General features: G+C 39.8%; 5 protein-coding genes and 2 non-coding genes across 11 annotated transcripts in view; 5 read left to right on the top strand and 2 right to left on the bottom strand.

The window, feature by feature from the left end:
- Positions 1-21,220, top strand: part of plekhg5b (pleckstrin homology domain containing, family G (with RhoGef domain) member 5b) — a 78,405-nt gene extending 57,185 nt beyond the window's left edge. For all 4 annotated transcript variants that reach the window (XM_077514079.1, XM_077514081.1, XM_077514080.1 and 1 more), the window contains 13 exons: positions 8,950-9,144; positions 11,126-11,299; positions 12,359-12,454; positions 13,995-14,195; positions 15,119-15,229; positions 15,305-15,454; positions 15,542-15,679; positions 15,846-15,965; positions 16,051-16,183; positions 16,396-16,511; positions 16,582-16,739; positions 18,455-19,291; positions 19,986-21,220. In XM_077514079.1, coding sequence (XP_077370205.1) covers positions 8,950-9,144; positions 11,126-11,299; positions 12,359-12,454; positions 13,995-14,195; positions 15,119-15,229; positions 15,305-15,454; positions 15,542-15,679; positions 15,846-15,965; positions 16,051-16,183; positions 16,396-16,511; positions 16,582-16,739; positions 18,455-19,291; positions 19,986-19,995 — 2,439 coding nt within the window. In that variant the 3' untranslated portion in view covers positions 19,996-21,220. The remainder of the gene's footprint in view (positions 1-8,949; positions 9,145-11,125; positions 11,300-12,358; positions 12,455-13,994; positions 14,196-15,118; positions 15,230-15,304; positions 15,455-15,541; positions 15,680-15,845; positions 15,966-16,050; positions 16,184-16,395; positions 16,512-16,581; positions 16,740-18,454; positions 19,292-19,985) is intronic.
- Positions 21,221-27,957: 6,737 nt separating this feature from the next.
- Positions 27,958-51,897, top strand: LOC144014334 (uncharacterized). The gene is made up of 11 exons (XM_077514104.1): positions 27,958-28,321; positions 35,211-35,272; positions 36,943-37,167; positions 39,651-39,707; positions 40,477-40,578; positions 41,424-41,435; positions 43,136-43,138; positions 47,279-47,365; positions 49,011-49,083; positions 50,184-50,279; positions 50,363-51,897. The coding sequence occupies exons 1-11, from the start codon at positions 28,189-28,191 to the stop codon at positions 50,536-50,538; spliced, it is 1,026 nt and encodes a 341-aa protein (XP_077370230.1). The 5' UTR covers positions 27,958-28,188; the 3' UTR covers positions 50,539-51,897.
- trnam-cau (transfer RNA methionine (anticodon CAU)) lies at positions 33,868-33,939 on the top strand. Its single transcript has one exon. It is a non-coding gene; the product is annotated as a tRNA-Met (tRNA).
- A 9,264-nt stretch (positions 51,898-61,161) lies between the features above and the next one.
- irx7 (iroquois homeobox 7) lies at positions 61,162-64,208 on the top strand. The gene is made up of 2 exons (XM_077515366.1): positions 61,162-61,444; positions 63,293-64,208. The coding sequence occupies exons 1-2, from the start codon at positions 61,241-61,243 to the stop codon at positions 63,977-63,979; spliced, it is 891 nt and encodes a 296-aa protein (XP_077371492.1). The 5' UTR covers positions 61,162-61,240; the 3' UTR covers positions 63,980-64,208.
- Positions 64,209-66,301: 2,093 nt separating this feature from the next.
- On the bottom strand, positions 66,302-70,855 carry cd40 (CD40 molecule, TNF receptor superfamily member 5). Its single transcript, XM_077515367.1, has 9 exons — positions 70,720-70,855; positions 70,295-70,376; positions 69,853-69,975; positions 69,627-69,773; positions 69,465-69,558; positions 69,270-69,328; positions 68,325-68,423; positions 67,773-67,798; positions 66,302-66,984 (listed from the first exon to the last, which is right to left on the bottom strand). Exons 1-9 carry the CDS (start codon positions 70,762-70,764, stop codon positions 66,685-66,687), a joined length of 975 nt encoding a protein of 324 aa, XP_077371493.1. The 5' UTR covers positions 70,765-70,855; the 3' UTR covers positions 66,302-66,684.
- On the bottom strand, positions 68,053-68,125 carry trnam-cau (transfer RNA methionine (anticodon CAU)). The gene has a single exon. It is a non-coding gene; the product is annotated as a tRNA-Met (tRNA).
- A 115-nt stretch (positions 70,856-70,970) lies between the features above and the next one.
- On the top strand, positions 70,971-111,101 carry LOC144014333 (uncharacterized). 2 transcript variants are annotated; one of them, XM_077514102.1, is made up of 18 exons: positions 70,971-71,113; positions 74,450-74,695; positions 75,958-76,080; positions 76,730-76,804; positions 76,998-77,171; positions 77,266-77,423; positions 78,365-78,553; positions 78,745-79,237; positions 80,259-80,421; positions 86,406-86,517; positions 96,177-96,267; positions 97,454-97,540; positions 102,381-102,533; positions 104,493-104,622; positions 104,700-104,732; positions 104,815-104,912; positions 107,181-107,264; positions 110,662-111,101. In XM_077514102.1, exons 2-18 carry the CDS (start codon positions 74,624-74,626, stop codon positions 110,761-110,763), a joined length of 2,337 nt encoding a protein of 778 aa, XP_077370228.1. In that variant the 5' UTR covers positions 70,971-71,113; positions 74,450-74,623; the 3' UTR covers positions 110,764-111,101. The 2 variants fall into 2 exon arrangements, with proteins under 2 accessions (XP_077370228.1, XP_077370229.1); XM_077514103.1 differs by having other exon boundaries at positions 70,996-71,113; positions 74,567-74,695.
- Positions 111,102-114,720: the final 3,619 nt, after the last annotated feature.

Here is a 114,720-nt window from a genome sequence, read left to right on the forward strand (position 1 = left end):
TGCAGAGGTGTACATAGGTGCTGATGTCAGTGTTGAGTTGGGAGAGGAAAAACGGTAGAATGTTTCTGTGACATCTGTCTGGAAGTGAGCAAGTCTGGAAAGTTAGTCAGCAAATGTGCACACACATACGTATAAACATCGTGGTTGCTAAGGAGTGGACGTCTGTCTGATCTATGATGTACCATGGGATGTGTCATTGTCTTTGTCTGTAAACTCTTGGGTAATCATTATTTGACAATGAATTGTCCAGTCAAGAGTTATTTTAACATAGAAATGTGAAAAAGTTTGTTTTTGAAATGAACCTCTTACCTGCAAATACACAGAGTATACTGTAATATGCCACGTCAGTAGTTGGCAGTGTCACAGAAACACTACACACGCATACTTTTTTGTCCAGTCCAGGTCTCCATACAAAACCATCATTTGAATCTCCTTTGCTCACATACAGTGCTCAGCATAAATGAGTCTAATCCAACAGGATGTAAGAACACTTTTAGTTTCCTTTGAGAATCAAGATTTTCTATGGGATACTACACTACAAAATACCCCCACAAATGTGGGCTCTTGATTGCAAACAAGATTTGATAATTAGCACACACACAAAAAGTGGTTTTGTTAACTAATTTATTAAATAACATTTTCCACAAATAAGTAGACCCCCAGAAAAAGATTGACAACTTGTTAATTCCAGGCCTAGCAGACACTTTGCTATCCATAAAAGTCACGGAGGCCATAGAAAATACGAAATGATGTTGTTTTTGTTGTGGGATGACTTTTTTTTTTTTGCATTAGCTAATTTGATTAAATTGAATATTTTGTAATCTATGCATTATATTATCAACCTTACTTTCATGTTGTGAGTTAAGTGCATATTCTACAGAAAACATTTTGTCAAAATGTTGGAAATTGTTCTTATGTTCATCAAGATATTGAATACATTTTAATAAAATTTGTAAATTTTTTGAAGGGGGTGTATCCTATGCTGACCGCGTATGTGCCAATAGAGTGCAGCGTAAATTCAATTAAAGCGTAAATTAGACATAACCCTTCTATGCGAGCTTGACATCATCGAAATACAGAGCACAGACAAAAACAGACAAAACAAATAGTGTTGTGCCGATACTGATACCAGTTTCGGTAGGGGACCTGATACTGCATTAAAACAATGGCAACGGTATCGGAGAGTACTAACAAATAATGGGCCGATGCTATTTACCTATACCAGTGTAGAAATTTGAAAGCAAGGCACACTCCCAGGAAGCACATGAGGGTTTCTTCTTCTTTTAACTGAATTGGTATGTGTGCAAGGGTCAAGCACCATAAATAATAAGGTAAAAGCTACATTGCTCCAAGTGTAACCTCTAATGTTATTAAAGTTTAGGGAAATTGTTTGTTTTTGTAACACTGTGGACTCTGCCTGTACAATATTTTTTTTTTTCAAATGCAGCAAAAGTAGGCCCTGCAATAGAGTATTAGACTGTTTTGCATAACCTGTCTATCCAGAATAAGATAATCATCCCTTAATTATGCCTCCAACTACGTTAAGCACCATTTAAAATCTTAACACACTACCATTGTAATCAGGAAAGATTATGCTCTATTAAAATGTTAATACCCATTATTTAAATCCCGACATTGCACCCAGCCATCTTAGCTTCGAGATCCAATAAACATTAGTTCAACCTAATGACTTTGTCTTGAAACTCACACAAGCGTGGCTAACATTCCAAATGCTGCTAAACCAAGTCTGCCAAAACATGACCTTAATGAATGCTAATTTTGCTGCCGCTAAATTAGCATCTATAAGATGACTAGTGAATGCCATGCGGGTGCATGTGTATCTTTGGGAACTCACAAGTAACTTTTATTAGCCCATTCTATGCTTTCTAATACACAAAATAAACATAGACTTCTCTTGAATTCTGGCAGTTTTTCAGTGTTCTACAAGGGAGAATTGTATTTCCATTTAATGACGCTTGCTTGCACGGTTAATTGCAACTATGCTGTCACATATTTACATTGAATGATAGCGCACCCGTCTCACATTGCTGACTTGACTTCTATAAGTACACTTTTGATTCGCGTAATCCCCCCAAAACCCCTCACACAAATTTGGCAGGCAAATGTTGATTAAAAAAAAAAAAAAAAAAAAAAAGCCTTTTTAATTAAGCAATTAATAAAAATTCTAAGATGTGATTAATCTGATTTAAAATATTAATCATTTCACAGCTCTAATTACAATCTATAAAGTTAGCGAGTAGGCAATTCTCCAGGGAACAGCCAGAACATAGAGGCATACTGAGAGGAAAACTTTTATTTCTTTTTTTCCCGAAAAGTGTATAGTTTCTGTAATTGTTTCAAAGCAAAAAAAAAAATCTGTTTAACCCATTAAGCGCCTGCGCGCTTTAGACCTTAATGTGTTAAATTGATTCAGGCTCTGAAAAACTTCTGTAATGTAAATTAATTTTCAAAAATGTGCATTTCCTGTTTCCAATTAAAAACTGCTGTAGCTTTACTGTACTGGCATTGGAGATGAATACCATTATCTCATAAAGATGTCTGTCTGTATTGTGAAAATATTATGACAAAGAAGCCCCAAAAGCCTTCATGACTGTGTAAAGTTCACCAGAGTCATAAGACTGGACGGGTGTGGCAAACAACAGAAAATATTAATGTATTCTGTGTGCGGCCATATTGTATTCATTCTTTTCTTTCTCTTTGTGTGTAAAGCTGTTGTATTCAGTGACTTCCTCTTTTCCAAACTGTGCAGTTAACTCTTGAATCCGCTTCATGTTGTCTCTCTTGAACTCGACAGCCACTACCAGAACTGTCTGATGGCTCACAGTGGGAGGGGCGTTGCATGTTGGCTAGTGCGAGGTGGTTTTGCATGTCAATGGCTGACTGAGTGGCGGTCACGTGTAATCTTGGCTGCGTTTGATCTGATTTGCGCTCCAATGAGATGCTGTCTGCAGTCAATATAGTTTAATAGAGCGACAAGCATCAGTGAGTGGATTGATAAGACTTAAAATATTACTACCTTGCAACTCAGTTTCCATGCTAAGGGCTATGGTAAAAATTCATTCATATAAATCGTGTATGTTTCAAATATTTTTAAGCATTTTATAACATTTTTTTAAGTAAAGTTTGTCACAAATGCTGTTCTAATGTACAACCAATAAAACACTTCTTTGTGTACATTTACTGCTAATGTAGTCATGACTTTTGTGACATTTGTCACATTTTAAACATAGATGAAGTCTGCAGGATCATTTTGTCAGTGTTACCGCCCGGTGCATTAAATGATTTAAAAACACAACTAAGAGACATTTCCTCTTTTCACTAGGTCATTGTTTGGCAAACATACCATTAGCTTAGAGATCCCACAACTATGTTAATTAAATTTTCTTTTGGAAAGAAATGTATAAAACAAATGGATGTATCATGTTTTATGTTTTTGAGTGGGGAAAAAAAAAGTCTTTGTCAACCAGTCCCAGGAAACTTTTCAGTTGCATTGTAAAAGGACTTTCACCTTTCTCTTTAGTTGAACCGGCGAAGATCTAGTGTAATTTAATAAACTGACTGTGTTGTGGGTGGAGCAGCAGAAGAGTGTGTGTGTGTGTTTGGTGGTGTTTTGTGTGTGCTGTAGGACAAAAGAGATCTCCTGACGCCCTTATAGGTGGAGATGAGTGCGTGTGTGACCTTCGACCTGTAGCCTTGCTTGCGTATCTGCAGGATCAAGTCGCGTAAAGACAGGTGGCCAGCTCCAGTTTCCGTTTTGAACCGCTGCTACTATTCTGAGCCCCGTCCCTCCGGGGAAATTATTTGTATATTTTCTTTACTTGATTAAATGATGCGCTTTGGACGCCTGTCGTCATGGCACAGCTGGGACCTTCTTCAAGTGGAGATCCCAGAGTCACTGCCGCCGGAAGTTAACCACGCAACTGAATGTCAGGTGAGAGGCACTGAGCCTTGCTCAGCTGTCGTTTAAAGATTCAATTAGGTGGGTTTACATCAGACAATCAAGGGAAATGATTTTTATTTAGTTGCCTTTTTGAGACGTTGAATCTGACGTCAAATCTTGCCCACACAGACCTACTGTCATGTGCGCTTCCCTGGCAAAACATGATCAAGCTTATTATCATGACCTGCACATATGCAACAGAGTGAGGTTTTAAGAATACCATTTTTAAAAATGTGCATCACCAAAAACACTGTTGACATAAGACATTTTTCCCTTTGCTTAACTCTTGTCAACGTTTTCTGTATCGCCACTTGTGTGTTACAAAATCCACAACCAGCAGCATTCACTGTTTGTTTTGTTGTATTTATTATGGTTATTGTAATCCTTCAAGCGAAAATTGACTTGCACTCTGCTGTGTTGATGTCATAATAAAGGGGCGTGCAAACTACTGCACCTCTTACGCGGGTGCGTGTGTGTGTGTGTTTGTGTTTGTCGGGGGGGGGATTGGAACTGCCTCCGTAGTTATATTATCCATGTTTTAGAGAGAATACAAATTATTGTTTGAAGTGTCTCCTGCCCCTTACGGTCTCTTAGTATTGACCTTTGACTGGTTGACAAGTTACATTGCGGACCTCCAATTACAAATAAATGGCATGCACACTATCCCTGCGTCCTCTCGTGTCTTCTTTGGTCGCAGAGCCTAATAACTATGTAGCTAGTGGCAAACTCAGCATGTTGAAAATGTGTAAAGTTGTAGTTATGTACATTTGGTAGACAGAAATCCCGTGTTTGTTGTGGGGTGTTAAATTCTAACTTAAGCTTGCAATCGAGAATCTGTGAATAGTGACCCACAAATTAATGGTATTGTCCAGATATATTTTACAGTTTTATGCATACACATCGTCATCATCACCATCAAACAATAAAGTATATGAATGTGAGGTGCAGCTTTTATTTTGGTCCCAATACACTCTACACCTTTGTTACTATGACTGTGAATGTGTACATGATGTTAAAAGGTGGGTCTGCTCTGTTCAGTGATGTGGAAATTGACATGTACGGACATACTGTTGGCGTGCTATTTCCTGGTTTAGAAGATTAGCCACTGCGGTACAGTGATGGTGACAAATGAGGATTCCAACAAGTGTGCTCAGTGTGCTTTTGATTCCAACTTACCATTTGTTTTCTCAAGCAATTGAAAGAGCATCAGCAGCAGGTATATCACGTTATGGATTGCAATTTGTTCTAGCTAGTGTCAGTAGGCTATATTTAATTAGAAATCAATGCTTGCTTTACCAGAGATGTGCAGTTGAGTAACTGCAACGTATGTATTGAACTGTATAATATTGAAAACATCTGACATGCAGTTGCACTTGCGTTACCGTCCACTTTAGGTCTGTTAACAAATTGCATGCATGTGATCTGTTTTGTCGTTACAGTACGAAGATGATCTTCCTGGTCTACCAGCTTATTGTAGTCCACTTTTAGTCTGAACTTGTGGAATCAGTTTTGTTCTTTATTAGGTGTTTAGGTGGTGAAATAAATGCAGTTCTAAACACACTATCCAAATAGATAACTCAAGGACGTTTTTGCCTGTATCTTTTTAAAGTCCAGTTTCAGTCAAGCTATTTTTTTTTTTTAATATCTTGTAAACAGTTTGTGTCACCTCTGTGAGTCATGTGTTTAACGCAGGGGATTTGTTGTCACATCCATTTCCTGGTTGTGCATGTGACGTTTTTGTGCAAGCTAGTGTCTAGTGCGTGTTTTGAAACTTTCAGGAAGGTCGCGGTGTTTTCCCATCGTTAATCAAACTTGCCTGATCAAGAAGAATTCTTATCAGTGGGGTTGAGGGGATGCTTCTCCCTTTGCTCATTACCATACAGTCCTATCCCATGTATAGATTTTCCCGTTTCTCGTCCAAGGTTACTGCCACAAATGGCCATGATAAGATAAGGCTGAGAGCTAGGTTTAATATCATTAACCTGGAAGGTCCCCCCGGCTCTCCTCCTCTAAATGGAGGCTTTGTGACTGTGTGTCACTGACCTGCGTCAGACCTGTCCGGTTCACAATAAACACTCTTACTGTAGTTATGCTTGAATATACAGTTAGCCGAGTGGCGGAAATCTGGGAGTTGTGGATTGGCCACATCCTATATTTTGAATCAAATGGAAAGAAGTAATGAAAATGGAACTAATCTGCTCCCTGGTCGCACTTTTGTCCTCATAATAATGTGCAGGAAATGTTTGAAGTATTAGTAACATTTGTTGAGAAAACATTACCAAAAAAAGCCATTGTTTGTACAATAGCACTACAAGCTGTTGCCTTGAAGCTCTGCCTCCAAATATTCAAATCAGACTCTTCACTTGGGTGGGAGGTGAGGGGGCAGCGGCCTGCTGCCTTCCGTCCTCTTTCCTGGCCAACACAATGAGGCAGGATCCTCATGGTTGCTATGACTTCATGCCAGTGTCCGCATGATATGCAAGCAGCCAGGAGCTTCGCAACACTGCCTGGGCAACGTCCCCGTTTTCAGGAAAAAAATACTCCTCTGAGGAACGCCATTACCCTGCGGCCACTCCAACCGGGGTCCGGGACCTTAACCCTCCAGGTAGACAATTCTGACGAGTGGACTAGATGCAGGACAGGGTGTAAAAAGAGAAAAGGGAAAACGAATGGAAGCTGGTTCCAGAATGGGCTGCGACCTATGAGTCCTTTTTTTGAGGGATCAGAATGGTTTTTGTTACTTTTGACATGCCTCTAGCTTCAATGGTGAGTGGAGAATGAAGCTCATCACAACTTTCTCAATGTCACATCATTGTTTGCATCATCTTCAAGTGTGAACCTTGAACCCTATGCAAATCAATAGGTTGTATTTAGTTAAACTGTCAGGTGAGGAAAGCAGTAGCTGATTGACCAAAAGCAAAATTATAACATTTTGCCAGGCAGTCTTTATTTTATTTTATCTTGTTTTATTTAAAATATTTTTATGACAGGAAGTGTGTTAAATTAGCTTAGGTTTTTGACATGGCAAGGTTGTCTGCACTTGGTTTATTCAAACAAATCATGATGAGTGCTTCTGTTGTACTGAAGGTTTTTACTCTGCCGCCAAACAAAGTGGAGGAAGTGGTGTTGGTGATGGTTTAGACAGCTTTTGTAGAGATTTTCATTCTTTCTTTGTTAGTCCCTAAAACCTTCTTATTCCCACACTTATTTGCGGGCATGGCCTGTTGGCCCAGATATCCCCTCAAAAAGAAAATCCCAATTTACTTCTTGTATTAGTTCCTTCTCTTTTATTTCTTGTCTTTCATTCAGAGGGTTATGTGCTCTTTGTTGCCATTTGGTGAATGGAATGGAATCCAGTGTTTTCTAGTGATGAAATCGTACCATAAATTGTATGGTCATTTACAATATGCATGATGCCACTGTTTATTGACTCTGGTTTTTGATAATGTCAGAGGAACCAGCCAATAGTAAAAAACAAACAAACAATTATTGTTCTCTGAATTTCATGAGAATGACATTTTTAAAAAGCATCTTTGAATACTATTTGTTGCTAAGATCGTGAATGATTGCTTACTTTGATAAGTAATTGTTTTGGCAAGTTTTTGGTTAGTGATTGAACACTTAACAGACACTTTATTGTTTCAGTTTTCACTGATGACACTTTTTAGTATTCTGACTGAACAGTATATCATTTTTCATCATTCTCCATTTAACAAGTGTCTTGTGTAAAGGTAGAACCAAGCGGTATTGGTCATGGTCTTGAAACTGAAGTGGTTCAAGCACAGAGCCCATCCTGCCTCTGAGCATAATCCTTCACCCAATCAGCTTTCAGCACAAACACGTCGCTGGTGTTTGTTTGTGTCTGCAAAGGAATTCGTTTGGAATTGTCAGCGTGTTCCTTTGCTGTTGTCAACGTTGTGGAATGTGAGTTCCTTGGAATTATATTTGAAGGTGGGAGGAATTCTCTCGCTAACCCCCAGATTCTTCATCACTGACAGTGAGGCGGTAAAAAAAACAAAAAAAACAAAAAACAAGTGCTTCCTCTGATACGGCTGCATCCCCCTGTTTGTTTGCTCTGTTGTTGCTCGTAAAGTGAAGGGTGCGCAGAGGGCCATGCTGACAGGGTAACAATAGTGGGGTTGGAGGGGGGTGTCAATGGTCAGTCTTGGAATGGAGCAACGTTTCTGTGATGCAATGAGCATTCCCTACAAGGAAGTGGCTGTCCTTCCCTCTCCTGTTTGTGTCCGACTGTTTTAATGGCCCTGCTGATGTCATCGCTAACGCCAAATTCCCCTGACAACTTCCTGTTTGTGTCCCCCCCTTTTGTGTATTTCCCTCTTTCCATTCATTCATCTGGAACGTTTGTTTTCCCAGGAGGTGGAGACAATACTGATACATCTTTGATTTTTGTTTATCATGTTTAATTATCAGATAATCATCCAGGTACTGTTCCTGGATTGAATTAACACTAGAAAAGTAAATGTTTCTTTCCAATATGATAGTGTATGGTTAATGTCTTCAAATGTTCAAGTAGAATTGAATGTATGCATGTTTTTTTTTTTCTTTTCTTCAAACAATGGCATTTTATAGTGAACTAATACTTTGAAGTAGCGGCGGGTGGTAGCACAAGGTAAAACATTTACATTGAAAACAAATGAATAGCCACCTGATTTTGAGCTGTGAACAACTAGGCACACACTTTTTTTTATTGTCAGTGCCTACTCCAAGCATTTTATCCAAGGTTATCATCACTTGGTTCATTAAAACAAAGTAACAGACTGGCTCTCGTTGAGACCGTGTTGTCGTTGGTCTTTCTCCCAAAATTGTGAGTTTCTCTTTATCCTAAGTAAATGTTTGATCGACACTTCTAGTCGGATAGTAGGACAATATAATTGGTAGTTTTTACATGGCATAGATTTAATGTTAAAAAGTCTACATTATAAAGCAAGAGACATTCTTCCTAAATTCTGTCTTTTCAACTCCTTCAGGGTCAGTCCCGGCGGAGGAAGAACATGACCGAATTTCTGGGGGAGACGAACATTCCCACACCAGATACGCTCGGGCAGATGGGTGGCTCGTTGCCCGGCGTCGGCTCCGGTCCTGACAGCTGGAAGAACCGAGCCGCCAGCCGCTTCAGTGGCTTTTTCAGCTCCAACGCCACAGCAGCAGCTTCCTTCGGCAAGGTAAGCCCGTCATGGCTTCTTCTTCGACCAATAGCAGCATCCTGTTGGCCATAAAAAAAAAAACAAAAACAAAAAAACAATACACCAAGGTAACCATGTGACGACTTCCTGTTACGCTTTAGTGGCTTGTTGGCTAGACATACTGAAGAGAGAACATTACAACAAAACAGTAGTAAGGCAACAGTGGGAGGAGGTCAAAGGTGCAAGGGATGAGATCATTTCCCTCCAAATCTTGTTGGCTCAGATATTTTCCTGCCAGCACTTCTGGAAATTAGTTGTCAGAGGAAATGTTCTGCACTGCTTGTCCCTCACGTTAAAAATGAAATCATTGTGTAAATGATTTGGTTATTTTCTCTATCACAATGATTTTGTTTTTTGTTGTATCTTAATATTTATAATATGTAGTTTTATTTTAACAGTAGAAGGCCGGTTTTACACTCATTAAAATGCATTACTTATGATGCACAGTAGTAGGAGAACTATTAACTCATTCACTTCCAGCCAGTTTCATTGAAGCAATCCCCTTCACTCGCGGCTGTTTTACTGTATTTTGACTGGTTTTGCAAGGCCACAGAATATTGTGTTCTGTTGCTATAAAAACCAAAAGAAAGATTAGAGTCTCTTCTTTCATCAGGAAAAGTGTATTTCTATATGTTTCCATTTTGCAGCAATTAACATTAGAATATTGCTAAGTTGTATTATTATTCACAAATCTAATTAGAACTGTGAGTAAATGAGCTTTTTTTCAACATGGCCCTGGTTGATCTCTTTTGTTCTGCTGCCACCTGTTGGCTGTTTGTGTAATAATTACCGTTTCTTCAACCGTTCTTTGTAGTTGAGAGGCTGCATCAAAGCCTTCTGTATGCTCTAGCATTAAAAAAAACAAACATCAAAAACATATAACTACATCTTTGGGTCACTTAAATCATTTAAAATAGAACATATTTATACGTTTTTGCAGCCCCATCTGATTGGGTACTGCACTACTTGTCTAATGGCTAATGCAAGTGAACTGTAGCAAAAAAAAAAAGTGGAATTTTTATTAATGTGTTTATTTACAACATGTGATTAAAATAATTAATTTCATGCTTGCCAGCAATCAAAAAAAATATCCCGATAATTGTTTGGAGTGTCTCACTACAGGAACAAAACAAAAACATATTTCAAGGATAGAACGAGTATTTTATGAGAATAAAGTTGTCATATTATGAGCAGAGACATACCTTTGGATGTTGACTGTTTAAGAGGTAACATTTTTGTATAAAATCCAGAAGTAATTAAGTTAATGTTTGACAAATCAGCACCCTTGTGTGATTTAACAGTTTGATGTGATTGTGTCTCCACCTGAGAAAGATTTCAACAAACTGAAACACATACTCCGTGTTCTTGGCACATTGCTTGAGATGAGATGTTTTTGTTTTGTTTTTTTCTTCCTGTTATGGCCCTCAAACTCATTTATTATTATCCCGTCTCTTGTTGGTGTGGGAATAAATAACCTTTAAAAATGTTAACATTTTCAGAATTTAGTATCAACATCTTAACAGGTTTGAAAATGGAAGATTTTGACAGCCCGAAAGAGTAATAAACCTTTATTGCAACAAAGCCCACATAACAACATTGTGTTACCCCTTTGTGAGTTCACATCCCACACAGTGACAGATGTCAGATAGGGACACTATCTGTCAGTCACCTGTCAGGGGTGGACTCGTGTCTATTCACTCTGTCCAGCCCCTTTAACCTCCCCAAAGTCTGAGATCCTCCAGTGGGACCTGGACCTTTCTCACCTCTAAATTTACCCCCAGCCACACACAAACAGCCCTTTGACCAAGCGTGTTTGTGACCCCTACCCCTCGTCCTGCTTCCATTTGACATCCCTTCCTTGAAACCCTTTGTGCACACACAACGTATTTTCATAATTACATAAAGGGACCTGCGTCGTTATGTTCCATCCTAACGGTGTCAAACTAAATGTGCCCAACAGGAAGTGGACCGACTGGAGCAGCTCCACAGCAAGCTGCACTCGTACACGTTGTTTGGGCTGCCCAAGGTGCCGCGGCAGCTCTCCTTCCACCAGGACTCCTGGGAGGAGGAGGACGAGCAGGAGCCCGACCTGGTCCTGGAGGACAGCTGGCAGATGTTGCTGGACAACGCTGAGGTAATCCAAACAAATCTGACTCGGCCAGCATTGTTTTAATTAGTGCCCATTTGTTTGTTTCTTTTGGAAAATCCCATTTACAACCTCCCCCCCAACCGTGGTTCTTACCGGTTGGTATTCCTTTTCATTTTGGTGACAATACACACGATGACATCAGCAAAATCAATCCATCGGTCCATTTTCTTTATATTCACAAACAAATATTCACACTCAATTTACGCTTATGGGTCATTTCGAGTATTGTTAAGCGAATATGGATGGTTAGGGAATGTGGTAGGAAGCTGGAGCACGTGAAGAAAACCCACGAAAGCACAAGCCGAACATGGAAATTCCATTTGATTGCCGAAGACCAGACTCACGTCCAGGACCTCTCAACTGCCATTATGCTATACCGTACTGCTGCCAACTCACCTCAAGTTTAAGATAAAAATAAAAATAGTCATAATTCCAAAAATGAACATTTGTGTTTTTGATAGTGTGTTGTTTTCCAACCTCGTTCTGCCTTCATCATTTTAACAGTATATATGCAAACATCCACTAATTTTTTGTAAAACCACAGTAGAGTGGACCCCCACCAAAGAGCGGGTCACCCAAAAGGTCATTATTGCCTAATACTATTAATTTTTCATTACTGCATTGTTGTATAAGCTACTACTAATTGTTTAACCGTAAACAAACCACAAACTATTATCCCAAAACATGCTTTGTACAAGTTTGTAGTAATTAAAATACTTATAAACAGAGCCATAAAAACAACAAAAATAGCAAACTGTGCTTCCTGGTTTGTGCTACTTTCTTATCATTTACCTTCTCTGATTTCCCAGAAGGATGGTTATCAAGCCGTGATTGCACTTCTGTTAATAGCGAGCGCAAGTGCATGACTCACCAAGATAGTCAGCCAAACAAGCATTTTTATGGCTTTGGTGATATGCCTTTTATGAAGTGATTACATAACATACAGTAAATTTACATAGCCTGATGTGTGTTCTCTCCTCATGCTGAGACCGCTTTGACTCACATGTATGTGTGTGTAATTTTTTGGTTTGTTTGTGTTTTTAGACTTTAACAAGGAGACAGTTCCACCAACAGGAGGCAATATGGGAGCTGCTGCACACTGAGGCCTCCTACATTAAAAAACTCAGAGTCATCACTGACGTGAGTCCGACATAACAACCACTGTACACCCACACAAAGGTTACACAATGATGGACATACTGCTGGAAGTCATAAAAGATAAAGTGGCCGGTGTACAGGAGTATTCCCTGAAGCATTAGCCAGTCAACTTGATGTAGATGGTTTGATTTTGAATTAACATGCAGCACTTTTCTGCTCTTTGCGATAATTAACATAATGCATGTGCATAGACTAATCCCGTGCATGGCAATTCCTTCAGGATTTGACATTAATCACTGCCTTTAACAAGTATAGTTGTCAATTACATTTTTTAGAGCGCGGTTGGATGGAGGGAGAATCCGATTATGCTCCACTGTAAATGTCAAACTTGGAAACAACTTTACTGATGCCCAACCACCGGTAGATGACGTCATTGCCCCATTTTATACGAAATAAACACAGTTTCAAAGTCGATGAGAGAAATGGCTGTATTTTGGCAAACCTACATTTTTCTACTGTCAATTATAAAAGAACGGGACGAGGCAAAAAGTAGGGAGTCTATTCTGTCATTTGGTAAATTCGGTTTATATATAATTACTGAATGTAATATCACGTGGCTATTGAAAATTTTGAAATTCTCCATAATGGCTGGCATGGAGCGAGAGATCGACAGGCGGATCGGTGCAGCGTCTGCAGTAATGCGGACTCTGTATCGGTCCGTCGTGGTGAAGAAGGAGCTGAGCCAAAAGGCAAAGCTCTCGATTTACCGGTCGATCTACGGTCCTACCCTCACCTATGGTCGCAAGCTGTGGGTCGTGACCGAAAGAACGAGATCCCGGATACAAGCGGCCGAAATGAGTTTCCTCCGCAGGGTGTCCGGGCTCTCCTTTAGAGATAGGGTGAGAAGCTCAGTCATCCGGGAGGGACTCAGAGTAGAGCCGCTGCTCCTCCGTGTTGAGAGGAGCCAGCTGAGGTGGCTCGGGCATCTGGTTCGGATGCCTCCTAGACGCCTCCCTGGGGAGGTGTTCGGGGCATGTCCCACCGGCGGGAGGCCCCGGGGTCGACCCAGGACACGCTGGAGAGACTATGTCTCTTGGCTGGCCTGGGAACGCCTTGGGATCCCGCCGGAGGAGCTGGTTGAAGTGGCTGGGGAGAGGGAAGTCTGGGTTTCCTTCCTAAAGCTGCTGCCCCCGCGACCCGACCTCGGATAAGCGGAAGAAGATGGATGGATGGCTGGCAGTGAATGAGTAACATTGGCCTGCGGCCAGTACGCCACTGTGTTGGATGCTGGCCCGACCAGGCCAGTCCAAATTTATTTAAGTTATAGGCTAGCCACCGAAAATGGTCCAAAAGTGCTTTTTTTTTTCTTTCAAACCAATAGTCTCTTATCACTGAAACAACCCTGACTGTTAAAGGATTGTCAGACTCTGTCCATATGAATTAACTTGAAAAAAAAACCCAAAAGTTATTATTTAATTCAAAAGTAATTATTTGGCGTGAAAATCAACACCTTTTGTTGGAATGCGAAATAAAAGTAGCTGAATTCAATTCAACGGTGTTAATTTAATTCCTGTCTTTGCAGCTGTTCCTGTGCGGCCTGCTCAACCTGCAGGAGAGCGGCCTGCTCACCGAGGTGGAACCCCCGCGGCTCTTCAGCAACATCCAGGAGATTGTACGTCTGCACACGGCCCTCTGGAACCAGGTCATGCTCCCCCTCTTAGACAAGGCCAGGCAGGCGCGGGCTCTGCTTGACCCCACCGACCTTCAGCACGGATTCAGGACGGTAGGTAGCAGCTGGGAACCGGCCCCAGGGCCGAATGCACCGCTGCTGCACCTTCAGTCACACTGACATGTTTATATATATATATATATATATATATACATTTGTATTTAATTTTTGAATTATAAATTTTATATCCGTTTTTATTTTCACTTTGTCAATTATTTATTTATTTATTTATTTATTTATTTATTTAGTCATTTATTTAGTTATTTAGTTATTGATTTTTTATTTTGGCAGTTTTGGTCAATACTGCCATGTCGAAATGTTATTCAAATGAGGGGGCGGTCCGATCTGCTCACTAGACCAATGACAGGCAGTCTGCAATGGCGGTGTCCAACCCAAAACACGCTTAGGACCGCCCCGTCATTTGAATCACATTTCGACTTGGCAGTATGGGTCAAAACTGCAAAAATTAAAAATAAATAAATTACTAAATAAATAAATAAACAATTTACTAAATAAATGAATAAACAAGTAAATGACTAAAAGTGAGAATACAAATACGTTTTAAAAAATCTAAATATAATTTTAGAATTAAACAAAATTAATTAATTTTCCGGGGGGGGGGTAATTTTTTAATTATTATTTTTTTATATATATTTTTATTTACACTTTTAGTCATTTATTTAATCATGTATTTATTTTGAAATTTGGCAGTTTTGGTCCTTCATAGTAAAGATGGGTGGGTGTATTAAGATTCATTGAGGCTATGCTGCAAATATGTAAAATTTGAAATTGAAATGGACCAAGCAGTATTTACACTGCCTGTCGTGTTCAGCGAAAAAATCAGAAAAAATCAGGAAGAAGCAAATCACAGCGAGCGCACTTCAACCAACAATTGAGCAACGCTCCCATACATAAACACAAGTGATAGTGGTAGCCTCACTAAACTAACTGGAGCCTAATGTTGCGTATGTCTTCAGTTTGCCTCCAGATTCAAGCCGTACATCCGTTACTGTATGGAGGAGGAAAGTTGCATGGAGAACATGCGAGCGCTTCTCAGGGACAATGAACTCTTCAGGACCTATGTGACTGTGAGTCAATATGACAACCTCCAATATTTTGCTCTCCTGTGTGTTGCTTCTAACAAGTTTCTTGTCTATTGATAGTGGGCGGAGACGCACAAACAGTGCAATCGTCTGAAGTTGGCAGACATGTTGGCAAAACCTCACCAGCGGCTGACCAAATATCCCCTCCTGCTGAAGAGCGTGCTCAAGAAGACGGATGAGCCACCCGCTCGAGATGTCATCGGCAGCATGGTAAGGGGCACTTTGGTCACACGGGTATCGCACATTTATCATTGAAGCAAGCCCACGGCATTCCTAACGATCACGCTTGACTTCTAGGTGGCCTCGGTGGAGGGCTTCATCGACAGTGTCAACTCACACATGCGTCAGCGTCAGGAGAAGCAGAGGCTGGCCACCGTTTCTGCACGCATCGACTCCTATGAGGCAGTAGAGGGCAGTAGCGAGGAGGTGGAGAAGGTGAGGACTAAAATGGTAGATCCAGCACAGCTCACTTTAAGTGGCTTAGCCTACAAACAGAGCAACTTGCACATATGTAAACAACATTAAACAAGACATACGGTACATAACTTCTCGGCTGTAGCATTTGGTGACAATAAACGGCAATAAATGTGTTCCCATTCAGATCCTCAAGGAGTTCAACCACTTTGACCTCATGGCTCCCATGAGAGGAACATCTGCAGAAGAGACCCGGCAGCTTCACCTGGAGGGCGCTCTGAGGATGAAAGAAGGCAAAGACAGCCGGGTACAGCCAATTTTCTACTCATTTTAATCTTTTTGCCCTGTTTTTTTCCCTTTTAATTGCTATTGACTGACTATCTTCACTCTAGATGGACGTCTACTGCTTCCTTTTCACCGATCTGCTGCTCATCACAAAGCCTGTGAAGAGAGTAGAGAAAGTCAAAATCATCCGGCAGCCTCTGCTCATCCACAACGTCGTCTGCAAGGAGCTGAAAGACACAGGTGAGATGCGAGCGACAAGCGGGAATGATCGTCCACGTTGTGTGCTGATGATAATCCGACAGATGCCTTCACCATTGAAATGAAACAAAAACAAGAGTTGAATTTGTGAAATCTTGCTGTTATGGACATATATTTAATAAAATACAGGGACACAGTCGTCCCTCAATAATACTCCACTCATGAAACGTTTTGCCCTGTCTCCTCTCTGAAAGGCTCCTTCATCCTCATCTACCTCAATGAGTTCAGGAGCGCTGTGGCCGCCTACACGTTCCAAGCCAACAGCGCCCCCCAGGGTCGAAGCTGGATTGAGGCAATCTGCAACGTCCAGGTTTGCTCTCTCTTGGCACGTGCAACGGCGAGGTGACTTTGTCTAACTCGACCGTCCTTTGATACGACAGAACCAACTCCAGAGGCTCCGCACCGAGGAAGTGATCCGACTGCAGAATTCTCTAACGAGTTGCACAGAGGGCGAAGAAGAGCGGGATGAGGAAGACGAGAGCAGCAACTCCAACGCGAGTTCACCATGTTTGAGGCACAAAGACCAGCATAACTTAAGGTACTTAGAGGAAATATGGATGGAATATTCTTACATCAGTGTTAATGTCTCAGATTGGACCAAAGTCGGAACTCATTCAGGCTTTAACAAGCTTATCTTTTTTGTTGGCAGTGAAGAGTACATTGTCTTTAATGAACCAATGTTTTGTAAACATTAAATACACATTAGTCCAATGTACAGGGATGAACCTAACAAGTGTTTCTATAAAGTTAGGGAACAATTTTGTCTTCAATGCACCAAAACATATAGTCTTAACAAACCTAACCGATCGGTGTATGTAAACATCAGAGCTTTTCAACAAATGTATTTGTTACCAATGGAAAATATAATATAGTCTTCAGTGAACCTAATGTACTTGTTTTTAAGAGGATTTAATCTTCAATGAATCTAAAGTCAGTTTTTGCGTATATTGAACAATTTGAATGTACTAAACGTTTAGCATTGAAGAGTTAAGATTATACAATGTTTTTGTAAACATTAGAGACCATATGTTGTTGGGGTTTTTTTTGTTAAAGAATGGAATAGATTAGAAGAACAGTCTTCAATGAACCGAAGCATACCCTTTCTGTTTTGTAGTAGGAATGTGTAAATACCGATATCGCTATCTGTGCCGTTGCCAGCCTTATTTTAAGATAATGGGTACCCGTGGAGGCTGCCGATACCAGTATTAGCTACTCTTTTTGTGGCTGTCTTACGATTGGGAACTAAAGGTATACATGTCTGACAGATGACCATTAAAACCCCTTAACTTGCCGATAGTCTCGGTGGGCAGACACTTAAAAAAAAAAATATATATATATATATATATATATATATATATATACATATATATATATATATATATACTATGCCGATAATCCAAATGGTTCAGGAACAACTTCAAACTTACTTTGGATGCACCTTGTTTTAAGGCATTTTCAGCAAAATTGCCCGTATCATAAGGATGCGCTTTCTGTAAATATATGTACAGAAATAAAGAAAGATCATTTAAACTTGCCACTAATTGTATGCAGTTTTTTTTTTTTTAGAGAAAAAAAATGCTATAATGGCATATATAGGTCTTTGTTTAAAATGATCTGTCATTGTTTTTTGGGGGGAGATTTTATGTATCAAAAGTACTAGTGGTGTTTGTATTCGGTATTGATGACTACTCGAGTTGAGTACTGTTACCGATCCGAAAAAAAAAGTGGTATCGAACATTCCCAACAAATTATTCATTAGGGCCTCTACAAGTATTTCTTTTTTTTTTGTAAACATCGAAGATAAGAGTCTAAGATACACACATGAATTTATAAACATTGGCGAAGATTTAGTCCAGGGTTCACCAATTCCGGTCCTTGAGATCCGGAGTCCTGCAGGTTTTGATGTTACCGCCCATTAGCACACCTGATTCATATAATCAGCTCATCAGCAGCCTGATAACGATCCTGATCTTTAGTATCAGGTATGTTGGTAGGCGGAAACATCTCAAACCTGCAGGACTCCGGACCTCGAGGACTGGAATTGGTCAACCCTGATTTAAGTATTTAATGGACTTAAATGTTGTGGTGCTTGTGAACATCCAAGACAATTTGCTGCTTTTGTTTTATTTATTTATTTATGCTATATTTTACCTATTTCGCAATGTAAAGCACTTTGGTCAACTCTGTCACTTTTTAAATGTAGTTTATCAACAAATTTGAATTTCAAATGAAGTTTCTTCTGTTGATTTTCAGTCAGTCAGATGGTTCCACTGAGACGTTGTCAGTGATGGAAGTCGATGATCCGGCTGAGTCGCAAGCGCCTTCCGCCGCCATCGCTAGCCCAGAGGGCCACGCCGACACAACCGATGGCGTCTCCGCCCTGTCGGAAGTTGAGCGTCTCCACAGGACCTCCTCCAGCCTTTACTCGGAGATGACTCAGGAGGCGGATCCCGAGGGCGCCGAGCTGGACCCTCAGTGCCGCTCTCTGTCCATGGACAGCGCCTACGGTACGCTCTCCCCGGAGTCGCTCCTCCGAGAACTTCAACCGCCACAAAGTGAAGAAGAGGGCGCCGAGGAGGCAGAGGAGGAACAAGATGAAGAGGAAGAGGAAGAGGAGGATTCTGCCTCGCTTGGCTCGCAGTTGTCAGTGGTCCAGCCGTGCAAACCTCGACGGCGGCCTCACGTACAGTCAAGAGTCCACTGCCTCCAGAAGATGTCCACTCTGGTCTTATCGCGCTCCGAGGACAACCTCCTGCAGCGCCTCCACGCCAAAATGCCGCCCTCGCACAACCGCGCCAACCCACCGCACGCGGATGCGTCCTCACTGCCGCACAGCAAGAGCCTGTCGGAGCTCGGGAGCAACGGCGCCGACTTGCCCGTCGAACTCCGCCGGGACGTCGACGAACAGGGAGGTCCTTGCGTCGCCGACATGGAAGCTAAGAGGAAGTCCGATCCGACCGCCGGCGGCGACTTGGGAGAAACGTCTGCCCGAGCGAGGACGTCGGCGGCGCAGCAGCACAAGAAATTGACACTAGCACAGCTCTATCGAATACGCACCACACTGGTCCTCAACTCGACACTCACCGCATCGTAAGTGTCTGCATTTACACAGAGATGCTACTCACAAAACAAGTGAAGGATTTTTGGACTTGTGGGTGAAATTCCTGAATAAAGGCTCGATCGTGAACTCACACAGTAAATTCTGTAGAGTAAATTTGACTATTTATAGTGAGACCAAATAGACTCAGTTGTACAGTAATATTTACACTTGGAAGAGAGTAAAATAAAAATTAAAATTAAAGTCACTCAAGGGTTGAGGAACGAACTACTTACTTAGTCATGCAGCTCCTCCTGTGTCAGCTGGAATCTTCCTAACTCCAAGAGACTAAAGACATTGTTTTCAAGTCAACAGTAGGAGGGGCATAGCTCAGGTGGTAGTTTTGCAGTCTCCCAAGCTGAAGGTCCTGAGTGACTTTTTATTTTTTTCCAATTCTTTATTTTACTCTAGTCTCTTCCACGTGTAAATATTAGCGTACTCTGAGCCTATTTGGTCCCTTTCTAAATAATCAAGTTTACTCTAGAGTCAAATTTACTTTAGATATTATATGTACAATTATAATACTGTGCACATAATTGCACATTGGTATTTACACAATTCAAATTGAAATTTTCGTTTTATGCTTTACCCAAAATGTCCTTACATTTTTGTATGATTGATTGATTGATTGATTGATTGATTGATCGATTGTAGGAGATTTGAATTACTCTGTTTTGACTTCAACAGGGAGGTGTAACCACCAACAAAGACGAGTTCTTCCTGGAGACACCACTGCACTCTTTTTTTTTTTTTTTTTCTTTCCCCCCCCCTCTCTCTTCTCTTTTTCTCTGTCTCAACGCCGCCCCCACCACACCAGGCACCCGTTGCACGCTCGTCATGCCTTGCTCATCAACGAAGGAGCACGGCTTCGAGCGTCCCCCGTCCCTACGAGCCGGCGGCCCAGAGACTTTCACTGCTTGCACTTTGCAGAGGACGTAGCACCACAGGGGGGCGCCACTGACCTTCCTTTCACTCGAGGAGGCGTGTGGCGTCCCCAATCCTTGAACAAGACCCAGAGTGGATGTTGTTGTTGTTGTGAGTTTTTGATTTGCTTCAACAAGAGGAAAGGCAATTGCACATTTGTTTTGGAGAACAAGAAGAATCACTAAGGAGTGAAACTAAATTTACAGTCCCATAAGGAGTTTGTGTGAGTGTTTTTGTTTGAATGATCAATGACCAAAAGTGGACAACACAACCAAAGACGAGTCGTCAGGTTCTCATTTCGATTTTTGGTTGGTGAGCGACTCTGAGGGCTTTGCTGCACTACGACATATCGAAACACACAACAGTAGTCTCTTGCCTGCGCTTGTTTTTGGTTTTTGTAGCAAATTGATTTGGAAGAGGATGTCAAATATTCTGAGTGCGCCAGTTCTTCCCAGGAGAGAGAAAACACTTTAACACTTAGCTTTCCAAACCAAATAGATTTTGTCTGTTTACTTTTTCGTTTTGTTAATGTCTCATATTTATTTTGTACAAGGGAGTACTGTATTCATGTCTTTGTGAGGAGAAAAAAAATAATGCTGTTCTGCAAGAATGAAGTTACAAGATTGCAGTTGTTATGCTATGAGAAAAAATATTGGGTGAAGTTGTAATATTTCAAAATGAATCTATCAGAAATCAGGAGAATCATTATGAGCATTAAGTAATGAATTTACAAGGATATGCTTACAAAAGTAGTCACATCACAGGAATAATATTTTCCAGTGAGTTGATCCAAGGTCTCGAAAGAGATTTGCACGTTTTCGTTCACAAGTCCAGGTTGGGACTTTCCCCTTGTTTCTTTGGGAATATGTTCACATAATATTGCAATTTCATTCTCTCATCATTGTGACATTTTTTTCCCCTCGCCAATATGGTCCAAATGCTCCTTTGTTATTATGCCTGGTATGTTGTATGTATAAATATAAATAAGATGCTAACGATATTGTTGTACTTCCAACGTTTGTACATTCTTTTTGTTGACGTAGTTGTAAAATGACTTTCCTCGTCGGCCACCAATGTGCTGCCAACTGAAGTCATGTGTTTCCTGAGTTAAAAAAAAAGTCTTACGGAATAAAAAAAAAAAAAAGATTGCAAAAGTGCGTTACAATCCCTGCTTTAATGGTTTAATCCACCCTAATGGAAGCATCATGCATTAAAACCTTTTGGGGCTCAGACAACAGGTGGTGAAAGAACATTCTTTTTTTTTTCTCTTTTTTTTCTTTCTTTTTTTTTTTTTTTGTGCGAAACGTCGCTGTCTGTAACTCAGCAAAGCAGCTGGATGCAGGCTACAATGGCGCCTCAGTTGATTGGCTGAGGCATCCTTCGATGAGTTTGGTGTGAGAGGGCAAACCTGTCAACAAATTATTCTTGCAGACACAATACAAAATGTTGTACAGTCTTCCCAGAAAATATTACAGCTACAAAGAGGGGAGGAGGACGACGGGCAGTATCCCCACGTTTCCATCACTTCCTGTAGGCGGAACATGTCCCAAGACTTTTGACCCGACGACTGAGAGGAGGCTGATATGTAAACAACCTTCACCCGGTCACTTGTGTGAATCGGTCTCGACGGCAAAGGTGGGCTGAGGCATCGTGGCTGACCTTGCTGTATTTACAGCTCATTATATCAGCTAATCTCCAGATTACAGCATGTTGAGTCCACACGAGCCAGTAAGCCGCGGAGGGGAAACTGCAGCGACGTTCCCGCCTGTGGGATTTGTCCCTTAATCTGGACCCCAGAATCCCACCCACCCATCATCATTTTCACATCTGGACCGTGCAGGATTTACTGTTGTAATCCTTCACTTTAGAACTATTTTATTATACCTCGCCAGGCTTTTAATTATGAAAATGCAGCTTTGGTGTGGAAGTAATTACAGATCCTTGTACTATTAGCCTCTGCTAAGTAATTAATCAGGGTGGAACATATTCCGCTTTCAGTCTTCAGTGGTACATGGAACACTTTTGGTAGGCACTTCAAAAAGCATGACTTAAAATTGGCACATCTTTCTAAGAATGATGTTCACGTACATGCAGCTGGTAAGGAAAGGGCAAAGAGGTTAACACCACTTGCTGTGGCAGATGTCACAAAGCATGCTGTAAAAAATGTCCGATTAACACAAAGGGGGCACTTTGACAAATCCCGATTATGGGAGCACTTTCCTTTATTAAACTCGGCCTCAGTCCTGCACTCTTTGTGAGGGCGGATTAAAAGCAGGTAGACACCATTGTCTGTCCAAACAATCCCCATCTAACCCCCCCCCCCCCCCTTCTCAACGCTGGCTTATGAGCCGCTGGTAACGGTTCCCAATCTTCATCATCATCATCCTCTCAGTCGGGATGCTGATTGGATTTAGGACACTTCCAGTCCAGTGAGGACAGAACCAGAGCATGTTTACAAGTGTGACACTGGTGGATGAGTTGGGCGGCATATGGAGCGACCGTGACATCTGGCCTCCATCAGGACCGTGCGCTGAACCCGCTTTTGACCTTCGCATTGACAACATCTGGACTGACTCTCATACGTTTTTGAAGTACAGTTGTGATCAGAGGTTGGAGGTGTGTCAGAAAGGTTCCCGAGGTTTTCCCTCGACAACCAACCAACACGTCTACGAAGAGATCCTCATGGTGTCATTCGGTGCACGGGAAGAGACGAGAATGTGACAGGGCAATGTGCTTGCAATTCCCTGAGCATTTGACAGTTCCTGGCCAAGAACATCATCAGGTTGACCATGACAATGTAGGCTAGAAAACATGTAGTTTGGCTTTTAAATATCTTGTGACACCAGTCCTCATATATCGAATAATATATTAACTCATTCACTCCCAGCTGTTTTACTGCATTTTGACTGATTTTGCAAGGCCCACAGAATATTGTGTTCTATTTGTTATAAAAACATGGAACCTACCAAAAGAAGATTTAGCATCTCTTCTTTCATTAGGAAAAAAAAAGTATATTTTTATGTTTCCGTTTTGCAGCAATTAGCATTGGAATGTAGCTAAGTTTAACCATTATTCACGAATCTGTTTAATACAGTGGGGAAAAGAGTTTTTTGCAACACGGCCCCGGTTGATCTCTTATACTCTGCTGCCACCTGCTGGCCGTTTTTGTAATAACTACCTTTGATTCAAGCATTCTTTTCAGTTCAGAGACTGCATCAAAGCCTTCTATATGCTCTAGCACAAAAAAAAAAACTATAAACAAAAAACGCATAAATACGTCTTTGGGAGCAAATGAGTTAATATGGGGCTTTTAATCATCGTATTTGAAGCAGGTTGGAATAATTACACATCATCAGTGAGTTTTAAGAATTTCAGAAAAGCATTAAAATGGTTTGACACAGTGGTAATACACTTCCAATCTCTTCCTTCCTTCCCGTCTCCAAATGCATGTGCATTAAAGTTCAAGTTTTTATATTGACACGGCCTGTCTAAAGCCCTCCATCATTCTCCTTCATCTTCAAATCAACTCACTCACTCGCAGCCATTTTCACTGAAGCAACCCCCTTCGCTCCCGGCTGTTTACTGAATTTTGACTGATTTTGCAATGCCCACACAATATTGTGTCCTTTTGCTATAAAAACATGGAACCAACCAAAATAAAGATTAGCATCTCTTCTTTTATCAGGAAAAAAAAAGTATATTTCTATCTGTTTCCGTTTTGCAGCAATTAGCATAACAATATAGCTAAGTTCTATCATTGTTCAAAAATCTGTTTGGAATTGTGGGGAAATCAGCTTGTTGCAACATGACCCTGGTTGATCTCTTATACTCTGCTGCCACCTGCTGGCCGTTTTTGCCATTACTACAATTTTTCACCCGTTCACTGCAGCTGAGAGGCTGCATCAAAGCCTTCTGTATGCTCTAGCATAAAAAAAATAAAAAATAAAAAAACATTTAAAAAAAAAAAAAAAGTATAACTACCGTCTTTTGGGACACTGATGGCGCTTTTCCACCGTTACCGGTTCCACACCGAAGCGGCAATTTTTGTCCCCAGATGTTAGTGTCTCCACGGTAGAGGTAAGATCTTTAGCCCGAGCCCGACCCGGTCCGGCCGGAAATTCGGGTTGGGTCGGGCCTAAAATGTCAATCATTACGTTCGGGTCGGGTTGGGCCAGGCTTCTCTCTCGCTGACTTTTTTTCAAATAAATATATGTTTATAAAAATGTATACTAAAACGATGTGTGGATACTAAACCAAGGAATACTTGTAAATAAATAATTTGGATAAAACAGAGAAGGCGGCGCTGCAGTATTTCTCCGCATAATTAAGCGAGTGCGCATCAAGAGTTCTCTTTCACTCTCTTTGTCTGGCCTCTTATTCTGTGTTCCAGCGTTATTTCGTTGTGCAAATGTATTTATCATGATCATAAAAATATGTAGATTATTTTAACCTTAAAAAATCTTGCGTTTTTTTCTGTCAAAAATACTATGGGATAAATTGTAATTTCGGGTTTGCTTCGGGCTTGGGCCTGCAAATCAAGTTAATTGCTTGGGCTCGGGCTGAGTCGGGCTTTAATGCCCGCGGGCCTGGGTCGGGTCGGGCTGGATTTTTTAGGTTCGATCTTAGCTCTACTCCACGGGACTTTTTCGGGGCTGAGCCGTTCCGTTGCAACCGCTGTTTAGAACCCTTTCGACAACGGTTCTGCAGTGCGGCGGTAGTCGGGCCACTAGCGGGGTCGTGACGTCACCTGTCGTCTGATTGGCCGACAGCAATTTCCTTGTTTTAAGTGAGAGAGGCAGAGGCGCCCGCCGGTCTTCAGAAGTCATAAAAATACAGTATATACAATAATATAATAATGTTTTACAACAACGCGGAACTATGTAATTTAAAAGGTACTTGTGGATGGATTTGTAATGTTTGTGGTTTTAATAAAACATCGAGAGGCTGATGGTGTGTTCCTATCACTTGAATGAGAGCTCCAGCGGCAGACCTCTCCATTCAGATATAGCTTTGCGAGCCGGTCGTGAATCGCAATATTTCATCCATGGTGGTCTATATTAAATTGTAAATATGGTTCAATGTTGGCACGACTTGCCAGTCGGGAAATGTTATCTCAGATCCGCACGCAATGCGGGAGTGCAAGCTTGGCTTGGACGTTTCAAATGTTGCCGCCCCCTTCTCGCCGTACGCCAGTTGTAATGGAAAACCGCCGGTTGCGGTCTAGTGTGGTTGCGTGAGGTGTGGTGTGGTGTGGTACCCGGCCGTGCGGGTACGATGGAAAAGCGGCATTACATTTAAAATAGAACGTATTTATACGTTTTTGGGAGAAAATGAGTTTTTAATGTTTTCTTCAGAGTTCATCTTACTGCTTCCATCACCATGTGTTTCATAGAGTGAAGAAGCCAAATCGTTACCTCCACAGATGAGCTTCTCCATTTGGAATCAGGAGTGAAGGTTCGTCTTTGTCCCAACATTGTTCAGCTCTGTCTCTGGACAGTACGTGTAAGCAACTTCCAGCCAGGACTTTGTCTTCTTCTTTCTAGTGTTTGCTCTCTGAGTGCTTGCAGTATCTTCTAAATAGCATGTGTCCCTTTGTTTGTGTTTATGACTTGGACAGGCCTAAAATTTATATTGGTATATATCGTACAATGATATAAACTTATGTAGTGGCAGTGTTTCTGAGTTGTTTATAAAATGCTTTTGCAGAGCTCAATTCATAAAACAAATAAAACAGCTGCAAAACATTTCATGTGTATACATGCAATATAGCATGTTGAACTTCTGACACACCTTACTCAAGATTGCTAATATGATAAACATTTTGAATGACTTGTCCATTTTCTTCTGTTCTCTCTTTTCATACTGTGTAACTACGATGTACCAAACTCGATTTGGTTGTTCATGTCCAAATCTCCATCCATCCGCCAAATTTACACCGTCTGCTGCATACTGTGTCCCCATATTCATGACCTTCACTATGACCTTCTGGAGGTTGTTACTGTCACAAACGACATTGTTTTAAGGTCTTCTTCAGGATATTCACTATCTGTTATTAGCACATTGCAACAGTGTTTTTGAAATTCTTCATGAAATGGCAAATGTTTGACTGATTGATTTTCTACCTCTCAGTTTCACAATTGCTCACCAATGTTGGCATTGACTCAGCTTGCTGTGCCCCCACAATGCCTTGCGACAGCAGCAAGGTGCTCAACATGTGGCCAGCTGCTCTCTGGTATGAATAGAGTGCACAAAGGCGCGGCATATGCTAATGGATCAAATATCGTTATCCTCATGAAAGTTGTGTTGTTCTGAAATTGAAAGAGCATAAGGTCCCACTTTTTCATGCCATCGTGTCAAGTGCTCACCTCAACAATCGTATCAGTCGTAAGAAGCTTACTGTAATTACAATATTGTCCTGTCCTCAAACATGGACGGACAAATCACTCATCAAATTAAACGGAACTCGTTCAAAGAGAAGCCATGGCGGGATTAATGTGTAAGTGTCCTGCAGTTAATATTTACAGCGCAGCCGCACAATTAATCTGACCATGTGTTTTGTCTAATACTTGCGGCTAGCAGCGGTGCGCAGACACGACTACAAATTGTGACCCAAATTGTATCCAGAGGCTATGGTATTTGCTATATTATTATTATTATTATTATTATTATTATTATGGTGAAACTATCATACCACATTCCAAACTTGTGACTTAGGAATTAAGAAACTACAGTAGTATTAATTAATGACTCTGTCCTGGCTGCTCAGTACTTTATGAGCGACAATAAAAACAAGAGGTACAGAAATACTGGAAGAGTCACAGAAAGGCATAAAAGTGGACGTTCCTCGAAATAACTCAAAGAAAATGGTTGTGAAGTTTGCCATTCATCTCCTTGGTAGAGGACAGCATGTTGTGCAAAAGTACTAAAACAATGAACACATGGACATTTAAAAGGACAAATGAAGACTATCAGGGCGGCACGGTAGTCGAGTGGTTAGCACGTCCGCTTCCCAGTTCTGAGGTCTCCGGTTCGAGTCCAGGCTCGGACCTTCCTGGGTGGAGTTTGCATGTTCTCCCCGTGCTCGCATGGGTCTTCTCCGGGTACTCCGGTCTCCTCCCACATTCCAAAGACATGCATGGCAGGTTAATTGGGCGCTCCGAATTGTCCCTAGGTGTGCTTGTGAGTGTGGATGGTTGTTCATCTCTGTGTGCCCTGCAATTGGTTGGCAACCAGTCCAGGGTGTCCCCCGCCTACTGCCCAGAGCCAGCTGAGATAGGCGCCAGCACCCCCCGCGACCCTTGTGAGGAATAAGCGGTCAAGAAAATGGATGGATGGATGGATGAAGACTATCATGCTCATCCTGGAATATCTTCCAAAAGCCCAATATCATTCCCCACCCCCGTAGTACATGCAGGAGTCAAAACTGTACGTCTTTACGTATTTAGAATTTAAACCAAATCCCTAGAAGTAGCCAACTGTACAGGGTTTTATGTAGGCCAATAGTAATTAAATACAGTGCCTGTATAAACGGTTTATAATCTTTTCATAGATAACGCACGTTCATTGTCAGCTCATCTTTACATTTCCAATACAACATTGGATTAATGCATCTATATCATTTCATTGAATGCACAAAAGTTTACATTCAGAACCGGATGTACTATTTTGTCTTTCTGTCAGAGACGTTCATGGCCACTGTCAGAAAATCGGCCAAACTAGTATTGTCGCGTAACGGAGGGAAGAAGGGGTTAAAATGAAGTGTAGGAGGCGCAGCGCCGCGGCGGCCAATTCGCTAGCTTGGGTGGAGTGAAATGTTGACATGAAGAGCCGCAAATTAGCCCAGAAGACGACTCCGGGGACAGCTGCGTGGGGAAAATAAGGCACACTTAAAAGGAGCGTCTAAAGTAGCCGCAGCGTCCAAAGTGTCCAAAATTCGACATATATAGTGATAAGCGCCACAGCTAACATGAGCGATGTGAGTGAGGACTCGCTGCTGGATTACTTCTACTCTACTGCGGGCAGCTCTGGCAAAGTGAGAAATGCAGACATACTGAAGACTTTTAAGCCTTTTATTGGCCACAGTGACGTGCAGTTGCGTGGTAAGTAGCAGGTCTTATTAAGTTAGCAAAACAAGGCACGACAGAGTTCATACTGTATCAGCTGTCTGTGTGAAAAACAGTTGACGTATGTGTTCTGTTCAGTTTGTGTTTATGTTGAAAACACTTCTCATGCTGTGTTCCCTCTGTCCCCTATTTTCATTTTCTAAGCCAAAAAAAAAAAAAAAAAACTTCCACGGAGATGCAGTTGGATTGTGTCATATCCTCCTCATGTGGGGTACTTGAACCCCTCCTTTCTTTCCGAGTCGCTCATGAGGGCTCCTTCATGACGTCATCTCCTGGATCCATGGATCAAATAATATTGTCAGTGGTGGTGGGTTCCAGGTGGGGGAGTGGAACCGTCACTTGCCTTTGTTGCCGGTTGGCGTGGGTTCGATCCTACGCCTGGGAGAGGCCCATGTATGTGGTCTACAAGAAGTAGGCCACGTGTGTGAGTGGGTATAAAAATTTTTTTTTTTAAATTGTCAGTGGTGGTAAAAGTACAGAGATGTTTGTTTAAAACAGGCTGTTAAAAGTAGTACCAATTCCTCTCCTTTACCTAAGCATAAAAAGTACAGACTGTTGTCTTTCTTTTCCCTCCCATATCTTATCACTAACATCCAATATTTGTTTTGATAACTGGGCATAAGCGGGAAAAATCCTAGTTTTGCTAACGTAGGGTGACCAGATTACTAAAAAACAAAACAAATAAAAAAAACGACAACAAAAAACAAACAACTTGTGGTTTATATGGTGCAACGCCAAGCACGTTTTGTTAATATTTTCAGTTTTAGCCAACGGTAGTCAATCACTTTCTGCCACTTCGAAGTACCCTGACTGACTATTGTTTACAAACACTTCACATTATTGAATTGTCCCATGTAGAGTGATTTGGTTTGCAGCTCATCACACATACAGTAAAAGAGTCACATAAACCCAAAATGATAACAATACGATCAAATATGTCAAGTGCACAGACATATTACAAGGATCTCATGAACAGTAGTAAGTAAAGGTTTGTGGCAGCACTGCGAGAAACTGTGCTAAGCTAGCATTAATGACTAGAACTTGCTATAAACAGTTTCCTAATATTAGCATTCAAGTTTGCTTGAAAAAGTTGCTGAAATTTTGATATGATATAGATGCTAGATTATAAATAGACGTTTTAGCTAGAATTATAGCTCGACAAGAGTACATGTACAGTAACTCTTACAGTTTAGAATATAAATAAGATTGAGTGTTTAAATTAACTTATTTATTTATTATTTTTGCCCTACATAACCGTTTGTGTGAATTAGTGTTTATATGCTCACAGCAATAGTTGTCCAACACTGTTTCACAATTCCCTTTCCCTTTCATTTATTATTATTTTTTTTTCCATTTTTATCTCAATCTGTGACTGAAAGGCCAACATGTTAATCTTGCCAAACAAATGTTGATCCAGTGTGACCTTGCACTGCTTCCACATGTTGTCCAGATGTGACGTCAGCGGCATCTGATGTGGCCGTTGGGTGATTTAGAGAAGTGCTTCCCACCACATAGTGACATGTCTGCTCGAGCATGTGGTCGCTGTTCATCGTGTTGTAAATGTGATGATCGCATTTAATCACAATTAAGTCCACACGCATGATGGATTTAGACCTCTAACAAGAGTGGGGGGGATTTTAGATCAGAGATGAAAAGTGGGGCATGTTGTAATATGAAAGAATTCTGGGGAGGGATGCATGGGAATTGAGTTTTCGGTCAATAGATAACTTACTGGGCATTGGTACTTGCTGCCCTAAGTATGTATGTAATATCTGTGTGAAGCACGTGAGCTGCTACTTCCTGTTTTTGTGGCACACCACCAGTGAGTATCCTTTGTGTCCACACCACGAAGAGGAAACTCCTTGATTGTCATGTAGGAATGCATGCATATACATATGCGATATGGCCAAAAAATAAAATCTCATTTTTTTTTCCTGTCATTGTGGACGATTATGATTTTAATTTGTTTTAATCAAATGTGAAAAAAACACATTTAAACAAGGTTTGATTTATTCAAAAATAAATCTTGTGCAAAATGTACAGACAATAACGTACACAGATTTTGAATCAGTTTTAACATAAATAGCTTGTGCAAAAAAAAAAGCTACTCATAACATTTGCAAAACATAAATGCCACATACATAGCTTGTGAAAAAAAGCTACTCATAGCTTTTGCATAACTTAAATGCCACAATTAAGTCGTTCGTAACTATTGGAAATAGGTATTGTAAACCACACATCCAGTATTCTACCACTTGTGCAAAAATACAACTCACAATAACATCTGTTTATAACAGAGCTTCAAGAACAACAGCTTAATAATCAGCACCACCTTTGATTGATTGCAATTAAACTATTAAAACCCCTTAAAATTTGGATGGGTCTCTGGCGGGCAAACATTCTTAAAAAAAATATATAAACTATGCCGTTACTCTAAATGGTTCAGGAACAGCTTCAAACGTACTGTACTTTGAATGCAACTTTTTTTTTAAAGCATTTTCGGCAAAATTGCTCGTATGATAAGGGGTTAAATTCCTTGCAACAAAAACTCTGATTGTGTCTCATTGTACAGTCCTGTAGGGCTTTGCAATTAATCGAAATTCAATTCCGATTTTGATTATTACCCTCCACGATTACAAAATTGGCATAATCGTACAAAAACGATTATTAATACTAGGGCTGAAACGACATTTCTGCCTCGAATAGCCTCTGAGATAGTCGTAGTCAAGCTAACGGCAGTATGCATGACAATACACGGGGCTGTGAGAAACCAAATTTCAAATTAAACCTTACTTTACCTAGTAGTATATGTAGATCAATGTATTGTAACACTTTTATTTTGAAGTTGTTACCGGAAGTGTGTCATCGCTTGATACTAGGGGCTGAAGACGTGCTCCTCTATTTGGAGTTTGTGCACAACGGCAGTATAAATGCACCAAACTGTTGGGTCAGATGTCAGTAACGCAACTTAGTCCTGAAGTCGCGTTCAAGCTCCAGGTAACAGCGCTAAGACATAATTATGCTGACGTTGTATTTTACGGCGCCTGTTGCCAGGGGTTTAGCGGTGACTGCTAGCTAACAGCGAGCTAACAGCAGCAAGCTAACCACGCTAGCTAACAGGGGTAAAGTGCTCCACCCGTCTGATTACTTTTCAAAGACGTAAATACTACAGCCCGTAGACAGCTGGGGTAGGTTCCAGCATGTCCGCGACCCTCGTGAGGATTGGTGGTTCAGAAAATCGATTGATGGATTGTGCTCACTTTGATGCTGACAGTCTGACTAATTTGCCGTTCCTACAGATCACTTATTAAACATGCCACTATAATCGTCTTTTGACAAAAATAACCATTAACACACAGGTCTGCCCAGTGACATTATTAATTTTAGCTAAGAATATTCTACAAGGCGTGATCAGATGGCTTTTGTTGTGGACGCAAGGCAATTGCCATTTGTTTCCATTCATACACATACCGGGCGAAAGTGGGACAATTTTATTCAGAATTGTGCGTTCGACAGTTTGACAATTTTGTGGGAATTGACTGAGGTCAAAAATCCTAGGGCTGGAGGTGTTATTAACAAACCAGGCTTACACAAATGTGCTAATTACTTAGCCGACAAAAATCGCTATTGTGGGTCTGACTTCACTTTAGTTCCATTAAATAAAATCTATGGGGAGAGATAGAGAAATAGTTTGCAAGTTTGACAAGCTTGTTGATTATCCAAAAATGAAAGCCAGTTGGTTGTTATTGTTAATTATTACATGCAAATGTGTTTTTTTTTGTCATCTGTATTTATACTTGTTCTTTAACCAAGAAAGTAAGCTATATACTGTACAGGTATGTTTTTATTTCTATCCAAATACCCGATTATTCGCTACAATTTTCAGTAGGATATCCGAATATCAATATATTTGATAGCTGCAACCCTAATAATATTAATTTTGAGTTGTTTTGAGGCACGCCCACACGAGTTCTTTCATCAACCTCCCCTGTCAAAACTAGCTTGCACCCCACAAGCCATACTGCACACACTGCACCCCAACTTCAAATTTTTGCTAACATGAGTAATATATATTATTATTCATTCTGTTTGGCCCAAAATGAGCTTATATATTATTTATTTATTTGTCTTAATATTTTCAAATGTTTAAACATGTTCTTGTTTTGAACAAAAAAATAACTAATTGTTTTGAATAATCGTGATTTCAATTATTACTAAAATAATCGTGATTATTATGTTTTCCATAATCGAGCAGCCTTACAGAGCACAACCTCCGCAAAAATATTTACGACTCGGCGGCTGGTGTTTTGGATCCCATACTTTCAGCATGTGGAGAAAGCCAGGCTTCTCGACTGTGTAAATACATACAATATCCATCCCTATATGAACAACTACGGCATGAGTCATCTGCTTCCATCACGTTCCACTTCTCTCGTAAGGCACCACACTAGAAAAAGAGGCGGCTAAAGTTTGTTGTTTCACAGTGTACTTGCACTTATCCTTGCTAGCGCTAATCACGCTGCGCTCCCGAAGATGCGAGCATTCCTCCCATTCATTCAAATTAAACTTTATTTATAAAGTACCTTTCATGCATTCAAATGCAACTCAAATTTTTGGATGCCTTTGGTGCAAGTGCTGGAAGAGGTTAGTTGTGCTGCTACTCTTTGTTTTAACAGCTGTTCGGCAAACCTTGCACACACTTGTAGTTTATTCTAAGTCGCTCTTCCGGACCACTTCCATAAAATAGACGTAACATGAGTCCCTTTTCTTGGTATCAAGTCGTCGTTTTCAGCAGCAGACATAATGTACAGTGTAGCCTTTGGCCAAAGGAGCAAACAGACGGTGGTGATGTGTGAACTTTTTTTTTTTTTTTTTTTTAAACCATTCACGGATTATTATTATTATTATTATTTTCACTCACTCACTCACTCACAGAAGCTTACATATGTGAATGAGTGAGTGAAGAAAAAAAAAATCCGTGCGCGTTTTCAAATTGCCGTGGGAGTAACGTCACCCAGCCGACACGTTCGCCCGACCCCGTTTGCGACGCGCCACTCCCCGCTCTGCAATTGGCTGGAGGGGTGTAAACACTGTCTTTCCACAGAAACGTCCCGCTGGGGGTTTAGGACGAAATCACCACCAAAGATTAACATAAACACAGATGTATAGACTGAGAGAAAGTTAAAGTGTGTACATCCTGGATTGAAAAAGTGCATTTTCCCGAGTGAATCCGGCAGACTGCGCCTTTAATCAAGCGCCTTTGACTGCTCAGCCACATTACTTGTTTCACGCTGTCAAGGAATAGGAGTTTGTTGGCACATTTAAGAATTTTTGGAGGGAGGACCTTGGATTATAAATATTAGTTTTCCACAACAACAACCTCCAGGTTCGTGGTGTCCAACTGAGCTTTGTGTGTAACGGGATAAAGCCTGCCCGGATCTCTGGCAAAAATGTCAGAACTGTCCAATTGTGGATCTAATTCTTATTACATGACAAGAGAATACAAAGGACTGTGTTTCAGCAGCAGAGTGGCGCAGTGGAAGCGTGCTGGGCCCATAACCCAGAGGTCGATGGATCGAAACCATCCTCTGCTATCTGGACCTAGCAACTAATTAGTGCAACCCTCAGTCAGGGTTCTTGCAGAATTCCTTCCAAGCGAATCTTGTGAAAATTAATCCTGTGAAGTTAAGAAATGGCAGTGCTGTTTCCAAGGTGAAGTGGTGTTTTACGCAATTCACTTACTTCACATGAGCATAATGTGCCATCTTTCTCTTAGTCTCATTCTGATTCTACAGTTATGTTTCTGATTAGTACCCTGTCATGCTTAGCGGAAAAAGTGAAGATACTGAGATTTTTGGACAAATTTCGGTGGGTCCTATGATTTTATGGCAGCATGAGGACAAAATGCAGCCAAACATCTGGACTTTGTGGCAAAGACATCTGAAAGTCAGAACTTTATAGAGGTACTGACAAAGCTTGGGAGACAGCTTACATGACCTGATTAGATTAGAGAAATTAATAGCAGTGGCGGGATATGAACCCACGGCTCCTGAGAGACTGGAGCCTTAATCCAGCACCTTTGACCGCTCGGCCACACTACCTGTCAACCACACTCTTGGAATAGGAGTTTGTTGCCACATTTAAGAATTTTTGAAAGGAGGTTCTTGGATTATAAATATCACTTTTCCACAACAACAACCTCCAGGTTCGTGGTGTCCAACTGAGCTTTGTGCATAACGGGATAAAGCCTGCCCGGATCCCTGGCAAAAATGTATTATTATTATTATTATTATTATTATTATTATTATTATTCCTTTCCCTATTTAAGTAAGGAAGTCCTGCTTATGTTACTGTTTTAACAGCGTTTGCTACATCTACCTTGATAAATGGGTAAATAACTATTTATTTATGTTCCTCATACTAGTTCAAATAAACACAGTGTGATCTTATAAGCGCATTAGTTGTAATTTCAATTTTTGGTCAAATACATTACAAATACAAACATTGATGATGGAGGGAATAATGCACTATTTTAGATTGATGCACTCATATGGGTAAAATTATACAAATTATTCAAAATGTTGTGAACTAAAGCGGGCTGGGTCTGATCCATGAAAGTCCAGGGCTGAAAATAAGTCCCTGGTTACCTAGTATAGTAGTATATCATTAGCAGAATGTCTTCATCAAAGTTTTTTTCCTTCATTATTATTGTTTTTTTTTTTTTTTGCTGCACCTTCTTTCTTCCTCCAGCTTTGCCTAGTACTTGTGGGAATGCTGAAATTCTTATATAAAGTTATTATATAACATTGTGGGTTGTGGATACACTCAAGTTAGCCACTGAAGCTTTTCATCTCCTTTCTTGCAGCTAAATACAGAGAAGAATTCAAGCTTATTATTGACAGAATTGCTGTCGTCAAGTCCGAAAACGTGAGTATTCTTGTTATAACTAATTGTTCGTTTCACTTTCAACATTATTTCCAATTGAAAATAGCACCAAAAAAAATGCACAAACCTAAACTGATTATGATCCACTTCCTGATTTGGTGTAGGCCTATACATGTCAACATTGTTGTATTCCCATGTTAGGGTAGCTGTTTGCAAATCTTATTTGGTCCATCTACTTTGATAGAGGACTACAAAAATATGAGACTATTTAGGTGTTTAGAGGTTGGAATTCCAAGCATTCAAGAAGTTAAAAAAGATTTTGCAACGATTAATCAATTATCTAAATCAGGGGTGTCAAACTCATGTTAGCTCAGGGGTCGCATGGAGGAAAATATATTACCAAGTGGGCCGCTTCGGTAAAATAACGGTATATGACTTAAAAACGATTGCCGTCAATTATACGCAGATTTTCGCTATTTGTGTGCCAGCCCTAAATTACGGAGTTCAACTGTAATCATATTGTTCCAAAAAATAATATTAATGCAAATGGAATGCGGCAACACTGAGTCCTGGACGTGTTTAATCTACCTGTTTTGCATATATATATTGTTCCCAGAATGCATTGCGTGGCGCAGTTAATGACATTATAAGGACGCTAATCCTTGTCATATCTACCGTATTTGTGTTACCAGTAATTGAATTTGTGTCGTATTTAACACGTTTGTCAGTCTATGATAAAAAAAGAAAAGAAAAAAAAAGAATAATAATTAAAAAAAAACGTAACTTTAAGTTGTGTGTAAAATAATGACATCCAGGACGATTCCCCCGTACAAGTTGCATTGCTCATCTGAGGACTGCTTGTGAAGTTACAAATTTTATACATTTTAATTGTGGCTGACTGATTAATTAGTATTATTACAAAATCATCTCGTGGGCTAGATTCAACCCCTTTGCGGGCCTGATCCGGCCCGCGGGCCTCATGTTTGACACCACTGATCTAAATGATTGATTTAATTTGATAAGTGATTAGTTGTTGATTTGATTGTTGCACCTCAACTGAAGTATTTTTAAATACCTACAATGTACTGTATAATTTGCTGTTATCATTCTCATGACTTTTAGGGCTGAGTCTAAAATACTGATATATCAATATCGAATCAATATTCCTTTTTATTGCCCAATATCGATTCATAACACTAATATATATATATATATATATATTCCATACTAGAATAAAGTGTAATATATATAATTTCCATACTAGAATAAAGTGTAGTACCGTCACTTGCCTTTGGTGTAGGTGGCGTGGGTTCGCTTCCCCTCCTGGGAGACCATGTTTGTTTGTTTGTGCGCATGTATGTGTGAGTGGTTGGGAAAAAAAAAAATAAAAAAAAAATAGAATAAAGTGCAATTGCACATCTACTACAGTAGGTGGCAGTGGAGTGCACAAGGCACATTACCTCCTCTCGAGTGGTATTCTTGCAACAATTTTATAGAAAAATGATACTAAATATAATGGCGGTGGAGATTTGTGTGGCACAAAAAGGAAGTGAGAAGTACTGTGAATTTGGGTCAGGTTGCCAGCGTAGAACTATACGAGGAACCACTGTATGTTGCAGTGTTGTGTAACCACACTGCGTGTTTCTACTATTCTAACCCTCTCATGTGCCTAAATGAGATGAAACATGGCCTCTGTTGTTTTTCTGCTGCAGGGTGAGAAGTATCTTTTCCTCAAGAAGAAATACAGACAGCTGCTGCAAGAGCGAGACAAAGACAAAATTCACGTGCCTGATGGGGACGGGCAGAGACGTTTGAGTCCCACTGCAGTGTCAGCAACAGCACAGTGGGAAGCAACGGATGCCTCCGCTCGTGCCCCCCAGCAGAGGGAATGTCGGGATGAGCTGATGACATGCGGCGAGCCAGACAGTGCTCCCGAGGTGAATAGAAAATGTATTCTCTTCTATTCTACACTTTCTGAAACTGCAAATGTAGTTTAACTCTGGTCAGGTAACGGTTTTCATTATGTCAGACCTTGTTGGAGTGGACGTGGCCACCTCCAAATTAGAGCCTTGCAACATAAAGTACTACTCCTGTTTCTTGACTGTTTTAAATGCTAACAGTACCTCTGTCATCTACTAGGGGGCGTCAAATTAATTGGCTGCTTTCTTGAAGTCGCAGAGACCTGAATGAGTGAGTTGGAATCTGCATTTAAATTAAGACCATTATTATGCTAAGCAGCAACACGTTGGACCTCATTAGAAAGATAATAATCATTTGTGCCTATTAATTATTTAAAGTCTTAAAAAAAAAACCCAAAAAAACCCAAAAAAAACATTGCAGTATACACTTAGCACATTAGTCAATCATCGGGTATAAATCCAACTAAAAGTGATGCAGAGCAAATGTGGTCAACTATTAAAGAATAATTATTTGATATTTGAATTTTAGATGACAGAAAGTACTGTAGAAAGTGTATTTTTTCCCAAAATGAGATCTTTACTCTGAATAATATATATATATATATATATATATATATATATATATATATATATATATATATATATATATATATATATATATATATCTCAATCAATCAATCAAAATGTTTTTATCTTGTCACTTTCTACCTATTGTCATTTGCCATTTACAGCAAACAAACAATAATGGCGGAGTGAACTTGTTTTATGGTCAACAGCTTACCATACTTGTTCCACATAGCTGCCACCAGATGGCAGACTGAGTAACAATATACAGAAGTGACTCATGATAAATGGTCAACATTTATTATTTTGCAGTACAAAATGAAATCTAACAGTTAATGAATATTAATTTTTTTTTAAAAGTTGGGTGACTGCAAATAAACAAAGAATACTACTACTTTGGGAAAGAATTATCTAACTACAATAAATCCGTAATTATTAATGGCTATTTAAAAAAAAAGGTAACCTCAAGGCATGTTGAGTACTGCGTATACACAAGGCTTGAAATAAGTGATTTTGCATAGCAGCTTGTGAATGTAAAGGTGTATTTTGCGCCTCATCAACACGGCCCCAAAATCATTGCTGTGCTGCTAACGTAACCTACAAGCCGTGTAGTCGGCAGGTTGAGGCGTACGGAGGACCAAAAAGGCCAAAATAAATACAGAAATAAATGAAAGTGAAAATAAAAACAGATATAGAAATATAATTCAAAAATAAAATACAAACAAATATAAACGTTAAAAACAACAAATTATATGCTTGTCTGTGTGAAAGTGTGTTGACTTACTAACTTCACTAGCCTGGTGAACCTCACACCAATTACTGGAAACCACACTGTGTTACATACAGACAATATAGTCATGTTTAGAACTATTTCAAAATTGGCTTTTTTTTTCTGCCTACAGCCAACAATTTACAATAATTAATTTTACCTTCTTCAGGTAACAACTTGCGTGAAATAATTTTACCTTCTGGCTGCTAAGTTGATGTCACACTGCAAGGGTCCACTTCACAACGCAGGTTCAACAAACTCTGAGACTAAACCTGAACAGCGAGTTGACCTACCCTGAGATAGGAAACTGCGTTTCGATTCCAGGTCGGCTGATTTGAGTTCGTTTGATCAATGCAGAGTAGTTTCACCTGGAGTTACCATCACACAATTCTCTTTTTAGAGGGCATCTTCATCAACAGGATCATTTGTCAAAAGGACATGCCATGTTTGTGGAAAAAAAAGTGGACTTTTAATGTGGGCCTATTTACTGTTTTTTTTTTGTGTGTTTTTTTTTTAATAACATATCGCCAAAACTCACCATCTGACTGAATAAATGAGGAAAGTAAGTGTCGTGTGTGGCTGAAAGGAAGCGGAGACAGCGAGAACCTGGAGGTTCATTGTGATAAACCTGCTACCGACCAGATTATGTTCATAGACTCTGTTACTACGGTAACTAACCGAGAATTTAAGTTACGGTACCTCTTTTTATGAAACAGGCTAAATGAAGTTAACTCTTTACCTCCCTTTCTGCAGAAAACGCAGAGTTTCCCGCATTTCAGGGTGAAATGAACAGAATCAGGGTTTTCACTCAACCTGCTTTGTGAAATGGACCCCAGGTTTACACGTGACTACAACCCAAGTGACACTTTAACACCGGAGGTGTTCATATTTTTTTTTTTTTTTTTTTTTTTTTTTTTTTTTAAGTGTTACACACGTGTCTTGTTTAGTATTAATTGTTAAGTAGATTGTCATTCATTACACCTCATGTGTGAAACATGTCTCACTTCACTGTCTTGTTAGCTTGCTCTGTCTGACACCCTTTTGTTCAGCAGCAGGATGACTTCAAGCCAACATGACACACTCACGCCTGTGTGTGTTTGTGCACTTTTTTTGTTACGACTGATTGTGTCATACTTTTAGTCATCTTTGACTTTTGTCTGGCTTTCAGTGGGAGTCTGAGCAGGACGAGGAGTCGACGGGCAGCATGGGTTCCGCTGCAGTCGCAGTAAGTTCATTGTCTCAACATTTTCTCATTCTCATAGTTGATGCGGTCAGGTTGTCATTCTGCTAAAATAAAACTTTTGTCTAAAATGTGACACTGTAGTCATTTAACCTATTTTGTATATTCTTTGTCAGACTGTGTTAGCTTGGTTATGTGGTCACGTGAAGCAGAATAAGCTTTAACTTAACTCATTCGCTCCCAGCCACTTTCACAGAAGCAATCCCGTTCGCTCCCGGCTGTTTTACTGGATTTTGACTGATTTTGCAAGGCTCACAGAATATTGTGTTCCATTGCTATAAAAACATGGAAGCTATCAAACGAAAGATTAAAGTCCCATCTTTCATCAGGAAAAAAAGTATATTTCTATCTGTTTCCGTTTTGCAGCAATTAGCATTAGAATATAGCTAATTTTAATCAATTTTCATAAATCTGTTTAGAATTGTGAGTAATTGAGCTCTATTTCAACATAGCCCTGGTTGAGCTCCTTTGCTCTGCTGCCACCTGCTGGCCGTTTGTGTAATAACTACCATTTCTGCAAACGTTCTTTGCAGTTGAGAGGCTGCATCAAAGCCTCCTATATGGTCTAGCATAAAAAATAATAATAATAATAATAAAAAAAAATATATATATATAAATTAAAAAAAGGTATAAATACGTCTTTGGGACACTTAAAACATAAAAAAAAACATTTATATGTTATTGGGAGCAAATGAGTTAAAAAAAAGAAAAGAAAAAACCTCTACATAAGAGTCATTTTCTCTCTCCATGCCAGCTAGACCCTTTAGAAAAAGAGTGGATCTACTTTGCAGCTGGCGCTCGAGTTCCTGACCTCTCTCAACTGCTTCGACAGGACCCATCACTTGCCAACAAAAAGGTAGAATCGTTCATAGCTCACTAAAAAAGTTAACTATTTGAGTACAACTGACTGTATTGCAGAAATAAATTGTACTAGCCAGAAGAAAATACGTTTCAAACTGACATTCATGTTACTTTGGTGGAGAAAATTTGCATATAACAATAACAAAATTAATATAAAGATTATATTGTGGATCACACCAGGAGAAATCCAACAACCTGGAAAGCAACTTCAAGTGCTAAAGGAACATGCAGTTTAGCATTTACTATTTAGAATTTTAGTAAATCAGGCACTTTATTTTTGTCTTTTCAGACTATAAGTTGCTTTGGAATATAAGTCATAATAATAATTTTAAAAAAAACAATTATACAAGTTGCACATTACTGTTAGTCGTATTTTGGGAGGATATGTATTTTATAAAACCGGAGACAAAAACAGGAGAGCTTGAGCTTGCATCCAAAATCCCCATTATCCAATCGTGTTGACGACAGCAAATGAGTTCTGGTTGGATTTGAAACTTCTGTTTCAAACTACGACAAAGTTTCTTTTTAATTTAAAATGGCTTACCTGAACAAAGGTAGAATCCTGGTTGGTTATTTCACCTTTTGGTGTCGTATATAATAAATCCTTGTTGTGTCGGATGTGGCATGCTAAAGAAGATGACAGAACTGCTTCAAAAGTATTTGCCAACCACCAAACGACAGTAGAGACAAAAAATATAAATAAAACAAGAAGGTGAGGTAGTCACATGAACTAATGTGGAACCGTCTCCCCAGCTTGCTTGCTAGTTTAGTCTGTGTTTAAATCTAATGTTGCGTCAAGACTTTGCTAACATGTTATCTTCTGTTTTGTGTCCAAACCAGGACTTCACATCGGTGAGTAATTCCTCCATCCAACTAATAATATTCTATCTTTTTAATTTTGTGATATATCTATTTTGCTCTTTTATTTTTTGACATTAACAGAGAATTGTGAAAAGGTTTATAGTCAGGGGTGCAAATCAGCAGCAGTGTGCTTGAGCGCAAAAAATATTCATATGCGCGTCACATTCGACTACGTCGGAGCATGTTCGTGTACTACCAGCATAATACAACTCGGTCAGATTTGCAAATCATTGTACTTTGATTTTATTTACATTGTACACAATGTCCACCTTCATTGAAATTCGGATTTGTTTTTTAAACTTTTTTTCTGCACATTCTTTTGTAATGTTTAATTGTAATGTTTAAATGACAAAGCTTTTACCACTTTAACTCGTTTATTTCACTTATTTGAGTGCTTTTTAAAACATGTTTAACTGCAGCATAGAGTTGCTACTAATTCAAGCTTATTATGCATCCTTTCAACACACGTTTAACCTAAATATGTGAATTACTATGACATAGCCTAACACCTGCTCCTTATCCATTTTCTATTTTATCAAAACAAGATGCATGGCTGCCAAATTGTGGGAAGTATGAAATATTACAATGTACTGATGTACTAAAAACGTGAAAGCTAGTGGGGGAGTAAGACTTTTGCAATTTGTCATATGATGATTTGAATTCTTCCTGTCTGTTTTCTTGTCCTCATGTCCGCGATTATCACTGTATTCATCAGGGGGTAAGTTTCATTCCTCCTGAACTATTTACGCCTTTCAAGTGCTTCTTCTTTTTTTTTTCTCTCTCTTTTTTTAATCCGAAATACTATCGGGAACGCGATGCTTGCCTGCCCTCGGACTTGCGATCTGCTTGTGTAACTTTCATATGGTCATTCTGAGATTTTTGATCCCCTCTTAATGGAATTCCGAGAAGGCTGTGTTAAAACATCCAGATCATGCATTTCAAAGGTCCACTATCAAAAGGATTATGAAAGATAGCTTTTTAGCTCCTGTGCCCCCCCTTGACAACCCAAATCCTTTTATTTGTCTCCCTGTGCGCTTAAGAGATTTGAGCTCATGTTTGTTGTCCCTCCTCAGTGTCACAGTTCTCACACTGTCCTGCAGTCACTGCGGACCACCTTCTAAGCCACCCCAGTACCCACCCGGACAAGATAGTGTGTCCGTCATTGAAGTGCACGGAGATGAGAGGGGGGCTCATGGATTAAGGAGAGTCTTAATTCCCCACAAAGACTTCACCTACTTAAAGATAATCTGAAAGTAATAGAGCAGGCTGGGATTAATTGTAGAACAATGTCGCTTGTGTCCCTGGGAAGGTGCTAAGTCGCCTTTGGTGCACTTTGATCTTCCCGTTTCGCTTCCTGCTCATGTACAGGAAGATGCTTTTCCACACTTACACCTTACACAGTGGCAAAAGAGCTCACATGACTCATAAGAGCCAGATCAGAATCACAGTTTTGTCCTTTTAAAAAAAAAAAAAAAAAAAAAAAAAAAAAAGTTTCACTAGGACTGAAGAAGGGATTACTCTCGTTAAGAATTGAGTTTCCTGTTTCTGACCAAATATTTATTTTAGGATTGGTTAATTTTAAGGTAAACTTGTTTGAAAACACCCTCATGTCATGTGTCTGTGTCTCTGCTCACATCATGACGTGGACCTCGCACCCTGCTGGGACCTGCTCTTCCTCCCGGGCCACACAGTTTGTAAGTACATCATCTGCTCATCACTCCTCTTCGTCTTCCTCCAGACGGGTGGGGTGTGGGATTTTCAGGAACCCAAAACGAGGGACGCAGGAAGGGGAGATGCTGTATCCTGTTCGGACTCGTCAGTCACTCTTTCCCACTAGGAGACTCCTGACAAACGGCGCTTTGGCCAATCAATCTTGTGTTGTGACAGCAGGATGACAATAGAGACGGAGATACTAGATCCAGACTACTTCTATTGTGATCTGTCTCCTTAAAATCCCCAAAAGCAGCACAGAGGGAGCAAACCTGGGACGGTGGGGCTTGCTTTGTAGAATGGTGGTTACCTGTTTGACATCTATTAAACACGACACAAAAAGGATAGAAGACACTCGGTTCAAGGCTCGCGAGGAGAGAGGAGAGGAACTGACTGATACAATTCACTCCTGCACTCTCTGAAGATTCCTCTCCTCACCCTTTCTTTTTTTTTTTTTTTTGGTTTTCCACTCCCCTAGTTACATCGGTGTTCCAAACCTAAAAATGCAAATACAAGGCATAGTTGGAACACAATGTACTTGTTTGTCTGTGTTGTGCATGTGAGTGGAAGATTGCTGAGTACATGTGTGGTCAAGTTTGCAATCATTTCTTAACAGAAACCAGGCGGCCTCAACAGACTGGCTTGAACCATTCTGCTGCGTTAGATGTTGTGGTTCTTCAGCTTTTTGAGTCATTTTCAAATAGCCAGGATATGTGAATGTGAGTGGGAACAGAGAAAAGCAATTCTTCATTGCAAGCAGAAGCAATTCTTCATTGCAGCAAATGTATGATAACATATTATTTACAATTATTCCTACAGTGGTCCTTCAACTCTGAAATTGTCCCTTCTGACCATGTCGAGTTTTTCTTGAACAAGTCACTGATTGCCCGTTCGCTCCTGGTCATTGGCGTGTCAATGAGCTTTTACTTTCCTAGTTTCCTAACATGATTATATATTCCATTAATCATTGTTACAAGTGAAACCCATTTCCCTCTAGCAAGACCAAACTGTTGGCAAAAGGGGTACTAGAATAGCACTCAATTGGGTACGTTTACAAGTTTCAACTGTTAACATATGGCAAAGCTCTGATCTGTTTATTGTGTGACCATGATGTGGTGAGCGCTCCTTTCACATATGTAAAGAAATAATGTATGTGGAAGGATTACATGATTCGTGTCCCGCTATGGGCATATGTCAAAATGGCAACACATTATTGTCAAGTGTTCTGAATTGTACAATTTAGTAAACCATCTTGAACAACTGTCATTTCAGTAGTTTTATGATTAAAGGGATACTTGACTCATTGAATCATCTTCAGCAGTAAAAAGTCAATATTTTGTCTATAATTAATGTGGTACCTTCATTTTTCATGTACAATTAATACATTTAAAAAGTTTTTTTTTTTTTTTTTTTTTTTTTTTTTTACTTGCTGTCAACTGGTGATGACATCACCTATGCTGAGGAAGTAGGTAACAAACAATCATGGCTCAGTTTAATAATTTAATTATTAATGAATTCTGTTAGTTAATTAATTAATTATTAATAATTTAATAATGCAGTTATCAAAGTAATTCTGAACAAAATATGAACTTTTAACTGCTGAAAATTGTTCAATGAGTCAAGTATCTCTTTAATATCACTTATTACAAGCATGTTGGTCATCTTCCTCTTAGCCTGCTTGACTGTTTCCTGCTCCATAATTGTACTTACTGTACAGTAAGTACAATTCACACACACAGTACCAGCCACGGTGCTAAAATGGAGGAATCTAGCTGTAAATTGTTCAGAGTTGTGTGAGAGATCTGGGGTGTACTTGAATACTTTAGGTTGACAAACGATGTCCTCACCAGTGCTCCATTTGATCTAAAAACAGTTACAAACGGACTGTTTTTTATGTTTGTTTACCTGGCAATTGTACTTTGGAGCAAGCATGTAAAAAAATGTTTTTCAGGGCATTTTGACATCAGTTGCTGTTGCTGCTTTTTGGTAGGGATGTTCAATACCACTTTGTTCCACACCAATACTACTACATGATACCACTAGTAGTTTTGATGCATAAAATTTCACCCTAAAAAAAAAAAAAAGAAAAAAAAGAACAAATATATATTTTTTAAATACTTACATTGCATAAAATTAATAGTAATTTAATATTCTTCTAATTTCTATTTCCTGGTTCCAGATTGTAAAATGGCCACAAGAGAGGGAGTATTGGCCACTGTCGTGAGCACCGATACCTGATACTGCTCCCTCTCATCAGTACTTGTCCATCCCTATATATACAAAAAGCAGGTGGTGTAGATAGATACAAGTCAAATTGATAATCTCATATTTACATACATTAAAAAAAAAAAAAAAAACTTTTTTGTTTCGTAATGAAAATAACACTTCTGGATGGTGAACAAAGTATCCTGCAGCAAACGTGTAGTTACAAAGTAGCTCAAGTAACATTCCCATGGCGCATGTTCAAAGAGCATGTAGTCAACCTTGAAAGAGAATACTGTCGTAGAATAACATCACGTATGCCCTCGACAAGCTGACCTGATGAACTCCTGCAAGTCCTTCTAAGAACTTCCAGCAAGCCTCCGTCCAGCAGGCTTTATTCACATCTGAAGTTCTTTACACTTGTCCAAAAATAATAAGTCATTCTGATGTGGCTTGTGTTTGATTTTCCGTGTTAAGGGTCCGATTCTGACTGGATGGTTGTGGTTATTTAGCTGACACCTGTTGATAGCCCATAATTACACACCCTAAAGAGTGATGGAAAAACACCGGAGATCACAGTCCGACAGGTGGATGTGTGTGTTTCTTTCCCACTACATACTCGCCTCTATTATTTTCACATTGCATGCCAACATGTGGGCGTAGCTTTGTAAAGGCTCGTTATTGCGCTTTGACGTGCGCTGACAGTCGTGTCTGGGTGGGGCTCCCCTTTGCGGGTCACACTAACATCATCAATCTTTCCTGTGGTGACAGGCGCCTCCCCTCCTCCCCTACCGTCCGCACAGCGCTGTGTTATTTTGTAATTAGGCTCCGTTAGATGGCAGGAAACCATCCGTCCATTCATCCTCTCGAGTGCAGCTGGTCAAACTGGCGGCCAATAAGAAACGTCAGGGACAACTTTGTAGCCGCATCCATCTTAGCGTGCAATACTTCTTCATGACTATGAACTATCTCAGATAAAGGAAGAGGCCTGTGTGCTTCATTTCTTCACTGGGGTCATGCAGGAACAGCGAAATTGTTCCCACCATGGTTATTATAGTTCAGGAAAACCCACAAATTAACAAAACTGAAACAGAGGAGAAAAAATAGATAAATTCAAGACTGTCTGCCTATCTGTCTGTAACTAAAAGCAAGTGGAATATTTCTCAAACAGATTAATAGCCACAAAGCTGAAAGTCCACTTAAGAAGTTTGCAATTTGGAAGCAAGGGAAGAAAAGTTTCAGTATTTTAATTAGGGCTTCAATTTGTTTACAATTATGGACTAATAGAAAACATACTACAGCATCTGTCTAATGAATGCTTTCACTGTACATTGTGATGTATCTAACTACTGTTATTGCGATACCAACATTTGACTTATATAGGATGCCTGCATAAATACCTCAATCCTGGTTGTGAAACAATGCCACTGCAAAATTTAAAAACGTCATTAAAATGCAGTGAAATATTAGCTGACAGCTAAATAACTTCAAATGTGTTTAGTTTTTATTCATTAGAAAAAGACTATAAGGATACTACCGGTAATTAGAATAGTTTTGTTAAATGAAATAAAAAATATATTTTGAATATTTGTACTTTTTACTAAATTTTATTTATATACGGTACTTTCACTAAAAGATTTGTTGTTTATTATTTTGGTGTTGGAGCAGGGAAAGCTCATTGAATATTTAACGTTTGACATCAAAACCACTTATACTGGCAACATTTGCAGAATAGAGGATGAAAGCCAAGTGATTTGATCATGTATTGCAACACTGCTGAGCAAATGGACCATTGATTGATATGCAGTAAAGTAGCAAAGTGATTTCACCTCCATCATTTTTCTTGTATGTCAACATTTAGATTGTTATTACATGTTTGTACATTTAATGCATTGAGGACTTTTTTTTGTTGTCTCCCACAGACTGCTCTGCACTGGGCTGCCAAACACGGCAACGAGGACATGGCAACTCTGATCGCAAATGCCGGTGCTGATGTCAACACCAAATCAGTGAGACTTTTTTTTTTCTCTCTCTCTCCTCAGTCATCATTGGTAACCCCTTCAAACCTGCATTTTTTTTTTCTGCTGTGCAAAATGTATTTATTTATTTCTGATTTTGGCTCGTTTCTCACATAATAACATGGGGGGAAAATTAGGAATATCTAATGTTTTTATTTGTTATTTATTTGTAGGATACTATAGCTGTAACGTGTTGTAAACTTACCAAGCTTATATGTGACATTTTTAAGATGAACATCATGCAAATGAACTTGCGATTGTGATTGCTTAGCTAGCATCCAATCATGAACCAGAAGTGTTGGCATCATCCAAATTGTGCATTTTATTGGTATAGACACGCAAATATGTCATGTCCACTGCAAACCATCTATGGGTCCAAAAGGGTTCAGGTGTCAGCGAGATGTAAATATCGTCACCCTCTTAAAATAATTGCCTATTAATTGCCTCCTAATCCCGCCCCCCAACCATATTATCTTCTCATGATGCAAATGGTTCTATTTTTTGTGTGTGTGCTTCCTGAAAATTTGAAAAAATTACTTTGGTGATTACTTTAAGAATATGCACGTTGATATGCATTGCTGGTTTTTGGTAGTGAGGGATCAGAAGACTGGTCAACACACATTCAGAGACAAGAAAGTTTCAACGGTTGGCTTTAGTTTTTGAGACATTCCATGTTTTTTGTGTGTGTGTGTGGGGGGGGGGGGGGGGGGGTGAGTGTGTCAACAATATGCAAAGTTATGACATTGGTTTTGTTTTATGTGTTATAACTTTGCTGAGGCTGTATCTGTCTTTTCAAGCCTGTCCATACAGCTTTCTTTCATTTTTTTTTAAATGTGATTTTGCAAAGGATGGCAATTGTGATCACAGCGAGCCTTGAAAATGCAAATCATGTTTCTTGTCAAAATCAAGCAAAATTAGGCAAACTGGCAGTAGAGAAATGCAAAAAGGCTACTTTTAGTAATTATCAGAGTACGTTTCATAAGCTGTCAAAGGACCTTAATTATCAATCAAATAATTGTTCGAAACACTAAATAAAACCGCAAAAACAAAAAAAATGAGATAATTCAAAGAAACGGGTGCAACCCAAAAAACATTGAAATATGTTTGGTACTCAAAAACAAATTGTTTGCGAGTGAAATCAATACTCTGTAGAATCTTTGTTACTTTGCAGCCCAATCATTGATGTACAGTATTCATTTTGTTTCTTTCTCTCTCTCGCAGCATGTGAGTATCCCGTCATGTGGCAGAGCGTCCACTTGCGACCATCTCCGTGACGGCAATCTTAGCGAAGATCCAGCTGTGCAAATGCACCATGGGAGCGCGGGCATTGGGCTAATAAATCATCACATCATGTCACGTTAATTGTCTCCCATAACAGGGCATCTGTGTCCCAGCATGCATTGCTCTGAAACGACACCATTTTCACCGAATTACCTGGCAATTATGTTTTTGTCATTATTTGGTGTTTCCACAAGCTTTTCTAATTTGTATTTTCTTTCCTCGCTGTTGGCCTTGGTCGGCTCTGGGAAACTGCAGGGGGTAGGTACTCCGAAACGCTCCGCACGTTAAGTTTGCACGCAGGAGGAAAGTCACCACTGTTCCCGAGACTCATCCATATTATCTCCTCTTTTCACAGGGTTATACGGCTTTACACATCGCAGCACTGCATGGACATCGGAACATTCTGGATCTGCTTGTCGGGACTTATGGTAAAATCCTTGCCTGGAATATAGAATGGGAGTGAAAATGAGTTGTTTGCAGATCTGCCTGACAGTTGAGAGCTCACGTTTTGAACCTCAGCTCTGACTTTCTTGTGTTTAGTGGAGTTTGCATGTACAGTGTTCCCTCATTTATCGCGGGTTCATCTTTCACGGCCTCGCTTAGGCGGATTTTTTATTTATTTATTTTTGCTTTTTGGTTTGTTTATTTTGTTGGTCTTTGCACGGCCGTATCTCTAACCCTACATCCGACCGGGGACATATGGGAATCCGCGGATTCGTCTCGATGAGACCTTTCCAACAGTGTCTGTCCCAACGCTCCACAACATTGCATTATGGAGATAGAAAATATATAGTGTGATGTATAACAAGTACATTAAAAAACATACTTTTAATGGGAAAATTACTGTAAATTAAAAAAAAAAAATACATAAATGATGAATGAAAAAGTATTCATAATAAACTAAAAATCATACCAAAATGGAAAAACATATATAATAAATCAAACAAATATCTACTGTGCTGTATACTGTAATAAGTAAATTTAAAACAACAACAACAACATACTTTTAATGGAAAAAATGAGTGTAAATGAAATAAAAAATCATAAATAATGAATAAAGAAACATTCTAATAAAGTAAAAATCATACCAAAATAGAAAAACATATATATAATAAATGCAAAAAATATATGTACTGTACTGTGCTGGATACTCTATACTGTAATAAGTAAATAAAAAAACAAAAACATACTTTTAATGGAAAAAAAATAAATGCAAATGAAAAAAGAACACATGTGATGAATGAAAAAGCATTTATAATAAAGTACAAATCATACCAAAATGAAAAAACATATATAATAAACAAAAACTTTTTTTTTTATTTTTTTAATTAAAGCGGATTTCCATTATCGCGGGTAGCTTTTTGAACGTAACGCGCGTTAAACGAGGCCCTAATGAGGACAAATTCGATGGCAGCACATTAGAAAAGTGGCGGACAACTGCCAGTCAAACTGTCAACAGCTAAAAAACATAAAGGAAAAAATGCATTTGTTGATCAATTATGTATCTGAAGTGAAATGTTTCTACCAGGTGCTAAAGAGAACTTGAGAGATTACAGTGGTCGTCTTGCCTTGCATTATCTCAACCCCAAAGAAGCAGAAGTTCCGGAGGAGGACTGTGAGCTGCGTGAGTGCTCTTTACGTTTAGACCACAAGTGGACAACCGGACACTCGTAAGTCTGTCCAACTGTTTGGTATCCTTGACAACAGCAGATTTTCAAGTGTCCCAGGCCAGAGAGCGGAACAGGAACAGGAAGTTGGCCTCACTCTTCCAGACCAGGAAGAAGTGGGGCTCCGCCGAGGACCTGGCACCCATCGAGGAAGAGAAGATACCTTCGCATCAGCTCGCCCTTCCCGCCTTCAGACCCAGGAAGTTCTCACGCTGACAACCACGACTGGTCTGCAAGTTGAAATCAGATTTTACACATTGCTTCATTGTTTCTTTCTTGTAAACCGTCTAATTTCACCGGACACCAAAATCCACCATACACTCAAGCAGCTTCTATAATTATGTACCCCAGGTGCTGGTCATATAATTAGAATAGCGAGTCTATTTCTATTTCAAAACGTAAAACTTGCATGTTGCATTTGTGCACTACACGCAAAGTAAAATATTCCAAAATTGGAAGTTCCCGCTGTCCCAATTTTAGCTAGTTCATGCAAAACAACTGCAGAGGTTGAATGCACTTTTCACAAGGTCGACATTTCTGTGTTTGAGATCCTGTTTTGTTGGTCACATGAAATATTCTAAGTTTGTCAGACACCCTAGTTTTTTATTTTTGTGTCTTTCTGCCACAATCATCAAAACTGAAACAAATAAAGGCTTGAAATAGTTCAGGTTTTGTATGGTTAACTAATGTAACCATCACTTTTTGAAACAAATCATTGAAATGAACTTTTCCTCAACATTCTAATTATATGACTAGCACCAGTATTATAGCTTTTGGAACCATAGCAGTATTTACACTCGAGTGAATGTTACTTATGGAGCTTCCTTGCCTTACAGCTCAGGATTATTTTCAAGTGATTGTTTACACTTTGAGCCCTGAAACCAAAAGTAGCTTTTATTGAGAAAAGCTAAATAACTACCTAAAAACGGAATGCTTTATTGCTGTAGTTTTAACTAGCTGCAGATTTGATCCAAAACTACCACTAAAGGAATTTAGGAATTTAGTTAAGTTTTTAATTGTGTACTGGAAATCACTTACATTTCATTTTTTCATGCCTGTGTTAAACCTTTTATTTCATGCACTTAGATGAGAGCAAACAATATTAGCTTAAAGTGAAATGTTTGTAGCAAGTTTTTTTCCCCCCTTTGCAAACATGTCATTTTTAGATTACTGGAATGTGTCCATCAAGGCGTTTAAAAAAACCTGTGGCAAAAAGATCATCTGAAAAAATACACACGTTGTAACCTTTGAAACCATTAGTGTGACATTTCGAGCATGCGGAAAGTTTGATACCAGTGAATGACTTGAGGTGTCACTTTGCTGCCATTTGGAGTCCAGACGCAGATAATTAAGTGCCTTCATTGAATTTCGCGCTACTTGTTAACGTGCCAATGCTATTTGCAGTGTTATTTTGCCAATTTATATTTCAAAGGGAATTTGGTCCCCTTGCTGTCATTTTTCATCGTTTGAAGACGATACCCGCAATTTGTGATTCACTTATTTGCATCAGCCATGACTATGTTGTTTGAACAAAATCACTACATTGTTTATAGGTATTAAACTATTTTATGCTTATGTCTTAGTGTCTTTAAAATTGTATCTCCTGAAGTGGGCTACACACATGTACAATTTTTTTTTTTTTTTTTTTTTTTCAATCAGCAGTGGTGTGCTAAATGGTAGATTTAAAAGACGACGTCATCTCACCGTCCCTCTCCAGGCATGACCAGTCAAACCAAGAAGAACCAAACTTTTATATTAGTGTAACATGCTTCTGAGATGAAGATCTTAATTTTGTTGGTAGAAACCAACTCAACTCAACTTTATTGTGGGAATGCTGAAAGCAATTTCAACTTTTGTCCCATCTACAATTGATCATTTGTATTTTTCACACAATTTATGTTTCATTGTCATTCGATTAACTCGTCACATTTATTGCATTCAATTTAATTTTTAATGACGCATTCACTACTATTATTAGTAATTACTGGTTACTACTAATATTACTACAATTTTTATTTTACAATTATTACTACTACTCCTACTAGTAGTAGTAGTAATTACTAGTTGCTAGTAATACTACTATTACTACTACTCTTACTACTAATACTAGTAATTACTAGTTAATTACTTTGCAATTTTCACATAAGTTATCCTACAAATTACTTCATGAGCATTCAGCTTAGCATTCATCTTATTTCAGCTTTCAGCATTCCCACGCAATTTCTTAGAAATTGCACTTAGTCTAGTTTATAAAGCACTTTAAAACAAGCATTGCTGTATACAACGTGCTGTACATGGAACAGCAATCGTTCATGCAGTAAAGAATAAGATAAGACAAGAACAAAACAAACATAAGTATACAAGCAAATAAAATTTACATAAATTAATAACAAGAAGTAGGTGAGTGAAAAACTACAAATAAAAAAAAGAAGGTGCAAATTATATAGTAATTTTGAGTTAAAAACAAAAAAAATTGTGAATAGGGCCCCTGCATAACACCTCATAATGCCTCAGCCTGCGGCCCTTTTAACCACCTGACTTTGTGGTCCACAGATGGAGTAAATATGGGTTCCGCAAACTCTCCATACGGCTTTTTAGCTCTTAATTCCTGATTAGCTGAAAAGGGCAGCGCTTGCTCTCGGGATCTTGTATATCAGACGACGGCAAGGGGGGACGGGGGCAAGTGTTTTTGTGCCTCATTTTTTTGAAGTGGGGATGTTGGCGGGATAAGAGGGAGTTTCTGTAATAGATACTTATCTTACTGCCCTCAAGCCCCTCCAACAAAGTCCCCCTGCGAAGAGATTATAACCCAGGGAGGCACATTAACTCTAATCCCATGCTTTGAGGCAGGCCTCGCACCCCCGTACCACCCTCTGCCCCATTTATTCCATCCCTTCTGTTGTTTGGGGAGAGGGGGCCCACCTTGTTTCTGGTGCTTGTAGGAGCAAGGCCTGTGGCCACATGACGCCTGCGTGTGTGTGTGGTGGGGGTGGACTGACTGCTGCTGTTTCTATAGCCCGCTGACTCCAGTGAAAAGCAGTGAGGGCTGCATACTGCTGCGTAACTGATTCCTCTCTCTGAAGAGATTAGGCGCTACATTGTGGCCTCGGTTGCTCATTTCCATGAGAGCGCAGCCTCCCGCCGGCGCTCCGCTCGCCTTTGTTATTTCCACTCGGAAAACACAGGGCCCGATGTCCCGGGCTTCCTCGTTGCCATTGTCTCACAAACTGGCCCCGAATGTAGATGTCATGTCGCAGATGCCCAATAACCTCATTAGTGCCTGGTGAGAACACAGGCGTGAAATTCACTTTGTTGTGTTTGGGCAACTTGCGAATTTGACAGGTCCCGTTAGCCTGTGCTTATTCATATAACTGGGAGACATGATGTATGCCAACTACACTCTAAACCACCCGTAACTTGCAGTATAAGTCCGGTCATCAAAACAATCTTGTTTTAGGGACAGTAAAAGGCTGAGAGATTTATTTCTTATAGAACCACATTTTTTGACTGTAATATTAGCATGTATGTTTTAATGTATGGGAGGACATGGCCATGTTTACACTGATGTCACACATGAAATGAAATGAAATGAAATGTCCATAAGCGTCAACACCATGCTATGACAACATGAAAGTAAAACCTCACTTATGAATCAGGACTGTAACAAAAAACAATTAGAATCGGAAAACTGGATTTGATTTGACAAAGCAATTGTTGCATTTAAAAATCGTTGCACACCCAAAAACATAAAAATGGGGAGAAAATTTTTTTTTTTTTTAAATAAGTACTCTCAATATTATTAATTAAGAGTAATTAGGCCTATTATTTATTAATACTAATTATATAAACCCGAGGATTGTGCATTTCAAATAATTGAGCTTTATTAGACTAATGAATATGTATCATATAAGTTTTACTTGGTCGGTTTGTGTTAAAATTATCTAAAAAATAAAAAAAAATAAAACTTAATTGGAATTTGTCATGTAAAAAAATTACCTAAATCTTAAGACTGCCAATGACGTTTCATGATGATTAGTAAAATTCCAATTAATGGAATGCGATCTTTCATTTCGTAGCCACATTGTATATGTAGTAAAGGCAAACAATATTCTTTTTGCCTTGAAAGATGAGTTAAAATGCTCAAAAGCGGCTGGCACTGTGGATTTTTTTGTTTTGTTTTTATAACGCCTGGCAGTCAAAGAGTTAAGATAGGCTTGAAATATGAGTGCATCCTTCAATCATATCGCACCGCTTCTATCAAGATTCATATTGAATCGTCTTTTATTAGAGATGTACAACAGATGTAAATCATTTTGGCATTACTGATAATTTGTCTTTTGGTTTTGGAGAGCTTTTATATGCCCACTTTACTTGCATATGAAAAAAACATGACAGAAGCTTCAGCCATACGAGATCGAACCGAACCGTAAACCTGCTGAATCAAACTGAGTCAAATCGTAAACATTTTAAAATCACTACATCCTTGAATGATAGGGTTACAGTTACATAAACATTAAAGGTTATATATTATTTAGTTAGTCTGGCCTAAATTAAATAAGCGCAGCCTCACCAACGATTGGTCTGACATGCGTATTGCAGTGTTGTTGTTGTTTTTGCAGAATGGTGTGAATGGTGATAGATTTGACATCTTGACGTGAAAAACAAAATGTTTCCAGTTTGACCTTGTTGGTAGTTAAAAATATTGCTTTTTCTTTATACAACTAGACGTAAGTGCATTTCTGGAGAAATTGCGTGGGAATGCTGAAAGCACATTGAGAGATAAATTATGAAATTATGACCTCCTGGTTACTGGACAATGCGCTTTACCAACTGTGCCACCGAGCAGTAGCAGACACCTGGTTATGATGATTAGTTATATATATGGAAGTGGGCATGGAAACTGATACTTAGAAAAGTGTCAGTACAATGACCATTGAAAATGAATGGGGAAAAGTTGATATTAAATGTTAAATTGTGCAAATACTATAAGTAATGTGGAATCAGACGATATGTACCCCGAGAGGCGTTAATTTTTTAAGTTAGTTGAAATCTTAACAATGCGGAGAATAAAAATCGCAATAACATATCTGGGAATGCTTCAGCATTCCCGCAATTAGTAAATTTCAACAAATGAGGCGGTGCAAGATATATATATATATATATATATATATATATATATATATATATATATATATATATATATATATATATATATATATACATTGTCAGTGCACCTGCCGCATTTCCTTTTGGCTCCCTCCTGTTTAATATATCAAAAATCCCATTTTAATTTTTAACACTTTCATGAATCAGCAAGTTACCTCCCTCTGCTGAATTACGCCAAAAAGGAAGTGGTTTGAGAACCTCCCATCCGGTTATGAAATGATCCTCCACCGGCGGAGGCGGCATCTGTCACGGCCCGAACCAGTGACGCCTGTCACTCACTCAGTGGAGGGCCGTCAATCATCCCGCACCCCGGAGGGAGTCTGGCGGGGGGGCGGACCTCGGGCCGGCCCCAAACAAAGACATACTTACATTTGCAAGCGCTTTCAACGCCACGACTATTTTGAAAGAATGATAGAGTGGTACTGATAAGAGCAATGACAAAGAACAAAGAGTGGGAGGGGGTCTTCTGGGGGGAGAAGAGGAGGCGGTGCTCATGGGAGGGGCTTAGATAGTAAAGAAGTGGGAAGGCTTGATAACATTCACACTTTGCTTACATCTCCCCATTTGTGCCGTCGCCCCAGGAAAATCCCATTAGGCAGCTCAATTGGATATTTGCGGTCAAGCATTTCATGCAAATGATGGCCACAATAATCACGACGTCGATCTTGACATTTTCCCTGAAATGCTCGCATCCGCAAAAGTAACGTTTAAATGTTATCAAAATAAATGGTGAGTGAAGCGCTCGTGTCATTACACGCGTCCCGTAAAAATCAACTAACAAGGCGAAGGTGTTGACAACTCTTGTAGATTGTCGCTTGGCCTTTTGTTGTCCTGCTCTCGCCTGCCGACGAGCACGTCTAATTACACGTTTCAACCTTTTGTCAGACACCTGTAACAGGCTTCACACCTCCAAACTCGTTATCCCCGTGACACATTATTAACATAGCTGACAATGCAGTGATAAGCCATACGTGTGTAATTCTAAATTCTATTTCATGATTTCTATTTTTGTATGTTAACCAACTTAAATTGTCGATATCAACTGGAATGATTATGAACACATTTGAGAGGAAGAGAAAGGATCATATTGTATTAAAAATAAAACAGCCCCCAAAATTAAACATTGACTCGACTTCATTGTCAGTGTCACGCACAGATCATTCAGGGATGCATGGTGGTCTCGCAATTGCCCAGCTCACGTGCGCAGCAGACTTCATCATCTGCAAGAGACCTTGCAGTTTAGCTGTTTACTTTGCGTGTGTCAATGTACTCTGCAGCGAGTCCATTTCTGTTTCTGTGATGTGCTTTTCGACCACCCTGATTTTAATTGGAATAAGGGGAGCTGCTTCCATTGGCCGGGAGTCAGCCGCATTCCATCCTACAACTGTGCTAACTCTAACTTCTTCTATCTGCAATAGTCCAAGCTAAATCGCACAAGAAAGAAAACTCCACACATGCGCACAGTTAGGCAGTGTTTGGAATATGTTGTGATATCAATAATTCTTTTCATTTTTGAGTGCAGGAACCTCCAAAATACAAATTCTTCACTGTTGTCATTGTCGTCAATACAATTTCCAGAAATTGGATTTTGTTCATCAGGTTGAGTCAACTGTAAGTTCTTCTTCTTCTGCTTCTTCTAGTTTTTCTTCTTTTTCGTCTTCTTTTTAACATTAGATTTTTTATTCCTTTTATCCAATTTTGTTTGAAGAATGCCACCTTGAAGAGCCATACTTACTAAAAATAAATAAACAAATACATTTTTTAAAAATCGATAATGAATTGGCAATTTTTATTTTATGTTGATATTCAGTATATATTTTGTCAATACCACAAGAAATATCAAATAATGCAATACTTTCCCGCATCTTATCTCTGGTTCATATCTCCCTAGAGACAACACTTTTTTTTTTTTTTTTTTTTTTAATCCTTTGAGCTATCTTGTATCTTATCACATCAGGCCAGGAGAACAATCAAGATCCCATTTGGTCACTTCCCTCCACCACCGCCTCCCCCGCTGTAAACGAGCGACATCCTCACAGCAAACAGCGTCACTCTGACCCGTCGGAGCAGCGCCGACACCTGCATTGTGGCCCAAAAGAGGAAGAGGATGAAAAGAAGAGTCCGAGCACAGGATAAAGGCGGCCGCCCAGAGCTTGTTTGCCTTGAGATGTTTTCTCCTGATGCCGTAAGCCTTCTTCTCTTCTTCTTCAGCTTCTCTTTTGCACTCCACTTGTCTATTGTTGCCCCTGTACAAATTTGCTCGAGGGCTTTGTGGGCCGCACCCAAATAAATCCCCCCGTTTCTTCCTACTTAACCACTTTTTTTCAACCTAGGATTGTACCAACAGCATATGTGTTCTCCCACAACATGTTCCACTAGTAAGGCTGGATTTGCACTGAAGGTCCATGTGCCCAAATCCAGGTTTCTTTTTACCCCAACTTTACTTTCAAGTGACACAATTCCAATCTGGCTGGATTTACATTGAAAGTCAAGTTCTCAATCTTCATCATTTATTGTCATTGACAACACAGAAGTAAACAATATCAAAGCACATACTGTTCAGTTGGCCTCTCATCCCAGATTTACATGAGACGAATCTCTGCATTTCTTTTGCAATTGTTTTGCTTATTTAATGATGCTCACACTTCTAATGTGGAGCATATTTTAATCGTGTCTATGCTCGGAGTTTTACAGTACCACCTAAAAAAAATAGTTAGAGGCAGGTCCACTTAGGTTTTCCTCATTTGTAGCACGGCGTCATGCAATAATTTCCTGTAAATGTAACCGACGTGTAAAAAGGTAATGAATTCTGCACCTAACTCAAACCAAACTGGTTTAACACTAAATAAATCAACACTGTCAAATAACTCCAACATTGACATCTATTGAAATGAGAGGGTTAAAAATACACTTTGGGGTTGTAATTAATGAAACACATTCAAGTTTTGCTATAAATGTATATCATAGTCTTAGATTCTCAAAACACAAAATGTAGAACTTGAAAACGAAAATGAATATAATAATTATCCGTCAAGTTTTACATCATCAGTTTTGAGGGGGAAAAAAGATTTACCTGAAAATGTAATAAATCTCCAATAATGTAACAAAGTTTAGCCGGTAAAATTGTTTCTACAATCCATCCATCCATTTTCTTGACCGCTTATTCCTCACAAGGGTCGCGGGGGGTGCTGGCGCCTATCTCAGCTGGCTCTGGGCAGTAGGCGGGGGACACCCTGGACTGGTTGCCAACCAATCGCAGGGCACACGGAGACGAACAACCATCCACACACACGCACAAGCACACCTAGGGACAATTCGGAGCGCCCAATTAACCTGCCATGCATGTCTTTGGAATGTGGGAGGAGACCGGAGTACCCGGAGAAGACCCACGCGGGCACGGGGAGAACATGCAAACTCCACCCAGGAAGGTCCGAGCCTGGACTCGAACCGGAGACCTCAGAACTGGGAAGCGGACGTGCTAACCACTCGACTACCGTGCCGCTGTTTCTACAATATAAGTCCAAATTTTATTTATTTATTTATTACTTCTTTTTTCTTTTTTTTTTTTTTTAATTACATTGTTGGTGAAATTATTACAATATGGGGTTTAATTATATTTTGGATTAAGTGCAAATTGGATTACATTTTCAGGATGTGCGCTTAAATGGCGCTCCTGATCCACACTTTTACTTGGCAGAGGTTCACTTTTCTTGTCACCTGCACCTCTTGCCATCATTGCCTGCAACTGTTGTAGCTAACAGTTTTAACAAGCGTTTAAGTAAGTACAAAAATGAACAAAAGTATTGTGACATCAGCAGCAGGAAGTACAAAGTGAGCTTTTCGTCCCTGAGAATTTTGATGTGCTTGAAGTCTGGACTCTGTGCAGGTTCTTCCACTTCAAATGGTCCACGACTTGATAAAATGATTAAACAAGTTGAAGGAATCTTTATGGTAATTAATTGATTAACCCTCTTGTTAGATCACATGTTTAGCTTGAAAAGTCAGGGGGGAGTATAAATATGTGTGTTGATTTTGCAATTGCAAATATTTTTGACATTTTACTGGTTTACTGAAAAATTAACAGTGATGTTTATTTTACGTTACAGTTACCAGTCAAATACATTTGACTTTTTCCTTTTTACTGTATCTTTTAAAATGAAAATGCAAAGAGAATGAATTTATATTTGGTGTTATTTTTTGAATACTTTATGATGTACAGTATTATCATGTCATATATAATGCTGATTTGTGTGTGAAATACATTTTTGAATGCTAATGAAGTCATGTTATTATTATTTTTTGTTGATGAAATCACATTAGTTTGGCTTTTTAATTAGTCGAGAGCCTCACCGTTTTATAAAGAATCTCTCTCTCTCTCTCTCTCTCTCTCTCTAATTAGCATCTGTTATCTGACAATTATCATATACATTAGTCAACACCTGTTTCCCCTAACCTGCTTTCATTAAGACAACAATAGTCGAGCAGCAACACACCAAAAGGAACACTTTGTTTACCCTTAGTACGAATAATTACAATATGTGCAGCAAATTCCTACACTTCAAATATGTCACGTCATATAAAGGTGCTGTGACGTATAATTCATTGAAATGCAGCGATGTGACCCCAACATACACGTATTTATTTTATTTTTATTGTTTAGGGGGACATATTAACTCATTCACTCCCAAAAACGTATTTATACGTTTTTTAGTTTTTTGTTTTTTTTTGCTAGAGTTTTTGTATGAAGGCTTTGATGTAGTTTCTGACCTGAAGTGGTCGCTTAAAGCGATGGTAGTTATTACCAAGTATTTTCAACAGGTTTGTGAATAATAATGAAACTTAGCTATTCTAACGCTAATTTAACGGATAAAAAAATATACCGTGTTCTTTTTTTCCTGATGAAAGAAGAGACATTTTTCTATTAGTAGGTTCCATGTTTTTATAGAAATAGAACATGAAAATGGCTGGGAGTGAATGAGTTAATAGTGCAACACAATAATAGCCTACAACAACCTGAAATAGTTCGTTTATTGTTGGTTTATTTAAATACACGTGTGTTTTGTTTGATACATGCCTACTATACTTGCTGATAATTCATTTTTTTTGGAGTTCATTTCATTCATTTTTGTATGAAACGTATTGAATATACTTATTCAAAACTGGATTAATGGAAACAAATGTGTTGTCAAATTTGATTAAATAAATAAGAAAAGTTGAATATGAATGTCAAATATCACTTTAATGCAATTAATGTATACCTCCTTTCTTCTATATTTTTTTTAAACAAGGAAAATAGATCTTTCTCAGATCCACGTACAGAAATGTCAACAAAGTGGCAAGATGACCACAATTAAAGCAAAGTAGTACTCCCATTAAAAATTGACGTAAAGTTTAGGTTGTTGTTGTCTAGTGCATCATACACAAGCACAAACGATTTGCAACGATAACGTTTCAACTAAATGAAATGCAATAAAATGTTGACTTTTTTTGCGCACATTTAAACAAAGGTTGAATTAGCGCGTGAAAACACTAAAAGGAACAGCAGAGCTTTGATGGGATTTAGTGAAAGCTTGACCTGTCAGTCAACAGCAGTCGCGGGGCCCCCTCCGCCTCTCCCCAAACCCCCCCCCCCCCCCCCCACCCCCTCCTCGACGCCCCTCCCCCCAGTGCAGCTGGCGGGATATAAGCCCAAGCACGTCTCGCAGCGGCCCCACAACTTTCCTCCTCATCACCGTTCAGCCCGCTGGGAAACATGCCCGCCTCGCCGCCCGACTTTGGCGCCTTCTTCGTGGACCGGAGCATGGGGATGATGGCCATGGGGACCCCCGGTCCCGGCCACGGTTATATGGGGGCCCAGCAACAGCACCTCGGGCTCCCTGTCACCTACGCTGGACTACACGGATACAGCTTGATCCCCTTGGCGGCCCACCACCACCACAGACACGTCACACACCTGGTGAGCAGGCTTCGAATGAATATTAGTCATTTATTACCTTTATAGTAGTTTTACATACAGGACTTGTTGGGAGAAGAAATAAAATATATTCCTCTAGGCCTACTTGTGCTCCGATACAATTGTTAGCTATCTGCAAGAAGTACAACTAGTTTTTACAATGTTTTAGCGACCAATCTAATAATTTGCTTTTGATACTCTGTACGTCAGACTTTTTGCAAGTCGACTAAAAAACTAGGTGACTTTGACTTGCACCAAAACTATCTTCTGTTACGTGTACTTTTACTCAAGTATCTTTTAGGCTACTTATGCTTTTACTCAAGTATCGTAAGACAGCTAGATCGCCTAAATCGCCACACTTATGCTTTAATAACAGCAAATGTACGTCACCTATCCTCCATAATGCGAAAACTAATCGCGAAGGTTGAGACTCGCCCACGTGATGCAACTCAGCCAATTGGATTCAAGATGTTTAATTGGTCCAAATCAATACTGCGCTGGTGGTCCCGCTTAAAGAATTCCGTTCCTACCGCAGCGTAACCCACAGTTTGTTTGCAGTTGTTATGTACTGACATCATTACAGCAGCTTAAATATCTTATGTATAAAAAAGCACAACGTGTAGGCCACAAATATGAAGCAATCTAATAAAAAGTGGTGAATTACTAAACACCTGTTCATATCTTATGCCTGTTTTGTTCTCAACCTTGAAAAATGCTTAAGATTGCCACAGATAAACTTGAACATCAACAAAATCAGTGTGCAAATCCAAGTTTGTGTTTTTCAGGAATAAAAAGTAGAACATAAGACATAATACTGATTTAAAAAACAAAACTTTACTAAATGAGAGCAAGTTAGGGAATTGTTGGAATTCCATTCGCTTGCATCATCAGTTGCAGCACATTGTAGCGCACACTAGCCTACTTGTCAAAGAGTGCTTATAATTATGACATACGATCCTGCAAATACAGAAACATAATGTTAGATATTTTTGGCTTAATACAAGAAACGTCGAAATAAATACAAATTTAAAACAATCGAGTCTTGTTGCAATATCTTCCTAAAGCAAACTGTGTGAAGAAATGTCCACTAAAAGACAACAACAAAAATCCATAGAATGAATACAACGCCAACTTATCAATCCAGTGGTGAATATTTTGTTAGCTTGTCTATTTGTTGTGTGAAAAGGTACAGAGAGTATTCATTACAACAGTATGTGTTGTTGTTTTACATGTAAAACAACATAGATACCTTGCTTAAAACTGCAGTTCACATGCGGAGTAAAGTTTGCATGAAAAAATAAGTGATCAATTTAATAATTATAATAATAAGAATGTGTGCAAAATGGGGGCAAAGTTTTCTAACTTTCCATGTGATGGTACTGACTGAGTAAGTTTTGGGGTTGTCATGTTAGAGACGTTCACATTTGCAAAAATAAATAAATAAATAAATAAATAATTGCAGTTTTAGGGCAGCACTTTTGTCATCAGAATGATATTGATAATGGAAAAAAAAATTTATTGTAAGTGGTCTTTCCTACTGCCTGGCACTTGGGCCGTAATGGTGTTTAAAAACTGTGATTGGCTGGCAACCAGTCCAGGGTGTCCCCCGCCTACTGCTCATAGCCAGCTGGGATAGGCTCCAAAACCCCCCGCGACCCTTGTGAGGAGCAAGCGGTTTAGAAAATGGATGGATGGATGGATGGATAATGTTTTTTAAAAATAGGGGTGGGGGTTAGAATTGCTTACAGATGCCACAAGATGTTGACAAAGCACTACTTTTATTGCTACATTGCAATTGTGCTAGCGTTTGCTGTTAGCCTACCTGCCACTAACCTTGCATCTCATTCCCAGGGCAACGCCTTTGACCTGAAGACCGCCGCCTCCCCCTACCACCACGCGCTGCTGGCCCGCGGGGGTCCCTTCTTCCCGCCGTACCGACCCGGCCCGGCGGAGGAGCCCGGACGAGGTGGGGCCAAGGTGGCCACTCGCGAGAGCACGGGGGCGCTGAAGGCGTGGCTCGGCGAGCACCTGAAGAACCCGTACCCCACCAAGGGCGAGAAGGTCATGCTGGCCATCATCACCAAGATGAGCCTGACGCAGGTCTCCACCTGGTTCGCCAACGCGCGCCGCCGCCTCAAGAAGGAGAACCGCGTCAGCTGGGCCTCCTCCAGGTCCAAGTCGGACGAGGAGGAGGAGGAAAGCGAGGACGAAGAGGAAGAGGGGGAGGAGGAGGGGCCTCTGAGGAGGTGCGACGAGGACACACGGGACGAGACGGCAGAGAGTGCGGCGGAGAACGCGGCGGACGTGGGGGTGGCGGGCGAGGGAGCGCGCGTGCAGGCCCATCACACGCCGTCCCCTCCGGAAAGCAAAGACACGCCAAAGCCCAAAATCTGGTCGCTGGCCGAGACCGCCACATCGCAGACGGTGAAGAAACCAACAGAGCACGCGTACCAGACGGCGGGGAGGATGTGGGCCGAGTGGGCCTCCAGAGGCGCCCGCCTGCTACCCGCCTGTTACCCTGCCCACGAAATCCGCTAAGGAAATCCCCCAAAACCTTGAGACAATGTCCACTATTGATGCACTTTAAACTCTCAGACGACAGGGATTGATCGTCCCTGCAAATCTGTTTCCAGACCAAAGATGTTTTTTTTGTTTTTTTTTCATGTAAATAAATGTAGATGTACGTATTTTTCCACCAAACCTGTAAATTATGTTTCCTTTTGTCTGCTGATGGAGGAATATTTTTACTTAAATAAAACAGATTGAAGAGAAAAATCAGGCCTGTTTTCTTTTTATTGTTTCATTTACTTTCGGGGCTGGACAGTTTAATGACATTTCCAATTGCCTTAATTGAGAAGGTTGATTTGAGATACTCTAGTTGTTAAAACAAAATCAACAGTCAGAAGCTTATACTGTATATTTATATTGTGGTTGTAGTTTGCAGTAGAATATTTGAGTATAATGTATATTATGTATTGTATTTTTCTTCAATAAGGCATCAAAGTCAGTTTATTTTTATTATACAAACACCTCGCATTACAGTACAGTTGTACACGGCACTGTAAACTACAACCACAAAAAGAAACGTTATTACTTGTGTAAAAACAGCAATTTTATTGGTGGTGGTAGCATATTGTTCATGTATCATTTATATCAGCATATGATGTAGGTGTACCAAATGTTGTGGTCTGTCTATTCATTGAGTTCAGTTGGTTGGTATGACCCTCCTGTAATGTGGAGAAGCAGTTCAAAATAGAATTTTTTTTTTTTTTTTAATGTCAAAGTGACATTTGAAGATGAAATAAGATTATCACATTTTTGATTTCAAATCTTGTTAATACTTTGTCAGTTTTCCCCCTCTAATGTCACTTTCATTCTTTTAACTCTATTTTCTTTTCTTTCTTTCTTTCTTTCTTTCTTTCTTTCTTTCTTTCTTTCTTTCTTTCTTTCTTTCTTTCTTTCTTTCTTTCTTTCTTTCTAACATCAGATAAAGCGTTTTGTAAGCCATGTAAATTCTTAAATCCATTTGGGGGACAATGCGGACCCCTGGAAATTGTCCTCTTGTCTTTTCATGCGATAGATTAGCTCCCATTGCTTGAAGGCAACCTACTGATGAATATGAGACACACTTTGGCTTGATTATTGCCATTTGTAAATCAATCAATCAATCAATCAATCAATCAATCAGAGGTTGGATTGGAAATCATTGGCTGAATCTTAGTCATTGATCTTTCCAAGACATTTGGGACAAGTGTGTATATGTTAGATGTAGATTTAAACTGGGAGGGCTGGCAGTGAACGAGTTAAAGGAAAAGCTTGGATGTGAAAGAATCCCAATCCTACTAAATTACAGCCAAGTCCTCTGGTCCAACCAACATCAGCGCAACCCCCAACTTCACATATGGACAGATAGTCTTTTTTTTATTTTTTATTTTCCAACCATCTCGTGTGACTTGAGGTTCTGTTACAGTTTTATCAACCAACATCTTGCAATAATGTCTTGCATGTAATTAACACACAATCACATCGACACAATGGAGTTGCTTTGCTCAAGGGCACCCCAGCTGTAAACATGCGTTTCTCAAAGTGGCTTTGCGAATAATCGCAGTCCCAATACTTTTGCCCATTCCAGTCTATTGCTACACGCTAAAGTTGAACCTCTGGCGTCCTCTTGTGGTCATGCACGGACTTTTAACTACAACACAGTCTCGAAAGGGCGCCCCTTCATCTTTTCTAGTGTTTATTCTTAGGAGTCGCAGCTGAAATGGAGCCTAATTTTGGACAAGAAGCGGACACTTACCATAACCATCCCCTTCCTTCACCCACGACTTGCACAGTTATGTTCTGCGAAGATCCAGAGCAACTTTCAACCAACAACTGGACTCCAACTGCCAGATGACACGACCCCGAAACGAAACATCATGCCGAGAGACACCCCACATCCCCTCATGCGTGCCCCTTGCCATCATTACAAAGCCATAAGGTAAGCAGAACTGTATTTTTCTGAATCTTCCGGGTGGATCATCTTAACGATTGTTTCTCAATCCATCAATCAATCTGCGTAACGACGTCGTGCGTGCTCGTTCCTAGCTGCGCATGCGCAAGGTAGTGCTGTCCCCGGTGAAAATGCTTGAATTGCCGCTTGATTTTTTCCCACTCACTCTGGTCTGTGCTTCCAAAAGTAGAAGAAGCTTGCTTGTCTGTCCAGCTGACCACTTCCAACCCCAATTGTCATTGCGTATTCTTCTTGATATTTGGGGTATTTTGATGCCAGTATGTCAAACATGTTAGACACCTGGGAAGTGTTTTGAATTGTGGAAATAAACAGCATAATTTGTTGCAAAAGGGGACAAGCTGCAATGACACATAAGTATCACATTTATTGTAGAGTGCTAAGCTAAGACAAACACTAAACATTTCCAACTGTCACCACAGGTGTATAAATAAATAAATAAATGTTTTTAAAACACGTAAATCTGTCACACTGCGATCTTGCAAAATTGACAACTGATTTTTTATAGCCTTAAATGGGATATGGCCGCGAGTGCGGCAATCCTGCTGCCAAATAATCAGATCAGACTCCAACAAACATATCAGGCGTTAAACATCACAGCTTGATTTCGACTCACACAGCTTCCTTCCAACCTCCGATAGTACTGAGACGCATTCTGTCAACAAATATCATCATGGTGTTGCAAAATCAAAATGTTGTCAAGTGCAACATGCAGGAGGAAATCGAGAGCTCAGCACGACATTTCACTAGTCACAGTCATGCTTTGGGATTCCTGCCGGGAAAGAACTTCTGCTTTTCCGTTCTCCTGCGTCACATAGTTGCCTTTGTCGCTTAAATGTAAATTTTCCAGGGCCGCCTCACTCAGACCGTCCTCGTTCTCCTCTGGCTTGCCCGAGCCGTTGCTTTCCGCCAGCGATGTCTGCACGCCAGGCAACGTGGCCTCTTCGTGGTCGCCGTCAGAGGTTGGCGACGCGATGAGGCCCTCTTTGGGGGGGTCTCTGTCACGCCGCACACACGCCTCACCGCAGCCCTGACGACACAAAGATCAATCAATGAGTTTTGGTTTGAAAATATGTTTCAATAAAATGAGGCCATGGTGAAATAAGTTAAACAATGTGTTGGCGACGGTAATGAAAAAGTTGTTTTAACACTGCTTTTATCTTGAAAGGCACAGAGTGATATTTCCTATCTTAACTCATTCACGCGCAGCCATTTTCACTGAAGCAACCCCCTTTCGCTCCTGGCTGTTTTACTGGATTTTGACTGATTTTGCAAGGCCCACAGAATATTGTGTTCTATTGCGATAAAAACATGGAACCTTCCAAGAGAAAGACTAGAGTCCCTTCTTTAATCTGGAAATAAAGCATATTTCTATCGGTTTCCCTATTGCCGCAATTAGCATTAGAATATAGCTAAGTTTCATCATTATTCACATATCTCTAAGACTGTGGAGAAAACAGCTTTGTTGCAACATGGCCCTGGTTGATCTCTTATACTCTGCTGCCACCTGCTGGCTGTTTTTGTAATCACTACCATTGCCATTCTCCCATTTCAGTTCAGAGGCTGCATCAAAGAGTGCATCAGAGCCTTCTGTTCTTTCTAGCATTAAAAAAAACATGAAAAAAAACGTGTAAATACGTCTTTGGAAGCATTGTAAGATTTAAAATAGAACGCATTTGTCCGTTTTGGGGAGCAAATAAGTTAAGCAAGTTGTTACCTTAGCTTAGCTTCAGTGTCAAAAGGAAAGATGTCACTTGTTCTTTGTTCACAATGCGTCCTTGGACAATGAAAACACAGTACAAACAATAAAAAATTTACCTTTTCGTTGGTATCTCCTTCTCTACCTAACACAGACATAAGAAAGGGACAGTGTGTCATAATTTGAAGCATCTGATAATTGGGTAGTGTAAAAACAACAAAGTGTCTAATGTCAGATAAGAACACAGAGGGTTAAACTTCCCGTGTTGCTCCATTAACTTCATCTTGGGCTCCCTAAAAAGTCATTTTTCAGTGCAAAAACTTTGATTTATTTTTAGTCTGAGAATTCCCTACCTGCAGAGGTGGACCCATGAACTTCAACATGGATTACGCAAAACAGTGCCCCGTGTGAGGATTGAACTCACGACCTTCAGATTATGAGACTGACGCGCTACCTACTGCGCTAACAAGCCTGTGCAGTCAGTGACATATGATTGCTTTGTCATGTAAAATCAATTTAACTACACTGCTCCGCCATGCGGACTTCTTTGCAGGGAAACAAAGTACCAAAAGAAATCAAATGTCATGTGTTGGTTGGTGTACATTTCAGCAAAACAGTCTTAAACTGAGGAGGACAGAAAACACTGCTTGAACAAATCAGGACATACGTACGTGTTGAGCGCCAAATCTTGACTGCAACCATGAGCAGGATCCCAATCACAAGCAGCAACACAACACAGACGATGGCTACGTGCTGCCGCTGGTTCTTTTCTGCAACACAATAACAACACTTACGTAAACAGTGCAATTGGAATCATCCACAGAAGGGAAAGCTACAACAAAGTCGAATTTGCCGAGCGTTTATTGTAAAATGCATCTTTTAGCCCAGTGATTCTCAACGTATGATTTGTGTTGCATAGTGGTAGATTGGCCCCCTCTAGTGGTACACAGAAATAACAAAATTAAATACAAAGTAAAATCTAATCTATGTACTTACAAGAGATACATTCAAAAATATTAGAACACATGAAATTATCAACTGATGGAAAGTTAGATATAAATTATTTTAAGATAATTTTCTAGCAATGTTGTAAAAGTGATCTTTTGAAAATGTAAACAATAAGAGAGAAATGACCAGTGTCGTCAAATACATTAATATTATTAATTATTAATAACAGCAGAGGAAGCAGCCCAAGTAGTATTCAATTGTATTTAACTTTTAGGCGCAATATATTTGCCTTTAATCTTTAAGAAATGCTTGTTTGTAAATGTCTATTTTGGTTCATTTTTTAATCTAACTTTTAAGTGCAAGTCTCATTCATGTCGGTTTTTATAATTTTCCTATATTTCAATTGTAGTCTAAAGGGCATTATGTTATAGTATACACTTATTTGGTGGGCCTACTACGCGATTCTACTTAAATTTGGTTACGATGGTGGCACTTGCCGACCACAGAATCTTTTGAGGTGGAAACCGCTAATTTAGCTTTGTGTGAACGAGTAGGCGTAAGGTGCTGATCCCAGAGAAACCACAGAAAAGTGACAAGCCTCATTGCGGAGCCGCGCTATATAGTCTGCACGCGAGGAAGTCTCACATCCGGCCGTGCACATTACTTACCACACACGACATCAGATTGGGCGGATCCACTTCGCCCGATAACGTAACCGCTCTCGCACCTGCAGATCATGATGGTGTGTTAAAGTTTGATTTGAAATGCCAGACATAATAACATAACAGTCGAGATAAGATACCGTATATTGAGGTGGACCGATTTTTAAATTACATGTTCTATCAAACTTGCAATGCACTGACTTGGTCCATGTCAAACAGCTGCTGTCCCATGACGTCTGGTTGGAGAATGAGCCTTCTGGACATTTATGGCACACCGTGTCATGCGTTTGATTCCCTGCAACAACAACAAAGAGGAAATTGAGCATAGAATGAAAATTATTTAGTACGTTAAATGTGTCACACCTCTAATAAGTGCCTCCCATCCGGGCTCACAAGGCCTGTGTGGTACACAGGTGAGGCACTCGCTACTGGAACAGTGGAATCCAAGTTTACACATGCAGGTGCTTTTTTTAGTTTTGCTAGTCTTCTCTGGAACGTGAAAGTTTTTATCTTGGGGGGAAACAAAAACCGATAGAAGCTCAGCACCACTGCACAAATTAAATTCAGCTGTCTGGTAAAAATGTCTCACTTGGGTCGCAGTATGGCTGACGTTTACACTTCTTCTCTGTCGTGTACGTGTCCTGGTACTCGTCTTCTTCGCATTGGAGGCACTGAGGATCTGTGCACGTGCTCAACTGAGACATGCTGGTGCCTGAAATGGTTTTTAATGTTTAAAAAAAAAAAGAGGCTTCAGTCCTGTTAAAGATAACTTCAAGGTTTCAGATGTGTGCTTCTTTACTTTGATGCTACTAAATGAACAATGTTGAACGAGGAGACTGTTAGCTTAGCTTGTTAGCTTTGCTTGTTGGCCACCTGTAACATTCTTTCATTTTAAGGGGGCAGCTTTAATTGGATGGGGTGGGTTTGGTGTAGGGGCACTATTTTAGTATTTTATGTGTTTGTATGTGTGTATACTCATTTTAAAAACAGAGAAAAGAAAACAAAAGGAAAAAAAGATGGTTGTGCTTTACCCGGAGGACACTTTTGGCAGCACTTTCCATTGAGCTCGTGCTGAGTCAGCAGGTCACAATGAAGTTCAGCTGCAACAATCACCTGGACAGCAAAACGCACCACTTCATTTTCACTTCATTTAAGAAACTGGTCAGTTGTATAGAATTATAGCTTGCAAATTAACAAGGGTTTTAAAGTTAAAAACGGTTTTCACTTTTGCTTAATGTTGACTGTAATTATGACTTTACTACTACATTAGCGTTGCTAAAGCTAACTATGCACCGGGACTTCGGAACAAATTCATGTGCCCAATTCATGCTGTGAAATCGAAAGTGAAAGTAAAAGCAAGGTTGTTGTTTTTTTCTCAGCTGTTTTTCATGGCGTTTATCAACGCACGCTAAAACGACAAGATGTCGTTTGTTGCACAAAGATAACAAATACTCACTGCTGCTGCCCACAGGACGGTCATCATTCTTGAAAGCATCTTCATCGTCACACCGAGTGGACTGGAAAGGCGCCGTGTGTCTCTGCTCTGCAGCTCGCGTATCAGTAAAACTCGCTGGGCTACTCCTTTAAACAGAGGGAGCAAGAGATGATGGCAGTGGGTGGAGTTTGAGGGACTTTCCTCAAGTCCACTGTCCATTTCCCGGAAATCCGGAAGACATTTACAGCCACAGTTTTATCTGTACAGTACTATGGAAACATTAATTCATTCGTTTATTAAATAATAGCCTAATCATAACTAGATAGTCCAATTTCTATAGAACTTGCATGTCAATACTGAAAATCTGAAATGCTGTGGACTTCATCATTGAACTGCTGAAATGTAGAATGTGATGGTAATTTGGATTTTTTTTTTCATTGGTCAAGAAATGTAAAAAGTGGAGGTAAATATGTACAGTATCTCTAATTTGGGAATGATAACACCATGGTGTCATTAATGGTCTGAACACTTTGAAAGTAGAATGGTTTGAATTTGTAAACAAGGTTATTTATACAGTGTATAACTTGCTAAAAGCAAAATGTGGAGCGTGTCAGTCACCAAAATACATGAGTGTAGTCATTATGGGGTAATTATTACCAAGAGCATTTAAAACAGCCACACACTTCCCCTTATGTCTTGCCCGTTTGTGCCCTTTGCATTATTATAAATCTATCTTCAATGGTTAAAAAAACAAAACAAAACAAAACATGGGTTGCAGTTCTTTTGCAAGAGACAGTTGGCAGACGTGCAGGTGTGCAACTCCAACTTTATATTTTTCACCACTCAAGTTCAGCTGCATTGTTGAGTGTATGGCAGGTGTAATAAGACAGAGTACAGTATGCAGATTGTAAAAAAATAAACAGGAATTAGAATTGTGGAAATCTCCGAGTCCGAATGATACAAGTCATCAGAAATGGAGCTGCATAGCTGAATTTTAAGGTCTCAAGCAAGGATAAACACGTTGGAGGAAGATGAGCATGCTCAGGCTAATCTTCAAAGCGTTGCAGATTAGCTACAGAGTTTCCATAGGGAGCATCTGGATTTGAACCAGAACTGTTGATCTGAAGTCAAACACTTGACCACTGAGATATGACCCACACAATAACAAAGTTCCACACAGTCTTATGATCAGTCTGTCAGTATCGTGTACAGTAGCATGTCACAAAAGCAGAAGTTGTAGCACCGTTGTTCTTGGCCACACCTTTGCAGCACACACCAAAACTATACTAAGGAATTCCCCTGAAAAATTCTTACCCAGGGATTCCCCTCAAAAGTGATTTGAGTTACTGGTGTGCTCAGAGGTGCTAGTATAGCTTAAAAATATAAATAAATACACATTTTTGTGGAATTTTCAGCAGTTAGGTGGGATGAATGAAACAGTCTGGAAACAATTTGTCTTTTGTATTTCTTTATATTTGAAGCTTCAAATATACACAAGTCTCACAGAGCAGTCTACAAGAAGAAATGGTGTGTGAGGGAGTGCGCATTAAGAATCATGGGAAGATTCTTATGATGCCTGGTTAGGTTTTGGGAGGAGAAAGGCAATCAGTTTGTTCCGAGCAGGCTTAATCAGTCAAGGTCACTTTGTTATTGCTTCATGTACAAGAAATGAAAAGCCCATTGTTAAAGAAAATACAGGTGTCGACAATAATGTGTAAACTTATGTTCATATGTACTAAATAATTATTTTCCGTAACAACATATACAATAATCAGTGCAAAAAAAATTTTTTTTAATAATAATAATAATCTGATTGCATTTGAATGCTTAATATGGGGACAGATGCAATACATCAATAGTTCTAAATCCTCCAAAATGGAAGGCCTCACAGCCAAAAAAAAAAAAAGGACAACGGACAACTTGACATCTGGCTCTTCATTCCAAGAAGAAGACAAGCTTTGCTTAGAGCTTCTTGCCATTCTTTAAGTTGCATGTCGAAAACTAACTTTTTAAAATGTTCATTAAGTTGAGATCAATACATTATAATATCATCCATATCCAAGGCTGGGCGCAATCAAATGTTCATAATTTCTTGCATCAATTTAAGCTGTTTATTTTCTGTCCAAAAATTGGTTAAAATTGATGGATTAATTTATCAATATTTTGTGTTCTTTTATAGCATTAAATTATTGGTTAATTCTTCATAATAAAGTATATAAATAAATGAGAATGCTTTTTTTATCTATTATTAAAAATAAACATTGGTACCTGTTTTACATACATATATATTATTTTTACTTTTATTTTTTTGGTAATACATTTATTTATGTACGACGGAGCCCACCTGTCCAATTAAGAAATCAAATCTGGGATTTGAGGACAAATATCTGCCAAGCCTTGTCCTAACTTAATGTTTCATACTATTAACAGTTATTAAATTCCTTTTTTACGCTTGTATGTCCTTTACATCACTTATTGTTAATGTTTAGAATATTTTGCCATTAAAGTTAATTAGTTAGCACGTCCGCCTCACAGTTCTCAGGACTCCGGTTCGAGTCCAGGCTCCGTCCTTCCTGGGTGAAGTTTGCATGTTCTCCCCGTGCCCGCGTGGGTCTTCTCCGGGTACTCCGGTCTCCTCCCACATTCCAAAGACATGCTGGCAACCGGTCCAGGGTGTCCCCCGCCTACTGCCCAGAGCCAGCTGAGATAGGCGCCAGCACCCCCCGCGGCCCTTGTGAGGAATAAGCGGTCAAGAAAATGGATGGATGGATGGATAAAGTTAATTAAGTATACATTTTTTTAGTAGGAAAGTCAAAAATGTTCTATTGTTACTCAAAATATAAACTACAGAATTTCCTGCTGGGGAAAAAAGAAGTATCAAAGGTAATAAATAACTAAATAAATAAATAGGTGCCATTTGGTGGATTTGGTGGGCACTGCTCATGCTACCTTTGAGCCACCACGAGCAGTAGTAAAAAACAAAAAAACAAAAAAAACCTGACGTTGTCCTCCTCTCACTATTACAACTATTTGTAATTCATTTCATGTATTTGTTTTTCTTCCTATAAAAGAATGTTCGCTCGCTCGCTCTCTATCGCTCTCTCTCCCTTACTCTTTAATTCTCACACACATCACAGAGAGAGAGAGAGTGTAAAGAAGAGACCAATTAGCTGTATCCAGGTATGTCACCAAACCGCTTCCTCTTTCTGCTGTGTTTTGATGTTGTCATTGTGAGAGTGAAAAGCTGTCTCTAACTGTCGACCAGTGTAGGGTGTAGTCCGCCTCTCGCCCGAAATCTTCTGAGAGAGACTACAGCTTCCAACAGTTCTGATCAGTATTAAATGGTAGTAGAAAATTGAATCATGAATATCAAGTGAATGAATTTATGACCGGCTCAAACTGTAGCAATGAAACCGAGCTGCAACTTTCGAGTTGCTTAACCCTCATTTGATCCCAGTGGGTCCTGGCAGCAAAATGCAGCTGAACTACCAATTGCATAGGTTTTGGGGAAATTAAATTTTGTGGTTCCAATTAGTCAAATCAATAAACAAAAACAAAATCTTTGATTTGTCACTATTTCAAAAGCAATCACATAACGACATTTCGGAAAGATTCTAGTGTCCCCTTCCTCCATCTTCCTCATTTCAAACTTCCCTATTCGAGTAAATTTCCCACCCGAACGATGATGATAATGTGGTGGAGTGTGTCACTGATGCGGGTTGCTCACATGTGCAGACGTGTGCTCCCTTAGGAGAGAGAGAGAGGTGGGGCCTCGTCAGGCCTGACATACCTACAAGAAGTGGAACCTGAGATGACAGTGGGAGGGAACTGCAACACACAATAGAATAACAGCAGTTGGATTTGTCAGTGCAGGAAAAGACGCAAACAACTTCAGGTGCACCGGATTTGAAGACTAACCCCGAGAATGCCCAGTTTAGGAGCAAGGAAGAAGGACAATGCGTCCAGAATGGAGAGATTCATTGAGGACTTGCCACAGGTAAGAGACCACTGTGCCTCGGGACAAGAAAGTCGTCAACTTGTCCAAAGTGTAATCACGCCGCAACTCTGAAGGCACACGTTCGTTCCGTTTATGGAAGGATCTCAAACTTTCACTACTTCCTCACTATAACCTTGTACAAACATAGTGTTTGAAAAGCTTATATTTACTGCAGCGGTTCCTCTTTAAAAGCACTAATGGTTAGCATGTCTGCCTCACAGTTCTGAGGTTCAGGGTTTGAATCTTAGCTTCAGTCTTTCATGTGCAGCAAAAATGTACAGTATTAGCACATGCACTTATTGGGACCGTTCCCTAGAACAAGTATTTATGTTGTGATTGCAGACAATGTTTGGTTGAGTAACATTAGACATTTTCATACAAGTATAAAAATTAATTAAAGTATGCTTCAACTGTTTTCTGAGTTTGGTCATGTGACATTCTCAAGCTGAGCAGTGATTGGTCATTACATGAGCCCTGAGTATTTGTGATGTAATTTTCCATCGACTGCAAGTAGTAAAATGGCCGCTCCCTGAGATGGATAAAAACAGCTGCATTTTGCTACTTAACTCATATTCCACAAACTCAGTACTAAGAAGAATACCATGTTTCGACTAGTGGTACTACATAAAACATATTTTTGTCAAGAAAATGTTGGCGTTAACTTCCCTTTATCTCATTTGCTCCCAATAATGTGTAAATACGTTTTTTTTAATGTTCTCAGTGTCCCAAAGACGTATTTATACGTTTTTTTTTTTTTTTTTTTTTTTTTGTTTTCTTTATGCTAGAGCAGACAGAAGGCTTTGATGCAGCCTCTCAACTGCAAAGAACGGTTGCAGAAATGGTAGTTATTACACAAACGGCCAGCAGGTGGCAGCAGAGCAAAGGAGATCAACCAGGGCCATGTAGAAAAAAAGCTCAATTACTTACAATTTTGAATAGATATGTGAAAACTGATGAAACTTAGCTCTCTTCTAATGCTAATTGCTGCAAAACGGAAACAGATAGAAACATACCTTTTTTTCTGATGAAAGAGGAGACTTTAATCTTTCTTTTGATAGGTTCCATGCTTTTATAGCAATAGAACACAATAGTCTGTGGGCCTTGCAAAATCAGTCACAATCCAGTAAAACAGCCGGGAGTGAACGGGACTGCTTCTGTGAAAATGGCTGGGAGTGAATGAGTTAATGACAAAAGTTCTAACATGAAATGAGAGCACCTGCGTCCTCATGAAGTTGTGATGTGTTGTGAACTTGTGATTGCAGCTGAGCAATGAGATGCAGCTGAGCATCATGAACAAGGTGAAGAGCGGAGAGTTGTCCATCGACGATGCGCTGGACCTGGCAAGGAAGGACCAGTTAACCAAAGTGCAGAGTGTGCCTGAGGAGGTCAGAACATTTAATCTGAGACGAGATCCGATCCATATTGTCTTTATGCTGACCTCACGTGAGGATGTTGTCATCTTGTGGCACTTTTATTGCTCACAAGTAATTCATAGGCTCAATCTGAACCTTTTTTTTTTGGCATTTGGAAAATATGATCCTAATGTGATACATACATGCAGGTAAAAATCATGTGCATAAAACTCCGATTTATGTCAATGTCAACATATCACTGAAATGCTTTACTAGGCAATCTGTTATTTTTTTTCTTGCCAAACATTGGCACAAGTTAAGAGGAACACGAACAGTTTTCCAGACATTCCAAACATTGTTGCTTCAATATTTCAAAACATTAAACCCAAAATTTTGTGCAAATATAGATTTCAGTTCCCAGTACAAAAATGTGTCTAAACTCGCTTGGTGATGTCTTTAATAAACAGTACTCTGTATTACAAAAAAATTTTTTTTTAATCTCTCTTAAAATGTGACATAAAACATTGCCCAATTCACCTATTCAGACATTTGCTAGATGATTTGTTCTGACGGGAAACACGTACAAAATCAACTTTTTGAATAAATGATAACACTATTAGACATTTTGTCATCTATTAATGTGTTGATTTATGTATTTATTATGTTGTCACTGTTGACGCAGGAGGAGCCTCCCTCGCAGTACAACTTCAGTGTGCATAAGCATGGACGCTACCGTTGGAAGAAACGTGTTCTTCAGGTACCTGCACTATCTATCTATCTATCTATCTATCTATCTATCTATCTATCTATCTATCTATCTATCTATCTATCTATCTATCTATCTATCTATCTATCTATCTGTCTCTGTGTATCCATCCATCCATCCATCCATCCATCCATCCATCCATCCATCCATCCATCCAACTATCTATGATCGATTGGATTTGCAGATGGATTTCACCACAAAAATGCTGTGCACAATCGAAAAAGGGATCGTCAAGCGCCAGCTTCCCTTTGTTATCGTCAAGAGCTGCGATGACGGAGTCGGTTCCAGATTCTCTATTTCCTTCAAAGGCCACCACGATTACGAACTGGAGGCCACTTCAGTGGACGACAAGCACAAGGTTGAAATTTGACACGTCTAACACAAACAGCATCTTGTTTCAAACCAACATTGTTGCTCTATCTTTATTATCGTCTGTGCTTCCTTTGCTCCAGATAATGCAGCTTGTTCACCAGATCATTTACAGAAACATCTACAGTCATGCTGAGTGGGGCAGTGCAGGGACACACCAGCAACCTCAAGCGTCGCAAACCCTCCGGGAAGGTGTCCTTTTGCTGCACAGGGGTGGACTAGCATCATTCCGATGGGTCAAGTACAAACATTTTCTTCTAGGTCAATAATAATAATAATAATAATAATAATAATAATAATAATAATAATAATAATAACAATAATAATAATTATAGTAGTTAAAGCACTACATAAAAAACAGTACATTTAACCTAATAATAATAATAATAATAATAATAATGATAATAATAACAATAACAATAACAATAACATATTATTATTATTAATAATAATAATGATAATAATAATAATAATAAAAATAATAACATACTATTGTTATTGTTATTATTATTATTATTATTATTATTATTAGTAGTAGTAGTAGTAGTAGTAGTAGTAGTAGTTATTATTATTTGATTTTTTTTATTATAACAGTAATAAAATTGAGTAGTGTATTGCAACGATTATGCAATTATGTTGTGCTTTCAAAATACACCGAAAGTTAGCTGTTTTTTTAACCCCAAACCTAATAATAATAATAATAATAATAAGGATCATCATAATAATCATCATCATAATAATCATCATCATAATAATCATAATAATCATAATAATACAATAAAAGTAATTTGAGCACTTTTTTTTTAATTCAAAAGTGTATATCAAACTGTTAGCCCTTCACACTAATCAGTCGACAAGAAGTTTTCAGTTTCAAGAAGTTTGATGACTCCGAGTTTAGAGCAGTGTTTCTCAATTCCGGTCCTCAGCCCCCCCCCTAGCCAGCCTGTTTTCCCAATTGTCTCCCATTTGCAACGCAGGTGAGGATCGTTATCAGGCTTCTCCATAGCTGGCTGATTAGCTGTCATTGGAATCAGCTGCATTGGGAATTGGGAGACATGGAAAACAGACTGGCTAGGGGGCCTGAGGACCGGAATTGAGAAACACTGGTTTAGAGGAACATGGTACTCTAGAGATGTACCACTTAACAAAACAAAAACATGATCTCCTCCTCTGCCATTCCAGATATGAGGTCCAGCTGCACCCTGGCCAGCTAACACTGACGCCCTTCAGTCGTCGAGGCGCCGCTGAGGGCGATCTGGTGTCCTCCACACCTGTAAGCGTTGTGATCCATCTGTCGGATGGCGACACCAGTGTCCAGAAACCTCACAGTGCCGATACATTCACTCTTGTCACTCGCAAAAATGAATACCAGTGAGTGCAGGTCTCCATGTCAATGTGATGATGAGGAATCTCATTCATGAAAACATAAACAGTATAATAAGAGCTGTTTTCATATTGTGAATGCTATTAATATTCCTATCAATATCAAACCATTTCCAGCAATATGTTCCATTAAAATAGTACAAATTATAAGCGCTTTGTGGCTTTCTGCTTTATTCCAGCTTCCGAGTGCCTCCATCTTCTCAGCCACTTCCCGGTGCTGTGCAGACGGAGCGGGATGCTTGGGTCCGGGCCGTCAGCAAGTTGTGTTCGGACTGGAAAAGAAAGTCCAAGAGTGAGCGCATGTTTGTGGCCAGCGAGAGCCTCCGACATCTCAGCATAGCAGAAGACGTAGGGGAGGACAACAACGGCTCGGACGTCGAGTCTTCTGGCGAGGATGTTTATGAAGATCCAAATTTGGCTCATGAAACGAGTCAAAGTTCCCCCTCAGCAGTTCCTGATGTTCCAACACAGACTGCCCCTGTACCTACCCACTCCCATCCTGGCCCACCACCCTCTATGGAGCCTCCAAACAATGGAGCAGACTCAATAGGGGACAAAGTTCCTTCTATCAAGACCATCCCACCGCCCCCACCTTTACCGCTCAAATTCAAAATCAGACCAAGGAAGAACCGCACCAAGGCTTTCCACTGGGACCTAGTTGGACCTGACAAGGTACCACATCACCTACATACTATTTGGTCCCACTCTAAATAGAGTACATTTTAGGTAGGCGTAGCATAGCTCAGGTGGTAGAGTGGCAGTCTCCCAAGCTAAACGTTGTGATTTTGTTCCTCAACCCTTGTGTAACTTTTGTTTGTTTTTAAATAAGCTAGTAAAACTTTGTCAAAATCTCTCCTTGCAAAACTGAGTAAAAAAAAAAAATCTTTAACAGTTGTTTTCATACGATGGGCAAATTCTCTCTTACACACTAAAAAAATACTTTGAGTAAAATTTACTCTGAATATTTTAGTCTCTTCCAAGTGTAAATTTTACTCTATTTAGAGAGGGACCAAATAGACTCATTTTAGAGTACATTTGACTCTACAGAATTTACTGTATTTATTAACCACGAATTCTACTGTCTGGAGGTATTGTTTGCATCAATTTCACTGACAAATTTGTTGTTTCTCTGCAGCAGGGTTATAGTTTTGGATTTTTTTTTTAAATTTTCGTTAGTTTTTATTTCCATTTTGAGTTTTTTTATTTTATTTTTATTTTTATTTTTTTTTTAGTTTTAATTTGCTTTCAGTGTTGTTTTTTAATTTTTATTAGTTTTAGTTATTTAATAAATGCTTAGTTTTAGTTAGTATTAGTTTTAGTTTTGTTTTGTTTTTAAATGTGTATTACTACAGTATTCAAAAATTACTATGCGAGTGACGTCATCAGAAGGTGCTTTTCTATTGGCTGCTTCTGTGTGAGACATTTTCAATTGTCCTTATTCCGGTTAATATAACAATAAATCTACTTAAAATCACATTTAAAATCATCCCCAAAATGCATTAAATTAATTACCAAAGATGAGAACGGACATTTTTGCATTTGTGACATGTTTTAGTTAGTTTTGTACATGTAAAATGTAGTTTCAGCTAGTTTTGGCTTTTTAAAAATGATTTTCTTTAATGAAATAGTTTTTTGATTTTTAGTTTTACTTTTTTCATTAGTTTTAGTTAACTAAAATAACCTTTCTCTGCAGATAGCGAAATCAGTTTGGGGGAAAGGAAGCCAGCGAAGGGTCGAAGTGGACACGACACGTTTGTACGTGCAGTTTTCTGTGAAAAATGTGGGAACCTTTGGCACACCAGAGCCCAGCAGTACACAACACATCATGCTCAACCAGAAGATTGCACACAACTTCAGTGAGTAGCCGCACATACTGCAATTATCATGATTTGTTGTCTTTAATACTTACAAAGACTTGTAGGTCAGATAACGCCAAAGACAAAATTGTGTTTAATATTCACAAAATTTCAAAACTGCACTTAATTCCTCTACAAAAACAAACCTGTTGTGAAAGCTCCTTGTTTTGAAGGGCTGTGTGGTGTTACCGCATTAGTATATTACCATGACGACAAGCTCTGAGTCTTAAGAAAGAACAGTGAGTCTGAAGCATACCCGAACACTCATCCGCAGTATCGCAAAAAAAAAAAAAAAAAAGTGAGCATACCCTTTACACCAGGGGTGGCAAACTGCGGTCCTCGAGGGCCGGAGTCCTGCAGGTTTTATAGATTTCCCTACTCGAAGTGCAGCTGAATAATTAACAGGCTCGTTATCAGGATTCTGCAGAGCTTGCTGATGAGCTGATCATGAATCAGCTGTGTTGAAGTGAAGAAGGGAAATATCCAAAACCAGCAGGAATGCGGCCCTCGAGGACCGGATCTCGCCACTCCTGCTTTACACTGTAAACATTTTAATGGGACAACTCTGAAGAAATGACACTTGAAATGACACACAAGAATGTAAAGTAGTGTACAGCTTGTATAACATATCAAAATGTACTCTCCCCTCAAAATAACTCAGCACACAGCCAATAATGCCTAAACCGCCGACAACAAAAGTGAACATACCCCTCAGTGAAAATGTCCAAATTGGTCCCCATTAGCCATTTTATTCCATTCTGTCATGTAATTTGTTAGTATTACAAGGTCTCAGGTGTGAATGGGGAGCATGTGTGTCAGATTTAGTGTTATTGCTCTAATACTAATCACTAGAGATGTCACGATAAGGGCAATATCGTGATATTGTGATATTAATACTGCCACAATATCGTCGTCGTCATGTTCACAATATTTAAAAGGAACACATCTGTTAAAAAAGTCTGGTTGATTCCCATTTGAGCAGTTCTAGCACCCTCTAGTGGCTAGGTTATTAGTGCAATTTAATTTTCATTAGGGATGTTTTGGCCTTCTATGTTTAAAATCTATGCTAATTGACAGATGAAGGGGAACCTAATTTGCTTCTGAAGTGATCGATGTGTGCTTGCATTACCAAGTAAGTGCCTCAATATTGTTATTAGAGATTGTAGGTGGTTTATATGCATTGCTGTTATGTACAAAAGCACAATATTGTGCTATTTTTTTAGTATGAGCTTTTTTTTTTTTTTACAGTATTGTGATCTTTTTTAAATATCGCCAATGCCCCCACAATAACGTGATAAATATTGTATTGTGACCTTCATATCAAGATAATATCGTATCGTGGTGTTTGGATATCGTTACATTCCTACTAATCACTAGAACTCTCTTAAGGGTCTGAAAAAAAGACTTGCTGTTGCCTGTTCTTCATCAAGAGCAAGCAAGGGCTTAAGAAGATTGCACAAACAGTACAGCCATTTAGTCATTGCTTTAGTGTTGTCCCATTAAAAGACGTGAAGGGTGTGCTTGCTTTTCATACTGACACTGTATTTTCATGTTCATTACCAAGCTGCCGAACCTGTCAATTACTGTACAGATTTGTTTATATGGTACATGCAGAGGACATGTCACCAAAAATCAAATACGCCCCACAACTTCCTCAACAATGTATGTGCTGGTTATCACAAGCTAAAGATAATTAACCTCTGCAAAAAAAACAAAAAACAAAAAACAACAACAACAACAACAACAACAACAAAAAAGCTGTAACTTCACAGTCAGGCGGAAATCTGAAAATGTACTTTGCGGTGTAATTTCCCACTTAATAAATGGGTCCTAACCATCCATTAAGTGCACAAGTATATAAAAGTTGGAAAAAAAATCCATAACTTGAGTGTTGCACCTTTTTAAAAGAGAGAGTGTTCCCCACCTTGGCCTGCAGGGTGCAGTGTGTCACTATGTGTTTTCATCCGCTCCCCACAAGTGGGCCATATTGTTTTTCTCTTCAAAAGCTTTTCTCTTCTGATTAACCGATGGCAACTGCTGCTTGTATATTTCAAGAGCACAGTCAGGGGAGAACATCTCACAAGATTCCCCTCATCAAGTCCTCCAAGTGGCTCCTGCACATCCAGCGGTGGGCGGCGGTCTGCTAAATAGAATCAGCATGACGGTGCAGACGGGCAACATAATTAGAGTTCACATATTTATGAAATATGGATTTGGAATGTGCTAGATAGCTGTGATTCCCTGTGGGACGACGAATACCTCAGACTGCTTAGCTTGAAAATGTTGCCAAGATAGGCCATGGGAACACAAAATATCGACCAAGACATCCATCCATCCAACTGTTTATATGTTTTCCAGTCTTTTGGTGATGTACATGATGGAAGAAAGGAAGAAAACAAGTATTCTCCTTTTTGGAGCTATAAAAAGACACACAAACTGCTCCTGGAGTTAAGTTTCAGTCATGCAAATATTAATGGGGGGCATTTTTAATGGTAGTTTTTCCCCCTCCATCCTTTGCTGTCTCTGGGAGAAAGTTGGGTCAAATTGACTCAAGTTCCCTCTTTAGTATGTATGATAGAGTCTCTATTAGGGATGTAACGACATCCAAACATCATGATACGATATTATCACAATATGAAGGTCACGATACGATAATTACCACGATATTTTGGGGGGGTTCGTGATATTTAAATTAAGATCACAATATTGTGAAAAAAAGAGCTCATACTAAAAAAACAACAACAAAAAACACAACATTGTGCTTTTGTACATAACAGCAATGCATATAAACCACCTACAATCTCCAATAACAATATTGAGGCACTAATTCAAGCACACATTGATTGCTTCACAAGCAAATTAGGTTCCCCTTCATCTGACAATTAGCATAGATTTTAAACATAGAAGCCCAAAACATCCCTAATGAAAATTAAATTGCACTAATAAACTAGCTCTGCGATTGGCTGGCAACCAGTCCAGGGTGTCCCCCGCCTACTGCCCAGAGCCAGCTGAGATAGGCGCCAGCAACCCCCGTGACCCTTGTGAGGAATAAGTGGTCAAGAAAATGGATGGATGGATGGATGGATAATAAACTAGCCACTAGAGGGTGCTAGAACTGTACAAATGGAAATCAAACTGACTTTTTTAACAGATTTGTTCCTTTTAAATATTGTGAACATGACGACGACGATATTGTGGCAAATTCACGATATTGCCAATATCGTTACATCCCTAGTCTCTATAGGGTTTAAGTCAGGAGATTGACTTGGCTAGTTTAACTTGGTTCCCTATCAAATATTTATGCATACTTCTGAGTTCCTTTAGATGCTGCCATTAATGAAAATGAGATGAGATTAGAATATTCTCTACTATAGTAGTATTAGTAGAGATTCATCTAATCATCTTTGTCTTATTAGTTCGTTCGACTTTGAGCCATCCCAAGAAAATTCCAACCTGTCCTTCGTATTCTTCTTTCAAAAACATGAGAATTAATTATTACTTTATCATTGATCTAGACTATTTTAAAGTTTTACGATCTTTTTTTAAAAACCACATCTCCAATTAAGAGGGCCAACATGCACACGCATGAACACAAAAACTGTGAAATTAGAGCAAATTTAGCATCAAGTCTAATAGCTATGTGACACTTAAATGTCACCTACTCATTTTGCCTTCAGGTAGAAAACACAAATATGCAAATAATTGTTGTTGATTGGCATTTGTCTCTGTCATTTTGGAAAATTGTGGTGCAATGCCTACAGTCAGGTCCATAAACATTGAGACATGTATGCGATTCTCAAAGTATTGGCTCTAAATACCGCCACAGTGGATTTGAAATAAAATGAACAAGATGTGATTTAACTACAGACTTTCAGCTTCAATTTGAGGCATTCAACAGGGTAGGAATTACAACAATTTGCATACATGCCTGTCACTTTTTGAAGGACCAAAAGTAATTGGACATATTAAGATATAAATGAAACTTTCATTAATTGTTGGTTTTGAATCCTGAAGTTTGAAGTCTGGGATGTACACATCAGCAGACGTTGGCTTTCATTCCCTTCAGGTGTCACTTTTCAATTTGTAGTTGCGACAATGATTTTTATTATTATTATTATTATTATTATTATTATTATTGTGTGCTCTTACTGTCCAATTTGTTAATTTTAAACTGGAATTTTCCCATTGCATGATTAATAAAAATGTATTGCATTCTGAAATACAAATTTTAATACTTACATAGAGGGCTATTGCTGCACTATTACACCATTGGTGTATTTTGAGGCTACGTGGATTTAATATTAAAGTACAGAAAACAACATGCAAGAGTGTATGAATTTGTATTTATCTTGAGAGCTGTTTAACTATGCTGCCTAATAAATAGTAAACACTTATTTATTTATGTTTGCTCCACACTTGTGATTCTCACTTTTTTTTTCTTTTTAAAAAAGCAAATGGCAATAGTTAAAAAATTTATGTCATGTGTTTGTCATGACTGGGTCATGCCAGGGTTAAGTTTGGGTTATGTTTGGGTCATGACGTGAGGTCAAGTGTCTGTTTTGAACTGATGTAACCATCATCTGGTTTCAACTGGAAAAACACTATGTGATGTCAAGAACCTTTAATCGCTTTTCTTCGTCAACAGCCAATCAGATCGATTCACTGTCAATTTAAGCCAAACCGAGAAGTGTGTGCTGGTCGGATTATTACCACTGTTTCTCTGTGCATCTCTGCAGCCCAAGGGGGCTTGGCGTCTCGTGATTCTCGATGCATTCTGGTTGTTTCTCGTCGAGTCAAGTTTTTTCTATGCCTCTCGATGTTATGTGAATAAAGAGTTAAATCTTATTTGTGTCTGCGCTTTTGGGATCCAACCTCAAAACACAACTGTGTTCATGACTTCTGAGCAATTGACGTGGTTGGGCTTCGTCATGGCAACAAGAGCGACGTTGGAGTGGAAGATCTAAGAAATCCATTGTGGGATGGAGGTTAATGTCAAACCTTTTACCAACCGGAATTAATGGATATCGAAATAATCTGTTGCAGGGTGAAGTCAAACTGTTTTCATCGCAAAACCTTGCACAAATAAACATTTTGACATGTTTAACAGCTGTAGATTTGTGAAAGCTTCATATTAAAATAAAGATAAAACAGTAAAACATTCCTAACTTTGCAGTAGATGCCCTTCTGTTAAGACATGCTGTGTTACATTTTGCGTCTTCTGACATTGTTGTCCGCTGACCATTTCTCTAACACTGCTTGTTGAAGATGAGCGTTCTTTCGGGAAGCCAAAGAAAAAACAAACCACAGACACCTAAGGAACCATTTTCATGTCCAGCACAAATCTAGTGCAAAGCATGGTCTAACTGTGCACTTTGGGAACACTTTTTTTTTTTGGGGGGGGTATTTTCACAGGCGAGCACAGATAGAAACAAACAGGTGAATTGTGCTGTTGTGGGTGTGAACACTCTTTTTCCCTTTCAAAAGCAGAACTGACTCACTAGAGTCTATGCAGCAGATCGACGTGTTTATTAGGAACTGCAAGTGGTGGTCTGTAACGTGTGGACGATATAAAGTTGAAAGATCACTGCGGTGAAGTGGGCACTTGAAGACCGCTTTCAAAGCTGAACCTTTATGGCGGCTTAATTAAAAAATGAATAAATATTTGATGAATGAGTCCTGATTCTAATGCTTAATATTGTTGATGGTGACAGACAGCAAAAATGTATTCTCCTCATCTCAAGTGTCACATGCACATTGGCATAAAAAATAAAAATAAAAAATCAAAGCAGTCAATTCTCACACGCTGCTATGTTGAAATTTTGTTTAAAAACAAAACAAATCGACCTGTGTGTTTCCTCAAGGTGTTTTGGAGTCGTGAGGTATAATTATGCTGCAGACTTTTTGTCTTTTTCTTTTGAATCATTCCATTACCGGACAAAAAATAAACTGTCGAGCTCACGCTGTCGACTGTCTTGTTCCTGCAGACATTTTCCTGAAAAGTTTTGCGGTGCAGCCCACAGAGCTGAAGGACAAACTGTTCGTCATTAACGAGGAGGACGGAGGCCTGTCTGACGAGCACATCGCCTCTCTGAGGAGGTACGACTCTTTGAGGCCCCAACCTGATCATTTGTATTCCTTCCTCACCGACACGAGAGGCGAGGTGATCTTTTTGCCTGATTTGGCGAGCAGGATAAGCGGCGCATTTCACCCTTTGGCCTTCATATTAATGCCAACACTGTGACAAACAGGCTGTGGAAACTAGTGAGAGGCATGAGAAGCTGTATTGATTTTAGCTGACCAAGAATTTTACTGTTTATGTGGAATTTGAGACAAAGGATTAGCACATTTTTTGTTGTGTAGTTGCACTGCAGAAGGTGCTATTCATTCAGGCTCAACTAGGTTACTGCTGGTGTTAATTTTAACCGCCAATTTTAAATTTAGTCTCAGTTTTAGTCCAGTTTCAATCACACCTGTTAGTTTTTATCATGGTTAGTCAACCTCATCCCACTATAAATCTAACGTTTTAGTCTTTATTTATTTATGTATTTATTTTTTAGCAGATCATGTTGAACATTTCAGATCCAAAACTATTTCACATAAAATGTTCTCTCATCTTTTTGATGAAACAACAAGTGGCTACTATGACTCCATGCTATGAGCTAGTAAATTAGCTAGCATAAGTCAGATTGATATTATTGTTGGAACGTTATAGGCGAAAAATGTGAAAAACTCGGCATAAATGAGTTTACTGCTCTTTCAGTGTGTGGTGTAGCTACTCGACATGACCAAAACAGCACACCACATTGTAGTACTGAGACTTGCCTGTGAGAGGCAGCATGGTGCCACATGGCATCAAGACTGCTGGATAATACAAAAAAGAAGAACTACAGAAGCGAGGCCAACCTTATCTTGTAAGGCGTTCCCGGTGTCGGTACCAGATGTGATCAGGCTGCCAGATCTTATTGTATCGGGGTCACCTAACGAACACGTCCCGCTACAGGATTGGCTGGAAATTATCCAGTTGACATCAAACATTAGAAAGAAAATATTAAAGATATAATTTAAATAACAAAATTTATGGACTGAAATTATAAAAACATAAATAAACCTAAGAATATAACTGCAAAATATATTGAATAAATATAATAAAATAGATTGAATAAATGATAAATACACAAAATAATTTCCTCAGATGTGACAAATATTGTCAGTTTATATTGTTAATGTGTCTATTATCATTATGTTATTGTGATTGATTTTTGGACAGCTAAAAAAGAAACCAAATCGAAACTAACTTCGTTAGCGCTGCTGTACTGACGTCACCGGCAAGCGTGAAGGGAGGCTCTTCAATCTTTTTTTTTTTTTTTCACTCTTTTATATTTTTAGATTTATTTACGTTTTTACAATTTTAGTCCATAAAATCTGTTATTTTGAACAATTGCAAACAGACAATTTCCAGACAATCCTGTAGCGTGACGTCATCTGCAGGCGACCCCGATACAATCTGGCAACCTGATCACATCCGGTACCGACGCCGTCATTTTCATTGTGGTGAATCACGAGTGAGATAAAAAAAAAAAAAAAAAAAAAAAAAAAAAAAAAAAGAAGATATGTACGAACACAACACAACCAGTTGCTCCTCTATTTGTGTGTGGCAACAGCGCAAGCTTCACAATGTTTTCTCATAGCTTTTTTTTTTTTTTTTCCACTCACTCACACAAAAACACACAAACACGCACACACGCCAACGTGGTCTCCCAGGCGGGGAGCAAACACATGCCAACCGGCACCGAAAGCAGGTGACGGTTCGGGTCCTCCACCCACAGCCCCATTGGCTTGTTCATGTCTCAATCTTGGAGTTGGTGTTGACCACATTTGATTAGGGATCGTAAATATCAAACAGCTTTGACATTTACAATTGTTGGCCTGACTGTTTACCCCAGAAAATCAGTGAGGAAAAATAATCACTTATAACAGAACCCGCACCACATTTTGCTCAGGATAATCTTTAGGAACATCTGAGAACCACACCTTTGCCAATATTGATTACAAGGGAGGGTAAATGGTCAAATTTGGCTCAGTTGCCGATATATTTACTCTTTTTGGTCACTGATCTACCACTGGGTGATAGAACATGTTCAAATAAAGTCACTCACTTTCAGGACATAGATTTACTTCTCTTGTATTTGCATGATGGAAGATGTAAACAAATGAATAACTGCAGTTAAAGTGAGAAAACCTTTTTTTTTTTAATGATCGATCTTAGCAATATTAATTGAAAGGCAGAGATGCGCATCAGTGCAGCAGTTTGTTTGCTCCCGGTGACAAGAGCATGATTAATTCTTTCGTTTTTAGCAAATGTGGAAAAAAGTGTGATATAATAGATGTCAGTCCAACTCTGACGATAACAAATCGACCAGAGGTAAAAGCAACACTAGACACAGGAAAACAGAAAGGAGTAGGACAACATAGCATATATTTGTTCCTTGATGATTAGCAGTATTGTGAAGACAGAAATGAAGGCCACGGCGGCCCATATAGTTTGACCAGCAGAGGCCATATTTGTGGCACCATCGGCCTTCAAGGCTCAGTATGACTGCAACAATCAGACTAGCGGCCCGATGTTTCCTCTTCTGCATTCTCAGGATTCTCATACTAAGGAGGAGATGGCAAAACCTTTTACTTCAGCAGTGTGGTAATTAAATTTTCATCCCAGGATATTTGTGGAGATGGAAACTATTGACATGACCTCCGGAAGGTCACGATGGAAGTGGCTTCCTACTTGCAGTTAACTGACTGGATTTGGATGCTGACCCCCGCTGGAGGGCACCCACTGATCTAATGTACTGTGCAGAGGAAGGATTTTATTTATTCTATGAAAACATAATATATATTTTAATGCGCCACTGTGTGTGCCTCAGGAATACAATCTTAAAAAGAAGCTCTCCCAACAGGTGCTGCAATATTAATGTCCGGTGGCGCTCCGGAGGCACGAGGCGGCCTCATGAAAAAGTCAATGCATTTGGTTTGGAGTTCAGAAGCCGAGCAAATGACAGAAAGAGGAAGTTGGACCGCACACGAGCGAGGTTAAAGTCAGTGCAGGCAATAAACGGCTCCACCGCGGCTGGTGAAGAGCATCCGCTCCAAATGTATGAGGGCAGAATTGCATCAAAGGGTCAACATGGCCATGTAAATTGAAGTCCACATGTGTTGGAATGTGACACAGGTGTATGTGTTTGCCTCTGTCCACCACCTAAATTGGTTTGAAATGTGCGGGCTCTCACCTTTAATTTGATAAGTTTCACAAATATGGAATTTACCATTCAGAAATTACAAAAACCTTCTGTAAGCCATCATGATTTTAGGGCATGTGGACATTTTCCCCCAACATTATATTTATTGAACTTCTCAAATGTAGAATACAAAACAAAGCAATCCAGTGACAGATGATAGATGTCACATGATACTGTATGTTCATACAAAGTATATCCGTATAACACACAAGATAAAGTACCCGTATATTCAGTTAACCCTTTTATATACATGAGCATGTTGTCGCTATAAGAATGCAGACAACCCAAGGAATACATGAACAATCAAATTCATGTTTACATGTCTTTTCAAATTACACACATCTGGGTACAAAAAAAGTGTCTAATCTGATTTAAAAAAAAAAAAAAAACCTTGAAAAATGATGTCCTTATGTACTGCGCACAATTTGCAAGTGTCATTACATTCGTTCAATTTGTATACACCCTCACCAGCCATTTGTATTGTAGGAGTCTTAAGCAAGTATTACCTGTACCTGTCCTACATGCACTATGCCACAGTTGCAAAGTGAATTCCTCCTGTAAATCGGAGTTCCATGCCTTCAACTTCGAGATAATATTCAGAAATGAAGCCCTCTCTAAAAGGATTATTTGTCTTAATTCCATGGTTGGGAGTGGACAAGATATGAACTGATTTTGATTTGCTCTAATTATTAGCATTTATTAGAGTCTAATAAAACTCTTTCACTGAAGGTATATGAAAAAATGTTTGTGAGGTATATTGTATTTCCTAATTAACTCCTCGGATGTCAGAATGTTCCCATTATAACCTCAAATGGGTCTTATTTATGGTGTCCCTTTGTCCATAATTTAAAACCTGCCTCTGTTTCCCCTGGGCTGAAAACAATATTACCCCATATTGCGCTGAAAAAAAAGAAAATGAAAAAAAAAACATCTCAAATATTTCCTGACTTCTTGTCAGACACTTGTACAATAGGATTGGTGGAGACCTTTTCAGTTTTTTCGTCTAAAAAGTAGTATAAATACAGTCGGCAGGAAGTGGGAGCTTTAAAGTAAATGACTCACTATCCCTCCATGGTAGGGACACATCAACAATGAAATTGTTGGGTCAGCTGACCCGAGCAGTAGTTATTTGAATATTATTGTTCTCTGACAGAGACTGCAAAGGGTTTGACCACAAGAGTGAATAGTAGAGGAGATGGGTACAACTCTTTCTGTTGATCTGTATCCAATTTAAGATGTTGTTGTTGCTAATGATTTCTGCATAAGGATCGTTGTACAAAAGTTTCAGCCAATTACAAAATCCCTCTCACAAGCCAAAGCGTCCAAGTATCTCAAATAAATAAGATCACTCTACTATATCAAATGTTTGTGTGATATTCACATTTATTGTGGAAACCTGACAATTTATCATGAAACCATTTCGGTCTTCCATTATTAAATGTGGTCATTTCAGCTGCAGTCTTTTGGCTGAGATTTTAAAAGACTTTTTCGTCTCTAAAGTTCAGAAGACTGATTGGTCTCAAATTTTCACACTTGTCAATAGGTTTGTGGGATTTTTGGAGAAGAATAATCCAGGCTCCCCTCAAGCAAGTGTGAAGCTAAAATATGCCGTTTTAGAAAAAGTTTGGACTCCATTTTTTTCTAGATTTCAATGGGTAGAGCACCCAGGCCTTTATATCTCGTATTGTGACCAGTATCAAGTTTGACTTCTCTGTCCCACATTTGGGAAAATCTATTCAGATTAGAAATGAATCTGAGCCACGATTTGTCAACTCTAATGTATATTTTCCTTTAAAAAAATAAAATCAAATCTAAACTCATTTATTTTTAAATGATACCTGATGAGTTTCCCATTATCATTTTAAGCGCTTTAAAGGCCTACAGTATATCTTTCAGTTTCAAGTTGAAGAGATTTTCTGCCAATAGACTTTTCCTCACCTTTTCGCCTTGATCAAAACCACGTTACTTGAGCTTTCAGTTAGCAACAGCTTTCAATGCTGTCGCTTCATTAGATTGTGCTGTCAAACGTAATATAGATCCTGATGATTCTTAGGACAAAGACTTTTAAAATGAGTCTCTTGCATCATTTTAATTTTGCCTCTAACAACATAAATTTTTGTTTAGCTTTTTTTTTAGATTTAGACCTGGTGGAATTAATTACCTGTCCCCTAAAAATGGCCTTGAATGCTTCCATTCTAACAATTGTTGGTGTCTCATTAAGTGATCACAAAGTTGTCATTTGTATTGTTTTCCAAGGAAAGTGATTAAATCCGGATCCTGAAGCAATTTTTTTTGTTGAAACTAGCACCAGCAGTTAAACAGGAAAAGGAATGCAGGCGTAGATTAGACAACTTTTTTAAACTGTAAAATTGAACTCTTGTGAACTTCACAATTAATGCTTCATGAGCGTCTATGAAGTGAAGTGAATAAACGAGGGAAGATAGCTAAAGCCAGGCAGATCACCATGAACCATCATCAGAGAAATCCTCCGCAATCTAGTAACTCTGACAAGTGGAATATTTTCCATAACGTTGCCTCATTTGACTTAATGTGTTCATATCAGCACCAGCTGTCCATTTGTCAATGTGACACAGTTGGGCCTATCTTTGTTCTTCTTATTCATGAAGTCCTCCACCTCGGCTGGCTTATCGAAGCTGTGTGTGTGTCGCCCTCGTAGGTCAGTCGAGGTTTTGCTGGGAATCAAATTTTATTTCTTATTCCCATGTTGCGCAACCTCTGCCTCGTGGAATTGAAAGCCTTGTGCTTCTTCTGAATTCTGGCCACCATGTCTGGATAAAACTGCACTGCTAGAAGCGGAGTATCTCTTTTTTGTTGCGGAGCTCCTTTAGGACCTTCACTTTCTCTTGGTCCTACAAGAACTTTGTGGGTATGGCTGGGTCCTTTCTTTATCCGAATTGATGAGCCCTTTCAATGGTCAGCTTCATATTTAGGGAAGTTATGCCTACAACCTTCGTGTTCTCTCAGTTTTCGAGGAAAGAGACGTCTCCACGCCCTGCCCACCCTATTACCAGCCTGAGGTTTGATCTTCTGCATCTTGCTTCATGATTCTCGAGCTTTTCCTCCATTTCCTTGCTTTCATTTTTGAGGCAAGGGACCATAGCTGATGCTGTCAACATTGCCCTCTCTTCAGCATGCAAGCCTCCACACCCGACTTATTCATGCCATTCATCAACTTCTTCCTCTTTCAATCGGCATCAGAAAGCCATCATATCTGCTACAAAAATCCATTCTTAGTCTTTAAATGGCATCAAGAACGGGCTCGGGAATTATAGCGTTTTCATCAATAGCTTCTCCACACAGTCTCATCTGTGTGAATTGGATTTTTTTTTATTTGAGATGATTTTCTTCATCCCTTACTCTGCTTACCCAAAGCAGATGCCATCGGGGTGTTCCCAGTGACCCTCCAGCTCACTTTGAGTGTCGACTCGTAGTGAATTGGAGGAAATTTGGCAAGACCCCCAGACTCTTAACCCGCTGCCATACCGGATGTCAGCATTTAGACATTTGACAGGATTGTAATCATCATTTTTAATACTAGGATGAAGATCCACTGCAGTCAATAACTGTGCTGAATTGCTGCTTGTTTGTTACACATGCTGCCTTCACTTTTGTCATCATTCAGTGAAAAGCATGCTTTTATTGAGATCAGGTCATTGACTTCAAGTTTTGAGTCAGTTTCAGAGTGTGTTTAGTGTCAATATCAATTTTTTTCTCCTGTCAGCAGTTACAGCACAGAAGAAATAGTGATTTGCAATGATGTGGAATACTTCTGATCTCCTGAAAACTGTCCGAATGGCTATAGCCTAATCTACGTACAATAAATGCCATATTTTCATTCTTAATTTAAAGTTTAGAGTCTTGATGGTTTTGGGTTCTATTTTCACAGCTGGCGCTTGCGGAAATACGGGCTGGCATTTGTTGATTTTCATGCAGGCACAAACCTCGTAGGGTCTTTTTGGGAATTTGTCTGGCCGCTGTCTGCCATGCTGGGCATTCCGACGTAGCAAATCCTTTGACATGACACCTGACTTGATGGTGTCTAAAAGTTGGGCTAAACGTACGTCTCCACAGACCACGTTTAACTTTTCGCGCAATGGAAGGGAGTCCGCTCGTCTGATGTGATTTTGGTGAATTTGATTGACGTTCAGGCTGACATACGCGCCATGGAAATGTGTGGTGGATGTCCTTGTATTTCATTTAGAAATATTACACCTTTGGGCATCAAACATTCAGGGTCAAAGAAGGCCTGTCATGTGGTTTCCCTACTTTACACTTGTTAAGGGCTGTTTTTTTTTTTTTTTGCTTCCAATAAAAGAGTTGTGTCAAAAAAAAATTGTAATTCAATGCACGTTCTTTTTTTGTTGTTGTTGTGGCCAGCATTCACATTTCTGGTGAAACGTTTGTCAAAATTATTTGGTCTGATTTGAAGGAAAATTGTGACCCACTCCGGCAAAAGGGTCGGCAACATTAGTTTTCAGCTTGACACAATGGCTAGGCCAAATATGCCGATTTTGATATTTCTCCACATAGCCTCCTGGAGGTCTCTATTTTCATTTAGCAGCAGCACAAAAATTAAAATTGTGTAAAAAAAAAAAAAAAAAGTGTATGCAAATAAGCAATGAAAACAAGTGGGTCTTTAGCCAAAGGGTTTTTAGCCGGCTTTAGCTCGCAGCGCACGCTATAATGTGACACATTCAGCACAAAAGTGAACAGAATGACGCACGACATAACACGATATCCTACCTTGTAGGAGAAGCGAATGTCGACATACTGCAGAAAAGGTTTGTAATCCAAACAGAGATAATCTTCAATTCCGTGATCTCTTTCTTTAATGAGTCTATTTCTACTTTTAATTGAAATGAATTTTAGGTGAAACGCAGGCTCCCAACAGAGCTGAGCGACAGCGAGTCGTGATGAGTGTAATTAAAACTTGTGAAATGCGGCAATGCCTTGTACGGGTCGGCTGATGTCATAATGTGTTGTAAATAATGTAATGTTTTGATCACTCCTGGATGTCGTCAATTTCATAAGACGATGTCTGGAAAGATGACACGCCACTTCATCGACGCTTCACAAATGAACTGTCCGCATAAGTCACAGAATATCATCACCAAATGTTCACTTTATGTTCTTTTAAGTGAGATGAAATTGAAATCAAATATGAGATAAAACATGAAACTTGAAGATGAAAAATGATCAATGGGTCCTCCCAAAGCGAGTCTCCCCGTCCCAAAATGCACGCAGCGCAGATGGAGCGACATGTATTCCTTATGTTTTATGTTGTGGGAGCTGTGTTGAACCATCATAACATTTTCATTTTCTCGATGGAACCAAATGCATTTGAAACAAAACAGCCATGATAAGTTATCAATAAACGTATTTGTCACAGACCTCATGCACCAAATGGCAAATAATCTTTTAATTGACACTAAATTATTAAATCAAATTTCCCACTGCAATAATATGACCTCATTTAAGCAAGAAAATATCGCAAGGAGCACCAATAAAATGTCTGATGACGCCTCAGAAGGTGAATTGTAAGCTAAATGTGATCTTCACAGTTGAATCTGATTTCATTTGTTGAGAGGTCAAACTTCCGTAACTTTAAAGGGTTCAAATCTCGGATGATGTCCTTACTTGCAATTGGAATTGACTTTCCATTCACCTTTTAACGGTTCCTGAAAAGTTGGGGTCAATATATTTTTCCTAAGGTACTGATTGCTATGGAAAAAGAATTTGAAAAATGCAAGGACCAAACTTTAAACCCCTTTTTCTCAAAACTAGAGATTTCAACCTGCCAACATTAAAATTGCTCTAGCTTTGTCAAATTGTGAGGTACATCTATGTATTATATCATTTTAAAGGTATTTAAGTGTAGAATTTGAAGATATAAATATCTCAATTCTTATTTTTTGACACAAGGACACTTTTTCCACTTTTTCACAATGAGGATTTTAAACATTTGTATTCACATGCCTGGTTTGAAGTTGAAATGTCACCGTGTGTGCATTAGACAGAAATTGAAATGCAGCACAGAAAAGCACATCTCTTGATAGGACAAAAGGACAAACAAGCACATTTGCTCACTTAAGTCAAAATGAATTCCACCGGCTCACAAAAAAGCAGCAGAAACAGCTGAGAGGGATGCTACGAATAAAAATTAAAAATTAAAAAGAAAGAATGTTAAATTGCCAATTCGTCCTCCGTTTCGCTATTAAGATTCTAGAATAGGATTTAAAAGGTGACACATTGAACAAAGCGTCTGTTGGCAGATGTCTGTGTTGAGCGTGAGATGTCAATTAACATATTGGCGCTCACTGCCCAATACTTCCAACTTGACGACGAAACCCTTGCCAAACCTTTTTTTTTTTTTTTTTTTTTGCAGGTGTGACTTTCACATTTTGCATCTAACAGGGCTGATGATGTTTCCACATCTGACAGGTATGTTCCCACTATGGAGGATGTGGAGATGTATAAATCCTACAAAGGAGCAGTGAGTGAGCTGCATATTGTGGACCGGTACATGATGGAGGTAAAGCGTTTACCTGTCTTTCCCCACCTTTAGATTTAAAAAGCATGGCTCCATTTCAATAGCATTAGTCACACTCTGTCATCTTACACAACATTCACTTCTTACCCGCCAGCCATCTGACCTGTGTGTGCGTGTGTAAGAAAAGCACAAACATCCCACAATGGCTTTCAGGACGGTCGGCTTGAGAGGGATTTAATATGCAAGGCGAGGGCGTCATCGCCTGTGCAACAAGACGAGTCGTGTGCATGTGCAGGCGAATGCGACCTGTGACAGGCTACAGGAACTCCGCCAGAATAAAACATCCCCAATCACTGTTCGCTGTGTGTCGCAAGCTACACATGATGATATTTTTTGTCTAAGCAGGTAGATGGAATGCTGAACGATGATCAAGAAAATTGAATGTTTGATTTTCCTGAGAACTGCATACTCAATAAGGGCATCATTACATTTGGAGCCATGAATATGATAACGTACATCAGTCCGCCATAGTAACCAGTGAAAGGTTTAAACTGATACCACAATAGAAATCGTTGCCTCATTTGAAAAGTTGTAGTTCCATCAGACAGGGTACTTGAATGCTGAAGAGATGCTGTCTAAAAAAATAAATTGCTGCATAACAATGCCGATAGAGTAACACGTGAACATGTATTAATAGTATTGTGGATTTGAGACAGCTCAGAGGTTCACAGATACTGAAATACTGGGGATGAGCGAGTACCGATACCAGGTGCTGGGAACGAGCTGATACTTGCTGTTTTTGTCATTTCAAAGATTTCAATATTCCTAATTCAAAGGCAAGTGCAGGTCTCAGCAGATTGATTCTATATAATATGTTGACGTTTTTCCCAAGCAACACCATTTTCGTGGTCATGTAAATTCTGTGGAAAGACATCTACTTGTGTTTAAAATGTTCAGTGTAGATATGCACGAGTCCTTCAAAACTAAAGGCTGGAGGACCACAACACAAATGCTCCCTTTTCACATCAATAAATGACATTTAATAGACAGGCTTGATTAGACACAGCAGGACAGTAAGTTGGTGCGCAGGTGTGTAGCATTTCATTACAAAATGACATCATCCACTACTTGCCTAGCAGGCATATTTCCAAGTAAGCTTTCACATGTTTTTGCATTTTGTTTTGACGAGATTGTCATTTCAACTCTGAACATTCCTCGTATGTTGCAGATGTGCGACATTCCATACCTGAGCACACAACTTGACCTGCTGCTGACCCTAAGAGAGCTTCCCATCAGCATGAGGGACCTGCAGCCCGTGAGTGCACTGACCTGCAAAAAAAAAAAAAAAAAAAAAAAAGGTCAAATCCTTCCTTTCATGTACGTGGCATCGCTAAAAGCTCCCATCTCCCTACTAACTGCTATGAATGGAGCAAGAGCTCTTTGCATCTTTGTGATTTTGCTTTGATTTGATTTGTAAGCCTTCCAAACAGAACGCACTTTAAGACGACTCTTGATTTGAGGGAGAGCAAGGAAAAAAAGGATCTTAATCAAATCAAATGTGTTCTTTGTTCAGTGGATGCTGCAAAGAATTCAAAGAATGCAATTTGACTTAATTCGGGAAACTTCCAATTCTCCATGAAGACAAATGAATGACGAGAGGTCCAAACAAAATAAGCAAATATAGTTTTTAGTGTTTTTGCTGGAGTGAGGATCAATATTTCATCATTAGCCAGTGTGACTCTGTTACACAAGATCATTGTTTATTGGCTTTAGGGACTGCAGGCTGTGAAGTTATTGAAGTCAGACAGCAACACCTCCCAGCTCGGCTTTCCACTCTTTTATTTTTCATTCTTCACAAACTTCTCTTTCATTTCAACTGTCTCGCAATGAAGACAAAGAGTGGTGCTGCATCAAACTCAACCAAAACCGAAAAACTACTTTGGTTAGCCTTTCTTTCTACCTGGTTGAAATTCAAGTCGGGTACACATGCTGATTTTTGAGATCTTAATGCTCGGTATACGTTATAGCCACGGCAATCACCTTGAAGGCTACTGTGGCCGAAATGCAGGATAGCTACTACACCAGTCTGTCAACAACATTGGTGGATAGCCGTGACGTCGTTTTGCACAACCTCCTGAGCTTGTTTATGCTTTTACAGCAAAATGTTTTTCGTGATGTTGTGCTTGAATCACCCGGCATTGTCACTTCTCCTGTGTTGTGTTCGTCTCACTGATCTGTATATATTACTGGAAAGCCAATAGCCCGTGCAAGCTGTTGAAGCCACAGGGCAGCCATCTTACTCCTCCCAACTCACGAGCAGATTACTGTTTAAACTACTTTGAAGACCCCTTTTCTTTTACCGCTCAGTTCCTAGACTCCAATATTAGATTTGGCAGTCATCTTTTGTTGAATTACACTTAGAATTCTTTAAAGGGCTTCTTTACTTATTTAGCCATTTTTGGCAGTCAAACATGAATATTTTGGCTATAATACATTTTATATTTTAATTATTTTTCACGTACAATTAGTACCTTTAAAAACACATTTTGCAACTTGCTGTCGACTGAAAATTATCACAAGGTCTCAGGTAACCAATCACAGCCCATCTTGTGAATGTCACATGACCAAACCTAGAAAACAGGTGAGCTGTGATTGTTTACACCTGAGCCCTTGTGATGTCATTTTCAGTCGACAGCAAGTTGCAAAATGTGTTTTTAAAGGTACTAATTGTACGTAAAAAATAATGAAAGTATCAAATTAATTATAGACAAAATATTACCTTTTTATTGCTATAATGGGCTAAATAAGTGAAGTATCCCTTTAATAAAAAATATGTTTCCTCCTGTGAGCATCATTAAGCATATAATTCATACATGTATTTAAGGCGTTGTAAAATGTCTGATGTCCTCTTATTTATGTTAACAAATTTAAAACATCATAAATCAGGCTGTTTCTACTACGTACTGTCTCAAATGTTCTCTAATTAAGATACCATAAATGTATAGGATCGTATGTCGAAAAATGTTTCTTGGGAGGAGTAATATGGCAGCCTTGCGGCTTAAAAAGTCTTGGCCTATCAGCTATTCAGATCAGTGGTTTGTCTTCTTCGCTGATTATTCTTCTACGCTTTTTGTTTACTCCCTCGCTACAGCGCCCCTCCAGACTTGGCATATATATTACAGCTGTTAAATGTCCTTGGTGCCTTCTTTTGGATGCTTGCATGTCTTGAGACGGTTCTGTCTGTACAAGCCGGCTTTGCTTCCGTGTAAACAGGGCCTAAAAACCCTGCCACAGACTGGCTTTAGCCACAGGTGCTTCTACACAACCAGCAGATAACGAGCTTGTTTAAAATTGACAGATTTTTTCTCTTCACATAAACACATTCCAACATAAGATAAAGATAATGACATTCAAAAATTCACTGACTCTACTGCTGAACCGTTGATTAGCTGGCTAGCTAATTATTCACATACACGCACATCCACTTTCCGGTAAAAGGTTTGACAAACCTGCTTGCCATCCGCAACAGTATTACAAGATACATTTTGAGATGAGTGCAAAAATTAGGATTCAATACTTGCTTTTGCATACCCACTAGAATCCTGATTCGAATCGCCACAGATTCACGATTCATGACAAGTTAATTAGAGGACATGTGATCATTCAGGATGGGTCATTTATTCAGTCCAAATACTTATTGGAAGCAAACCTTTTTTTTTAGGGCATCATGGATAGAAAAGCAATGTCGTCACAGCATTGGCTCAAAACACTTCCTAACAGCCACATAGGGCCACATTTGGATCATATATGAGGATTACAATATATGCTGTGATTCAGTGTTGTATTGTAGTTGTCCACTTTTTTGTAATTGGTATTTTAGCATGGCAAGATGGGTAGGCTAAGTAAAGAGGGGCTTCATAGTGGCAGTCATAGAATTTGCTTGGTTACTACAATTACATGACGTCAAAAAGAGTCACAAAGGCAAATAAAAACAAAAGAGCACAGTATTTGTTAGTGTGACTTGGCGAAGTTCGAGATGCCTCCTCCGAACTAAACTTGGAGCTCAGTTTGTGTGGAACAAACCTGAGTTGAAAAAAAAAAAATGGTGCTGTCACCACCTGTGAGATGTTTCTCACCAGCTGGTGGGAACTTCTGCTGCCAGGATAACGTGTCCGACTTCACATCCTGGACTTAATTGGCATCTACTGAAGTGTTGCAAGTGTATGAGGAACATTCAAATATGTTCAACAGCCAACTTCTCAGGTTGGTGTTCACGAGTGTTGCCACGTTACCTTAAGAAAGCAACTTATTTTAGAAATGACCTGATTGATCAGGTAACTGAGATCACAAGGTACTTTATTAATTACTTTCAGTACATACTGGGTGCTCCAGTTGACATAAAAATGACAACTGGTTTTGCCAATACTTTATCAGAAGTGCATTTTAAACAGGAATGTTTAGGAATAAAGTTTTAATAAAAAAAAAAAAAGACTATAAAGACAATGGTTTTTATATTTTACAAAACTGTCTTGATTTCATACAGTTATTTTTTAAGTGTGTTTCTAGGCTTTACTTGACATACATTTAAAATATATATATAAAGGCACGGTTGAGTTGGATGAGTGGTTAGCACATCCACCTACCAGTACTGAGGACTCCGGTTCGAGTCCAGGCTCCGGCCTTCCTGGGTGGAGTTTGCATGTTCTCCCCGTGCCCGCGTGGGTCTTCTCCGGGTACTCCGGTCTCCTCCCACATTCCAAAGACATGCATGGCAGGTTAATTGGGTGCTCCGAATTGTCCCTACGTGTGCTTTTGTGTGTGGATGGTTGTGTGTCCTACGACTGGCTGGCAACCAGTCCAGGGTGTACCCCACATACTGGCCAAAGCCAGCTGAGATAGGCTCCAGCATCCCCCGCGACCCTTGTGAGGAATAAGTGGTCAAGAAAATGGATGGATGGATATATAAAGGCATTTTTTGACCTGACATATTTCACAGTTAACTTAATACAGTAATGGTAAAACATTGATAATGTACATTATTTATCAATATATTTACAACATTCAGGAACCTCCTACATTAGTCACAGCTCAGCTTCAACCTATTGGGACTTTATAAGCTTGAATGCTGCAACTACAAATGTTTCATCACATTTTATTTTTTTTATTTTTGTCCAGCTATAACACTTTACCAACTTGTTGTCACAAAAGTTACTTGGACTGTATTCCCAGCTTGAAATGACACAGGAAGCATAACTGTCTTTATACAACAAGACAGTCTGCCAATGTCATGGATAACCGAAGTTCTCAGTTTCTCAAGGGTACATCAAAACTCAAATGCGCGATACAGAGCTTTTACATACTGTAAATGACAGTTTGCCATGCTTGAAGTTGGGCTGCACTGTTGCTCTGCAAAAGTGGATGCATGTGATCTTTTACAGCAGAGACAATTGTTCATTTTGGCTTCTCCAGCAGTCACTTGGTGATAAAATGGCAGGACTGTTCCATCAAAACAGGCTGAGTTCAGCAAGGCGAAAAAATAGGGTGCAAAGTGTACTGTAATGCTTGATCCTTGTTGAATTTTGACAACAGCAAAAAAACATGTCAAAGATGATAATAACATCTTTAATGCCTCATTAGACATCATGGGTGAGTCGTGACAGTTTAGTTTTCACCACAAGTTTCCTCTCTATATAAAGTAACCCCGTGGTTTGGAAGTAAGCTCATCCTATATGCAAGATGTTTGCCCATTAGTGAAATGGCGGCAGCATGTTGGTGCTGACTGGCGCCAAAGTTTTCCTAACGGCGAGAATTCCCACACCATCCATTTCTTCTCCTCCAAACAGCTCATTGGAAAACCCGAATCAGTCCTACTTTCACTTCCGCCTTGCGCTTGTTAAAGCCGAGATTGTGTGTTTTTCCAGAGGGATATTAGCACTTGACACAATTACATACAAAATAATCATCCCGCCCAACAACACAGGCTTGATTATTCATCTCAACGGGTCAAATGAGGTGGTGTTTAGAATGTATTAAAACCGCTCACTATAGCCCACAGTTATTTTGGCCTTAATACTTACATTCAAAACATGTTTGTTGTGTGGGGAAATTAATTCAAGTTAAAAATAATCAACTCCAACCCTGTGTTTGCCTTGCAGCTGATTGGCCAGAAGATTGCAATGTGCACAGAGCTGCACACCTGCAGGTCATTCGTTTCCGTGCTGGAGTACCTGCTGGCCATCGGCAATTACCTCAACGAGAACGCCGGAAAGGAAAAAGCCAAGGGATTCCGCCTCTCATCCTTAGCTAAAGTACGACTCCACTGTTGGCTGACTCGAGCTGTGGCGCAGCGCTAATAAGACGGTGCTCATTGACATACACAACAGGGCTTCGCTTCATTTCCACTCTTGGCCTTCCTGCTGCGGCCGCTTAAGTTCGTTCGGCTCTCTGACGCTTACATTTTGGCCAGCGATCGCGAGTTTGTTCTTCAAACACATAAACGAAATGAGTGTTTAGGCAGTGACTCAGCACAGCGGACGTAAAGCAATACAAAATGTATTCCGAAAGGAATTTGTCACATGATCGTTTAGTGAAATAGACAGTTGGCAAAAGTTAGCACAATATTGTGGTTATGTCAAGTATGGAGACGTGTGTAAAATACTACAATTAGAAGCAGCCATTTTGGTGCCATAAGCATAAATGCTATGTGGTGCCCCATATTAATGTTTCAAAAACTTTCACAAAAATAAGATATAAATAATAATAATTAAGTATTTATAATCACTTAACAATGGCACCAAATATGCAAATAAATACAACTAAATAATTTAAAATAAAAATAAATGACACTACTATTAATAAATGAACATCTAATTCTAATTTAGAAGCACTGATCCTTTACTTAAGTATTGACTTTAGATAATTAATATTCATTCAATACACTTAAGAAAATGTACAATACTCATTTTAATAACTTGCTGCAACAAAGAAAAAACTTCATGCAAAATACTTTTACCTCTTTGTTTTTGTGCATTATCACTATAAACAAACTTATGTCATTGTATGAAAGAGCATTTTTGAAGGCATCACATACAATCATAGCATAGAATAATGCAACAATGGTTTAACATACAGTATATCAATAGCATAGCAATACTATACCATAACTAATTGAACTTGTGCGTATATGGAGCCTGGTATAACATAATGGGTAACGATATATCAACAGCAAAGAAAGCACATACACCAACAATATACCTGTAGAGTAGCATAGACTGAATATATAAAATAGGACTGTATTATATTTATTGCAGGAAATAGTACAGCACAAAAATAGCAGCAGAGTTGTAGGTTGCTGAATGGAACAACAGACTTTGTTTTGTTTTGTTTTTTTGCCCTGCTTGGCTCACTGCGAAATTGAAATCCACGTGGGGTATTGAACATAACTGTGTTTCTGCTTTGCACTCTTGTAGTGCTCGGACATATAGGTGCAAGTGTTCCAAATGTAATTTGAAACTCTGTCGTGCACAAGTGTCCCCAACGGGAGTTTTTAAGGGCCTGCGTGCCGGGCCCACACCTAAAATGTCCTCGACCCGCTTTAATGAAGCCGAGGCCTTGCGTTCCCTTCTGAGGTGTGGTCCTATCGAGCTATTAACTTGACACAGCCTGAGATAGACTCTCTTGAAATGAATGCCTGCGTATAAGGCACTGAAGATTATTTTACACTCCCCGGCCACTTGTAAGATTTGCCGAAACCTGTATGACCTCAAGGGAATTGCATATTCGCAAATGAGAATTTAGATCTTTGTAAAGGAAGATGTCTTCTACTTGCATCGTGCCCCCGTGTGAAATTAGACAACATCGCTCCTCTTTCCAACACGAGCAAAGCTACGATGAGTAACAGGACATTCTTAGCAAAGCACAATTCTCTTCCGACATCTTCGTATTCGACTACTTGTTATAGAAGTGTTCACATGCCTCAGCTGGTAGTGTATTTTCTTGAATAAATTCCATTTAAACCTTTGCTGGAGAAGAAAAAAAAGTTTAAAAAAAATCACCTTGTAGGAGTTAATTGAATCTTTGCATTGACAGTCTCTACCGTCTGGCCTTCACATGTAGGAACTCTCAAGAATAAACACACACAGGCACCTGCAAACATGTGCGCATACACATGAATTTTCAACCTTGTCCTTCTGTGGATGTAATGTATTTTTTTTTTTTGAACAAGTGACACTGTCACATCATTGTTTGTACGTGCTTTCAATCAACAGTTGTCGCAACTTCGCGGCAGAGAGCAGACCTTCACCTTGCTCCATGCCCTTGTGGAGCAGATCATGTTACATCAGCCACTTTTAGCCAACTTCACCAACGAGTTGACGGAATTTGAAGCGGTGCCAGGAGGTAATTATGTCCCAATGTTTGATCAAAGATGAAAGATAATTGTCAATATATAACAGCTTTCTCTATGTGTGTCTTAGCATCTGTCAAAGGGCTAACTGCTGAGGTAGATGGTGAGTAGATAACGTTTCATGAGGTAGTGGCCCTAATGGCTCACAGCCTAAAAATTGTGTGTGCGTGCGTGTGTTCTGTTAGTCCTGAAAAAGGAATTGCAGAAAGTCATTCAGTATGGAAAAACCTCGAAGAAGAGAAATGTTGCCGCACATCATGCACACTTCAGCAAAGATCTGAAGGTAACATTAAAAAAAAAATGCTACTAAGATTGAGATGTTTATGACAGTCTTTTTGTGGGTTGCTTTGTAGCCACTTGGTAAAGAGTTGCTGATAGCTCGATCAGTAACACAAAGTTAGCCAGTTGGTACACTGTAAAAAAATCTTTCAGCCATTATGATATTGTAACTGAAGTGCATAATACTCTGGGGTATATTCACTCAGAATGTGCTGCGTCCGGTAATAGCGCGAAATATTGCTCCACAACTGCACCCGCAGTCTTCTCCCAGTTAACCACCTATTCACTAAGGATATTGTTCTAATTATATACCAGCGCAAACACGCCCACAAATTCTGACATCTGGAAGCAAATTTGCACCTGATTTACCACACATGGCAACGGATTTGCGCCAAGAACATGGTTGCTATAAGTAACAGTTGCGAGAAAGATGTCATTATCAGAAAGCGAGGTTGGACCGAACGGTGCATAGGAATTTTCCTCATAACATCATTAAGCTGGATAGAGCAGAGCACGACAACGGCATCATTCATTCATGAAGTACAAATTATTGGTGCGATCATGTTTTAAAAAATATATTTTCAGAGGTTGACGTGGGCATACAGTATGCATCTGGCACGGAAAATTGATCGCAAAATGCCCCTCCGCTATTGCCGATCAGCCTGGGTTACGTCATGTGTCCTAAACCAACATAGAAAAATGTCCCCCTCCCTCCCTCGCTCTCTCTCCTCTCTGCGTGATCAGCCAGGGGGTCACTCATACTGCATGTGGCTATTAGCGCTGGCGTTAGTGAATGAGACGCTGTATATCAATGAGTCTTATTTGCATTAGGGTGGGCATAATATGCGCCAAATGTATGCAAATTACCTAATTTACACACGCGCAAATACCGCAGGTGCACCGGGAAGCAATCTGGTTGGCAGCGCACTTAACTCGTGTTGGTGAATTATTACCATTTTTACCGGTTAGCGCTGCGCAAAGGCTACGCAAACCTTTAGTGAATCTACCCCTCTGTGTTTTCACACATCAATACATGTTTTCAATTGTTAAATGTATATGTTCAAAGGTAAGTTGAGGTAAGTTGTTCAAAGAAAAGGTCAAATTTGACAATGCGAACTTGACTTAATGTGCTAAGTTTAAAAGTAGAAGCCAGCTCTTATAGCCACAAAGCCATATTAATGCGCCACACATACTGTATGTGTTATATATAGAATATTATATGGCCTTTAGTGGAGTAAATTGATGCTTTTATAAATACTATCATCCTAAAAGTTTAAAAAGCCTATTAAGGAAACTTTACAGTGGTGACTTGGCGGAAGAACACATCAGATCAGTCTACTATCTGCCACTAATTGCCATTGGAACAGTCACCTGTACAACTCGTACTGCTATATTGGAAAAATTTCTATTAATAAGTTACGGACAATTTATAACATTGAGTGTTCATTAACATAAATTGGTGTATGCAAAGAATGTAGCGCATCATGCTAAAATTTCAACACAGACTCTTACATTAAACGGCCTAATTTTTTTTGCAGTGTAGGTGCTACAATGGTAGTGAAGTTGGCATGAAGGTAGTTTAGTTTCTGTGCTGTCCCATGAAAGTTACTCTGTGTGGGGATGTAATGGGAAAGAGAACAGATAGCTTGCAGTTAGGAGCAGTGCACCCGTAAAGTATTTATGCTGATCTTCTTCCACATTCTATGTTAGTGCCTCATTTCAACTTGACTATATTCGTTTCCCCCCCCCCCCCCCCCCCCCCTCAAAAGTATAGTCTGGAGCATGTGGTCAGTAGGTGGAATAAAAGTAGCCTGAGTGCATAGAAAAGGTAGATATTTAAATATATCGTAGGAATTTGGTGAGAGGTCGGTGGCAACAATGGAACGTAGTGGTGGGTCATTGGAAGCGCAAAGCACAGAGGTTCAGTGGCATATACTGTAAGTTGAGTAGGTTGTTAGGTTAGTACATTAGTCGCAAATAGGATACAAGTAGTAAATTGGTAGACTAGGAGATTGGTGGCATGAAGCTACAGTAGATGGTTAGGTCAGTAGGCAGCTAGTAACAAAAACTACTATAACGATAAGGAAAAAACTTTGTTTCGATGTGAGTCAGAAGTGAATTGATAAAGCTCATTCACCAACCACAAGTCAGCTGTATGAACGCGGCATACTAAAGAGACAGGAAATTTCAGAAGGAATAATTAGTGATGAGCACAGACTGCCTGATTGAAAAGACACTTACCTGCTGCACTCCAAATGTCTTTATTCCCTAGGTGGCAGTGGAGAAATACAACACGGAACTTTTGGCCTTGATGAAGTCTTGTGAGGAAATGAAAAAGCTCTACTCTGGCATTTTGGTAATTCCTTGCTTCATATTTCAGAACCTTCTTTTTATTGGCGACTTGCTGTATTCTCCTGTAGTGTCAAGCTTTTAATCATTTGTGCTGTGATCATTGTAAGTAAAAATGGAAAGTAGTATTCAACCTTAGCTTAGGCTTGGGAGTCAAAAACAAGACTACAGTGGTACTTGACTTACAAATTCTGTTGATTTCATGGCCACAATTGTAGCTATTTTTTTTTTTTTGCAAATAATGTATCTTTATTCATCTATTTATGTCATTGACAAATAGTGACAGAACAATGAAATACTCTAACATGGCAAAGAGGTACACAAATTGCCAGTGTATCCAATTTTGTGACTTTGGGTGATGTGCAGTAAGATTTTTTATTTTATTTTTTGTCCTCGCATCTTAAGTTCATATTGTAATATTTTGGTGTTGACAAAGCCAGTCTTGAAGAAAAATCCCTCACGTGGCCTCTATCCGTCTCTATTGAAAGCCCACACATGCTCACCACTGGCTCTCAGCGCTGAGCTATGATGGAATGAACGCTATGGAATGAGCGCTAGGAGAGCAGACAATTGGGTTATGGGAAGCCAAAATTAGATTGCTCTGTTTCGCCACAGCTCGCACTCAAGTGAGCGACGAGAGACTGGAGCGAGCGCGGCAAATATTCAGCCTCTGATGTTTTGTCTCTTCCCGTTAAAATCTTCCTCAAGTAAAAAGGTCTAGTGACAGTATTTAGAAAGAAAGAAAGTTAGCCTCCGGGGCAAGAAGAGTCTTGTCCCACCTGATCTAGCAAATTGCGCTGCAGTGAAAAAAAGATGTTACTTTTTTCTGTAGAGCAAGGTAGTTATTGTTAATGAAAACTAACAAGAAAAAAAAATTAATGAAATTGTTATGTTCTGAGGTTGGATCCCATGGCGCAGACACAAATAAGAGTTTTAACGCTTTATTTGCACAACATCAAAAGGCGTGGAACTAACTTGACTTGACCAGAAACAACGAGAATGCATCGAGACGCTAAGCCCACTTTGGGCTGTGGAGATGCACAGAGGAACAGAGGTAATAATCCGACAAACACACACTTCTCGGTTTGGATTAAATAGACAGTGAATTGATCGGATTGGCTGCAGCTAGACATGTGGGTAACAGGACTGACATGGAATTTTCGGATTGGCTGTTGACCAAGTAAAGAGATGAAAGATTCTTGACATCACATAGCATTTTTCCAGTTGAAACCAGATGATGGTTACATCAGTTCAAAACAGACACTTAACCTCACGTCATGACCCAAACATAACCCTTGCATGACCAAAACTTAACCCTGGCATGACCCAGACATGACAGAAATACAGTGTATTGTAAAATAAAAACTAAAATGCCTTAAAAAAATGATTGAAACTACATCTTACATTTATAAAACCTTCAAGACCCTACGGAATAAAACTGAACACAAAGTCATTTTGGGCAAATTTCAGGACTCGTACTTTATGTGGGAATTTGCCCAAATGAGCCCCAGTCAGAAGCAGGTATGCTAAACAGATGGGCAATGATACATGGGAAAGCTTTCGCCTGCACCATCAAATTTTGGCGGCGCATGATCATAATTGCACTGATTTATTATGACAAAAAGCCCGTTCATTGCAGCTCGCAGCTTTAATTGCAATTTGATTAGCAAGTGCCGTAATGTAGCCTTGGAAAATAGTGGATGGACCTGAAAGGTAGTCAAGGCAGCTAAAGTTAAGAACACACCTCTACCATTTCTAAATTTTGTTTGATCAGTCATCACATTTTCATGACGATGCTAAAGAAAGAATCCAACTAATTTGAAATTTTTAAGCAGATGTTTCAGAGAGCTGATGTTTTAGATGTTTTGTGTCACCAAAATTTGACTTATGTACGTATGAATAAAGGTTCAATAAAATATCTATCTATCTATCTATCTATCTATCTATCTATCTATCTATCTATCTATCTATCTATCTATCTATCTATCTATCTATCTATCTATCTATCTATCTATTTTTTTTTTAATGTGTTTTAGCCTTGTGTTGTATAGAGTGCAATGTAGTGCTTTGCAGTGTGTAATGCAATGTAACACAAAGCCACTGCAGGGCCATCATAAGAGATGATGGTAGATGACTGCTGCAGACCAGCAGTGGGTCTGGGAAAAAAAACCTCAACTCATATTACTTAATAATATTAAGCCTCATCTCGTCACAAGGGCAAGGAATACTTAATGATGACCTTGACTAGTTGAGATGTTCAATGTATAAAACATTGCGGCCGCTTGTAAGATGTTTGAGGCGAGGAAATGGGTTGGGAGTGCAGAGAGACCCTTTGGAATGTGACTTGCACCATCTGCATGGAAGACAGCAGAATGTATTACTGCACCACCATATCATACCGTGTCATGCCATAATGTATTGTACCGTACCACATGCCTAACCTGTAATACCACCTCATACCATACTGTACCATAAATTCCATTGTATATTATACTGTACCGTACCATATTAAACCATACCATATAGTATACCAACCATACCATGCCATATGTTGCCTTTTGAACTTTGTGCTAATAGCAATTTTGATGGTTCCTCTCATAATCAGAGGACATGTTCATGATTTCTGCAAAAATATGAAATGTGGAACACAGAACACCTTTCCACAACGGGTGAGTCCATCTCAGAAACTGGCATCATTAATGGTGTTGCATTTTTATGAATTTCGCTTTGTATGGTAGGAGAAGGTCACAAGTGTTCAGTGTTGGTTTGGAGCTGTGCTGGTTCTTTATCCAGAGTCCCTGAATCTTTTCTTTTGTTTTGCTTTTTTGGGACAGGGGGGTGGGGGCGTTAATTTTAGTTTAACTTGGATAAGTCTATTTTTTTTTAGTCGTATTTTAATTGAGTTTGTAGTTCATGGCTGATTGTTGTCAAATGAGTTTAATAATGTTTATTTGTGATACCTGTGGAAGTAAACAGGAGAATAAATGTGTGTCGTGGTAGTTTCCATTGGTTGAAATGGTTAAAACATAAACAATTCTGAAGCTGACAGCGGCACCCGCGCGAGCATTTGGCAAGTTGATTAGGCCACTTAACCCCCTTCAACCTTTCAAAAGTTTGGAAATCGGTGTTGGTGACCCCTAATCGTTCAGTTGAGTATTAAGTAAGCAATCCATGTCCAAGTCCGTGTTAAAGTACACCAGAGGAGCAGGTGGCATGCGGCAGCACTTTATGAGGTCATTAATTCAAACGACCAGTGTTAAGAACAAACATCGCTACACTAATTCGGCTAAACTGCCCTCGCTAATTGTAAAGTAATTGCGCCGGCTCCAAGTGAGTGCGTGCGTTTGCGTGTGTCCTTCCAAGCAAGTAAGCATGTGTGTGTGTGTGTTTTCTTTTTCTGCAAGGTGAAATTTGGAGAGGCGGCCGACCAGGACTCTCAGGAGCTCTTTGGCTTCATCTGTCAATTCATCCACGACTTCAAGAGGGCCCGCGCTGATGTGATGTAGATGGCAACGGACATTAGAATTCAGTCACTCACATGACGACAATCTCAACACTTTTCTATCTAATCTACATTTTCCATGAAGTCATTATCTATCAGCAATCAAACAATGAAACCTCCAATAAAATGAAACCTAAAAAAAAAATATGTGTTTCAGGGTTAAACTATAAAACCTTTGTTAACTGTACAAACCATATTTTAATGAACATGACGGCAATACAAGTATACAAATGGACAGTAATGCTCGTATACTACCGAGGAGGCGATTCTCATCACATTAAGACTACAAACATCTCCCTTTTCTGTGTGCATCCTATTCTTCTTGGCAAAAAAAAACAAAAACATTGTGTGTCAAATGTGTGTTTGTTTGTCCATCTGCTTGCTAGTTAGCAAACTTCTCCGTGGTTCAAGGATGATGATGAGCAGATGGGCAGCGCCATTATGATTCTGGGGTGATGCCATAGTGACTCAAATGGTGAAAAATGAACTCTTCTATCCACACCTTTGTCCAGATCCTCAACTAAATGTAATGTAATGCACCACACTCTGCAAAGTTTTCTATTTAAAGTGGAATCTTGCTAAATGTCAATATTCACGATGTTACTCTGTTAACATGACTGAAAACTAGACAAAACAACAAAGCTAGTGTTGGAAAAACACTTTTGCACACAACTGTATGACTTTGTTTCAAAGAAGGAGATAGTTTACTGAAAGTCATGCAAAACTTGTTCTACATTTTTGGGTGTGTTTGGTGGCCATTTTGCACTTAGGAAAGTGGGACAATGTCCTACCAGTGCCAGGAGACAGTGTTGTGGGCTGTGGTTAAATGGATTGTATTGGAAGTTGCTTTGTATAGATAAATACAGTATGTTACCGATATAAACATTTTGTTTTTGTCTAAATTCTTATGCGTTTGACTTGTCTGACTGTGATTGTCTTCCCCAACTGTCGCAACCATTCATCTACTCTGTGGTTATGTGTGTCACGCCGCCACCGGTGTGACGGCCATGCTTTTGTTTTGTTATCCATGTTTCCTGTTTTACTTTGAAAAACCTAACTCTCCTCTCACCCCAGGTCACTTGCCCTTCCTGCCGCTCCATAATTACCGGTCCCCGCCCTTGATTATCACCACCTGCCACCAATCACCTACAGCAATAAAAGCCATCTGCATTCTCCCCTCAGTGCCGAAGTGTCACAGTCAGTGCATGGAAGCGTCCCACAGTCCTTATGTCCTCGTTCATGTTGCCAAGTGTTTTTGCCTTGTTTTTGTGCTTTTTCCTCCCCAGTGGAGCGCCTTTTGTTACCCCTTTTGCCTTGTGCCCTTTTTCCTCCCTAGCGGAGCGCTTTTCGTTGTCCCCAGTACCTTTTGCCTGTTTTTTCCTCCCTAGTGGAGCGCTTTTTGTTCTCCACTTTTTTGCTTCCCTGTTCTCCTCTCAGCTTGAGAGGAGACACCTGTTGGCCGGAAATAAACCTGCTGCCTTGGTGGCTTACCTTACGCCTGCGTCTGAGTCCTACCTTACCTCGTCGTGTCAGTACACTTCGGCCAGCATGGACCCAGCAGGCAAGGTCGAGGCTGCACTGCAGAGCCAGGAGGCCCGGCTTGACAACCAGGACCGGATCCAACAATCCATGATATCACAGTTGGGGAAATTGTCCAGCCAGGTCCACGAGCTGGTGAGCCTCTCACAGCGTCGAGCGCCAGCTCCCACCGGACAACTTCCTCCTCCTGAACTCTCCGTCCCGACCACGCCATTCACCGGGGTAGGATTAAGACTGGCCTCCCCAGAACGATACTCCGGTGAACCCGGGAGCTGTCAGACTTTCCTCACGGAATGCGACATTCATTTTGAACACCTACCACAGGCATTTCCCACAGCCCGGTCCCGAGTGGCCTTCTTGGTGTCTCACCTGACGGGACGGGCCAAAACCTGGGCGACCGCAGAATGGGCCAGGGGTTCCTCGGTCTGCCAAAGCGTACAGGACTTTCAAATCGCTTTGCGCCAAGTCTTTGATCCAGAGAACAACGACCGAGAGAAGGCACGAGCATTGAGCCGGCTTCAACAAGGCAAAGAGCCTGTCAGCGATTACGCTGTCCGTTTTCGAACATTGGCAACGAACAGTGGCTGGAACGCCACAGCGCTACATGATCACTTCATGAAAGGACTCTCACCCGCTATTCAAGAACTTCTGATCCCCGTGGAACTTCCCACGGACTTGGACGCTTTAATCTCCCTCGCGATCCGCACCGATCATCGTCGCCAGGAACTGACCACGATCGGCGGACTCCGAAGGAGGGAGGAACCCATGCAGCTTGGAAGGGCTCGGCTAACGCCCGAGGAGCGACAGCGTCGCCGCCGAGAGGGCCGATGCTTCTACTGTGGTGATCTTGGCCACCTGGTGGGAACCTGCACCGCTAAAGGAGGCTCACCGGTGAGTTCCCCGTCACCCCGACCCGCCAAGGATCACAGGCTCACGCAAATCCGGATAACCCACCGCAATCTCACCACCGAGCTGGCAGCCCTCATCGACTCCGGTTCCGACGAGAGCCTCATGGACTGGGGCCTCGTAAAGAAAGTACGAGCCACCACCGAACCCCTTCCCCTGACCATCCAGGCTAGAGCGCTGAATGGCAAGGAGCTCTTCAGTATCACCCACATCACCGAACCCCTGGAAGTACGAATCGGACAGCACCTCGAGTCTCTTCGTTTCCATGTTTTCCAGGCTTCTTCCCCCACTTTGGTTCTGGGACTCCCTTGGCTGCGTTTACACAACCCCAGGATCGACTGGAACTCCGGAGTCATACTGGAGTGGGGAAAGGACTGTATGACTCACGGGTTGGAACAAACAGCACCTCGGACCACCACAGCCAAGGTTCACCAGGTGTCCCTCGCCTCGTCCGCTCAAGAGGAATACCCGAACCTGCACACCGTTCCCTCCTGCTACCACCACCTGCGGGAGGTATTCAGTAAAACCAAGGCCAGCCCCTTGAATGACATCACGGTTAAGAACCGGTACCCACTGCCATTGATGTCCTCTGTGTTTGACTAGCTGCAACAAGCTAAGATCTTCACAAAGCTCGATCTCCGGAACGCCTATCACCTCATCTGGATCCGCGAGGGAGATGAATGGAAGACTGGTTTTAACACTCCCCGGGGACATTACGAGTACCTAGTCATGCCTTTCGGCCTCACGAACGCTCCAGCAGTCTTCCAGGCCATGATAAACGAAGTACTCAAGGATTTCATCGACCACTTTGTGTACGTCTACCTGGATGATATCCTGATCTACTCTCCTGACCAAGCCAGCCATCGAAACCACGTGAGCCGAGTCTTGCAACGCCTGCTGGATCATCAGCTGTACGTGAAAGCAGAAAAGAGCCTGTTCCACGTCAACACCATCTCCTTCCTGGGATTTGTCGTTTCACCCGGAAGGGTGGAGATGGACTCAGACAAGGTCAGCGCCGTGCGAGATTGGCCCACGCCGGACTCACGAAAGAAAGTTCAGCAGTTCCTCGGATTCGCCAACTTTTACCGTCGATTCATTAGAAACTTCAGCACCATTGCCGCTCCCCTACATGCCTTGACCTCTCCACAGGTTCGATTCCTGTGGACCCCGGAAGCCAAAAGAGCATTTAAGGACTTAAAGGTTCGCTTTACCAATGCCCCAATCCTCAAAGTCCCTGACCCCAAACGCCAGTTCGTGGTGGAGGTGGACGCCTCGAATATTGGGATTGGGGCAGTACTGTCCCAGCGATGTCAAGAGGACGGCAAGACACATCCCTGCGCCTTCCTTTCACGGAAGCTATCAAAAGCGGAACGCAACTACTCGGTCGGAGATCGGGAGTTGCTAGCAGTAAAGGTGGCTCTCGAAGAGTGGAGACACTGGTTGGAAGGAGCTGAACACCCCTTCGTGATCTGGACTGACCATAGAAACTTGGAATATTTACGCCAGGCCAAGAGAC

This window comes from Festucalex cinctus, chromosome 2 (genome assembly GCF_051991245.1).
Source record: "Festucalex cinctus isolate MCC-2025b chromosome 2, RoL_Fcin_1.0, whole genome shotgun sequence".
Classification (NCBI taxonomy): Eukaryota; Metazoa; Chordata; class Actinopteri; order Syngnathiformes; family Syngnathidae; genus Festucalex; species Festucalex cinctus.

Bases quoted from the DNA above. Each gene is read 5' to 3' on its own strand.
- LOC144014333 (XM_077514102.1), top strand. From the start codon at position 74,624: ATGCCCAGTTTAGGAGCAAGGAAGAAGGACAATGCGTCCAGAATGGAG. The intron at 86,518-96,176 runs GTACGACTCTTT...CACATCTGACAG, and splicing joins CACATCGCCTCTCTGAGGAG to GTATGTTCCCACTATGGAGG. The intron at 102,534-104,492 runs GTACGACTCCAC...TTCAATCAACAG, and splicing joins GCCTCTCATCCTTAGCTAAA to TTGTCGCAACTTCGCGGCAG.
- irx7 (XM_077515366.1), top strand. From the start codon at position 61,241: ATGCCCGCCTCGCCGCCCGACTTTGGCGCCTTCTTCGTGGACCGGAGC. The intron at 61,445-63,292 runs GTGAGCAGGCTT...TCTCATTCCCAG, and splicing joins ACAGACACGTCACACACCTG to GGCAACGCCTTTGACCTGAA.
- cd40 (XM_077515367.1), bottom strand. From the start codon at position 70,764: ATGAAGATGCTTTCAAGAATGATGACCGTCCTGTGGGCAGCAGCA. The intron at 69,329-69,464 runs GTCAGTGCATTG...CATGATCTGCAG, and splicing joins AGCTGTTTGACATGGACCAA to GTGCGAGAGCGGTTACGTTA. The intron at 68,424-69,269 runs GTAAGTAATGTG...ATTGTGTTGCAG, and splicing joins CCAATCTGATGTCGTGTGTG to AAAAGAACCAGCGGCAGCAC.
- LOC144014334 (XM_077514104.1), top strand. From the start codon at position 28,189: ATGAGCGATGTGAGTGAGGACTCGCTGCTGGATTACTTCTACTCTACT. The intron at 39,708-40,476 runs GTAAGTTCATTG...TCTCCATGCCAG, and splicing joins TGGGTTCCGCTGCAGTCGCA to CTAGACCCTTTAGAAAAAGA. The intron at 47,366-49,010 runs GTGAGACTTTTT...CTCTTTTCACAG, and splicing joins CTGATGTCAACACCAAATCA to GGTTATACGGCTTTACACAT.